The 144,179-nt window shown below is 44.3% G+C and overlaps 1 protein-coding gene and 1 long non-coding RNA gene across 3 annotated transcripts in view; one reads left to right on the top strand and one right to left on the bottom strand.

The window, feature by feature from the left end:
- LOC126651088 (insulin-like growth factor II) overlaps window positions 1–8,625 on the top strand; it is a 17,521-nt gene extending 8,896 nt beyond the window's left edge. The window contains exons 3-4 of the mRNA XM_050336619.1: window positions 6,509–6,675; window positions 7,132–8,625. Of these exons, the coding sequence (XP_050192576.1) occupies window positions 6,509–6,675; window positions 7,132–7,374 (410 nt within the window). The 3' untranslated portion in view covers window positions 7,375–8,625. The remainder of the gene's footprint in view (window positions 1–6,508; window positions 6,676–7,131) is intronic.
- A 48,864-nt stretch (window positions 8,626–57,489) lies between these two features.
- Window positions 57,490–129,023, bottom strand: LOC126651244 (uncharacterized). 2 transcript variants are annotated; one of them, XR_007631596.1, is made up of 5 exons: window positions 128,921–129,023; window positions 117,868–118,048; window positions 61,837–61,984; window positions 59,852–61,196; window positions 57,490–59,562 (listed from the first exon to the last, which is right to left on the bottom strand). It is a non-coding gene; the product is annotated as an uncharacterized LOC126651244 (long non-coding RNA). The 2 variants fall into 2 exon arrangements; XR_007631598.1 differs by having other exon boundaries at window positions 61,077–61,196.
- Window positions 129,024–144,179: the final 15,156 nt, after the last annotated feature.

Below are 144,179 nucleotides of genomic sequence, written 5' to 3'. Positions count from 1 at the left end.
AAACCTTGCAGCCTAAGTGCTCCTTCTGACAGCAGGCAGGGAGCTGAGCACTCATTCCTGGGCAGGCTTTGCTTTGGTATACCAGCACCTTCTAGGCTGCTCCAAAACACACTTCATGACCTCCTAGCTACCTGATGGTGAACTTGTTGCTGAAGAGTGTTGTCTTATCCTTTTGCAGTGCAGCTAGTGCAATAAAAAAAATCGCAGCACTGCCGTTGTCTGCAGAGTGCAGATGGCTTCAGGCCAGTTGGCTGCAGCAGGCTTTCCACCAGGATGCTTTGGGTGTTTGGACCATTGGCACTAGCAGTACAATGGCTTAGCTGGTAAACAGGAAGGACAAGGAGTAAACCAGTAGCAATGGAAGCAGAGTGATCCATGGGCAAAGTTGCCTCGAGTGTGACACCTTGTTTTGGTGTATCAGTCCTCTGCTCTGCTTGGGAGAGGGAAGACCCTGTGTCTTGCTCCCCACTGAGGACTGAACCACAGACTAACTGATTACAGGAAAGATGCAAAATCAAACGGGGGGAAGAGGATGGAAATACCAGCTGCACATGGTGCAATGTATTTGGCAGTCTTGCCTCTGCCTTGTGAAAAGGTGTTAAAAAGTCACTTTCAAGTAACAGGGCATTTTTTTTGAGTAGTGGAGTTGAGAGCCAGCCTCGCTCTTATCCAGTCTGCCTGTGCAGGGAACAGATTGCTGCAAAGCTGGGAGACGACTCTGGATGTCCCTTCCCAGCCTGGATGCTTTGCCAGACTTGACTGGTGCTGCCTGCTGAGGTTGGGCAGGGAGAGGTGCGGGGAATCCCACACCCAGCCACAGCGGAGTTCAGGCTGTGTAATTCCTGGCAGGTGGTTGGGCTGCAGGTGGCTTTGGAACTAGCTGGGGCAATCACGGTGCCCCATCACAGCTGAGCAGCAAAATGTTTTCATTGCTCCCTGGGTGCTGTGGGCAGGCAGCACTTTTGGAGTGCTCTGGATGCACTTCCCTCCTCTGACTGATCCGAGCGGTGAGGGTGTGTGTGTCAGCTGCCTTTCCTCTTCCGCCTTTCCTCTGCCAATGAGCTCTGTGCCAGCACTCAGCCGAGGTGGCAGGTCTGGGTTTAGCCTTACTGGCACAGCAAGGAGACAAACTCCTCTCCTCCTCTCTTAGCTCTTCCTCTCCCTCTAGATGTAGAGGAGCATCTGTCTTCCTCCCATGGTTTCTCTTCCCTCCTCCCTCTCTCTGGGTGATGAAAGGGAATGGGGCTTTTGTTTTACGGTCAAACTGACCTCCTTTCACCTCAAATAACCCAGCTGCCCAGGCCAAAATAAAATCACTTTTGAAGGGAGACAAGTCTCTTGGTGCCAAGTGACCATTCTGGTGCTTGCAAGGGGATTCTTGCTTTTTTTTTTTTTTTTTTTTGTCCTCTCCCATCACTCCCCCCTTTACCTTTACAAATATTGCTAGAGAGCTCAGGTGCTGGGGATAAAGCAAAGTTCCCCCAGTCCAATATTTTAACCCCTTCAGCATCTGATTGGTCTGCTCCATGCAGGGCTGAAGATGTTTGGGCAATACCTCTACTTGATGAAGGGTTTTGACATCTCCTTTTCATTTAATTTTTCCCCCTCTACCTCCATCAGTTGGCCTCATAACTGATTAATTCTCCTGACAACATTCATTTTCACTCTTAAACCCACATGGCTACACTATTGTCACTGTGTAGATGCAATAGGGTACAGTTATGTTGCACAATTAAAGCAATTAAAGTTGTCTTAAAGCTGAGCACCTCACAACATGGAATGTATGACCTGATGAGCAGCCTGTGCTAATGCAGTCATTCATATGGGAAGTAAATGACTTGAGCAGCCTTGTCCCATGGGTACACAAGAATCCTGCTTGCTGGACAAGGGTTGTTGAAACATCTGATTGGTAATATTGGAAAAAAAACACCAAAAAATGGTATGAAAATCCATTATTGTTTTTTTGCTGCAGCACTTGTTTAAGTACTTATGATGCTCTGCATTCTTACAAGTGAGCACTTTGCTAGCAAAGCTAGCTCTGAAATACAACATTCTTTGCATGGATGCAAGGGGATGCAGTGTACTCACAGAGTTTCATCCCCCAGACATCTGGTTCTGGGGAAATATGCAAACTAGACTGAGGAGGGTACACCCCTGATAACTGGAATGCCTATCTGTCCACTGGCATGAGGAGTGAGTCCCAGCCTCCAGATGCCCTGGGGGGCATTGTGGCTGGGAGGCAGGTGCATGAGGCCGAGAATGTTGAAGCTGCCTCCAAGAGCTGGGGATGCAAAAGAGCTGCACTAACAGGAGCAGGAGCCAGCACACTTTACTCTCCCCTAGTGATGCCTCATCTCTGTGACTTTTAAGGCTGTTGGGTTGGCTTGCAGCAGCTGCAGTGGCCCTGTGGTAGGGTTGGGACTGCTCTCCCTGCTCCCCAGCACCCACCCAGGGACAGCGGCACAGCCCAAGGAGGAATTCTGAGTTTAGCCCCGAGTGAAAATGCAGGGTAGGTCGAGAGGAAGCCTCGGCCGTGAAGTTGCTGTCATGCAGTGCTGGCAGGGAGGGAGAAGGGGCTGTAGGGGGAGAGGCGGCCGACTTCTCTGTAAACAACAGCTCCTGTTTCCTCCTTTCCAACAGCTGATAAGAATTTAGCTCTTTGCAGCCGCTTGTGCTGACGGGGCACATTCTTGCGCACCCGCCGCTCCTCCGAATAATACTAGGAAAAAGCAGGGGGGAAAGTGCGGTGCCGGGGTGGGGGAGGGCCAGGCCGGGGGCACTGGGACGGGGCCCGGTGCTGCACAAAGGCCCCCTTGTTGCTCCCAACATTCCTGCGACAGGGGCACGGGGACTGTTTACACCCAAAGTCCCCTTCCACTCGGCTGACCGCCTGATTGACCGGAGGAGAGGGGACCCAGCCAGGGTGGCACCAGCACAGTGCACCCCTCCCCGCAGCATCTGTCCGGCCCTGGTGAGAGTAGGGAGCCCAGAGCAGTGGGGTGTTGATGCTGGGGAAGAGACCCTCCTGTCCCCCGTGGCCATGGCAGTGTCACTGCCTCTGGCACAGTGGCATGGCTGAGCTGCAGGTACGGTATGTGGCCTCTCTGGGTTTGGCTTTATACTGCTTCTGGGATGCCCAGCTCTCCCTGTCGGGACAGCCCGCTGCTAGGCTGCAATAACCCCAGGCAGCAGAAGGGCTTTGCACCACTCGGCTTTGCATCACTGGACTTTGCATCTCAGGGCTTGTACCCTCAGCAGCACTGTAGGAAGTTTTGGTGAAGCACAGTTTTGGGAAAAAGAGCCTAGCCATTCATTGAAGGCCCAGAGGAAGCGTGTTTCCTCGGGAGGAAGCGGTCATTGCTGCGATGGGAAGTGGCTCGCGTGCCCGAGTGGTGCCGCAGCCTGCTGCCCACACAGTTCTCCCCTGGGTGTAAGAGACAGAGCGGCGAAACCTTCCTTGGGTTTGGCAGTGGTAGTAAAGTGAGATGCCACCCATGAGCAAAAGCCAGGAAATTCAACCTTTAGTCCCTGTGTAAATTGTTACGGAACAAACACTTTTCCCAATCCAGGTCAGCAGCGATATTGCTGTTAGCCAGCAATGTCCTGGTGTTTCTTTCCTGGGTTGTTGTCTCCAGGTACTTTCTGTGACTAAATCACTGTTTGCTATGTTTGCTTATTTTTTTTCCTAAAGTAACTCTCCCACAGTGGATTGTATTGGCATTTGGCAAGATCCCTATGGACAATTATGTAATGGGAAATGTGTCCTGTCGGACAGTCGTGGTGGAGCTGGTAGTGGTGCCACCAAGGGGAAGGACGTGTGGCAGTTTTATGCAAGAGAGAAAGGGCAGCACATTTGGGTCTGGGGGCCATATGTGTGCCCACTGGCTGGGCAGGGGAGTGGTCAGGGAGGAAAAGGCCGTAGCACCACAGTTGGTCCCTGCTGGGAGCTCACCCTGATGGTGCCACGCTGGGCATTTGCTAACACATGGTGACATGATCTTCCCATGTGTACCCATGCCACAGACTGACCTTGATGGCATGGCAGTGAATATAGTCCCGCTTTCCTTGTTGTGTTTTTCCTTCCCTCTTCTTTCCAAACAAGCACATAGCTGCAAGTGGGAAACTTCTGTTTTTGAGAGGAGACGTGTAACCTTTCGAAACCTCAACTTCTCCTCAAACCGTGTGTGTCATCACTTGTGCAACCTTCTGTTCAGCGGGAGTGTGAATGCAGCCCTCTGGGGAAGTGCTAGCAAGGAGGGGTGACTTGAATTTTTTTCTCTTTCCCTTCCAAACTCTCCTTCTGCCCATGCTCACAATGCCTTTCTGGAGCAATCTAATGCTTCAGCAGCCTGTCCTGCCTGCAAGTTGGGCACTGGGATTGATAGGTGCTGAGCAGGGGCCGTAAGCAGCACAGGGTGTTGGTGTGGTGCACATCTTCCATGGACCTCACTGAGCATTGCATGCATAGAGAAGAATACGTGCAGCTGGCCCCAGGCTGGCTCCTCTCCTCTGTCTTCTTTGGGCATCATCACCCAGACTGCCTACATTGGCATTGCTTGTGCAGCTGTGGGCACCCAACACACCTGCCCTGCCTCTAAAGGGAGATCCCAATCCAGTGTGCTTTTTGGACACAAGTATTTATATAGAGAAAATTAAACTCTTAATGATGTTCCCTTTGCTGGATCTTTACCAAGAGTGAACCATCCTTCTCACCTTCCTGGGGGGCTGGTTTAAGGTTGTGCCTGAAATTTTTCTAGAGAGAAAGAAAAAGTAAAAAGAAAGGTGGTGGCACAGGACGGACAAATGTGGAAAATAGAGCATTTAAAATGACTGCCAAGGGTGGGTCTCATGGTATGAGTGAGCTGCCCCATCACCTTGGTGCCATGTTTGTTATCGTGACCCCTGAGCATGGTGGCAATGCACCAGCATGGAGCAGATGGCTCCATGATATGGGATCATGACCAGTTTTAACAGAGAATGGGTGCCCTGATGCCAGGGCTTTTCCAGAGGCAGCAGCAAGGCATGGTCGTGGAGTTTTGCATGCCAGCATTGCACACATGGGGCAGTGTTGTGCATGGAGAGTTGTGTTGAATATGCCTGTCTGTGTTGCAGACACGGGGCTGCATTGAACGGACAGGGCTGCATCCCACATGCATATCTACATTGCACTTCTGGGGCTCCTTCTCACAGGTGGGGTTGTACAGTATGCATAGATAACTCCTGTGCTTTGTACTTTGTCTCAAGGCACTTTGGGTGGGCACCCAGGTTGGGGTACGCCCCAGGGAAAGTGGTCAGCCCCTCCTAAGCCGAGATCCCTAAATCTTCACCAAGGCCTAATACTTGAGTGCCTGCTTCATCTGGAGCGCAAGCAGGGGCATCATGGGTCATGCACAGGGCCAGTGTGGACCATTTTGGGTGTTCCTGCAGGCCAGCTGGGGTGTGGAGGCTTGGCACGGCTTGGTGAGCACTGCACTTACACCACTTGCTCTCAGTTTTTCCCATGCTTAAATTCTCCTGGTTTCCAAGCCCCACTGGTGCTCGCCTCAGCTTTCCTGGCTCGGAGCACCTTGCACTGGGAAGAGGCAGTGTGTAGAACCTTGGCAGCAAACTCTGTAACAGCACAAAAGCATAATATGCTGTGTGCAAAAGAATAGAGAAAATCCTTTTGGTTTTAGCCAGTTTACATTTTGGAAGTCACAATTCCCAAGTAAATCTGCTTTGCATCAGAAAATCGAATTTACCTGTCTCTTTTATTTCAAGAGAGGGAGGAAACAGTAAAAGTGATGTAAGCTTTTCCTTTGGAGCACTTTGGTCATCGTTAAGTAGTGATATGAAATGCACTTGATCCTTGCTGCACCAGATATGGGCTTTTGCATCCTTCTGCAGGCAGAAATGGGAGAGGAACCCTTATTAAAAGATTAAGTTTAATAGCTATTCTTGGCGGGTGTGGGAGCCTGTATTCTTTCTGCAGCTGTCTCAGAGATGTCCCATCTGGTAAAATTTAGCCGCCTTGGTTCACTTCACCTGCCTGAATGTTGACCCGACAGAGGGAGGTTGGCAGCTGCAATGCTGTGCTGCTTCTTTCTAATAAAATCCGCTTGCCAGGATCAACATCTGAGACAGTTACAGTAATCAACTCAGAGCTGGCGGTCAGGCTGGGCTTGAGCTTCCTTGCCTTAGCTGCGCTCAAAAAGTCCACCCATGCCAGAGATACGGGAGGGAGATAAATCCCCATCATTCAAAGTGCCTTTAAACTACAGCTGGAGGCATGTGGGGAGACCTGTTGGCATCAATAGCATTTGTCTGGGAAAGTCTTAGCATGAAACTTGGCTGGTTTGTGGGTGCATGTCAGCTGGTTTGGGAGAAGCGCTGCTATTTTTGAAGTGTGTTGAACCCACCAGTCTCTGGTGGCTGGTGGAGGGATGCTTGCAAGGGGACAGGTGCTATGGAGGTGGGAAGAGGGTCCTGACCAGGTTGGTGGCTAACGCCAGGGTCTCTGCTGTTGCAGGTAGACCGGTGGGACGAAATAACCGGCGGATCAACCGGGGTATTGTGGAGGAGTGCTGCTTTCGGAGCTGTGACCTGGCTCTGCTGGAAACATACTGCGCCAAGTCCGTCAAGTCGGAGCGTGACCTCTCCGCCACCTCCCTGTCAGGCCTGCCAGCCCTCAACAAGGTAGGGAGGCTGTGCCAGGATGGTGGTCCTTCTCTGAAATAAATAGCGAGAGAAAAGATGGGAAGGCCATGGGTGGGAGATGACAAACCCCAGCTGCAAGGTCTGTTGCTTCTGCAGAACCTTTGAGAGACAGCCACCATTGACAAGTCATAACAACGAGCCTGCCAAAAATCAGCTTTTATTAAAGTGGGGAACCAGAGGTGGGCTAGGTCACAGTCACAGAACTGTTTGGGTTGCAAGTGACCTTTAAAGGTCATCTAGTGCAACCGCCCTGTAATAAGTAGTGACATCTTCAAATAGATCAGGTTGCTCAGAGCCCCATCCAACCTGACCGTGACTGTTTCCAGGGATGGGGTAATATTTCTATGGGATGGATGGAAGTCCAAGAGGGGAAACACCCTCTGGAGCGCAAGCAGGCTTAAGCAGAGGCTAATATTGCCATCCCTCTCCTCGCAGGAGAGCTTCCAGAAGCCCTCGCACGCCAAATACTCCAAGTATGACCTGTGGCAGAAGAAGAGCTCCCAGCGGCTGCAGCGGGAAGTGCCCAGCATCCTGCGGGCTCGCCAGTACCGGTGGCAGGCAGAGGGGCTGCAAGCAGCTGAGGAAGCCAAGGTGCTGCATCGTCCCCTCATCTCCCTGCCCAGCCAGAGGCCTCCAGCGGTGCGAGCCTCCCCGGAGACGGCTGGCCCCCAGAAATGAACCCTGACCAGCTGTCTCGATTTTTGATCTCCTGGGGGAGGGCGGGAGGACTGGTGATTCCCGACCCCCAAGCCCCTCCGTCCCCGGGGCCGCTGAGCCAAGGAGCGGGGCGGCGGGGCACCCTCACGCCGCTCTGGCCCCAACCAAACAACTGACACAGCAAGGAGGGGATGGCGGCGGCAGCGGCGGTGGCGAGCAGCACCGCTCCCACGGCATCGTCCTTTAGGGGTGGGGGGGAGGGTTGTTTCGTTTCCCACACCTGTTTCATTCCCCCGTGCCCCCAGTATTTCCAAGCCTGTACTTGCAAAGGGACAGTTTGGCACTTGAACTTTTTGCTGCCGGGTGCTGCGTGACATCCCCGGTGCCAACACCAGAAGACAAAAGAAAGAGCAAGAGGGAAAAAGGATATGAAATTAAAAATTTTTTTTTACCTTTTTTTTCTCGTGAAGAGTCCATTCCATGTCTTTCTTGACAATAAAGTGAAAAAAAAACCACAATAAAATGGGGAGAAATATTGAGGGATAAAATTTTTTTGCCTCATTCCCACCCCACTTTTTTCTTCTTATTTTGTTCTTTTTTTTTCTTTTGGTTTTCTTATTTTTATAACTTTCTTTTGCACCTTTAAACAAAAAATGTACCTTAGAAGAAGTTCCGAGGAGCCCCCATCTGCGTTTTTGTGTGTGTGCTTCATTACAAGATTCCAAATCGACTTGCACCTTTTTGAAATCACCGATGATGTGAGAAAGAGAGGAAGAGGAGAGAGAAAGCGAGAAAGAGAGAAGGAAAAGGAAAGGGGAAAGAAGAAAAAAAAGAAAAAAGTGAGCTGATGCTCACTTTAAATGGAGAAGGCGTCTGCATTGCACATTTGCCACGGATTTAGTTGATTTATATATATAATATATTATATAACTTTTTTGGCAAAAAAAGCACTATTTTTATGGGACATTTTGTGTAGTATCTGAAGAGGGATTGTAATGTTTAAAATGTGTTATGGTGCTAAAGTAAGTTGGAAGGGAAAAAACCCAGAAATAGCAAGGGAGGGTGGGGAGGGAAGACAAGATAGCGAATACTGAACTTGAAATTTTAGCTTTTCGTTTTAGGAAAAGTGTGATAAATGTGTTTCTTTTCTCTTCTGAAATACAGCTTGGTCATGACCATATGAGCTAGTTGGCTGTTACTCATGTACACAGATGCACGCACACACAGAAATACATCAACACGCATCCTTTTTTAAAAAAAAAAAACAACAAACAACAAAACAAGCAACAAAACAAAACAACAAAACCACCGCAATTTAGAACTAAAAGGGAAACGTTCTAGAGACAAACTATTTTGAATGGTGAAGGTGTTGCCGGTTACAACTCAAGGCCCTGCTTCTGCATGGACCCTTGGCAGAGCTTGGCTTCCTGAGCCGCGGGGATCCTACTGCTTCTTCCCCGCCCTCACAGCTTGCTCGCACGCCGATGCTCCAGCGAGTGGGCAGGTGGGCAGTCCTCGACAGCAGGCCCCTGCAGAAGCAGCAGCAGTTCCGTGCCCTGCCATCTCCTTTTCCTTCTCTTGCCCTTTGCGTCCTTCTCACCGGACCCTTCTCTCCCTGCCCCACGCCTCCCGCCCTCCTCATCTCGCTCCCCTCCCAGGGGCTGTGCAGGAGGGGGGCTGCACCAGGGGGGCTGCAGGGCTGGGACCGCTGCTTGGGATTGGGGGGGGGGAAAGGCAAGTCTCTGGCTTGAGGCTTGAGGCTCGGGACTCAGTGAGTGTATGGGTTTGAGAGGTGGGCAGAGGGCTGTAAAATAGGTTGGGTTTAAAGTAATATATATTATCTGTCTAGGAACCGTAAAAAGGGGGGAATCAATTACGTCTCCCTGATATACTCTCACTTGCTAATAAAATGGGGACACTCTGTTAACCAGTTCTGTACTTGCTTTGTCTTATATATCCATACATTTAAAACATAAAAAAAAGACTACTTGAATTGTATTCTATTTCGTGGTTTGGAGGGGAGGGCTAGGGGGAGTCTTGAGAGGGGGAGGATTTTAATGTATAATCCTTTTGTTTGTTATTACCTTGCAATGTTGAGCCATGAAGCCTTTGTTTAAAAAAAATGGCACTGCAATACACAACAAAGAAAATCCTTTATTTATTTTATTAAATATATATGGAAAAGAATGAAAATCAGTCCAAATTAAGAAAGGGGGGGAAGGGAAGTGGGTGGGATGGGAAGGCAAAATTTAAACAGAGCAATTGCAATTTTTTTTTTCCTTTTCATGTGTCTTTTTTTAAAAGAAACTTAGTTTTTATTTTTTAAAAAGAGAAGTAAAAGCTTTCCTGGATGCTTTGTACCAAAAAAGAAAAAATTAAAAAAAAAAAAAAGAAAATCTGTTAAGCAAATAAATATCCATCCAGAATATGAAGCCTGACTTTTACTTTTCATTTATTTTTGCTCCTGGGGTGAGAGTTGGGTGGGAAGAAGGCCACGCCAAGTGCCACTCCTTGTGGAGAAACAGAGTGCATTGCAGCTCCTCTTTTGGAGCTCAAAAAACTGCAAGAGAGGGTAAAGTGCCCTTGAACACAACCACAAAACCTCAATCCTGTGGCAGATACCCCCTGAAATCACCAAGGTAAATACATGCCCAGTGATTCTTGGCCAGATTTGGGGGTGTTTCCCAACAGCTGTTGTGATTTGCTCAGCTTCTACCAGTTTGGGCTGTTCCCAGAGACTTGAGAGCTGGATGGGAACTGAAGATGGCAAAAAGGAGAAAAAAAATGTCTTATTTAGGTTAGGTTTCCTAATAGATAGTGCTCGTCTGGTTTCTCAGTGTAGATACAACTCCTCTTAAGTTTTTTGGAATACCGATGATGTGCTTTTCATTGCATATTACCATCATGCATCACTGCAAATGGCAGGTAAAATGCAGTTCCAATTTGAAAGTAGAGGAACTGGGGGTAAAACAGTGCCTAAGCATCCCTAATCTCACAAATCTGTGCAGCTCCACTGGCATGGCAAAGACCTTTGTCTTGCTGTGGGGTAAGGACCTCGCCAAGCCCAACCTCCTGCCCTGGATGACTTGGGCTGGAAAAGATTTTCCACCTCAAAGTGGCATTGCTGATTTAGGCCATTAAAAATACATGTTTTAAACCAGTTTCTTTTAAAATTTTGCAACAAGCAAAAAAAAATTATTTTTTCACAGAAAGTTTTTTCTCTTGGGATTTTTGTGGTTGATCAGGAAGGGGTTTATACAGATGCAGGGCTGGATGTTTCTTCTGGACATGTACTTTATTACAGGTGGAAAAAGATGTGTCTGCCTTCCTGTCCCTGTCCCAAGACTTGCCACAGACCTCTGGTTTTCTTTGCATTAAAAGATGTCCCTATGAAGGGTGAGGACTGACTTCACTGTGGCTTCTGGTTGTCACCGCTGGAAATTTTGCCTCTGGGAGCTTTGGTCCTTTTCTATTCTTTGCTGTGTAAGCTGCTGTGATGGGAGGCATTTAGAGATGATTAAAAAGCAAAGAAACTCCAGCCAAATCTCTTGCCTGCATTCCCCAGGGAACAATGCAGAAGTGCTGGAAGCACCACGAGGGTGATGATGATGCTTCCAGGCACAGGTATTCTTAAACGCTCTTTTCTGCCTTATCCTGTCAGGGGTCACCATGGGGCCAGACCAGAACAGCTCAATTTTTTTGAGATCAGGAGACTCTTCAGAATGTGCTGACTTGCCTTTTGTCTTGTCCAGGACTGCCTTTACTTGCAAGGAGAGACACAAGCCGCCTCTGAGCATGGTCCTGGCCAGAGGGTCGAAGTCTGGATGAAACTGGACCTTTGCTTTGTCTCAAATGTCTTCTGTTGCTTTCAAAGCCTCTTTGCAGTTTGGCAGACAAATCATGGGCTTAGCTTGGAAATCTCAGACTGCGGGCTTGAGAACAAACCCAAGATGCCATGTTTTCTCTGGTGGATGGGCAGAATCGACTCTGATTTTTGTAATGATGCCTTTACACACAGGCACAGTTCCAAGTGGTTAGTTGTTGTATTTCAGAAGCATGGGAGGCTGCAGCAGCAACAGGCAGTGATCCCTGGAGAAGGGAAACTGGCAGATCTGGGCTCCTAATACACTTCCACTACCAGCCCAGCTGGTCCAGGGACTTCCACCCACTGCTCTGCTGACATGCAAGAAGGTGGGGAGACAAAGGATGGTTTTAGCAGAGAAGTCCTAAATGCTGCCTAGAGACCCAAGAATGACTGGGAAAGTTAATGCCGCATCCTAGTCCAGAACCAGCTCTGGCCCCAGAGTCTCACCATTATCATGTAACTCTGCAGGCAACAAAGGACAAATGTTTTTTGCATCTCTTTGGAGGGCATTTTCTCAGGTGATACACACAGGGATACCAGGAAAGAAGGAAGGTCCAATTGCTGTAAGAAAATGGTCACAGTGTTTGCAAGGTACGTAAATCAGTGTAGCTGGCTTTGTCTGGATAGGAGGAGACACAAGTGGAAAAAAACACCACAAGCAACACATAGTTTTCACTTCATTTTGCATTATTTCTTAGCTTTTTTTATTTAGTTATTTTTAAATCCATAATGCAGCTGAGCTTTTACCTAGTTTGCAGTGAGTCATACTAGTGCCCATCAGGATGGACCGAGTCTCCAGACTGGTTCTGCTCCCTCTATATCTCATAATAGCTTCATCCCTTTAATCCTGCCTGCTCTCAAAAGCCTTTCATTGATATACCTCACTGCACCAAATGAAGGACCTAACTGCAGTAGAGGAAGGGACGAACCATGTTTGTTGTTTTTGTAAAATACACCTCTTTTCTTTCTTTACATACTGTCCACTGATGATTTATGTGGCTTTGGGGAGACCTGGGAAAGGTACTGCTGTATCATGGATTATTTCACTTGTGTGCACTCTGCAGTAGGCAAGATTCTGATGCTTTCTGCACCTTTTGTAGTTCTCATTTGTAATGCAGCATCAATAAAGCAAAGCACTTATAGCAACCTTCTAGAAGGCACCTGGTATCTTTTCCCCCTCCACTTTATCTATTTTCTGAAGAGCAGATGAGCCATAAAACACCCCGAGGCTGGTGCAGCACAGCAGTTCCATAGCTCCCAGTGTATGGAAAGGGGGAACCCTGGTTTGCAAAGACAAATAGACCTCATGTCCCTGGAGGGGTCTGTCATAGCCACGAAGGCACCAGGGTTTCCTCTCTCCCCACCAGGTTGCTGAAGGATGCTCTAAGAGTCAGCAGGCAGCATGTACAGGCAGACATGATTTCAACCTGCTGGAAAGCCACAGGTCCTCACAGGAATCTTGGCCTGCTTTGCTGCTGCGCTCACAGCTGTGCACGGCCCAAGGAATGCACTTGCTCATTAAAGTCATGTCAGCATTTGCAGAGAGCCCTGAGAGAGCCTTTTCTCTGCCACCTTCTTGTAACTGCCAAAGGGAACTGAAAGCTGAGGTTTCCAACCTGCCAGGCTCTGGCTCAGAGACCAGTAATAGCCTGAAGACAGAAAATTTCTGAACTAGGGTGTTTTTTGGCTTGGGCAGCATGGGAGGTCAAACTTGACACACAAAATGGGCTGTTCTAGTCTTAATCTGGCTGCTTGAAGCTCTGGGTTTGGATTTCCAGGAGAGGCACAGCATACCTGATCAGAGGTGAGCGCCACGGTAGAGCATCCGTCTCCAAGTGTGGTGTTCCAAAGAGCAACATGGCAATCAGCACTGACTGGAAAGAATTAAACATACCACAGTTTTAGATTAAGAAAAGATGCTATTCAAGTATCTGAGTAATTGACAGGTAGAACAGCAGAGACAAGTGCAGAACTTCCAACCATAATACACCTGTTTTCCTTTTCAAACTTACTAGAAATAAATTCAGCTTATTCAACTTTTCAATACTCTCACATCTATTTCTTGAACATGTTTGTGCTTTTTGCTAACCAGCTTTAGAAAGAGCATAGCACACGATTTTTAGAGAGTGAGGTGAAATAGTACCAATGATTACAATGTAAAACAATGTATTTGCATGCTTTTCCATGGGAGAAGTACTGGCACAGTCTCTTTGCCTCCCTGTCCTCCCACCAGCTTGTTTAGATGAAGGCTGTGCTTCTTCTGTACAAGACCACATCCTTCAGCTGTGTCAAACTTGAAAGGAACTGATTTAGGAAGGCAATCAAGAGCTGGGGAGTTTACTATAAAGCTTTTTATTGCAAGCAAACATTAAAAAAATTATTTATTAATAGCAATCTTTCCCCAGATCATCCAAGCTTCTGGTCTCACTGCCCCTGCTGGTAGGCCAGTGGTGACTTATTGCTTCTGGTGGCTAAAAACTACCCCCTAAATATCAGACAAAGCCACCTATGACCATGCCTATTCCAATGACAGCCCTGTCTTTTGTCTTCTCTCCCTGGATGGAGGAACCAACTCCTTCATTTCACCAAGGTGACAGCATTTTGGGCACAATTTTCTTAAGCTCCATGTGAGGAGCATAGAGACTTATGAATTTACTCCTCCAGCTTGTAGGACGGATTATTTCCCTATGATCCCCTCTCATTGAAAAAAAAAAAAAAAATCACCAGGAACAGGAATTCTGTAAACTTGTTTTTTCTGTCTCAAGCCAGAAGGGCACCCTGATAATGGTAATCTTTGTTTTCTTCACAGCTGGGGCATAGCTGAAAAGGGAGGGAGGCAATTAAGAGAATATTAAGATTTCATCTTCCTAGACGTTGTTGCTTCTGTTCCTCCTCCCTCTCTCCTCTGTTCCCCATGCATAGCAAAGAAAGTGGCAGGAGTATTATTTCTCAAGGCCTACACTGACGTCAATACACAGGGTATTTATTTATGAAATCGAATCAAACAGTGGGGGAGAGAGGAGTGGAGGAAGATGGACGGGTGGAGCTTGCAGCTGCCAAGTCATAATACAGCAGCAATCTCCCAGTATTTTTCTATCTTCTTTCTGGGGAAAGGATGAGATGCCCAGAGCTTCAGAGGCCCAGGAAAAGCAAGATGGAAGAGAGAAACAGTAAAGACAGGCTTAGCATTGAGAGCAGAGGAAAGGCATGGTGAGGAGAGAACCATTACAAGGTAAATAGCCAGTTTCTGGTGCTGAGACATTCAGGTGCAGTTCTTATGTAGTGAGGACAACAGTGCTTTCAAGCAGGCTCTGACCAGACTCTAGCAGCCCTTTCCTCTCCACCTTTTCAGTCTTTATATAGAAAATTCAGAGAGAATTTCCAGCCCCATAAATAAGAATGCCCCATCCTCGTTCCCTGTTTCAGGCTCAGTCAGCACATGGCTGTCTGGGGAACCCAGCACTGAAGTTAACATGAAGATTAAGTTGTTTCCTGCAGTGAATGAGAAACAATTTTCCAGAGTAAAATTTTTTCCACTGATATTACTATGTGTAGAAGCACAGAAAAACAAAACTCAGGAAGGGAGAGTAGTTTCTTTTCTTTCCCAAGGAGGATACAGGCACCAGTGCAGAGCATCCACAATGGGGAGGAAAAGCAAAAGAGCACAGGTGACCATAACAGCATGATGCCTTCAGCTTCAGCTCTGGCAACTAGTGGGAGAAGGTGCTATTGGGCATCTCTCACCATCCTGGAAGTTATGCATGGAAATGCGGATGGAAGTAGAGGAGAATGGCTTTTGTTTTCTCTCACCTGCCTGTCGTCTGGTTAGCACAGAATAGAGCTGGGCAAGGGGAGGAGGCAAAGTGAGCTTGAGAATCAAAATCCTGCTCTTTAACTCTCTGGGCTTCTCCAGACTCATTAGCAGAAAGCCTTCCCTGCACAGCTCCTCTCCCAGTCGGAGGAAAGCCTTCTGCATACCATGAGGTGCAGATGAAAGAGCCCTGTAGGTCTCCAGGTTTATTATTAAAGCCCCCGCCTTTCCTGGGATTCCCCTGCTGACTTTCCATTGCCACCGACGAAGAGCAGGTGATACCCTGGACCAATCTCTTACTTAAAGGGAGAGACCTTGCAAACAGTGTCAAGATGTGAGCCAGCCCCAATCTTATTGTTTATCCAAAATAAGGGAAGAGAGACATGTTCTGGAGATCCGTTTACAAGTCAGACTATCTCCAGTTATATAATGGCACAAGTCTGGCTTGCCAGCAAATTGTTGCTCCGAGCTGGGGAAGACAATTAGCTCGCCTCTCAGGGCGGCGGTGGTGCACAATGCCGGCTTTGTGCCACCCTGCCACCGGCTCCGGCATGTGCGGGAGAGCCTGGCTCACCCACCATCTTCAGAGGAAGAGGTGGCAGAGGGGAAGGGAAAACCTCCGGCTGCAGAGAGGCAGAGTCCGCACCTCGGTGGGTGCGCCCGCGCCAGGGCATGGACCGCTGCCGAGAGCTGGGGGCGCCGAGGATGGAGCCCGTCTGCGAGCGCTTTCCTGTCCCGGCAGTGAAGGGATGACGGTAAATCGGTCGTCGCGCCGCAGGGCAGGGACAGCTCTGACCCCTCTGCTGAAAATGGGATGGGAACTTTCGGTGTTTGGCTTCCTGCGCTTCCTGGTGGGCTGATGGATTTAGGCTTTCGCTGAAAGTCCTGGCGCTGCCTGCAGAGCTAGCGGAAAAAATGTGGTATCTAGACATGGGAAATACCTAACCTGCTCAGAAGTGCACTCACTTAAAAGGAAAAGGTGGTTTCCGGGTGAATTTGCATTCCTGTCCTCGATGAATGTGAAGCAGGCTTTTGTAACATTCAGAGTCTTGTCTGCTGCAATGTAACCAGCAACGGATGATTGCTGGGTCCTGCTCAGAAACACACCTGGGCCGAAACAGGCTTCTAGTAGGGTTATTCTGCCAAAATTGCATGCCTGGCTAAGGAGGAAGGACCTGCTGCTGCTGTCCCCTTGGCATAGTGGGGCAGGGACACGACATGGAGATGCATGTGAAGGACATCTCTCAGCTCTCCTACATGCAACAACAGCCCTGGTTTCAGCAGGCAAAGATGCGTGGAGAGGAAAGATGGTCTAAAATAAAATACTCAGTGTCGTCAACAGCCACAGATTAATTCAGTGAAATCACTCACTGCTGCAAGGAGTTAGTGAGAGAAAAACACTGGGAAGAGAATGCTGCCTGTGTGAAGAATAAGGGTACACATAGCTGTGTTTTGCAGGGGAAGTGTTGATGAACAATACTATACCCTCACGCTTTGGAGGAGCTAAGTGATGGTAACCTGGGGGGCAGAGGGGAGTTCTGTTAGCAGTTTGTTAGGTCACAACTGCCCACTCTGAGCAGTTTTACCTCATCCTCTACAGCATTTAATTAAACACATCACAGCCCTGAACCATTCAGGAGGTTCCTGCTTGCCTGAACAAGGGTGCCTAATAGACTTTTTTCTGTCAAGAGCATGGCAAGAATCTTCATGTTAGTGGCACTGATTGCAAAAGCTACGTGTAAATCTGCACTGCAGATAAACAGGTGCATCCTCTACTTGCAAAGCTCTCTCAGTGTTCATGAAGCACATCTGCTCTACCTGCCCATCATACAGTTTTATGGGTGTCCAACCTGTCCCTGGTGATGTTATTAAAGCCCTAATGGCAACCACGTACTTGCCTAAGACACAATACCACTCTTAGTCCAGCCCAACAAAAACAGTTCCTTCTGGAAGTGAGTCATATTTCTTCATCTTTCGAACCACTTCAAGCAATTTATCTTGCAGACTCTCTGACTACATTTACATAAAATGCATCCTTCCTTTCTTTCTATTCCTGGTCCATGCAAGGGGTTATTTTAGATGGTATGCTCAGAGGGTCACCATGACACACACACACACACACACACACACACACACACACACACAGAGCAGAGAACATGCTATGCTTTCAGTAGGTACTCTGCAATGTTTATGCAGGTGGCAGGCTCTTGGTTTCCTTGGGCACTCACAACGGATTTACATGCCAGCACAATGACAGAAAAGGATAAGTTGTTGGTCACTGCCAGAAACTCCATGAGTTTGCCTAAAAAGTGCAGCTTGTAGACATGAATAACCTCACAAGACCCCTGGAAGGGAAGCTGGAAGTATGGGTTACTGGCAAGACTGGGGAGGTGTAAAGAAGGATGGGATCATGGAAAGCTTCCAGGAATGGTTTGTGCATGTGTACAGCATGGTTAGAAACTGTTCCTCCCTGGGATTTGAGTGCTATTATTTATATTCCCATAGCTCTGCCAATGCATAATGCTTGAAGCATTAGAGCTAGAACTCAAGCCCTGAGCGAGCTGGAGGCTTTAACTCACAACTGCAAGTTGCAAAAGACCCTTTATAGTTCAAGGGCAAGTGAGGCTGGAGAATAAAATAGCCCAAGTCCTTCACGAGGTCCACCTTAAGGCTTAGTGTCCCTATCAACTAAACCAGATATCTTCAGGTTAGAAAAGAAATAATGGGGAGACATATAAGAGAGGTTTCTGAGCTTTTGAGAGGCATGGAAGCAGGGATGGGGCAAGCTTTGCTGTCTCTTCCTGTACAAGAGCAGACAGCATTACATGAAACTAGCAGGAGACAGGCTCAAAAACAAACAGAAGGAGATGGCTCTTCATGCCACAGCTAGTAGATCTATGAATCTTCTTACCAAAGGATGTTGTGGATATGAGAAGTTTACATGGATTCAAGGAGAGTTCAGAGAAGAAAAATCCTCTGAGAGTTACTAAATACATAGAAACTGTATCTGGCTCAGGAAGTTCCTGAGCTGAAAATAGTTGGAGGCTGGGAGAGCATTGAGGGGAAGTATTGTATATGCTTGCCCTTGTTCTTACCCTCCCTAGGCTTCCAATCATGGGCTTTGTTGGGGTCCAGATGTTAGGTTAGACAGACCTTTGGTCTGACCCAGTGGAGCTGTTTTTATGTCCTTATATACCTTCATAGTCAGGAGGGATGAGTTTATCCTGTTCTTGCATGGTTACTTTCGAAAGCTCACCATCTTCAAGCTTCCTAACCCACTGTTCTCCGTAGCTCAGGCACCGTGCACATCCTTTTTCAGGCTGCATTTTGACTGAGCAGTTTAAGATCCTGACTGCTGGCAGACAAATGTGTTGAACAGCTTAAGGTTTGCCATGCCTATCAAGGCTTTATTTGTAGCTATAACAGTCAGAGCCTTTCTCACCCCTCTCTTCCCTGAAAAACAGTATTTGAAAGATCAGTCTTTGAAAAACAACCAAGTGTTCTTGTTAGCCTTCTCTTCACCTCTTCCCAGCTACTATCCTGTCCTGCGTCTCTTACTCTGAGAAACTGATGTAACTCAAGAGCAATCAGAATGGTAGTGACACCTGAAGGGGAAATAGGAAAAAATGGTCTGGAAAAGAAAGGGGAAAAAAGGAGAAAAAATGGATACCCAGAGTGCACTGACCTTGTTCTCTTTGCCAGGCAGTTAGAGGGAAGAGCATGCATGGCTACACCAAGGGCTTTCTTCTGAGATTAATACATCAGTTCAAGATTTTGGGGACTTCAGAGCAAGCCACCTGTTGCAGAAACAAAAACGCTAGCTCTGTCACAGTTCATAACTTGTTGGGGTCGTTGATGTCCAATTATCATTATGTTTGCAGTACTGCAGGGATTACTTGATGCAGAATGATGGCCTTAACTTTGCTATCCCCTTTGTCACACAAACTGTGGATCCCCACTGAGGAAGCTTCAAAATTAGCCAAGCACCACTCGGAGATCTCCAAAAATAGACTACTGTTGTGACAGATGTAGTGGGATTTTTGCCTCAGGTGACATTTACTTTTTACTTTTTGTTGCTGCTCACATAATGGCAGAAGCTATTCTTAGCAGCCAGGAGTCTAATGTTTAAGAAAACAACCCACAAAAACCCACCCCTTTGTGAGCCATTTCCACAACAATAACTTGTAGCAGGGAGGAAAGAGAGTAGGCCAAAATATGTGGCCCTCTTCACCAAATAAGGACCCTTGTAAAGGCAGCTGCCAGGCACTGCAAGGCTTAGGAAGGACAGGGAGGGCTTTGGAGTGGAAGAGTGAATCAGTCTGGCCATCAGGTCACACCCACATGAATAATACCTCTCACTTCCCTAGAACTGTACATTGTGATAAAGACCTAGCTGCCTTTTTTGGTATTCCAGTGTCTGCCTGAGAAGAGTCAGATGTGAAATTAGGTTTCCTGTACCTTAATAGATTAATTTAGTTTAAAGTAAAAATGAGGGCACATGTACTGTCGGGAGTCAAGAGGCCTCAAATGACATACGACTCCCTTTTAACACTTTTTGTGTGTGTGTTTTGTGGCTCTAAACATTGACCAAAATGTGTTTTCTCAAAAAATTTCTTCTGAATTTTAGAAGTTTACCACTACAAGGAGCCCCATGCTCATGTGCAAGTGTCTGCAAAACCAAAGGTTGAGTCCACACTGCCATCTGCTCGGTTTCTGGGGACCCGTGGAGGCACTTCTGTACCACTGGAGAAATATTAACTCCTCCTTTCATTGTCCCTGAAGTTTTCTGTCTTAACAGCTGTGCTTGCCCAGAATACGTCAGCTCACCTGCCTTCCTTCTGAGCATCTGAAGGAGAATCCCTGGCTCGTGTTATCCTTCCAGTGTGCCTCAGCTCAGGAAATATGCAGAGTCTATGTCTTATCTCCTACCAGCTATTACAGCAGAGATCCTGAGTGGGAACAGGCAAATGAAGCCAGGCACAAAACTGTACTTCTAGTAGAGAATTGCAAAAACCTCACGCTGAAATGTTATGTTTTCCTTCAGAGGCCCATAACAGGTTTCCCTCTCACAGAGGGAACATTGATGGGAATTTCCATGGTGACTGTGAGGATACCATCTTTATCTGAAAGTAACTCGAGATAAACTTTTCCATGGAAAAGTTTTCCATATGACCTAGTGAAGGCTGCTAAGCGTCTCAGACAGTTCTGACTGAACTTTCTTACACTTTTAAACTCTGTGCTGCTGAAAGAAGCATTTGCAGTTTTACCACCATTTTAGCTCTGTCCCTTTAGCATTACAGTTTTAGGACTGGCAGGAGACTGCTGTGCCCAGTTAAAAATGAACATGTAGTACTGCTCACTTCAGTCAGAGGATTTGAACTTTTAGGACAAGATACAATGAGAAAAAGATGGAAGAAAGCTTGTATAGATACTAGGGTCACCGAGTGCAGAGTGAAAGGACTGGGACTAAAATCTTCTTCAGGTCCAGATGCCTCATTACCTTCCCATCTCAAAAGCAACTAGTTTTAGAACATTTTAAGTCAAAATTGGTGCCAACTTGGATTCATAGACAAGAGACTGTGGCATGAGGCCTTTCTGGAGTTTTCATACCTCAAAGGATCCGTGATAGTCTGATGGTACCTTCAAATATCAGAAGAAGTCATAAGACTTTTTGCCAATATTTCTGACATCTCCTTTTTCACCTGAAAATCCCGGACACATTCAGCAACACAGTAATATGTTTGGGAGTGAACAGAATGCTTTTTTCTTAAAATCTTACAAAAAAATCATAAACGTTGTTTATCTGACCCCTCCACGTTTCGGGAGGTGGCACCGGATAACTCACTGGGCTTATGGCACAGGTCTTTCTGCATTGGTTCTCTGGTTGCAGCCATAAAAACTGCCATTAAGCCACTCATGTTACGACTGGTGCCACCACTCACCCAGTCCCACCTACTCAGGCAAATGGCAGAGCACCAACTGCAGGTGCACCCCAAATCGTCTCTCAGGGTAATGTCACATGGTTACATATTGGCATTATTTCTTGAGACAAGGCAAACTCAAACCAAATTTTTAATAAAGTGTTATTTCATGCTGTTAAGAAATGTACTTTCCCCAACACTGCCATGTTGTACCGATATACTGCTTCACCCAATCACAACAAAAGATAAAAAGTGCCAACTCTGGTGCTGCCTGTGGCTTTTGCTGGCCATCGTTGTCTCCCATGGTTTCCTCCTTGCCAGAGGCCAACATGTTTTTGCGGTCACCCACAAGCTCAGCTACTCAGCCCACAGGGACAAGGGCCCTCCACATCTGGAAGCCCTGAGCAGACCAAGCTCTGGGGCCACAGCAGGATCCCCTGTGTGGTACCACACTCTTTGCCACCACCTCCTCCTCTCAGCCAGCTGGAAGGAGATGAGAATTTCCAGCTCTCTTGTCCCTCTTCCTTCTTAAAGTGGAATTTCACGGAACTGTGTCACATCAACAGTCTGGGACAAAGACAAAAAAAAAAAACCAACAACCCACGAAAGAAACCCCGCATCAGGAACACCCTGGAATTTCCTAGTGATTGCTGATAGCAGATGAAAGCTGCTGAAGAACAGCATAGATGATTACGATGATTAATGTTTCTTTCCGTGTGCATACTACCGAAAGAGGACAGACTGTGTGCCCTGAGAGAGCAACATTCCTTTGTCTTGCTCATCTGCCCCTTGTGAAGACCTTTATCTGTTTTTCAAATCCAAAAATGGCTCATAAGAAAATAAGTCCTCCCAGCCTCACAGGTTGTTCATTATTTTAAGCCTGTCCTCTGAAGGCTCATCAAAATTAAACCAACAATACTTCAGGTCTTTCCCTTCCCATTTATTCCTCTCTCTGCTACGGGGACCCCATTTTAATTATTATTTAGGAAAAGACAGCTGCTTCCTGTTTGTATCATTAATTTATTTTGTTTCCTGAAGGGAAGCTTCAGTGAAAAGAATCTGTGGATAGCTGGAATGTCTTACAAAATATCATTGGCTGCACGGGCCAAGGTTAAATACAATAGCTAGGTTTATTTTTAAATGGTTATTATTTTTTTAAATCCATGCCAAAGCAGAGACTAAAATTCTAACGCACGTAACTAAGCTTTTACAGTAAATTCTGGCTTTCCTACATAACTCCCCAGAAGGGAGACAGGCATTCTTAGTTACAACAAAAGCTAAAACACCAATTTCCCTCCAACTATTATGAAAACCAAGGCCGGAGGGAGCTGAGGTGCGGCTCTCTTTCTCCAGTTTCTCAAAACCTCATGCTCTGGTGAATTTGATATCCTGAAATAATTTCTGGCCATCATGATGGCCTTCCACAACAAGATGAGTGTCTTGATGGATGAGGGGCATGCAGTGTATGCTATTTATGTTGATTTTAACAAGGTTTTTGTCACTGTCTCTTGTAGCATCCTTATAGGCAAACTGAAGAAATACTGATAACATAAATGGACAGGGAAGTGGCTTGAAATCTGGCTGAAGTCCTGGGATCAAATGGTTGTGCTCAGTGACATGTAGCCCGTCTGAAGGAGAGTCACTAGTGGTGCACACCAGGGGCTAATACCAAGGCCAGCACTCTTTAACATCCTTGTTAATGACCTGGATGATGGGTCTGAGGCCATTGGTACAAGCTAAAAGAAAGGAAATTCCATTTAAACGTGAATATAAATATATAAATATATATATATAATTTATTTATTTGGGTTTTTTTAGTTGTATGAGTGGTACACTAGCACAGGTTGCCCAGAGAGGTTGTGGAGCCCTGTTTTTGAAGATACTTACACTGGTCAGAGTTTTGGACCCTCTTAAGCTGACCCTGCATGAGCTGGGGAATTGGGTTATCTGTTCTCATGAGTTGCCTATAAACACCAGCTACTCTAACCTTATGAACATAAGACATGAGAAGAACACCAGGAGCAAATGAGGTGCGAGAGCTCTTCCAAACTGGCAGTGAGACACAAGTCATACCACCAATGCCATCATTGATCATGCAAGGAGCTGTGAGCTTTAGCTTGCACCAAGTCAGGTCTGTCACATCGTTTTTGCAGGCTGTTAACACTGTCCATTTCTAAGCCCTTCACTCAGCCCCATTCAGCATCTCGCTGTTTTGGCAGCCTCATCTTTTCCATTCGTTTCAGCTGAGAGGTGCCCACTGGGCTCAGAAGACTCACTGCTGCCCAGTCTTCCTGCTGGGAGGAATTATTTGGCCCCAGCACTATTGATCTTTTCACAAGACCAAAAATTATGGGAGGTTTTATTTAATGCACATGAAGTAACCTCTTGCCCCCTGCCCTGTTTTTTTCTGGTTTCCTTTCTTACGTTTGGATCTGTCCTTCACTAGGAGGTTTCACATGCCAAGTTGCTTTGATGGAAACCACTACTTGAGAAAGAAAAATTGTAGAAGCTACTCCCTCTTTCTATACTCAGTATAGCTTTAAACTGAACAATGAGCATTTGTTTTCTTACAAGGGTATTTAACACTGCAAATTCAGCCATGAGAGGTAGGATATGCTAATATATACTCTAAAGAGTGTTGAAAACTCGTAAGAACGAAGTGGGTAAGGTTTGATACATATATGGGAAGCTACACTTTATTCCTTTTACAGCAAGTGACTAAATGACTGACAGTTTGCTGCACTCTTCCCTGGGTAAATAATTTCATCTAGAAGTGAACACTTAGGATGGCAAAGTTAAGAGCTGCTGTAAAGAAACCTTTTAACGCAAGTACCAGTTAACTTTTGGTGTAAGCTATGATTGCTGATTGTGCAATGATAAGTGCAGGATTTTCAGCAGAAAGTGATTGCTGCACATGGGCTTGCATAGAAAAAGAAAGGATGAGCAATGTGCTTGAGAAGGCATGTCCTCCCACACCACAGAAACGTGGCACCCTTCAGCTGCACATGATGAGCAGCATGAATGGATGAGTGCTGCAACCGCATGCAGACCTAATTTCTGTCACATCCCAGGAAATGGTTCTTTCCCCAGGAAAGAAATAACATTACAACGTGCGTTAACAAGCATTCAGTGCAGGCAAGAACGAACGTTTGTAATTCTGATTGAATTTGAGGTTCGCCCCCCCAGGACTAACTGCAAACCAGTTGCGATGGTTTCCAGCATTGTCTGCAGCAGGCGCTGGGTTGCGGCTCACACCCCGCTGTTAACACATACAGCACTGCTACAGCGTTTCCCAACAGTGCCTATGTCGGAGGCTGGGCTCCCACTCCGCTGCCACGGCTGGCTGAGACACAGCCCTGGAATTAGAAAAGACTTGAGCTATATTTTTTATCCGGGAGATGGGTGGGAGACTTTTGATGGTACTATTTCCTGCTGGATGGACAGAATTTAGAAGAAAAATAGAACTTTAACCTCTTCACTCAACTATGGAGAAGACAGTCTCACCATTGGGCAAGGTTTATTCCGCTGGGAAGCTCAGGCTATTCCCATCCTGGGTATAACACAAGGTCAACAGCAGCAGTCTCCAGGAATATTAATCTTTCACCCCTCAGACTGTGCCACGGGTAATTAATCACTTGATTGCATAACTTCTTGTAAGACAGGAAAAATAAGCTGCCTTTGCCAGCTTTTTGAACAAGTTATTTCACATACATTTGAACTTTCTTCCAGTACTTACTGGGTTTTGATTGCAATGAATTAATTCCATCCAAAGCCTTTCCCAGCCATGGAGGAGCCAGACAGCATGGAGGCGCAGGATGTCCCAGTGCAACACTGGGGAGTGGGTCACTGTGCTGTTTGAGGGGATCCGTTTGGCCTCCCAGTGGGTGGGGAAAGGTACAGCATCCAACAGAGCAGCTCAGCCCAGAGGGAACAGCAGAACACCACATTACCCTACATTTTACATCTGTATGCAATTGAATGCAGAATCTGGCCAAGCTGCTGCTGACCCCAGAGGTCTGGAACTTGCTTAAGAGCAAGGAAATCCTGGAGTTTAATCCTAGAAAGTGAAGTTGTGTTTTGCTGAGTTCACCTGGGACATACCACTGTGATAGGTCCAGCTGCAGGAGACCTTCAGGCCCTGCAAATCACGTAAGGCCAAGAGGGGTGTTGAGCCAAGTGCATTGCTGGAGTGGTTGAGTAGCAGCTAATCCCATCTCCCCAGCATGCTGTGGGACTCCATCTTCCTTTCTACAGCTTTATTAAATGGCAGTGAAAACCCAAGGTTTTCTTAAAAAATTTATCATATTATATGGTAATGAAATGGGAAACAATGCTCTCAGAAGCTACCTTGTGCCTCATGCTCATACAGACATCAACCAGCTCAGTTCCAACCTTGACCCTCCAATTTTGGGTGGAGTCGAAGGCATTCCTGGGTGCCTCAATACTAGTGCACCCTTCAGCAGCCCTGAGCATTTCATCATCCCACTGCTGCCTCCCAAAGCAGGTGGTTGGCATTCTTTGGTTCTTTGGATTCCAGTTAAATTATTTGGTGAGTCTTCACACTCACCGTCTCAGTGGCTCAGAACACTTTCTTCCTGTTCCACCTTAGGTTAATGGTGATACAAAGGGGGTAAACCATGGAATGAGTCAGGAGTTAAGATCTCTCCTGAGTCCTAAAGTGGGGGGTTCTAAGTCACACACTGAGAGGGAAGCTGTAAAAAAAAAATATTTTGTGTCCACAAGAACCAGAAGTGGACCAGACTGATGGATGAAAGCACTATTCCTTAACAGGTCCTGGAAAAGCAATCAGGAGGCTTGGTTTGAAAATATTCCTGCAAAGATCACTTTATCCTTGGCTCTAGGTAGCCCTTAAGTAAAAACTGAGAAAAACATTTCCCTGTATTAAGTGTTTTGAGATCCTCACAGAGAACATGTTAGCTATGGCTATGCAGGGTTATTTCATGCTCCAAGTGTTACAGGTAACACATGGGGAACTGGCACAGTGAAATGCAATTTTCAAAAGCCACAATGACTGGGGACAAGAGGGAAATCCAATGAACACACAAGCACACTGCAGACACTGCTGTAGAGGGTTGTGTTTGCAGCTCGTCTGCTTAACCTAAAGCTTCTTGGTGCTCTCTTGTCCACCTCAATGCCTCTGAACTTCTCTGGAAGGAAGGAGGCAGAGAGCAGCTCTTCACTTGATCAGGGTACCACAGACCTCCAAGAAACACCCTACAGCTTTTTACCTGGTTGCTCTGCCTTATGCTTCACAGAGTAAAACCATCTATTAAGTGAGTTGTGATGAGAATTCGGACATATTCCCGGCTGTGCAGATTAACATGTACTCCTCACTGTGCAGTGTGTGGACAGAAGCAGGTTACAATCCATCTGGCCACAGTTGAAAGGCTATCAAGAACAGATCATCCACATGAATTTCCTCCAAATCCGGTGTTGCACCAGTGTAATTACAGGACGCTGCTGAAATACAGACAAATTAAAACCAAGGCCAGGTGCAGCTATTCCTCAGGTACCTTTCACATGAATAAACAAGATAAAGTCTGCAAAGGAAAGCACAGGAAATTATTCTATTTACAGCTCAATCACACATCTTCCAAAAACAACTAAAAGCCAGCTGAGTTATTTACTATCTTGAACCACTCTACTGCTGCAGGATGCTGCCCTTCCAGATTGGTTGGCAGCAAACTGAAAGTAGCTTAGAAAGCAACCACCCAGGCAGTTCAGGCAGCACATCAAAAAAGATAATAACTTCCAACAGGCGATGGTGAGATGCAGGTAAGGACAGAATGCTGGGACAGAATGCCTTCAGCCAAATGGTGAGTAACACAGCAGGCAACTGGATGATTTTGAGACAGAAGCAGAAGAACCACTAATAACCAGTTCACCCAAATATCTTACGGCTCGTCAACCGTGAAGCATTCCAGTTTTCATCTGTGAAAATCCTACTGCCAGCTCAGTTTCCTAAAAGGAGAATCTTCTTTAATCAAGGTTTAGCTACTTATATGACAGGCAATGCAGAATCAGTTTAGGTCAGAAATTAGGACACTCAAAGGAACTACAAACTTCTCAAGAAAAAATATTTTCTGTTCGCTTAATGAGTTCAAGAAAGCCTTACTCATCCTCTTCCTCACTTTCTCCCCAATTAATGGAAGAGAAGAAAAGAGGAACAGCATAGTCCGATCAGCTGACTGATGATCACCTTATCATGACCACCTGCAGAGGATTTGGGACAATAATCTACCACAGATGGGTGGAAATAGCTAATTTACATTAAAAATAATGGAGCATCCAAGCTGAGCAAGCCAAGAATAGTGTTCTCTGGAGCAAAATTCAAATAGACAGCTGAAGTTTGTGGTCACTGTTTGGTGCTGAATGGCATCCTTACCTTGACTTTCGACCAGTGGTGGACAAAAGTGGCTTTCAACAAGGTGTCCACCAGCACCAGATCCTTGTGCCTCTTCTCCAAGAGGCTGAATGTCAAAGTTCCATGATCTGGGTTTGAAGGAATTGCTAATGTCAGAAACTATTACTTTTTTACTAGATGACTGCAAATCAAACATTCCATTTTGATAAAATAAAGGTTAAATAGCCATGGATTTTGCACATGTGGGCAACAGTGTTCAGATGTGTGAGTGTAGGCAGGAATTGCTGAGGACAGTGTAATAAGGAAAGCTTCAGGTTGCCTAATGTCTGGAGTCTGTGAGTTAACATGGGTCTGCTGCTGCCTCATGCATAACAAATTTTCTTGAGCAACTTCGTAAAGCATTGGTGGGCAAGAGGAAGATTTTGCTTTCCTTATTTACAGAACACCTTGGCCAATGAGGCAACTGAATCAGAATTAAAAATATCTGTGGAGTCCATTTTGGATGTGAGAAGAGAGAGCTGTGAGTGTAATGCTTGTAGCTAAAGATGATGACACAATGCTGATTTTACTGATTTTTCTTTCTTCACTCACCTCTCCCCTCTGAGACAGTTGCAAAGAAATGCCAAAGTCCTTGCTGAAAATGCTAAGACACATGGAGAATGAGGAGATGATTAGAATCAGCCAGCATGTCTTCACCAAGGGCGAGTCCTGCCTGACCAATCCAGTGGCCTTCTATGATGGAGTGACATCAGCAGACAAGGGAAGTGCTACAGGTGACATTTATCTGGACTTCTGTAAAGCCTTTGACATGGTCCCCCACAACATCCTTCTCTCTAAACTGGAGAGAGATGGATTTGATGAATGGACTGTTAGGTGGATAAGCAAGTGATTGGATGGTCACATCCGGAGGGTAGTGGTCAATGTCTCAGAGTCCCAATGGATAAGTGATAAGTGATGTCCCTCAGGAGTTTGTATTGGGACCAGTGTTATTTAGTATCTTCATTAGCAACATAGACAAAGGGACTGAGTTCAACTTCAGCAAATTTGCAGGTGACACCAAGGTGAGTGGTGTAGTTGCCACAACTGATGGACAGGATGCCATCCAGAGGGACCTGGACAAGCTCAAGAAGTGGGCCCATGAGGTTTAAGACCAAATGCAAGGTGCTGCACCTGGGTCAGGGCAATCTCCAACACAGGCTGGGGGATGAATAGATGAAGAGCAACCCTGCCGAGAAAACTTGGGGATGCTGGTGGATGAGAGGCTGGACATGAGCCAGCAATGTGCATTTGCAGCCCAGAAACCAACCTGGCTGCATCAAAAGAATCATGGCCAGCAGGTCAAGGATAGGGATTCTGCCCCTCTTCTCCCCTCTATCCACCTGGAATGTTGCATCCAGCTCTGGGGTCTCCACCACAGGACCTGTTGGACCCAGTCCAAAGGAGGGACAACAAGTTGATTAAAGGTATGGAGCACCTCTCCTATGGGGAAAGGCTGAGAGAATTGGGTTTGTTCAGCCAGCAAAAGAGAAGGCTTCTGGTTGACTTAATGGTGGCCTTCCAGTACCTGAAGGGAACCTACAAGAGAGATGGAGAGAGAGTTTTTGTAAGTGCATGAAGTGGCAAGGGGAGTGACTTCAAACTGAAAGAGAGTAGGTTTATATTAGATATTTAGAAAGAATTGCATACAGTGAGGGTGGTGAGGCACTAGAACAGGTTGCCCAGAGAAGCTGTGGATGCCCTATCCCTGCCAGTGTGTAAGACCAGTTTAGATGGAGCCCTGAGCAACATGGTCTAACATAAGATGTCCCTGTCCACAGCAGGGGATCGGAACTAGATGACCTTAAAGGTCCCGTCCAACATTAACCATCCTGTGATTCTATTATTCTTTAGGTTATTAATGTCTAAATACCCACAAAACATTTTCATTGCTACCTATTTACTAGGGAATGGTGAAGAAATATCTCCATATTATTTCCAACTCAGACAAGATGAAAATGGTTAACCCCTATGCAGGACAGCGTTGTAGTTGGGTCTGCAGATTGTATTTACCTTCTACGCTTATTTAGTTTACTTTGTTTGAGTTTCTAACAGGTACTTTTCCCATTTCCAATTTATGCCATTTATGTGAAGGTTTTGACATAAAAACTAAGGAGGATGTGAAGACATAGCAGCTATCTGATAGAACTAGACTGCACAGCATCATAAAGGTTTTATTTTCCAATGGATTGCACAGACTGGAGAAGCACATTACGTGGCTGGACAGTGAAAACTTCAAGAAAGCTAATGTCCCCTTCAAATAGACATGCAAATCATTTAGAAGACAAAAATAAATAGTTCCTTTAGCAACACCTTCAAGGTGCTACTACACTGGGAAAGGGGTGTTTGGGTAATGATTGCTATCTTTCTTTCTCCAGGCAAAACTTATCACTAGCAGTGAAATTCATGAAAGTAGAAAAGGATCTCTAGGAACAAACGCATCTTTCCAGGGATACCCAATAATTATCTTACCACCTATACATTCTAGGCCAGACAGTTGAAAATAATAAAAAACAAACCCTCAAGGAACTTTGCTCAAAACGAGCCAGTTGCTGTGAAGATGTCAGTGTACTGGGCTGGATGGCTGAGCTGTGAATTTGGCTGCAGAAGTACAGTAACAAAGAAGAATCAATATTTTGGTTGGGAAATATTAAAGTCACTGGTTTGGTTGGAAACTCTAGACATCCAGTTTTTCTGCTAGGTGCCGTTAACCCTCACTCTCCACACCCCAGTTTATGCCCATTTTAACTAGAAGCTCAGTCTGCAAGTTGAATGGGGCACAGCTGTGCAACAGCATGGTGGGTTGGCCAGGATAGAGAATCCTCTGCCAGCTTGGCCATGCAGTCACCATTTACATGTCTCAGGGTCTCTAAGTGACTCCACTGGCTTCAGCAACGTGGTATTCTGCAAAAAGAAATGTATTTAGCCCACCAACCTGACCTTTACAGATCTCCACTGTTGGCTGCTCAGTCACAGGCTCCAGAATGAAAAGAAACCAACACCTGTCTCTTGGCTCAGAGCTTTGAGTGTTCATAAGACAAAGTTGGTCATAAAATTATTGTGACACCAATCAAGGGGGGCCTAGAATCTAACCATAACCTTGGCACCATGCTTCCACTGTAATATCCCTCACCACTCCAGGGTGCGGTGCCTTTGCTTCCAGCCCTTCGTGAGCCAGGAAAAATGGAGGCAAGAAGAGTAAAAATAGGCATTAAACATAGGACAATTGTTGTCATTGCTAGTTAGCAACTTCACCTCCCTGCTTCTGTAGAGATGGCTCATGGAAGAGACTTGGGCTGTCCCACAGCCTTTTTTGGATCACTTTGTAGATGGATATATTTTTTGCATATTGACGCTCACGCTTTTTCAAGGAGAGATTTTCTGTTTGCCAAAACACTTCTGGATCCTGTGCAAACCTTCCTGTCAACCCAAGTGCTTGCATATATGCTCTCACTGCTCCTCACACCACCTTGCAGACAACACAGCTCCTGTAGCACCAGGGAGAGCTTGATCTGACAGGCTTTGAAACATGAAACCCTCAGAAGTTCGAGTGCCAACTATTAAACTTCCACGCAAACAACCACGGGTTGTCATATTCAGTCATCCTACCAACCTCGGGCTATCAGAGCATAATCAGTGCATGTGCAACCATGGAGAAAAGAAGCTCTGAATTCTTTTTGGAACTGAAATCTCCACAAAGAGCTGGAGTGGCCATCAAGAGAAGAAATATCCACTAGGTCAGTATTTTCTTTTCTTTTAGCAAACCATGTGTTAAAAATATTTTCCCACCCAAGGAGACTTCATACAAGGGAAAAGCAAAGCTAAGTTACAACTTCTTAAAAATAGGACATAGAGTTTTATTTTTTCTTCCCTCCCCATTACTGTGCAGAGCCACCCCACCCACATGAAACTGCTCTCTGGCTCACTCTTGTGTCTCACTTGGAGACAAAGGCTTTCCACCAATTGGAGCATCTGGTCAAGAACATGACATTCAGGGTGGTGTTGCCTCTTTACACTTTCAATAATTTTAAATAGCTTTATATCTGTGACTACAGAGACCTTTGCATACACATGAGCATTACCAATGAAAGAGACATGTTGTCACATCCTTGCAATAAGCAAACAGATCAGATCTGGAAAATTAGTCTTCTTGGGCCAAGCTGACTCAATGGCTTGAACAATAAGACTTCTCTTCTGTATTGGTTCATTTGCAGTGTTAGGCTCCTCAGGCAGCAAGTTACCCTCCGCTATTCTGGGAACACACATTTGACCTCTGTTACAGGAGTTTATTGTCAACATGTGTCCACTGGGAGCCTCAGCAACTTCTCCCATTGTCTATTGTCTTATAAACATGCTTATAAAAGCACTGCAGGAAAGTCAATAACGCATCAAAGTGGAAATTGCTGGTAACTCAAAGGCTTAACTTTCAACTTCTATGTCTTGCAGTGCTAGGACAGGTAAAGTAAGGGGCAGGAACAAGCAGCTTGCTTTTCTTGGTGTCCCTACGCCTTCACACTTAATTGTGCAGAACTGCTTGCTCAATGCATGGCAAGGAGGAGCCCATTGATGCCAAAAGCACTGTGTGTACTGGGGTTACTGGGCCTTCAGTGGCTCCAAGGGGGAAAACTGGAAAAAAAAAAAAAAAAAAAAAAAAAGAGGAAAGCTGGGGGCACAAAGAAACTTTGCTGGCTCACACTAAAGTGAAGTACAATTTCTTCTTCACCAAAGCTGCCAGTGCGTGGCTGAGCTATTGTAGTAAGCACAGAAAAGCTGGTATTTTTGCAGCTAACAACAGTGAAGTCACTCAGCTTAATGGATGAATGAAACAAATCCTTGGGAGCACGTTGACCCAAGGGAAGGCAGCATCCTAAGGAAATGTTCCCTGAGATCAGTTTAGTCATCAGCAGTTTTAAAACATTCAACCTCCAAACTGTGATGTGCTGAGGCAAAATTCCCTCTGATTTTTGAGATGGTCCCACCACTTCCAATTTGCTGCTGTGGCCAGGCAAACAAAGGACAGGCACAGGCATTTTTGGGAAAAGGAGACAAGTTCTTCCCATGCATAGCAGCATCCAGCATCTGAGCAACAGGTAGGGACAAGACAGCAGACCTGTGCCACCCGACCTGACAGAGGGGGCAGGAAAGGAGAAAATGGGAAAACCAAAGAGTTTCATTGGTGTTGCTGCCAGAGGAATCATATTGACTCTGGTGACAGGGAAGGGAACACTGCATCCCTTTACCAGCCACTGGTAGGTTCCAGGACCAAGCATATACCATCTGATGGGACATGCTGTGCTGTTAACCACTAATGTTCAGCCACAGGCAAAGGGAAGCCATCGGTGTGACCAGGGCTACAGAAGCATGAGATGAGCAGAATAATAATAATAAGAAAAAAAAATCACTTAACAAAGAGGAAAACCCAAAAGAGACAGAGAAGACACTGTGGACTCCACTAGCCACCACCGTCGCACCGCTTCCCGCATGCCACCAAAGGGAAAATGGTGAGGTCAAGTAAGAGTTTTGAACCTCTCTTCATATTTTTAATGCACCTGATGGTCTCTTGCCCTTTGTTCAAAACCTTCCTCTGAGTGCTGTCACAACTACACACCTCCCAGCGCTGCAGTAAGCACGCTCACTGAGTGCACTTCTGAACCAGGCTCAGCGACACCATGGTTTGGAAATGCAGGAGTGGGGTGCAGCCCTGGTCAGCCCTCCCGCTTGCACTGTGTCCTCTCCACTGTCCCTGAGCTATTTACTGCCCATGGTCATGCCTCTTTCACCAGGAAAGCAAAGGCTCCCTTTCCAACCGGGACTATTTAAGAGTTGCTCAAGAGCCTGCAAAGGTTACATTGCCTTGCTTTCTCAAGGCAAAGCAGTTTTAGCTGGAGAAGGAAGAAAAACACACAACAACAGCAGCAACAGCAACAAAAAAAGAACAACCCATGGTGTTTGTTTACAAGAGAACATTTCCTGGTATCTGGAGGGTTGACTCAGTCTAAAATAAAAAGGAATGGCACCAGGAAAGCTGTGCTGATAAACAAGTCCACCTCCCACTGTAGAGTGGTCCAAGAGCTGGCTTTCCTCACCTTGCCAGGCAGCCCCTGCCTCCTCCCTCAATGGACCCTTCCCTTACATGAATCCCTGTGGAAGGATGGCTTTGGGGTACTGATGGGCAAGCAGCTGCCACCCTTCACAGCATAGCCCCTGCAAGGTAGTTCTCTGGGTGGGGGGGGCTTGGCATGGAAATTTGGGGTCTGTGTCTGCTTGGGTATCCCTATGGAGGAAACAAGGAAGTCTCACGCAATCATTCACTTTGTTCTTCATGGCTGTGCCCCTCCTTACTGCCTTGCATGCCTGACTACATGAAAGAGACCTTAGCTAAGCTTCCATGGCACGGGGCAGTGCAGAAATTCCCACACAGCGTGCCAGATCTCACCCAAGTCCATCTGCAGCCATTTCACTGACCACAATTGTGTAGGTGAGACTGAACGGTTGTACTTCGTTTGCTCCTGGTGCATAACACATCATCACATCATGGAGCCTAATTCAGTGATCAAAAGGACACAGTAAAAACCTCAGGATGTATGCTAAGATGGGTACAACATATGTATAAGGAAGACTAAACAACAGCATCTGGGAGCTCCTGAAGTCTCAGAAGTAGCATCTGTGATTCACTGGCCATCCCAACTCAAATTGTACTCAAGTACAACTCACCCAGCAGATGTACAATTACTTCTACGCCCAAAACACCTCCAAAAGATTAACAGTCATGCACTTTCTACAGTGCCACTTTTAGCTGTGATTAATATCTGAATTTTGGAGATACTAATGATCTGTTCTTTATCTGTCAGAATACTATACTGCTTCTCAAAAGCAGGGTTAATTTCCTTAAATTAAGTAAATGCAGATTTGCCCCAAACACCAAAAAGAAATACTTTTAGAGGTGTAGAGTTGCAATGTTGCCAAAAAAAAAAAAAAAAAAAAAAAAATCAACTTTCTAGAGCCATCAGGATCTTCTCACCTTTATTATACCTAGAAAGAAAGAGGAGTCCATTTTCTCCTGAAGCCTAGGCAGTGGGAGTATACCTTGCAGATATACCTTCCTCTAGAAAAATGTTTTCTCCACATCCAGCCCAACAGAAACTGTGTCCATGTCATGACACAGGTGAGGAGAAGGGTTTTGGAGGGGACACATTGCCTGGCTTCAGGACTACCCTGCTCTTCATGACCACCATATCACCCTCCAGTAAATAGTTATCCAACTTTGGTCCTACAACTGTTATTACCCAGCTGATCCTTTTTCAGCTCTGATTTCACTTCTCCTTAAAAGTGCTTTGCCACTACACAGGGAAGTAAAGCACCCATTTGGACCCTAAAGCTTAAAAACCTCAGGAGTCACAAATCTTCCATTTACGCCTTTCTTATGTGGTCCAGACACATTTTTCAGGCTTGTAGCATCGTCTGAACCCTATTTCCCTTTATTTGGCCTCTGAAATTGGCACTGAGGTCTGTTTGCACTATGTAATCAAAAAGCATATTTGTCGCCACAGCACTACATCTTGCATGGAAAAGAGCCTCTCTCATTTCTTCCCCCTGTAATTCTCAGAGTGGCTTGGCACTGTCATAGACAGGTGCTTAGGAAATGCTGATATATAGCAATTTTATGTTATTGCACGAAGCTGAAATTTGTTTGCAACACTGATATAACAGAGGACTACTACTCTACTTCAAATAAACCTTGAATTTATTAACAGCAGGCAGGCTGGGAACATGAATAGCTGGCAAGTTTGCATCCTCTAGCATCTGTAGAAAGACATTATGAATTAAACCCCCTTTATTCCATTAAGAAATGATTTCAGAAATCCAGAGCACAAGTGGCTAGTGTTGATTGGCTATAGGCGATGTCAGACACCTGTCAATAATATTACTTAATGGGTTTTCCTTGCCTTTATTCATAAGTTCCATTTCATGAAGCAATTGCCCCGAAGGATAATTATGACACTTTTTGGGTGGTTTTGCTCTTTTGGCCTTTGGCCTCATGCCTCAGAAAACCACCCAGGGTATCCAATCTCATAGAAAGTCTTTGTGGCCGTTGTGCTTTCTGGAGTAAGTACTTTTTCCCCCCCCAACCCCCACCCTCCCTAACTTAAATAAGCCATGTAAACATTTCAAAATATCCTTGGTTTCCATCAGTCCTGTGACATCATTACCCACCCCAAGGAAGAGCTACGCCCCGCACCTCTGGCTGGCTGAGGAAAACACCATTGGTAGGATGCTCATTTTTCTTGGAGTGGAATAACACATACAAGAGCATGTTCTATGTGAAAGGCCATTTTAGAGCAACTGTTTTACTTAACGTTGTATATTTACACAGTTCTCGTGTCTTCAAACATATGACGCAGTTGGGAGCCTCAGAGTTGATATTTACCTGTTTTAATACATCTCAGTATATATTTGGGTTTGGATATTTTCTGAAGATGAGTGACAAGACTCTTTACCCATGCACTTCCAGTTTGCTTCAAATTTGAAGTTGATTTTTATACCATATTATAACCATATTTATTTAAGTTTCCCACATTCTGTCAAAATCTGTTTACACAAAGAACATTTGTTTTCACTACTGCTTGCGAGGAATGAATATAATAAGTGCCAAGGGATTTTAAGAAGTTGAGAGAATTAGTATTTGGAAACAATACATTCGACTATTTCTTAGGGGAAGATTCATGGAGCACAGACATGTTCTCCACTAAATCTATCAGAATGAAGTAGTTCTCATGGAGACAAAGCATACCCAGCGTCTTCTCAAGTTTCAAACATTTTATAAAATAAAGAGAGTTTCTGGAAAAAAAAAAAAAAACAGGATTTTTTTTCTCAGAGAAAAACGTAAAGTAGGTTAAGATAATTTTGCTTGTTGAAGTACAAATCTGGAGTCTGGCACTGAAAACTAGTGTCCACTGCTGCCCAACAGCTTCTCTTTCCACTTGCACTGCTTCACCATGACATGTACTGAAAGAAGAGTTATGACCAAATTATTTGTCAGAGGTTGTTTTTCATAGCTTTAATGCACGACTGTAAATTTCAGCATGTACTAGAGTGGGTAATTCTGATTCTAAGACTATCATAAAGAACATTTTAGCCCATCAAATGCTTGCAGATGGAGATTTGATTCAACATTTTCATATCTCAGAGGCTGATATTCCAAAATATCAGGGGTAATACTAAAACTTTGATTTGCAAATAAGGAAAGGTAAAAAAGAGAGTTCTTTCTATACCACATTTTGTGGTATTATTAAGAAAATGAACAAAGCAACTGCTTGTAAGGCAGTCCTCATCTCATTTGCTATTGAGATGCAGATTGAGTAACGGATCCCCAAAAATCAGCACTAGCATTATCAGTTGCAAATGCTGACACATCATCAAAATTCATGTAATTTGATTTTAAATATTATACTACCCTTTACATTTCAAATATTCCTAGGAGATTTCCTCTGCTATCTGGAAAATAATGAAGTGTGTAATGGGTTATTCCCTTCTTGACTGTGTCCTAACAAGCTAGAAACATGGGGATATTTCCATTGAAGCATTACCAAAAAAAAAAAAAAAGGGAGAGGGGGAAGAAAAAAGAAAAAAGAAGACAAGCCCTTTTTACCAAGCCTTTGATTATAGATTTATTCTGATGCAAATATACAGTTGTACTGATGTATTTAAGCTATGCATGAATACCAGACAATACCCCATATTCTGTGCTCTATATGAGTGTCTTTAAACACATCTGTAATATATTGTGGTCCATTTGCACGCGTTCTGTAGGAGAAACCTCAGTTATTTTGTCTTTTAAAGTCCCTAAGCACCAACCAACCAGAAGTTGTATTTGGAGATTTGTTGTTAGAGGCTAAGCTAGAATGTACTTATGATTCATTTAGTTTCCCTGCTGCCTTAAACCTGGTCATCCATCACAAGCTGACAACATTTTCGTGCAGAAAAAGCTTCATGTCAATTATAATTTTCTTTACTGCTCAATAACAAATGGTTCTCTTACTTACCCTAAGCCCCACAGCTCTCTCCAGCCCTGCAGAACACTAATTCCTACCACTCCATCCAGTGCGACCCCCAGAAATGCTTTTAGCTTGAACTGCACTGACTGTAAGCACAAGAACTTGCAGGAGACAGGCAATGTCTCCCAAAGAAAGCACCTGCAGAAGACTAAATTACTGTCTAATAATACCCATGGCCTTTCTTGGTCAGAGAAGTAATATGTGACTCATCTTCTTTTCCCACAACAACCCCCAAATACCCAAAATTACTATCAGTCTTAACACATGGAAAAACAAAATTCATCCTCCTGGGTAGCCTGCAGGACACAGGTATGACAAGGGAAGTTCACAACGTAGGATGGTAACAGGAGTCCTCAGTTGTCCAGACAAAGTCATCAGAGAGGGGGCCAAGTCCACAGATCTTCCCATTTGAAGTATTCTAGGATGCTTGACATCATATTAAATATACAGTGATGATTGCTATTGATGAAGGACTGTTTCTCTCTGTACTCAAGACACAGCCTCTCTCTTAATCAAATTTCCTCAGGCAAAGTGACAGTGCATGTGTCTCATATTTTTCACAAAGAAATTTGAGGGCTTTTTTTCTTGAATTGCAGGGTAAGATGCCAAGTAGGTCCTGCTCATGCCTTACCCATGGTTTCTTATGAAGCTTGGTGAAAAAATCAGAATTTGCTCCATCATGGCTATGCCCATGCCCTTCTTATCCTGGCATTAGGTCTGCGGCTTATTTGCTTTTCTTCTCTGGAAATCGTCTCCTAAGAAGCCTGTGCAGGTATCTATGATATTTTTGTACCACGTGTTCAGCACAAGACCCATAAGGTTGGAAGCCTTTCGAGATTACAGATGGTGCACAGAAAAATAATGCAACTTGGGTGACATGTCGACTGAATTGAAACTTGCTGAGTCCCAAAAGTGCTCACCACCTCCTGGAAAACCAGAGGAGAGCCCCATCATTTAAGCCAAGTCACATAACATATTTGTCTCATGACTAGATTGACATGAGCCAAGTTCTTTCCAGACCGCAAGCTGGTGCAAAGCAAATTTAATTGTTCTATGAACAGTCTCCTGCATTTGTTTAGGGTTTGTCATTTCCACAGCCCCCTGATTAACAAATGAGTACACAGGAATATTCGTGTAACATTAATAGCCAGAGGGCATTTCATGGAAGATTGGAAGTGACTGGTCACAGAAAAATCATATGAAGTTTTTCCACAGGTTAAGCAATGAGCCTGCTGGGCCCATGAGGCAGCTCCAGTTTGCTCTGCTACCTTGTGCTCAAAACTGACAGCCATGCTCAACCACGACAGCCACAGGAATAAAGCTGGGCCAGCGCCGCGTGGTTTCCTCATGGTCCTGGCTCAGGAATCATAACCCATGAGGTAATATTAGCAATGTGCCCAGCAATGGGAAAGGCTCCCACCACCCTCTCCCAGCTCCGTGCACCCACCCCTGCCCTCCCTGATAGCCACAGGCCCTTCTCAACTGCTATTTATTTATCCTTTATTTTGTTTATTTTAGCTATAGCATAAAAGCTATAATATAAATAGCTCAGGTGAAGGGAAAGCAAAGCACCAAGCTAAAATAGGAAAACTAGTCTCAATGAGGAAAGGAGATGAGAGGAGAGAGGCAGACTCTTGCAGCTAATAATTCTCTGCATGGCCTAGAATAAACTAAATCAGGACTGTTGGGAGGTGTCCCCAGGGATCTGCACTGCCTGGCTCTCCAAGCATGAAGAGAGGCAGTAGGAGCAGATGAAGAGCTTGTCTGGCTCGGCAGATCCCATCCCTCACTTCATTAAAGGGCAAGATCTCTCACTGCCAGAGATTCTGCATTAAAAAAGTGAAAGTGATTTGGGAAATCCACTAGTGATGTGTGCTCAAACCCTTCAGCACCTGTTTGCAGTGCAGACTTCAGGACCTTTGGCGACCCAGCCCAGGGCAGCCACAGAAGTGCACATTTCCCTGGACTCTGCATCCCCACCCCTACCTGACGCTTTTCAGTAGCTGCAACCCTGTCCCCCACGATGTCTGTTTCTGCAGGGACCAAGCCCTGTTGCAGTCCCTTGGGTTACCAGGTAGTAAGTGAAAAGTAATAGTGCTGCAGGCAGCAAGTGGGTGCTAAGGAGAAAGCATGCTGAGACTGGAGCAGGTCATGACACTGGTGTTCCTCGAAATTGGAGGCAACCACACCTCTTCCCACATGCGTCCGGACCCCAGGGCAGGCAGAGTGCCACTTCCTGTTATTAGAAAACCTCAGGATGCTCTTGCAAGAGGCGAGCTTATTAGCAAGTCAGGACAAAAGAAAAGAGCTTGCCCCATGCAGCCCTGGTGGTGGGGCAGTGAGCTGAAGCCACCCAACTCATCTCACTTGTGGGCTCATGCCTAAGGAGCAGGGAGAAAGAGAGAGAGCATGGGCACACAGCACTGGAATCACCATGGCTGAGTATGGCAAATATCTATCTTCACTAATCCGCCCAAAATTCCCCAGAATAACAGGAAATACGGCTGTTAATCTTTTGTTTCACTTGCTTTGGGGCAAGCCCACACCCCACCAGGCCTGGAGCCAGGGAACCCCACAGAGCCATGGGGCGGGGGACACTCAGACGAGATAATCATGCACTCTTGAGTTGCAAGAGAAGAAAACAATGATAATTAAAAAAACAAGCAGGCACCACGGCAAACAAAAGCAGGGAGGCCAAGCACCCACACAGCGGCCACAGGGAGGGACGACTCCATCTTTGTCCCTGCTAAAGGGGACCGGGCAGGCAGTGAGCACCTCGACTGCTGCTGTGCTCGCTCGTCGCATGCTTGCTGTGCTCACTTGTCCCCACGGCCGCCCATTATCATCATTTATTCATTCCGTGACCTTGAAATCCCTCTCCCTCACCAGAAAAACAACGAATCCCCGTCAGAAAAGTGGGCTCTACAAAAAAGGAGGGAAAAAGAGAAAAAAATAAAACCAAAAAAGAAAAAATCATGCAACCTCCCATGTTGCTTGTATTAGGTCAGATGGGAGAACTTATTTAATTAGTGACTTTTATAGGGCTTTATTTTTCGATGCCCAGTGGAGTAGTTAAGATTGGCAATAAGAAAGAATTCTGGTCCTGTGCCAGCCCTCCGAAGACAATGGTGCAGGAGGAAAGAGCTGAGCAATATATTTGAATGTTTTCAATGCCTTGGGTATTTGCATTTTTTTTTTAAACTTTATTCTTCAGTTCCATATTCTAAAACCATTTGAAGGGTGTACACGGAGGGGAGGGGAAGGAAATTGTTCAGGGCAGCCCAAGGGGAGGATAACAATGAATAATGGAACAAACCCAGGGAAACTGCTTCTCGCTCTGGTTTCTCCATGGCTGGGGAATTTTTCCCTGAATGAGATCAGTTCCAGCACAGAAAGAGGATGGCTGGCAGGTGGCCAAGAACCAAAATTTTGGTGTATATGGAGGTGGATGGGTCAGATGCATAATCATGATGGATAACTGGGAGGAGGGGATATAAATGAAGTGCCATTTTCCACTCTCTTTGTGCTACCGTCCCTTCTCGCAACCTGCTTCTGCCACTCATCTCCATCCCAAGAAAATATTGCAGCTTTTTCCTCCAATACTTTTCAGTGAAGGAATAGGGAAGGACTGTTCAGATTTACAAATTTCCCACCACCTTACTATGCATTTTGCAACCTGTGAGACCAGGTGCAGATGCTGGGGAGTGGGGCACCTTCCTCAACAGCTCTGGACCATGCAGCACAGGGCCACTCTTCCAGAATTAAATGCAACACATAGAGTATAAACCAAACCAGATGCTGCATTACAGATTTTATGGCAGCAGGCTTTTGCTCTCTTCAGGCCCAAAAGCTGTGCTACCCACACACCGCCCACTGATATGGGAACTTCCAGAGGCTGACAGCAAAGCTCTTCAAAGCCAAGTGTTTGAAGGACATTCATAGGCCACCATCTAAGACAGTAGCCTCACCAGTGTCCAAAAAGCCCCATGCAGCCTAGTTGCTCAGTAGCCAAACTATGGGAGGGCAGTCAGCCTGTTTCCTGACAGCAAGAAGAATAATGTAACAGCGTTCAACAAATTCCTAGCAAGCGCAACCGAAAAAAAAAAAAGCCCTGTTGAGCTTTGTCCTTTGCAAAGTGAAAAATATGGTTGTTTTGCTCCATGGGAGGAACAGCGGAATCAGCTTTAAAATCGACAGCGGATTTGGCCACATGCCACAGCCCTTTTGGCCTCAGCTTCCTTCCAATACTCATCTCCCTGCCAATTTGGAGTGCTCAGGACACAGCTACACACCTGATGATACGCTGAGTAATGGCCTTGGCTTGCAGCTATCTGGTCCATGCAGCAGGGAAGTGGGAGGGTGGCCATTTATTGGAGGCATTCATCTGAGCAGTCATGGCTTCCACATAGCCACAGCTCCTTGGAGTGAGGGCCGGTGCTGTATCACATCAGAAGAGATGTAACTTTTGGTACCCAAAGGATGCACGGTGGTCTCCAGGGTTCAGCAGGTGACTGGCTGCAGATGAAAAAGCTCACATATCGGTGACTCTACCAGCATCACGCAACTTCAAAGTAAAGCAAAGTAGACATGGCATTTGAAAGTTTGGTGATTTCATACTGTAGGGATGGTGTTTGGAGGTCACGCTGGTGCTCATCCTTTTGCATCTGTCCTTGGTATAGATGCTTGCATCACTACAAGCTCCTGATCTCCTATGCTAACATCCCACTACCAAAGGCTTTCTCCCCCTGCCATATTAGGCATTCTACTGCAATACTGAGTTGCTTAGGTATCCTGCCCCAAAGCACATGCAGCATGAGGGCCGCTTCAGCCTGAATGCCAGCTGATGTGCCCAGGCTCCCAGAAGCCAACCCGCCTCTGCTGGTGTTCTGAAAACCCTCATCTTCTCGTAGCTGCCTCCTGCTCCATCCTCACTGGTGCACTGCAGCGCTGTTGTGAAGCAGCACCCTCAACACCATTTCTTCATCCACAGGGAAAGGAATTTTTTAGGAGCGACATGGGAAAGCCAAGAACACTGCACTGCAGTAGCAGGTGAGAGGCTAGAAGGGTCCTTGCCCACAGACAGAAACTTTAGGAGCATGTCCTGGTATCTACATGGTAATTTGTATCAGAGCGCTGACAAGAGGAGCTTTCAGCACCGCAGCTTGGGTGACAATCTTTCTTTCCTCACTGTTCCTGCCTTGACATCAGCAAGAGAGTAGGGGCTCCACGAGGGTATTGTAAGATAGAAAAGACAATTAAAAGAAGTTAGAAATGCGAAAGGACATGTCATAAAAGTCATTATTAAGCCTTCCCTTCAGTCCCTCCACATTTTTCGTGGGGATAAATGTTCCCTCTGCAAGAAGAAATTTGGAAAATTTCCACCTATTCTACTGGCTGCATCCATAAGAGTATTTCTGCCTCTGGCAATCAATTCTGCCCGAGTCTCAGTGTGCCGATGAGACATATGGCTCCAACGTATGGCTCCAGTATCTCTCTTGAGCAGGGGCTGGTGTGAGCAATACAGCAGGAGGTGCTACAAATAGGCAGAAAGTTTTGCAAAAACATGGAGTGGGAAGAGTGTGCTGTTGCAGCTGAAACCTGTGCTTGCTACATCTAACAAAAACAGTCCTCTGCTTCCAAAATTGCACAAAGCTGGCTGCTAAAATAACTGCTTTTTGACCTTTTTATCTTCTCCCATCTCTCTGAGCCTTGCCAGTCTCCTTTTGCCTTCCCCAGCCACCTGCCTTTGTCATTAGCAATAATCAAGAGCAATAAATAGGAGGCATTTCATTGCTTAGGAAGCATCCTGAGATATTTTGGGCCAAGTCATCCAGGCTGCAGCTCACAGACCCCACTGGCCAGCAGGAAAAGACACAGCTCAAGTCACCTTGCTGCCCATTCCGGAGCTATAAGGTCTGCTGAGAGCAATATGCCTGTGTGCAGCAGCTGAGAGGGTCTTGGGACGTCCCAGCTGGAAGTTGACTGGGTTGGAGAGAAGTTATCCCCAGAAGTAACTTCTGGAACAGCAAAGAGAAGGAGAGAAAAACCAGGGGCAGCAAAACCCAAGCACAGAGAGGCTCTAGTGGGACGAGTTGAAGGAAAGAGAGGTTTCCACTGTAGGACAGACAGCAGTCTGTGCAGGTCCTTGTGGGACTTGCAGAAGAGGCAACCTCCTGTTGGGCATCAGAGGCTGAAACATGTGACCAAAAGGGGACCCCAGGTTGGTGTGGTGAGGATGGATCAGCAGGGCAGTGGGATGGAGGTGCTCTATTAGGTGCCGAGCTCTGCAGGAGCTATCTGCAGAGGTACCTTTAAGGCGCTGGGTCTCGCATGCTTCAGTCACGTTTTAAAAATAGGACAGGAGGCCTCTACATCACTTAGGTATTTTGGAAAATTTTACTCAGCCTTTCTGCAGCTCCTGTCAATCCTTCTCAGTGTGGTGCTGAGATGCATTCATGGCATGTACGCAAATAGAACGCTTCCTTGGCCCCTCTCAGCCACGGCTGGAGACACCTTGAAGGACTTGATAGTCTAACTTGATGATCTTAGAGGTCTTTTCCAGCATTAACAGTTCTATGATTCTGTGACTTCCTCAGCTCTCCTTCACACCTCGGCAAGAAGGGTTTGGTGTGTATGATGCCTCTGAGTCTCCTGGCAGCAGTTGCCCCCTGTCCCTGTGGTGTCAAACAGGACACCCAAAAGCCTGAACACCACAATAGCAGAATACAGGCCATCCCAGCAAGGAGACGCTCTTACCTCCAGGGCAGAAGTGATGTTTTGGTGCAACCTCCTCCTTATTTCCAAGGGCTTTTCCACCATGGTGGGTGCTGACCCAACACAAAACTTCTGTGGTCTTTGCTGTACTCCAGATGACAGTACATGATGTTGTGCGGGTCCCTTCATCTGCCCTGCAGTCACTGCTGGACCAGAACATCAAGAGACAAGCAGATCAGGGTGAGAGCAGTGCCTGGTATGCTACCAACTGAAGGAGTTAGCAGTGGGGAAGTATGTTTCCTATTTGGGCTTTTTCAGATCGTAAAACTCTGTAAAGTTCAGCTCAGAGAGCCCTATCAAGATTGTAGGGACTGTTTGTTCCCAGTTTTGGCAGGGTCGTGAATGATGCATGAGTAACAGCGTCCCTTAATTAGTGTAATATGCTGTACCAGGTTAGAAAGGACTCTCTAGTTTTGTTTTTCCTCTGCATGTGTGTGTGTATTTCTCTTTAAAAGAGAAGGAAAAGAACTGAAAATATTGCAGTTCTGTTTTTGTTGGTTGGGGCACCAATGAACCCTGTTCCGATTGGGCTGGTTATGAATCACTGGAGAGCCATATCCACACCAAACAGTGCTGCAGCCAACCTGATGTCTGCTTGGCAGTTGTACAGAGTAAAAGTTCTTTAATTATAGTTTTTTTGCTGTCTGAATCTTATTGAAATAAAAAGAAAAAACCAAAAACTATCTTTGAATTTATAAGACTGTGTGCAACTGTGTATGTACACATGCACTACACTAGTGCACACACGGTTCACTTTGACTCTTGGGACAAAGGAGAAAGCTCCATCGCTGGTTTTAGTTTCCTTTGTCCGACTCCCCTTCTTTCTTTCCTGCCCTAGATGTTTCTCTTTGGGGTGTTTGCAATGTGTCCATCATATCCCAGCCATCAGGAATGATGTTTTCATTACTGTGGCCACAAAAGACATTGCCTGCCCTCCCACCCCTCCTGCCGTGGCACATTCCCTTAGAGCTGCTGTACCCAGGAGCTGCTCTGCCAGTCCCCCCCCTGCCCATTCTTCGGGGAGGGACTCTTTGCCCATATGCCACCACACCTGTCCTCTGCCCCAAGCATCTTTCCTGCTCCCATGCCAAGAGACGTGCTGACACCCACCCTGAAATCCTGGGCTTAGCCCTTCCCCTCTTACTCGTGCTTTTTCCAGAAGGGAATGCCTCGAAATCTCCCTCCTTTTTCTCCTTTCCTACAGGGCTTGCTGGAGCCACCGGAAAGGTGCCAATGGACGATGCCAAGCCTCAGCTCTGGTCAGCAGCACCACCACTGCTTTTTCCCGCAGGACCCTCTTGGCAAGGGGGAAATCACTGGTGTCAAAGGCCATGGAGCAGAGGGACACCAGGATCTCGGACCGGTGTGGTAAGAGAAAGCTCTCTCCCACTGGGTAACCCGGCAGCAACTGCTATTTCAGTAAACATATCATTTTGTGCTCAGTAAACACACATTCCAGAGGAATGCTCTCATTGTTTTTTTGCTCTGTAATGCATTAATGAAGAAATAAAGTTTAGGTTGTGTAATGGTGACAGCTTGAAGTCATTTTGCCTAGTGTTATTTCTCAGCAAAGGCTCAGCTCTCCCTGGAATGGGAGGAAGAAAAGACAACCAGATTTCCCTTCAAACTCACCAATGTGTGCAAAAAAAATCAAAAACCAGCAGCAATTAACTCCTGTCCTCATGCCCCAATAAAACTACCTCTCTTGCTCACTCCGAGCTTTGTCACGTATGGGCCTGTTTATGGAGGAGACAATACAAAGTGGGTTTATACAAGGCTCTTGTTTTAATTTTTGTTTTATATCCACTGGAACCCTCAAGTAGTGAATTCATTTCCTGATATAGTAAACATTTCTGATGGCCAGGATTCTTTCTCTTTTCCCAAATGAACACAAACCACTGGTCTAACGCACCAGCAGTGCAGTCTATACAAACAGACCCATCAGCTGAATTTTCAAAGAATGCATCTTAAGCACACAGCTAGGAAAATAAACAAACAGCAACGCCTTTGTGAGGGCCCAGTGGACCCTCCCACAAGTAGGAAGCTTTTCTCCCCCAAATTTGCTTGAGCCCTCCACTGCATGTGGAAAAACTATCAGCTTTCCCCTGCACTCCAGCAAATAATCTTATTCTCGTAGTCGCACACCAATGGCTGCTGGCTCACTGCTACATGATCTATGCAGTCCCTCTGATTTGTGACCCTATTTGCACTATGCAAATGTCTTCTGACAGCTCTCTTTTCCTGTCATTAAAACAAACAATGGCCCCTGTAACCAAAAAGGAAATCAGTAACAGGCAAAAGCTGTTCTCTCTTTTTCTTTGCTTTTTTTCTTTTTCTTTCCTTTTTTTTTTTTTTTTTTTTCCCTGATCTGGGACTAACTGTTAGTAATTATCCTAAAATATTCACAAACCTTTTCTTCTCCTAAGCTGTTTTACTCATCCAAGTGGACAGCCCAACATGTCTAATACAATTGCACTTCTAAAAGACCTAAAAATTAAAAACAAAACAAACAAAACAAAACAAAAACAAGAAAACAAAAAACAAACACACATAGAAAAATCAGCAAAAAACAATAAATAAACCAGTAATCAACCAGGGAAAAAACACCTCCTATTTTTTTTTTTTGTATTTATGTATCTCTCTATTGATACACATATAAACAAAAAGAATTGTACTATATTACTAATTTAAGGTGCTTTTAAAGTAGATACTAGTCTATGAAATAATGAGAAATAAGAAGGTATTTGTGGCTGGGGTAGAAGTGTACAGGGAGGAAGACATCTTTCCCTTCAGCCATCTCTCTACCCTCCAGAGTATGTATCCTGTCCTACACTATACACCCATTCCAGAGAAGTGCATTATTGATTGCCAGTGGCAGGTAGGGGACACCTGATTCCACCCCTCCTAGTATACAGATGCTCTGCTTTTTATTTCAGTGGGGAAAGGGCTGCATTCAGAGACTTCAGCATACTTAGATGTTCTTGGGATTTGTTTCTCTGTCTTTTAAATAATACGATAGACATAATCCTAAACTGGGTCAGTTTCCCACCCTATCACACAAGCTTCATGCCTGTTTGGCTCAGCTGAAGTCAATGGTGCTAATGTTGACATAAAATCATGGTGACCAAGTGGGAAATTAGTCCACTTGATTGTCTTTTGCAAAAATTTTCTAAAAGGTCTTAATGGTTTTGTTTGTGGTATGTGTTGCTCACTCCTGATTGTATTTCTGCCAAGTTGTACTTTTAACTGTAAACACTGGCCTCTCAGAAAATTTCAAGTAAAGCAAACCAGAAAAGATGTTCAAAATAATGCTACAACCTAATTTAATTTATCCCTTGGTAATTGCATTTGTAGATAATGAACGATGCAAACAAAACAGAACCCAAGCCTTTCCAGTCATTGCAATTGCTTTCACATGTGGACACATCGGTTGCAGCCAGCATATGGTTAAGATTCTGCATCAGGAGAAGTGTTTGGAAGCTGTGGGGTTTCAAGGTGACATCTGCCTTGGGTCCCTGCTTGTAGGTGCCACCTATTGAACATTAGCCTATCTGCCCTCCTTAGTGAACCCACCCAACCAGCACTCCTGTCACTCTTCCTTTCCTGTAATCCCCATCCTTAATTCTTCAAGTATCAATCGATCCTCTCCACATGTCGACCTCAGAGGAAATATAGCAGGGTGACTGCTAGCCAAACTCCATTAACCATGCAACTGTAGTCCTGTCTCCTGGCCCTGTTCCAGTAAGCTATTTACATGCTTGCCTGATTTTAATCTCATGGACTGGTCCAAGTAAATCCTGTTGAATTTAGGTGTCTGTTTGCAAATGCTACAGGAACTTTACAGATTTGTTTGACACGTTATTACGCTTCTCTGGCCATTTCTCAGTCTTTGGGTTGCTTGTAAACTATGCAGCCTGACTGCAGTTCAACTATTTGTTAGTTGCCTTTGTTTTTTTAATTTTCATTTGTGCTTTTCTTGGTGATTTTATGCATGTGTCCCTGTTTACCTCCATCATGTGACAGAGCTTCTCCACTTGGATTTGAAGAGCATGGAACCCACAAGCAGCTCTCCAAACCAGTTACGTAAACCCCTCACTACACAGATTTGCACAAGTGTTTGTCTCACAGTTCAATTTTACACAAGTATCTGCAGCATGTCCCCATCCTCTGAATATTTCAGCAAGTGTTGTTGTACCTGCCTGATCACTTGCCAGAAGCGATCACTAGGAGAATCACTGTCAGTGCCAAAATAAACTTATGGTTTTTATTTGAGGGAGGACTTGTAAATAGTATTTTTCTAGCATTCACCCAGTTCTACGTGGAACTCCCTGTGTGATGAATGCTGTTTACAGTGCAGCTCTGTTGCAAAGCGGGGAAAAAAGGCAGTTTCTTGTACTTGCTGGCAGCATGCCAACGTGGTGGAGGAAGATGCATCTCCTCCTGCTGTCACTCCATTTCTTGCCCCATTTTTTGCTCTGCTTTGCGCGAAAAGCCCACATGGATACATAGGATTTTCATGGTCTGATAGTGGCAGATTTTAAGGAAGATTAATGGGGAAGTGACTCTTCCTGGGACAGCGATAAAGCTGCAGGGAAACGAGGAGCCCAGGAGTGGGCCAGGACCTGGTGCAGCACAGAAGGAAGGCAGGCTGGAGAGCCAGAAGCCTCATCTCTACCACTTTGTCTCTCCAGGTAATTGTGGGTTCTCCTACACACCCCAAGAAACCCACACTTCACAATGATGAAATCACACTTTTCTCCCACTAGGAGAAGTATTTTTCCTTCTGCTTTTTCCCACTTTTACCGTCTTTAGAGTGAAAGGGAATTCTCTTTGCAGATGGAGCTTAGGAATGGGAGCGTTGTGATGTGTCTGCAAATGCCACATAGTTCTTCTGAAAGCCTGCACCTTCAACCATTCAAGACCTGCCATTTTTGTTTCCATACCATCCTCAGGGAGGAGGAAGAAACATCTGGAAGCTACTGGTGCCTTCAGGGTGGTTTGGGAAGTTGGAGGATGCAGAGGATTATACAAGAATGCAAGCTCAATTAAGGCCAACATCATGAGAATTCAAGATGAACTCTGGCAGTGTGAATGGCATCACTCCAGATTTCTGAGACTTTTAAGAGCTGCTACTTGAAGGTCCTATTTTTGACACAGTCCCAAGGTCTGATCACTCCCCCTTCTTGTTCCATCAACGCTCATGTTTTAAATGAGCAGTAGGTGCAAGCATCTACTGCTCCACGGAGTCCATTGATTCCTGGGCTGGAAAGCAGCTGCTGGCTTTAGAGACACTTTAACCCTCTTTTTCCATTTGAGGTATGTCCTTTCTTCACCTACACTTCTTTGGGTTTTGTTTGTTGTGTTTTTGTTTTGTTTTGTTTTTTGTTTGTTTGTTTTGGGTTTTTGTTTGTTTGTTTTTGGTTTTGTGAGGTTTTGTTTTGTTTGTTTGTTTGTTTGTTTGGTTTGTTTTGTTTTGTTTTAAATTCCCATATTTAAAGCTGATCACTTTACTTGCTACATTAGCCATTCACCTGTTTCTGTGACTGAGGAATGGCTTAAACACTCTTTTGGCATAACCCCTTGAAAATGGGTTGCTTGGCTGTGGTCAATGAACATAGCGTGGGAAAAATGCATTAATACTTTCACCGGTAACACTGAGGATGGTTATAAATAAACTCTTCATTACAGTATTTATGTATTATTACATCATATAGCCACTTAAAACAGAGAGCAATTGGAAGTGTTGAATAATGTAGGAATAATCGCCTCTACATTAGTTCCACTGTCATGGGCATTATGTATTTCTTGGTGATATTGCCATGTTCACTACTTCACCCAGTGTTGCGTGACATTGGTGGTGACGTTAGAGTATCAGTGGGCCCTCTGCAAATGACATACAGCACTTTGCACGACACATGTATCTTGGTATTATATAATAAAGGTGCTTCACTGGAGAATTTTAGCAGCTCATGCTCTTTTTCTGACTATTTCATTCAAAGAAAGTGTCCATTTCTCAAAGGTTTTCTTTAAAGCAGCCATCTAAACATGCCCATGGTGCAAGGCTCCAGCACCCTCATGCATGGAGAAGGAAGATTTGCATCACAGTGGCCAACCACGCATCTTAGGAATCACCCAATGTTGTGCTGATGAGGCATCTTGGGTCCCAGGTGTCTCCTGCCCACTCTGATGCCTTCTCCAGCAAGAGACATAGCCAAGAGAAATGGTGAAGGCAGGAAACTTGAGATGCTCAGACCCTGGCAAGAAGAAATTTCAGTGGTAATACTCAAACTTGTGTCATTTGAATCCAGGAGGGCATACAGAGGACTTCCTCCCAGAACAAATCAGATTACTTCAAAGTGTTATTAAATGATACAGAAACATCATCATTTGAGGTTTTTTGTTTGATTTTGTTGTTGTTGTTGTTGTTGCTGCCCTTCATCCTTTTTAAAAGGAGGAGGGGAGTGGCTGGATACATTTGTATGGCTGAGTAAGCTTTCTTGCTGACTACGGATTTCAGTTTCCTCAGTTTTGACATGCTTCCCCTTAAGGAAGTCCAACAAAACAAACCCCTTTTCTCTTTACTTGAATGCTTGACTGCTGGTTTTCATGGCAGGGATGCTCATCTCAATTACACTGTGGTCAGCAGCGCTCAGTGCCTCATTGATCGTCACTTGTCAAACGAGCTCCTGTGTGGCATAGAAGACCAAGTTCAGGGGAGGATCTCCTCCACCACAGTGCTTGGAAGGGGCTGCTCCCAAAAGAAGTCATTTCAGATGTTGAGAAGTCGCATCTCTGAACCTTGTCCTCACATGACATATGACCAATTTCTGCACAAAGATCTGCAGTCGGCTTTTATTACAGCTCTGATTTAGCTGCTTCTTTGATTTATCGCAACAATGCACATTCAATATCTTTCCTCTGATCTGGGGGCCAGAAATATAACTCTACTCATATGTTTGTATTCTCAGGACTTTGGATTTCACAGATTCAGAAACTCATTCATAGATTCACAGGATTTAAGGCCAGAAGGAACCATGAGAACATCTGGTATGACTTCCTATATTTCAAAGCTATTCAGTTGCAGCCAATTAGCCCAGTACCGAGGCCAGTAGCTTTGCTGCATCTTCCAGAAAAACATCCAGCTCCGGACATACAAAGATATGGGAATATGAACACATCAGAAGTTGGACACTCATCACCTTACTTGATTTTGAAGGTCATATTAATTAAAAAATGTGCCTCATTTCTAATCCACTTTTTCACATTCAGTCACCAGTTTTTCGCTTTCCTCCACTTCATAACTGAGAGGCATTGCCGGGTATGCTACATTGTTCAAACTTTGGAGTTTGGATTTGTGTTTTTTAACGCTGGCAACTGGAAAAGAAAGGCTGATATGTCAGAAGTATTTGTGAGTCAACTTTACTGCAGTTTCAGCTGCTTAAAAACTTTTTGCACTGTTGTTTGCATTATTATTTGTTCTTAAATAATACAGAGAAAATTCACTTGGGATACTTGAAAAGTATTTTTCAAAATACTTTCATTTAGAAAAATGAACAGAAATTGAACTTGTTGATGCAAAAACCAGACTGATGTTTCTTGCTGAAATAAGGGCTGTAACCAGCCTTGCCAAAGGACTTTTGAACACCTCACCCATCTCCCTACACAGATGTGTTGTATGTTATTACTCTCTCCCCATCCCTTTTTGCCATAGAGATGGAGATAGATCTGTGTTTCACACCATCAAGACATATTTTCCAGCTTTGAAATAATCTATGCAGTCTCACTCTATATCCTTTCTATTTTTCAGTAGCTATACCTTTTGCTGGGACTCCTGATCCTGAAGAGTTTGTCCTTCTGGCTATTTGTCAAAGACATACTTTTCTCACCATTGCAAATTTACACCAGAAGCTTCTAAGTTTTGCTTAGTATTATCCTTCCTTACTCTTTTTGAGTGGGTAGAAATTTTAATGATACACAAATGGACTTCTGAAAGAGGCTCATTTCAATTTCATTTTCAGAACTCTATGACTTTCTGCCCTCCATTCAAATGTCTTCAGTTTTCATTAATTTTAGTGTACTCAATAAATAGCAGTTGAAGAACTGGGAAGAATCAGATACTTATCTCACATGGATTTCTCCATCTTTTGTAATACATGAAATTCAAAAAAGCTGCTGTTTGGGCTGAGGAATGCAATAACTGGACACTGGCAGGAAGAAATGCCAGTGACGTTAATGGCAGGAATGTGGGTACCACCTAGCCACTGTGTTGCTAATACTTGTAGCTTTTACCTCTGGGTCTGAAGAGCTGCGTCATCTGTCTCACTGGAAGTCATGCTCTGAACTTGTTTTGGAGAGCTGATGGGTGATTGTAAAGACTTAGAGCTAAGGAATGTGGCTTTGTCTCATTCAGTGCTGTTTAAAAGCATCTAGGCTGGGGTTCTTGGCCTCCCAGGAGTCACAGAGTGTGGAATAGGAATAAAATCATTAATACTGATAGTGCTGGCCTTGGAGGAGCACCCCGGGGCTCCATCTGTGAGTGCAACCCCAGCATGCAAGGCGTGGAGCAGACAAGAACCCTCTCCTTTTTCTCGAGGACAACCATGAGACAGACATACCCAAACACTGCAAGCATGGCCAGTTACTGCATGTTTGTAGGCAATTCTGGAGATGAGCTACCACTGGACCCTTCTTCTGGGTCATTTCAGCAACTGACAGTATCCAAAAGGATATAAAAATTGAGCCTTTGCCTGAGACAACATGCTGGTAGGAAGAGAGCATTTGGACAGAGGCAGACTGTCTGCTTGTAAAGAAGTAGAAGAATGTAAATTCTGTGGCAAAACCTGTAATTTCTGGAAAATTCTGACTTCCTTCTTTCTGGGTTTTTGTACGGATCCATCATTTACAAAATGGTTATGCATCCCATGTGACTGATATATGACCCACACGTGGCTTCTACCAGTTTTACTGTCAAGGAGCTGAGGTAGAAACGAAAATTAGTGGAGCTGAAGGACTGAGCCTCAGGGGAAGACTCTGGTAAGGCAAGGAGTTACCCTGCTTTCCTCTGGTCACATTTACACTCTCTTCCAGACTCGCAACAGTCATGGTAGATAATAGCCAAGCTGAGCAGAGCTGTGACCTGCTCCTGTGGATCTCCAAATGTCGAAAGCATTTTGGTGTGGGTGGGCAGGCTCAGTCTCTTCTTCATAAAAAAACCCCTAAAAACACAAAAAACAAAACAAACAAATAAACAAAAAAACCACTGCTGTGAGGGAGCCAAAGGTGATTTTTCTCTTCTTCTTGGCCCTCTTGCTGCTTCTGTGGGAATCCAGCAGTATTGTTTCCAGAAGGCTCAGTCTCTGTCACCCAAGTGTTTGGCATGTTTGGGGACACCCTTACTACTTCCCTTTCCTCCCCTGCAGAAAAGTCCAACTCAGCTTTGACCACAAAGCCCAGGAGGCCTTGGAGTTTGTCTGAAACAAAGGAAAAAGATTGCGAAAGGCAGTGGTGTCAAATAATGCTTCCATTTAGTAGGAATTTTGCTCCCCTTGCATTCCCAGGCAGCACCTGCTGTGTGAGGCTCTTGGCCAGCTCCTCTGAGCCTCTGTGGTAAAACAAACAAAAACAGCAGGGAAAAAAATTCCTCTTTATAACGCCTGTTATCCTCAGGCTACCTTCCAACACTGCCTCGCCTCCCCATGTCGACTGTACTCTCCAGGGAAACAGGCTACTACGGGGCCAGAAAGCCTTGTGCAAATGGGCAGTTGAGCAACAGAGGAAGAGACCCTGTCTTATTGAAAACAAGACTGTTTTCCTGCTCTTCCTTCATCTCTAAATGCAGAAGGGTCTTTATTGATGTTTCTGCCAAAAAAAAAAAAAAAAAAAAAAAACGGACATGTTACTTCCGTAGCAAAAGCAATTAGAAATTATCCTGCATTAGTGGAAAATAGTGTTGGTTATCCCCTGTTGATTCTCACATCTTAGCATTTCTGGGTAGTTCTGAAGTTGTTTTCTGGTTTGGAGCATGGTGGAACTGGCTGTGCTCGAGATTGTTCATGTGTATCTGGTGTTTGGCCCAAATGGTCCACCTGCCTTTTACCTGCTCAGCCTACAGCTCTGCCACACCACCAGTGTTGCTGGTGGGGACGTGCAACATTCAGGAACCAGGCTAACCTCTCCCAGAGGTTTTACAACATCTTTCTCTCCTCACACTCCCCCTGCGATCCCTGCCTGCTCTGCACTTGCTCAATTGAGGAAGGAAAAAGACTTTTAGGACCTTGTTTTTGATCCCACCTTTAGGCAACATCTTTCAGATAGCTTCCATTAGGCTAAATAGCCCTGAGCCCAATACGGACAGAGATTCAGAGGCTGTGATCCCCTGACCTTCTTAGCACAGGCTATCCAGTAACTACTGACATACAAAGCAAATGCAACATGCCCATAAACCATACTTTCCTCACCCCCACTATCTTGATTTCACCTCAGACAGAGCTCCAAGCTAAAGGTTCTCAGTAAACCTTTGGGTCTATGTTTTGGACAGTCTCTCTTCCTTTCTCTCGTATTACATACCTGACTGAGGGCAAAGGGAAAGCAAGGATGTAGAAAGACGAAGGTATGCACTGAGAAAATCCAGAGTTTGTCAAACTGATAGGAAAACTGCACTAGACCTTCCACTCTCCTCATCAGAGGTTTCCCAAGGTGTGAGCCAACACCCAGGCACAACCCACCAGGGATCCGTTCAGGATAGACATCTCGGCTCCTTGTTTGGTTGGAAGCAGTGCTTTATCTCAGCCTGCCTGACAAGATGTCTCTGCACCCTTCAAAAGAAAAATGCTCTACAAATGGCTCCCATTCCTTCTCTGGACTCCTATTCTGTGCTTGATGTCTCGTGTGTATGTCATTATTTTCAAATGCGCTACTAAAACCATCACAGAAGAGACTGAGATGCCACCTGGAGGCTCTCCATAGCCTAAGGGTGAGGTTTTGCTTTATTGTCTGAAAGACTCTGCCTCAGGAAAGACTTTCTATTTCTGAATTCAGTACTGGCATTTACTGTGTTGGACATTGCTCTTTCATTGCCCAAATCTAACAGTGGTAATGACAGAGACTCTCTGATGCAGTTATTCTCCACGAAGTTATTGGACAGTTCTTCTGACCAAGTGCACGTGTTCACATTAGGATGATACAAAACACTCTACAAACTTCTCTGTGTTGACCAGACCACCTGTGAATATAACAGGAATTTGGCTGCCCACTCATTTGTGAACTGGAGACTGCTGAAGTGAAGCAGGATGAGTAGAGGATATCTGATGTCAGGTCCCTCATTCTGGGCTGGAATCATATTGAAAATTAATTCAAAACCAGCACCAAACTGCAGTCCTAAATTTTGTACTTGGTAAGGACATCAGCAAACAATGGTGAATGCCTGTGTAAATCCAAAGTCAAACATTTGCCGGAAACCATTGCCTATCAATGCCTTGACATTATTCCTGTGGTATTTTGCTAGTGCTACTTGTTTACATCTTGAAAGACTCCTGCCTTGTTAGCACAATCCAAGTAATTTTGGTGCACATTGCATTGTTGACTTAGGAGTTTTAACCATCACTTCAACTTCTGTAGCAAAAAGCTTAACACTAGCATTAACATTGAAATTACCACAAGTGCCACTGCTACAGAAAGTCCCGAGCTACCTGCCATAGTCCATTGCTCATGCTCACAGAGGCAAACATCCCATCCCTAGTACATCCTCCAGCACAGGGATCTTCACTAAACAGCCACCCTCTTTGTGATTCCTTCTCCTGACCCCGCTTCCTCCCTCTATACCCCTAAAACCAGGCACAGCACATTGGTTTGCGATTTCAAGCTAGAGTTGCATTTAAGTAGCCAAAATGGTGCAAGGAGCCCGTATAATTACTGCTGGGATTGTGCTGCATAGGGCCCGTGTAGCAAACTCGCCTCAAATAACCCAGCTTGAATGTCAGAGTCCGTGCTGTATTGTGTTTCACATTCTGGCTGTGGGAGCACTTCCCCAGCAGGAATCAGGGTAACAAATCCATTGCTCTCACAGGAGGGCCCCATAAAATGAATGATTCTGGATCTCATGCTCTTGAGGAGGTCTCAGTTACTCCAGCAGTTGCTGCTCATAGAGGGAGAGACCATAGGGGACAGAGGGAGGGAAGGCTGGTTTGGCAAGCTTTGGCGTGTCATCACCCCACTGTTAGAGTGGGAAGGAGCATCAGGGCTCTCCTCAACCCTCCAATCTACACTTTTGCATAGATGTTAAATTAAAAAGATGTCAAAAACCAGAGAGTAGATAAACACTGAGGCTGAGATTGAATCAAATGTACCTGCCTGAAATCCTGCATGGCTGCTGGTGGCAAGAGGCTCCCATTTCCTCTCAGCTTAGACTTCCCTGTGAGCAGCACCAATGTCATTATATTTATGGGGCAGCATAAAATGAGACATGTTTGCTCCCTTTGCATCAGGGCAAAAGGCATCTGCTCCCTCTTAGAGTAGCTTATGGCATCCCCTCTGCCAAGTCCTGTGGTTCAGCAGCCAGCACAGCAGCCTCTCCATCCATGTCCGAAACCTGAACTCCCCCACTTCTCCTTGGGAGACAGAGATTGTTCCCTGAACTATCTCCAGTCTCTTGTTATCTTGCTTTCCTTGTCAGCCAGTGAACTGTGAAGTGACAGCGGAGAGAAAAATGAACTCTGACCTCATTTTCCCCCCTACAATTAGCCAGAACTGTGCCTTTTATTTTTTTTTCCTCCCCAGTTTTTAAATGATTAATAAGACAACTTGGTCCTTAGCTTCTGCAGTGAGGCGAGTGTGCTGACAAAGCACTGCGATGCCTCTTCCAGGTCACCCGGCAGCAGGCCGTGTCTTTATGAAAACATAAAAATTGGAGGGACTATTTGAGGAATTTGTAGACTGAGACACAGGAATTTTGCCCTTCAGACCCTGGCAACTGCATTCTGCAGTGGTCTCTGAGGCCCAGCGACTGCCATAGAAAGGAGCAACTGCTTAACAGCAACCTGCAAGCTCTGAAAAACAGATTTTTTTTCTCCTTCTTTTATTATGTTGCTTTGAAATATTCAGCCCCTGCCCTTTGCCTGTTTCATGCGCTGACAGCCTCAGGGTGTGCTGCAAACTGGGTCCAGTGGCAAAACACAGGTCTGAGAACACCCTCCATGGCAAAGCACAAAGGGATCCTCACTCCTCCTCGCCCTGCACCTGAGCATCGCTCTTTCACGCGTGCTCATCTGTCTCCTGGGTTTCCAAAGCTCCTACTGCAGTGGGAAGTAGGGAATTTAGGACAGGTGGAGTCTATTTGCTTAGATCATCTGTGTCTTTGTTATGCCACCTGTTGCATTTGGAGACAGAAGGAGCCCCTGTGTGCTCCCAGGCATTGACAAGGTTGGAAGGACTCACACCACAGGGATGTGCCTGCAGGGTGGGCAGGCAGGGAAAAGGACCTTCACTAGCACAGGCATAAATGGGCAAAGCACTGGAGAACAGTACTTGGGGGAGGACAGTTCTGGATTGGCTTCTGGTTGATGGGTTAACATGTGGTTTGGCTTTCAGAAAGTACTGCCTGCACTCCTGTCCTGTCAACTGGAAAGCATCACTTAAGGAGCTGCTTTCCACAGTACTCACAGTAGACTCCTCTGTATCTCTGGGGCTTGAGAAAGCCAATGACAGGCTAATCCATGCAATACCTTTAAGACATTTTAAAAGGAAACAAGTATACCAATGGAGTTGGTCAAGCTGCAGGCTGCTGCCAAAAGGGTAGCAGAATAGACCTTTTTTGAAAGCAAACTTGGTACATTAGAGAAACGACTTGCTCCTAGCTGCAGCTGTGGAGTGGCCTGTAGTGTAAACGATGTGATTCTTGCCATATCAGGGTGTCCTTGTGTACCAGTTGTGGGGCAGTTAACCAGAAGAGGAGGGCATGCTGCTGGCTGAGGGACAGCGGTGGCACTGGCGGGGGCACTGTGAGTGAAGCAAAAGCCAGTGGGTGAGCATGGAGTCTCCTCCAGAGCCATGAATGCAATGGCAAATCCTTCATTACACCTCTTGAGGCCATTCATATGGTTAAATGGATTTCAAAGCTGCAGCACTTGCCTGAAAGAAGTGTATTCTGAAATCATGGCTCTTGTGGTTTCACCCAAAGATGATCTGTCCCATAGGCTTTTGGTGTCCTTGATTTCGTTTGTTCCATCCCTGACCCCTGGGTGACAGGGTCTGCATTAGCCCCTGCAGCCTCTCTCAACCTTTCTGCCCTTGACTCTGACCAGCTTCAAAGTGGAGCATTTCCCTGCCCTTTCCAGGAGGCCTCCCCAACTCTTTCAATCTTTCTCGGAAGAGCTGTTATCTGTCCAGATGTTTGCGAGGGGGAGGACTCCAAGAGAAGCCTTCTTCATTACCTCCAACAAACATTCCCTATTTCTGGCAGATCCTTCCCACTCCTCCCACTGTGCAGCTGGGACAGGGAGAAGATGTCAAAATTTATGGGGCTGGTAGATACCGCCTTCGGTGTGGCCATGCAAAAGGAACAAAACAACAGTTGTTGCCCCTGGACAAGCTCTCTGATCTGCCAGAGATGTCCTGCTAGTTCATGTATGACATTTAATATTAAAAACTCCCATACAATTGTTTAGCAAGTGCTAGTTTTTAGTCATCATTATGAGCTTTTTTACTGTAGTACCTCCCAGGAGCAAGTCCAATTGGGCTCCCATCATGCTACGCAATCTTCAAGCAGCCAGGGAGGCTGAATTCCTTTCTTGAGGAGTTGACAGTCCAAATAAACAAGGCAGACAAAGGAGAGGAGGGGAAACAGAAGCTCAGGGGAGGTGAAGTGAGTTGTCCGAGGTCACACAGCAGGTCAGTGCCAAAGCTGGGAGCAGAACCCATACTGCCAGCTCTTGCTCTCATGTCCTATCTCGCAGGGGGAGACTGGGCCAAAATAATTTATGAGGCAAAGAACTTCTGTCACATTCCCCCTGGCACCATGAAGTTCTTCAGCTTGTGCAAATAAAGCACAGCCAGATAAAGAAGCAACTGGGCACTAGTTATATTTTGGTTTGCTAGGTCTCTATTTCTTCATATGTTTCTTCATGTTATAAAAATTCTTTACCAGCTAAACTGATCATCGGGGTAGAAGTACCAGAGTCAAGGAAGAACATTGCTTCAGGGTGTCGATCTGCAGATCTGGATGGTGAAAATCAAAGTTGGATGGTACTTTTTGGAAGAAAGGTGCTGACCTCCAGCCAATAATCCAGCATGGTTTGGAGATGAGATCCTCTCCTGCAGCACAGTGGCACTGACACTGTGGTGCAAGTGTCAACAAACAATCCAGGCAGCTGTAGGGAGAGAGAAGGGAGAAAGAGCAGTGAGTTGGGATGAGTTAAGGAAACAGCCATGCTCCATCATGATTTTATTATGGGAGAAAAGAAGAAACTGATGAGGCTCCAATGAGGCATCCTCTGTGAATGCAACCATGCAATGGACCATCTTGATCTGTTTTCAGAGCATGGTGCAGGTGATGTGGTTGTTGTTTGTGGAGAGATGGTAATACTGAGACTCACCATGTCTCCCCTGAGAAGTAGGAAAAACCAGCAAGGAAGCTAAGCAGCACCCTTGAGGACTCACCTGTTCTTTGTCTGAGGCAGAGCTGTGGAATCTGGAGCTCTCTCAATTGCACTGGAGGCATCCCTGCTTTCAGGTCCCATAACTGATCTTTCACCTCTTTCTCAGGAAACAGAGGGTTATGCTGTATACACCGTCCATCCAGGTGCATATGCTTCACCATCAAAATGGTATCAGCCAGCTCTCTCTTTTACTCCTTTGGGTGACAGCTCTGGTTGGTTTGTTATTATGGTCTTGTGGCAGGGAAGGAAGGGAGGGAGGGCTGGAGTTTGGACGAGGACATCTGACATGCATAGAAGAGGCTGTCAAGCTCAGATTCAAGCCCTGAAGTTCCTATCTTCCCTGTGCTGTGAGGCAATAATCTTCTTGAAACTAAACTGCCTTTTCACCTCATCAGTGTCATCCTACAGGGAACACAAATCTGAGAAGCACTGTGGCATCACAAGCTTGGGAAGCTGGAGACTGACTATTCTTGGTTTTGCAGTTGATAAAATGATCTTTCATTAACAGATGTTAAATGTAAGAATGTTCCTGCCACTTCCCTCTTCCTCCTCAGTTAATTTTCTTGCAGTATAAGGAGGGCCTTATTTCAAAGGCAGGGTTAGACAGGTGGAAGCTGCTCAAGCCATCCTGGCTGGCTGAAATGTCACTGGCTGATTTTTTTAATCGTATGCAAAAGGGTCATTATCTCCTGCATAATGTTTTGTTGCTCACATGCTTGAGTGTTGTAAGGACATGTGTCACCCATGTACTGTGTGGTTCTGATGCCCTCATACCTCCCTCAGCCTATCCAAGGCTCAGGCAATTCTCAGGGCTAGATGAGGACCACAGCAGCATCTTCAGGAGCATATGGTAGCAGATCAACATTGGAATAGAAAAGACAGCCCAAGAGACATACTGGATGTCTTTGCATGGAAAAGCAGATAAAAGAGCAAGAAGTAAAAAAAAAAAAAAAATGGCATAAAGCTATTTAAGTAGCATGGCAGCTTAGCAATGAACTCCCAGAAAGTCTCAGTGTTGTCCCTGAGGTCAAGTTAGTGAGTGCCACATCTTATTGAAGTGCTATCACAAGTGTCCAACATCACCTCACCTCTGGCAAAGCTCTTCACAAAACTTCTGTGTGCTGCCAAATACAGGCAGTGAAAACTGGCAGGATCTGCTCTTTCTGTCCTGCATCAGGCTTTGCAATGGTGACATCAGTGGGGACACACAATGAAAAATTATGTACCTTTGATGTCGGTGCCACCAAACTCAACAACGAGATTTTGACTGATTGCTTGTGAATGAGAGCACTTGAAGCTGCTGGGCTGGTATCTGCTTGAATCTTGCCCAAATGTGTTTTTTTGGTCTGTAAATGATAAGAGTTAACCAGAATTAGAAAGAATGGTTTCATCAGAGTCAGAAAACAATGTAAGACAGAATTCCTCAAGGTATTTTGTTGCCTCTACCTCCAGGCAAAACCCAAAGACATCAGAGGAATGTGAAAGTTGAAAAAAACATTGACTGAACTTATCAAACTTGGAAGGGTCAAGTATAGTTTGGTTCAAGTCTCAGGTGCAGGTTAGGTATGGATCTTCATCTACTGGAGGAGGTTCATCCCTAGTTCAAACATAACATCATGGTCACTGGGCAGGAGAGACAGTAAGGAAATGGACTCAGTTTAAAACTTATTGACCATCTGATTGCAACAGGAAATATATGTGGTTTAGCAAATCTATCACTCTCAGCATTGTCAGTTCAGTAAAAAGCTGAGACATCAGTGGTTGAGCAGGGACATGAGTTATCTGTCCACTGCCCTGTGACCAAGTGAAGCCCCCATGACTCCAGCCGTGCCCTGCATGGACAGCCATAGGGCACCCAGCCCTGCAAGGCCACGAGGCCAGCACAGATTCAGTCCCTTCCATGCAAGAAAGGCAGGGGTCTAAGGCTTACTGTCTAAGGCCGCTGTGAGATTAGAGGTGCACTAGAAGGATTTGATGGTCACCCACCTGCCATGCCAACAAATCCTCAGCTCAGTCCTCTGTGCTGCCACCAGTTTTCTGTGTGACTTTGTGCAAGTTAGTCAGGTCTCATTTCTTTAAGAAGTCACCAGGACATTATGGAGATAAAAAAGCAGTGAACTGATTATCTGTGACGCTGTGGAGATGAGGGAAAGATATCACATAAGTACAAATACACATTCACCTGTCTCAAGACCAGGTCAAGGACTCTGCTCATTCACATTCTTCTGAAATCAAATAAATGTCCCGCAATAGGAAAGCAAATGAGTCTTACAGGTAACCTGAGCTGCTGTTCAACTGGGTGTCTTGCAGAACACAAGCAGGTCTTTGGTGCTGGTTTCCCTCCATTCTTCACTCTCCCTCCCACTTGAAAGAGTTTGAATTGGCAAGAAAGAGCAAACAATGACACAGACAGTGTTTAACCATTAATAAGGGTGGACAATGGTTAAGGAAGTAGCTAAATACCCTAGTTATAGCTAATCAGCTCTCTTCTTGTCTCTGTGTTATTGAGTTTGGGTTTTTTTTCTTTTTGCAAGCTGGCCCTGGTTAAAGTCTTTTCAGGAGTTATTGAGCTAGAGGAGAGTCATCTTCCCCACGGGCATGCTTCAAGCCTATGGTTCTTGAAGGTTTTCTTGGCCATTATGTGCATGAGCATGGCTGTGGTCAGGGTTGTAAATGCTGGCTCTCTGCTAAAGTGCTGCACAGCTTGGTACAACCATGCCTCTTCTCTCAGAGGGTCCTCAAGGAAGAACCTACCCTAGATCTAGGCCAAACTGACTGGTGTTTGGGCAAAGGCAGTGTCTGACCCTACACAACATCAGCTTCAGCTGTCAACAGAAAGAGATATTTCAGGGCTACTGTAATGTACATCCAGCTGCCACAGCTGAACTCAGTTGAGGGTTACTGGGGACACAGGTACATTGTAGCCTTTCCTCTAATCCTTTACCTTCGCCTGGATCTGTCCCTCTCGGGAAAAGGACTCAGAATACCCACAGCAGAGAAATGGCTGATCCTTTGGCTGCCTGGCCATGGCCATACAGGCAGGAGGACAGCCAGCAAAACTGCTCAGAGCAAAACCATCCCTGGGACTTCCCTCATTTCTCAAATGAACCTGTTCAGAAACATCCCAGGGTTCATACAGCAACACTCAGCACTAAATCTGGGTTTATGCTTTAGTCACCTGTTTAGGAATCTCAGCCTGTTAGTAAAAGAAAAATAAATAAGGTACTCTGAGGTGCTTTAGGATTGCATGTGTGTTGATAGTTGCTATATAACAAGAGAAGAGATATTTTTGAATGAATTGACTTTTTTTTTTTTAAAAAAGGAAATTAAAAAGAAGTGCCACAATATCTAACACTTGTCTAACAGAAGGGGTAAGGGGAGTGAGGCTGACAACTCTTTTTGTGTTGGCACTAGAAATTAGCATTTTGGGGAGGGGTCAAAGTTTGTGGAGAGAGAAGTGACTTTAACCAGCTGGAGTCTAATGCCTCTCTGCCTCTTGAGTAACAAGCAAGCAGCTTTGAAGACTGATAAAAACAAGTTTTCACTAAAGTCAGCACTCCCAAGCTCATGCAAAGATAAAAGAGGGAACTTCAGGCCAGTTTTTGCTTCTCCTACCAGCAAGGCCATCAGCTGAATCCTGACCTCAGCATGTTTTTGGTAGGTGACAGTTTAAAAGCAGGAAGGAGAAGCATAGGAATATGAATGCACCGAGTCACCTGAATCCTCAGATATGAACTGAAACCCATAATCAGGCATTTCAGAAATACCAGCAGAGTTTAGAGCTCTGACATGGTCCATATAGCTTGGAAACTTAAACAAACATCCTGACTTCTGATTTGCATAGAAGACTGGAAGCCTCACTTCCTTCTCAGATATCCGTGTGAGACTTATATTATTGCCAGGTAGAGAAATAAAAACTACCTTGATTTAACCTATAAGCAGTGTGCAACCTGGAAAAGGAAGAAGTCACTCAAAGGACATGTATCTGGGAGGTGAGGAGGTTTTGATGTGGTCCCCTTTATTGATTCTAATCTGCCATGAGGGATGCTTCAGATACTGGCCAAAACTCTTTGCTATGAGAATTGATTTCTGAATTTTTGAAAATTTTGTTCACAGCTCTTCTGTGAGCCACAGATCTGCTCCTGCTCTTGTCAGTGTTGCTGCACACGGTTGTTTCCTAATGAAGTGATGGAACTTGGGAAGTTGTGCATAAAATGCAAAGGGCCTGATAGGAATAATCCCAAATTGGTTTCAGAAAGAAGAAGAGTAAGCAAACCATGTTACATTGATGGACTGGTAGTCTTGTTTTCTCAGAGCCTCACACAAAACACTTAAGATACCTGCAAAACTAGAAGAGAACACTTAGAGGATTTATTAATACAGAAAAGAGTTTCAAGGTCTACCCCCCCCACTACCACCCCAAAATATGATTGTATTTTAAAAACATCACCAGGGAGACAATCTCTTTATGCCTTGTGTAAAACCCAGCATTTGCCAAGTGCATCTGAAAACATGTCTTTTTTTTTGTCTCACACAGGTCTCAGACTGCTAATCAGATGGATATTAAGATGAGAAGAGCTGTAGTTCTGATCCAGTATGTGCATGCATTGCTACAAAGCACAGCATGAGGGCAAAGAGCCTTGATGCATGGCTTGAATAACCAATAGACTAAGTGGGAAAGTGTTTCCCAATCCTGTGTAAATTTCCAGAATATCAGAACTGGTTGTTTTATCTTTTCTGAATGGGGGCAAAGCCAGAACTTTGAAAATTTTATCAAAACTTGAGTTACTATGAATATGTGCAGAGAAGACCAGTGGCAACAAAACTTTTCAGTATTGGCCTTTCTCAACTGTTTTACTCCATGTTCACTATATTCATAATACTATTACTGAATCTAAAAATCTTGAATTTTCTGTGCAGGATTCCCAAGAGCTGAAACTACTGACAAGAGACTATTTGCATTTGCTGATATTGAAACAATTTTTTTCCGCAGATAGTTTTGCTTTAGAGGAAGTGGTATTTTCAAGTTAAAAAAATGAAACTCTTTCAGAGGAAAACTCCTGATCACATTGAAGAATGAGATCAGTCAAGAGCCCTGTATCTTGCACACTGAATTAGCCTGCAGAGGTTTGCTTCAACACACTCTCCTGGGCAGGAGTAGCTCAAATTGGCTGTAGAGGAGCCACTCCCTGCACCTCATCACAATCCCTGTGACTTACCTCAGGGAACTGGGACCCATTTCTCTGCCAGAGCAGACAGGTTTTGTGCTGCACCTTCAGATGTGGCTCTGTGTGCACCTAGCAGGGCTATGCCACGGCCTTGCCATGCATTGGATCTGCCCCTCCAGCATCTGCCAGCTTCCTAGCAAGTATTTGCAGCTGGCTCCCTCTCCTACACTAGGGTGCCCAGAGAGACTTTCACTTGCTCTCTCTCCCTCCATTGGCTGTCCTTTGGAACACGGACAGGGAGCTGGAGAATGTGCTGAAATATGTCTTTCCCCAAACCACAATGTTTGCTGCTGCCATTTGGTGCTATCTGATTAAACACAAACAGCAAGACCTGCTCCACTCACTTCTGCCCTCTGACATGGGAATGAGCTCAGCACACCCTGGAGTCTCAGCCAAATCCCGCAGGGGTAATATAATTGCATTCCTGCTCCATCTGCCTCAGTTACCCCACCTGGACATGTTATGTCTCCGTGCTTCCTGTCGTGGCATCCTCGGCATTCCCCACCACACTCCCTGCCTCATTGCTCCTCCCTTGACGTCACTGCCCAGGACTCACTGCTGGTGCACATGCAAGCTGTCAGAGGCAGTGGGATACATTTCTGGGATAGACAGGTAAAAGCTTGTTCAGATCAATTAAACTCAGGACTTCCCAATCATGGGGTGTTTGGGGACATGAGCGTGTTTGATTCTTGCCTTGGCACCATATTGAGAGAAGGAGACCATGGGGGAATCTAGATTTAGTGGTGATTTTAGGGGATTGATGGGATCTACCAGGTGGGCAATTCCCTCCTCATGAAGTTTGCTCCTGGAAGTTTAGTGAGTTTTAGAAAGAGCACAAAACTCATGAGTGCTGAAAGCCACTGTAAAAACACCTCCTAATGAGCAAATTAACAGCAGATTCCCAGACCTCATCAGCCAGGGTTCTGCATGAGACCCTAAATGATGGGAAAATCTATTTTAAGAATGTTTAGGGAACTTCTCAGGATGTGATCAATTTTTAATTTATTTTTTGGTGCACTGAATATAATATTTGTGCACTGCTGCAAGTACAACCTCTGTTCAGTTCCCAGACACAGACATGCAATGCACTGAAAGATGTGGAGTAGGGGTCTCTGGGGAAGTGTAAGAGATGAAACTCCCTGTGGAAACATCCAATTTCGGCCAATATCAGTGTTTGGCTTCATAGAAGAAAATACATTAAATACAGAAGGCTTGATTTTCCATGTCCAACTGATCTGTGTTCTTGTCCATTTGAATATGTGGGTGAATGAGTCAGCAATTCATGAGTGGTTTGGAATAAGAGGTAGGAAATTATGCAAATAAGGACACTGGACAGAGTACAAAGAATAACATCAATTATATCATAGATATAATTGTGATATCATTGCCTGTCTTGCTGAAAAAGTCACATAGATAAAATATATTATTACTAACTTGGAAACTGTCAAGTGTTATTTTCCATTAGAATTTACAAATGTCTTCAGATCCGTCTGCAAAATTTTCATCAGTTGTTGGCTTTTTACTTGTGTGGTTGCATCTGGGGCTGCATCCTGCAGGCAGGGCTGAGTTTGTGGATGGGCAGGCTGTGTCCTTATCCCATCTCATCCCCACAGAGGACTCTGGCCCTGTTTTTGTGCTGCACAGATGCTGGGAGGCGTAGTGACAGTGCCTTAGCCTGGAAACCAGCAGGACTGTGCTGTGTTGCAGCCACAGTAATGCTCCTTGGACTGTCTTCCATCATGGAAAATCTAGAAAATGGATTTAAAAAGTGGAGAAACAGTCACATGGAGTACATAGAGAAAGTATGGCTGAAACAAGGAAGGTTCTGCCCTAGCTACCATGGACATCTCTGAAGGTAGCAGGGGACAGACACATGAAAATCACCATAAATACTAGGCAGAAAGAAGGGAGACTCCATTGTTTCTCATGGTTTCTCTTCCTACTCATCCTGCTCCTGTTTGTGCAGTCCCCATAATGACACACCTATCTTTACCTGCTGTACTTTCGACTGGGGGGGGTGTTGTGTTTTGGGCACTGACTTCAGAGCCCAAAATTAGAAAGAGGATGAAAAGAAAGCATTTTTCCAACACAGCTTAGCTAGAACAAAAGCATTTCTGCTATCACCAAGGATAGCAATTAATTATTGCTCATATGGCAGTGCAGGGACCCAGTCCCATCACACACACTGAAAGAAGCAGACCCCAGCCCTGCTGCTGGCCATGCAGAGCAGCTGGGAGACCTGAAAAGAAAAAGCAAGTAAGCTAGATGTGGGCAGAATAACCTGTTCCCAAAACCACTGTGAGATGCTCAGCCTCAGGAATGTGCAAGCTTTAACAGTCTCAGAGCTGTAAAGCACTGGAGAGGAATGCCTTACCTGGACCATGGGTTCTCCAAGTCTGTGGTGCTGCCCCAGCACACCCCTGCCATATGGTGAGAGCTGGTCACTCATGGGTGAGGGGAATATTTGGGAGGCTGGGGGACCTGGGAGAAACTTCTGACTAGCTGTCAGGCATTAAGAGTGGCAGAAATAATTGCTCAGAACTTCATTCATACCTTGAAAGTGTTATGTTGTCAAAGCTGATCATTAGCCAGCAAGAAGATGAGCCAAAAGCTGAGGCAGAAGAGGGGATTTTTGTAAAAAGACAGAATGAAAGACACGAGTCTGTCTGTCCGTCCCATCTACCTCTTCCAAATGACCTGGTTCATGGACATCTGCAGTATTCACCAAAACCTCCTTGGAATCAGTCACCCTAGACAGCTCCAGCATCTCTGTTCCCAGCTCTAGGCATGCCAACTCCATCTTCACTGGGGCAACTTCTCAGCACATGCTCCATGCTCAGCGCTGACCACCCTAGGATGGGAAGGGTAGTTTGGATTGACCAAACCCCATGCTACATGTCTCTTGCATGTGCAAGCCAAGATCTTTGGGGCTTCACATGCCATTTGTTGCTCTAGAATGCGCCAATTTTGGCAGTTCCTTGGTAATAACATGCTCTTGGTCTCTGAACTTAAGCAGCTACCTCACTGAGGAATGGGGAAGGCTTTTGATTACTGAAGTCTCTGTTGTACCAAAGGGAGAGGATCACTTTCTTTGGTCAGCACTTCAATAATCCCAGGCAGCTGGAGCCCAGGCTTGGCAGCAACACCTCAGAGGCAGGATCTCAGTATAAGCAAATGTGAAGGTGTCCTCCAGCCCCATTGCACAGAGCAGAAATAAAGGGATGGGTCTTTCATGAGCCCTCCAGTGAGCATCCTCTCTGCAACCTTTGAACCTGGTCAGTTTGGCAGCTGAGGAAATAACTGCAAGGCTGTGGTTATTACAAATCTTGCAGGATATGTATAATGGCCCAATTAGCCTTACCACAGGAGTCTTTGAAAATATCATGCAGTGCAGACGTGATGCCAGCTTTACTTTACACTGAAATGTATACTGAATATCTGTGGCATGAACAGAAGCATCAGGACACCAGGAAGGCAGTGTCAAGCCCTCACAGATTAGGGAATTAGGGAACTGAGATGTGTGTTGCATATCCCTCATTTCAATTTGCCAAGTGCAACACATGAGAGATTGGATGTGCAGAGGCTGTCAGATGTTGGGACTGGACCTGTGGCCAGAGTGAACCATGCTGAAGATGCATAAAGAGCTACAAAGAAGCTAATCAGGAAAATTGACATTTATATGGTTTGTGCTAGGTATGACAGTGAGTGGTTACACTTTGCTGATAATCTCTTGGTGCCTTATTTCCTCCACTAAGAAATTAGGATGATGTTTTGCTCTTATGTCACAGGTGTACTCATTAAAGTCTGGGTAACATTTGTAAAGGATGCAGACGATAGGATGAGACCCTCACAGAAACCCCCAGAAATGAAAGCCTAAATAAGGACAACATTCTCCAAGTGGGAGACATCCATCTTGTGACAACGTTTAGTTACAGTGACTTTTATCTCTGCCATGCCAGTCAAGCCACTAAATCATTGCATTTGATGGATGCTGGGGCAGCACAGCCGCAATTGCTCATTGTCAGGCTGATACAAAGGTCACAGCTTTGCTAAGCTTTGGATCAAAATCCAAAACAGTCCCTGTCACGTCCCTCAGATTTCAAAGAACAATATATTTAGCAATTTAGCTTTGGTGTTGGGTAGTACTGGTGCCACCTTTATCTGTTTCTCCTGAGAAAATAAACGCAGCATCACCATCCCCATAGCAGTATAGCGATTCTGCAACGTGCTGTTAACCCTCACAGCATAAAACAAAGGTTTTGGGGGAGGTGAGGGAGGGCGTGAGTTTGTGGGATGACTCAAAGGCTCTGCAACACCTCCTTTGCCAGACTAGAGACAGCTTCATGGAAATGGCTGGATGCCCCTGAGCTTTGTGAGAGATGATGATGCAGGTAAATCAGCTGTGTCACAGCTGTGGCTCAGTGGCAAGGACACTGTTATTGAAAAAAAAAAAAGGAATCACCATACTATGGCTCACACTTAATCCTTTAAAAATTAGCATACAGTTTCCAGCATCACAATAACACTAGTTAGTTCAAGAAATGCTAGAATGTTCAAGAAAGACGCAAGAAGTAGGCACAGATAAACTTTCTCTTATCCTAGCTCTTTATACAAAATATAACATTTTTAGAATTCTCTCTTCCAACTTTGGTTAACATCTGCTACCATGAGGATGTTGACACCACTGCTTCCTACACACACACCTCCCCCCATTCACTTCTGAGTCCAGGTGGAGCCCAAGGTGATCACTGAACCACATGACACATCCAGATTGGAGATGGACAGAGAGGGATGAGAATGAAGATAGAGAAGGAGTGGATAAGACGGGGGACATGTGAGACTGGGGCTGATGAGAAGGCATGAGCATGGCAGAGACAGAGGAAGCAGTGTGGACTTTATTCTCTGGCTGCAGGAACATCAACATTGAAATCTATGCTTGGATCTGGATTTGTTGACACAAAATCCACTGCCCAAATGTGGGGGGTTGGAAGAAGTTTACCTGTTACATTTCCAGTGCTGTCTCAGGAACATAATTCCACAGGCTGGAGCAGTTGTAGTATATCTGCCTGTCTCTTATCTAATGTGTAACCTTCTGGACTGAAGACATAATGTACTGTCTATCCTTTCTGTGATAAAAATAAAGCATATAAAACACACATACACACACACACACACACACAGTCCCAGGCCAAAAATTCCCTTAGGAGAACATACTGTGACTAGATAAGAAGGTACTAGCTGGCACGTAGTTACCTCTTCGCTTCCTAACTGGGACACTCAGGGAAGGGTGGAGTTGGTGCTGGTGAGGGGCCACAGGATAAGGGGGACAGAGAGATGTCATGGGATGGATAGAGAGGAAAAAAAAGAACCACAGAGAACATAACAAGGAAAAAAAAAAAAAAAGCCATGGAGAACAGCTCAAGGAAAAAGAAGTCAAAAAGCAGACTGGACTTTTTCCAGGCTTTCACAACCCCTCTGGCCAGCTGTAAAATCTGAGCGTTTTTGGTCCATGGGCAGAAAACTCTGCTAGTGCTGTCTTGAGGGACCAAACAGGGGGTCTTTGGGGCTCAGAGCATCAAATTCTATATGAGATAAAACCAGTTCCTGGAAAACTCCTAGAGGGTTGGCATGTATTTCATACATGCACCGCATCTAATTGGTGCCCTACACAGTGCACCCCCTAAAGGCCAACCTTCCTGGTGGGAGCAATCTGGTCTCTTCTGGGAGCTGAGTTTTCCATCTCTCCTTTGCTACTGATTCCCTTCAGTGGTCCTGGGCAAATTTGTAGGTGGTATCTTCTGCTGAATGGAAGGTGTGACTTGCATCACCTCCTGGGCACATCAGTAGGCTCTGCTGCCAGGTCCTGAGAGCTGTATCCAACACATCAGAGGCTGGTGGGATTTGGGAAACACTGACGAAAAGAGAGCTCTGAACGAAAGGTGGAAGTGAAAGAGAAGGAAACCCAGGAGGTTTTATGAAACAAAACTTGCTGGAGCTCCCAAGCCCAGTACTGCCAAGGATGCATTTTACAGGTGTATGCACAGTTCAGCTGGCTGAAGGATGGCAGCAGCCCAAAAGATGACCAACTATGGGCATGGCTATTTGGAAACATTTTCACAACTAACTGGCTTAGACAGTGGGGTAAAAAATGCACTTCCCAAAAGAGGGCATCTCATTTTAACTTTGATGGATGGGCTCAAGTCCTGAATTAGAATGAAAAGATAGTATCCGTGGAAAGCCCACATACTTCAGAAGAATTTGAATTGTCTTTTTCCTCTAGTCTCTTTGTAGTATTTTTAAGAAAAAGTTAACTCAAATTTTAAGAACTGTGCTAGGATGAAATAGGAAAACATTTGCTTCTGAAAATGTCAATATTACATATTTGGATATTTTCTGTGTGTGTTTTTTTAAACAAACAAAACAAAACAGTGAAATTTATACTGGCTTTGCTAAAAATGTCAGTTCCATCAAAATGACATTTTGCAATGAGAAACCGGTTTATGCTTCCCCCACTTTTTGCTGACTGCTTGCACTTTCTTCAGAAAAAGCATCTGTCTGGATTATACTGGGAACAAACACTTTGTGTGCATCCAGGGGGCTTTGCACGTGCAGAAACCCCTTTGGTTGTTGGTGCCTGCATAGGAATGCACATATCAGGAAAATACAGCTCCTGCTTATGGAGCCTTCACCTGCAAACCTGCTCAGACTGAGTGAAGGACCTTGCAGCCATCTCATGAAATAAATTCAAGCATCCTCTGTCTCAGCCATGTGGACCAGCCTTCTTGGGCAGGAGGTGCAGCCCTTTACACCTGTGCTGCCAAATCCAGCACTGGTGCCAGCCAGGCCCTGCTGCTGCCCTACAATAAAACCACCTGGCCTGTGGCCCCTTGGCAGAGCCAAATCTGCCCTCACTCTGGGCATTCCAGAGGGAGACTGTGAGAAAGAACAACACAGGAGCCACCATAAACACAGGTTGCACTGTGAACATCAGTCAGCCTTCAGACCATTTGAGTCAGTGAGGCTTCCCCTGGGAACTCTTAGTCCTGGCTAACTTCAGGCAGGACCAATTAGAGCAGGGAATAAATACACTTAGCATGCTCAGGAAAATACATCTAAAGCTGTTTATACACATTCCTTTGGACCAGTCAGCAACAAAAATGTCCTTACAGCTGTTTCCTCCTTCCCTTCTTCCCTCTCTCTCTGTGCCACTTCAAAAATAAAACTCACTGGCCTCACCTAACCCTTGCTGGGTTTACTCCTATTCACTCCCAAGTCCATCAGGTCTTATGTGCCACCAGCCCCTCAACTGGTAAGCTTCCTGCAGACTTCCAGCTGTGGCATTTTTCTGGCTCCCCTCAACGGTTTTGTAATGTAATAGGAGCCAAGAGGAAAGAGGCTTGCATGTTTCCTTATAACCGGGGAACTGATACCTTGTACCAAGTCACCTTCATCACCTCCGGCCACCTTCGTCATCAGGCTGGGGCTTTGCGTACAAAGTGCACTTACTCGGTACTAATGACCCACTGACAGCCACTGCCAAAGCAGCAACAGCCGTGGGGGACCACTGTATGACAAGGATGAGGTGATGGGGCCATGGCCACAGGGACATTTTTCAGGCAACAGGGAACCCGTACCTCATGTCCTAGACCACTGCCCTACCCAAAGGGTCATTCTTCTCCCTCACTGATATCACGCTTGATTCAATCTGCGTGTCTCATGATCGGTCATGTTAACTTCCTGGCACTTTTCCTGTTTTCCTGGTGGGGGACTGAGATTTCTGAAAGGGAACTCCAACTGAATGGCATGGTTATGCAACATAAATAGGGTTTGATCCTAAAGCAAAACCTTCCCACTAAGTTTCACAGTGAACCAAGATTTTATTTCACCAGAAAAGTGAGATACTGTCATTTGGACTTACACAATATCAGTTGAAATAATTTACTTTATATTTTATATTACGTGTTGCACCACATTTTAAAATGTTATTTCAGGATTTTAAAAATAGCACTTTTCATCCTAAAAATGTCTCGAGACATTTGGAGTTTTGACAGAACTGTGTTCTCCAAAGGAAACCCCATTCTTCCTGTGTTTGCCCTATCAGCTATTTGGCAATTTCATATGTGATACAGCTAAGGAGTGAAGCACCAACTGCCCCAGCCAATCACCCACAAAACAAAACTACTTCTTGTGTTCTCTTACCAGTGACAGAGACATGGACACATGAGACTGGAAGATGTACACATAGGAAGAAACGAATTGTAGCTAGATCAAGGTCTTTGCCAAGAGAATGTAAGCTGCACAATTACACCTGTCTTCCAAATAAAAAACATTGCTTCTGAAATGATGCTTGAAGGCCATCTAGATGATCAGACAGGCAGCAGACTCCATCAAGAAAAAGGACCATTTTTATATGTGTCAAGTCAACCAGCAATGCAGCACAATGATGTGTCCTAAAGGGGTGGTAGGACTTAACCAACACTGCCCAGAAAAGCAGATGGCAATGTGTGCCACAGCATGACCTGGAGCCAACCTGCAGGAGCACCTTTGTGATAGGAAAACCATTCGGTCGCTATTGAACATAAGCAAAGGAAAAAGAGCAGTCTTGCTGGAAGGCTGGGGTTCAGTGAAATCCATTAGTGCTTTTCCTTAAAAATTTTCAATTATTTTTCTTTTATTGGAAATCTGAAAAGCCTTAAAGTGAAAGATCTTTAACATGAAAATGGATCTTTCATTTTCCAATGGAACCTGTAAATTTCCATGGAATAAGTCAATGAAAACAAACATTTTGTCACTCACATCAACATTTTCCAGGAAGGAGGGAGAGAAGGGGAAACATTATTTTTGACAAGGTCTACTGATTGGCAGAGCTCTTTAATAAATAGATCAGGCCAGAGTGCATGACTCCAGTCCACATGGCAGAACTGTTGGTCCTTGAAAGGCTGATAGAGATCTTGTTGGCTGAGTTTCCCCCTGTGGTTGACAGAGCATTAGCTAAAGACAGGATACAGGCAACCAGTCCTGCTGAGAATGACTGCATGCCAAACCAGTGGCTGGCAAGATCTCTAAAGGCTTAATGACAGAACGCAAACGCTCACATAGAGACCTGACCAGCAGAGAATTTGCTAGCTGGGGAACTGCAGGCTAGCCACATACCATAACAGGAGTTTGCTCTCAAAGAGTGAGAAAAAAAACATAATAAAAAAGAGAGAAGATCTGCTCTGCAAGTATTTCCAAGGTGGCTATAACCTTTCTCCAAAGAGACAAATCCAACATTAAACACCAGGAGAATAAATCAGCTGCAGAGGCTGGCAAAAGGCTGAGAATCTAAATTGCAGCAAGGTCAATAGGAAGCAGGGGGCTGCTCAAAGGGAGCTAGAGTGAAAAATTCAGCACATCTGGTAGGTACAAAGCAACGCCCTTCAGGCAAATTCAGCCCCCAGCCCACCCCTATGCAGTGCCTAGAGCTCAGCAGAGGGAATAACACATGCAGAGATGGTGGGGAGGTCCTGTCTGAGGGAAATCCATCTGGATTCCGAGGGTGGAAGGGGGAAAAGAAAAGAAAAAGGCAGGTAAATAAATGGGAAGCAGCAGTGTTAAGATTGTGCAGCCCGTGTGGCCGCCTGAACAGATGTGAGCTGCTGCCTCTGCTGGCTCAGGGGGTGCTGTCCTGCTCTGGAGACACATCTCCTTGGCATGGCTGCATGGCTGCATTCATGCCACTGGCATGGTTGCATGGCACGGTGTCCCAGTTTACACACGGCCAGCTCCACCACAGATCTTTCATGAGAGCTCCAGGGCAGTCATGTGCATCCCTGCCGTAAGGTGCAACGCTCTTTGACAGCCCTCTGCTTCACAGGGCTTCCTGGGACCTAAAAATTGATGCAGAGAACCCTTGAAGGTCCCCTAAATGTCTGTGTGGAGCTGGCAGGACTAACAATTGGCAGAGGAGGGAGTCCAAGCAGATCTCTGGAGAAGAAAACAGAAGAGTAGCATGCAGTTGATTTTCCTGTTGATTTGGAAAGGCTTCCCAACCAAGCATCCTTTGAATGTGTAATGAGTGGGTTGCAGGCCAGAACCATATTTACAAGAAATGTCCATAAAATCTGTATAGGCTCAGAATGTACATGCAGAGGTATGGCATGGAAACCAAGTTGGAAACCATGGCAAAGAGCGGGAAAAACAAGAATAGAAAAGGGTTTGTTGGACACAAAAGTAGGTCAGGTACTGATGCTGTTTTGGGGGATGTATGAGAGAATCATAGAATATGCTGAATTAGGAAGGGACCCACATGGTTAATTGAGTCTGACTCCTGTATGGAGGCAGAATTAGCAGGCATTGCAATGCAGAGCTTACTCAGGCTGTGGGACCACCAGAGCTTTGGTAGTCAGGCTCTCCTGGAAGCATCACTGCTGTCTGCACATCAGTGGAGTAAGCTCTGCTCTTCTGGGGTTCGGTCAGGCACCCCTGTGAGAATGCTTCCCAGTATGGCAACATTTTGATTTGCTCTTCAGTTCAGACGGTGCCAGATCAATCCTCTGACCTCTGCCTGGGTTTAGACTTGCATTTGCCACGATGTAAAGAAGAAAAATTCAGATATTGAAAGCCCAAATACCCCAAAGACTGCAAAGTATTGCCAACACTTACTTTCACTAACATTTGAATACTTTACAGTATAAGTCCCTTTTAACAGTTCATCATTTCTTGCTTGTGTTATTTTTTGCTGCTATTTATCACCATATCTAAAGAGATTGTCCTTTGTAAATTAATGCAGAAGAACATGGGAAGACAAATAACCTTTGAGGTTGACATGGATGGTACAGGAAAAATAAAAAGAAAAATAACATATATTCAAGCTAAATTAAATCTGGAGTTCTGGAGGTTGTACCTGATGGTGGAAAGGAAAGCACAGGAAACCTTGCAGATGGCAGCTCTTATGTGACCTACAGGAGAAAGTCTTTTCCAGCATCCCAAGGGAGCAAACAGTGATGCTGTTGTCCCTCCCACTGCTTCGAAACAGAGGTTTAAGTACAGCGAAAAGCTGCTGTTACCCACAAGGGTGTCACTCAGCATAGAAGAACACTGGGAATGGATCCTTTCTCCCCAGCTCTTCAGCCCTGCTTTGAACTAGTTCAGGGTATTGGAACACCAGCATGAGAATAATACGTATTTTTAAATACATAGAAACATATAAGGATATCTTTGCATTATTTCAATACAAACATGTATTTACATTACTTTTTTGTTCAGCTGTGGCTCACACTGCTGACCTCTGCTTAGCCCACCCCACAGTGACCAACTGAAACAGTGGCTCAGGTGACTGCTTTGCTCAAGGATTTGGAGGAAGAGGAGAGTTGTGGCCATCCTCCCAGAGAAACTCTCTTCACGGGGAAGGGAGAGCAAGGACAGAAACTGAGCTCAGCGTCACCAGGACAAAGCCAGTTGGGGTCACAGACCAGCTTGAAAAGCTTATAAAGAAACATTTGTAAGTTTTACAGAGCGGATTTAAAGCTGGTGGATGTAGTGACTAAAGCTGTAATCCTCAGAGGTATTTAGGCATTTGATTCCCCAGTCAAGCCAAACCTTTGAGGATCTGGGCTCCAGTGCAAGAACTTTCTACCTAGACAAGCATGAATAATAGTTTGGGTAAAAGTACCAGCCATGTGGCCCTCAGGTCAATTCCCGATGGATGTGATCCTAATTAATGGCTTAGATGCTCCATAAGGTGGGTCCCAATTCCTCAAGGCCTCTCTGAACTGCGTGGGTTTCCCACATAGTCTCGATGTATGCTTGTCTCTGCCTTTGCCAGCTCTATCATCCCCCTGACCCGCTGTTCCCATGGCAAGGTTGAGGTTTTGCAGCACTAAGGAGGAAGCAGGGAGACTTCCTGGGAAGACAGAAAGATATAGGCAACTGCAGATGTGAGTAAAGGCCAGCTCAGTTAAGGGACTCAGTCAAAGGTCTGCTATAAGGTAGGATGGTAGATGCATCTTGGAAATGAGAAGAGTCATTAGAGTACACAGACAATGGAAACATTTTAATTAGAAGTGGCTATTGCCTCTTCTAGTAAAAAATACTATTTGGCTAAAGTTCATGTATCTCTGTGTACCATTTCAGCTTCAATTAGTTTTATAGCGAAGCTCTTTCTTGGTAAAAAGGAGAGTAAAAGACTGACTGATGCTGGTTAGCTGGTGTTTAGGACATTGGCCACACTTCAAATCCCTGTTCTGCCTGATTCAGAATGATCTCAAAAGTCTCTGCAAGCAGAAAAAAAATGAGGCTGAGAGGTGATGGTTTAAAAAGGCTGCATTGGAATGTTTAAAATATGTCAAAACCTTTTCTTTCTTTTTTTTCTTTTTTTTTTTTTTTCTTTTTTTTTTTTTTTTTTGAATAGGAAATTCATCAAACCTGACACTTCCCATGGAGAGTTCTGGCTCCAATGAATCAGTATATTTGGACACCCTCTGATTCCCCCCCCCCCCTTCACCATTTCAGCCAAATATTCTTGGCTGGTTCTAATTATACAGACATATATTTTTATACACACACACACAACCAGTGTGTACACATGAAGGCTCAGTAATCACAGATCAGACAGGGAGGAAAGTGTTGATAAGACTTTAACTGTTCCACAACACAAAAAAAAAGTCTGAGAACCCTTTCCCCTCCCTCTCTTCACCTCATCCTCCCAGGAAAAGCCCAGCAGCAGAGGCAGTGGGCTCCACAGATTGCAGCCACATGCACTGGCTGGCTGAGTCCCCATCTTGACATTTCTGCACTTCTCTAGTGCCCTCCTCAGGTTTTGCAGAAGTTCACCTTCCTCTAGATGTGAAGTTCACCTTCCTCTAGATATGGGACTGCATCTGGCCCTGCTGTCCTGTTGCCAGGCATCCCGCACCCTTGAGGGAAGGTGAGAATCGGTCCTTTCCACACCCAGTGAGAGGCCAAGGATCTGGAGAAGCCCAGTCCTCAATGATGAAACAACATCAAGAGTTTCAGTACTTCAGGGTGTGCTTACAGTCCTGGAGAAAAGGTTTTCTGCCTTAAGTCCTGGCATCCCCAGTGAAAGCCAAGGGCACTCAGCACCCAATAGGCACCCAGCAGCTCTCATGATCAACCCGTAGTTCAGGGCTGCTCAGATAGGGTTGGTAGGAGGCATTACCTGAGCCCAAAGCTGCTGATAAGGTTTCAGTGGGGCTTCCTACACCACGTGCACTACGAGTGACCCTCTTAAGGAAGGGGAGCAGGGCAAAGGGTTTTCCTTGCAAATGATGAAATGGTTAAAGTCAGAAACAAACAGGCCACCCAGCTCTCCCTTTAGCCCTCCTGCATCAGAAAGACCCGAGGGCCAGCCAAATCTACCAGTTCTAGGAAATTACTTAAAAAAAAAAAAAAAAAGGCATACACACATTGGGGGGTGGGAAGACCAATCTATGTTCACAAGAATCTGTCCTTGATTAGAGCAGAAACATGGCAGTGGGGAAAGAACCGATTATTCAGCAGAGAGTTCAGAAGAACAAATAAAAAAAAAGAAAGAAAGAAAAAAAAAAAGACATATTTGTTCAGGGTGTGATAGAGAGACTTCCAAAGCGCATGGAGACAATTGGAAATTACGTCTATTGAAGCGGAGGCATTTGCCGCTCAGGGTGAGGAATCAAAGGGCAAATCCCGGGGAGGCAGGAGGGTGGGGTAGCCACCCCCGGGTGGGCAGTGACAGACAGGCTTGAGCATGTGACCTCTCATAAAATCCTTCCAGGGGGCTTTCACATATTGTGTGGAGCATAAACTGATTTCCACACACAGAGATTCCTAATGAAGATGTCCTTCAGGACGCAAGGGGAGGAGACAGGGTAATGAAACCCGCCTGTTTGCCAAGCAGACACTTACCCCCATCAAAGGTGGCACAGATGTAAAATGGAACATGTGAAGGGATGGGAAAAAATGCTGTTGACCTCAACACCATATAATAAGAAAAGAACTCCATGTGAATTAAATTCGAACTCCCTGAGCACAAGAGGTTTGAGGGAAGGTCAAGGGTCTGCACTCCCCGGATTTCTTACAGCAGACCAGACCTGGGAAGCTTCACAGAGTGCCTCTGGTTAAAAAGCAGTTATCATCTGCCTCAGACTGACCTGGCCAGAGTTTGAACCAGTCTGAGCAGAGATTTATTAACCCTTGCAGTCAGAGACCAATAAATAGCTTCCTTTTGAGCAGGCAGACTGCCTGGAATACAAAACCATGAAATGAGCCTACCACCAATATGCTCTCCCCTCATCCAATAAAAGGATGCCCTAATTCCCCAACAGACAGCAATTTCTAATTTCTACAGTGATTTGAAGCCTATTCACAGCACATCCAGGGCCCTGGATCCCTGCCATGTAGAGTATGATTGTTAACAATGGGATATGTACACTTCTCTAGGGTCATTTGGAAAATATCCATACTTAGACCCTCCTCATCTCCTCTGCTGAGTGTATGCTGGTCACTCAGTCTTACCATGCTGGTACACCAGCGAGATTTATGTGCAGAAGAAGAAAAGGTAGATGATATCTTTCAGCCACAAAGCCACCCAGTGTTTCATCTCTCCAATTACATATTCATTGGAAGAAAGGGTGAAGGCTTACTTTAAAAATAATAATTAAAAAAAAAAATTTTCAAGCAAAAGTAAAAAACACAGTCCTGGCATGCTTTTTCTCAAAATGAATAAGTGAAATGTGGGAAAAAAAGAGATGCTCTGACAAACAAGGTGCCACAGGATTTTTTCTATTAACTCCAGTGAGCAGTTCTGCTTGACTCCGAAAAAGACAAGTCATTAGGTTTTTATCTGTACTCATAATGTATTTCAAGATTTCCTACCCACGCCTTTAAACAAAGAGATGAAGCTCCTGGCTCAAGAAGTCTCTGAGCTGCAGACCTCTAGAGGTTAGAGTCCCCACTGAAGACTCCATCATCTTCTGCTTCAAAGCTCCCCAGTCAGCCATAGGAGATTGTTTGGTGTGGACCTTCACGCCAAGTCATCCCTAACTTATTTCCCAATCGTTTCCTATGTGTCATTATTCTTACTCATTGAGTCCTGTCTCACATAATTCTGTTTACAAATCCTTCTGGCTGCCTCTAAGCTCTTTAACACATCTCCACCTCCAAAACATGAAATACTCTATTTTAGAAAAGTTTAAGGGTTCATGCAGGTGGAAACTGTCAGGAATAGCTCCCTGTTACACACTCTTCAGAGGCTGCACAGGGGTGTGACAACATAAGAAAACCCTTCCTGGTAAAATCAGATCACAGATTTTGACAGTCAGTGTTTTAAGACATATCCAAGCTGGAGCTAGAGCTTGTCACGGAAGACTTTCTCTTCCTTATAAAAGTTTTTGAAACTTCAGTTGATGTTTCTCTCCATATCAGAAAGAAAACTGGAGGGAAATTTCAGAACTGCTCACAGATCATGATTTAAAAGAAAAAAAAAAAAGGCAGAACAAAAATTGGTACAGATAAAAATAATTTTGAAATATTTGATTTGGATTTTTCCTCATTGTTTAATCTCCTTTTTCTACTACAAAATAGGTTAAATATTGAAATGAAATATTATTTCAATGTAGAAAACCTCCAAACTTCTAATCATTAAAAAAAAAAAAAAAAAAAAAAAAAAAAAGGAAAAAAATTTTAAAAATGGTTTTAGAAGACTTGCAACAATTTTGTAAGCTGGAAAATCTGTTAAAACGATCCCATTTCCCACAAACAATTGCAGTTTGAATATATTTGTCTTTTGTGTCAAACAAAACACGTAACATAAAATTTCCAACCCTTTGTAGAAGTAACACAAGGTGAGAGATGCACCAACATAAACTTCTGACTTTGCCCAGCCCCTGAAGCTGCTTGGATCCAAGAGTGTCAGTCAAAGAAACTGGTGGATCCAAGAGTGTTGACAGGGAAAAGAGAGAGGGTCTGAACTGAACAAAAATACTTGTGCCAGCAAGTGAGGTTTTTCCCCTTCTTTACTGGTATTGGCTGACTATGCTGCAGAACATGCCCATCACCAAGGGGATGAGGCACAGAGCCAGGACCAAAAGTGGCCAGGTGACCTTGAACAACCACCTAATTCAGCAGGGCTCAGTGGACTGCAGGGGGGCCAGGAGATGTGGTGCTTGACTTGACACTGGGCACAATGCACTTTTCTGGTGGATAAATAATGCTGCTTTCTAGCAATTTCCAACAGCTTTACAGTGGTTTCTCATCTTCATTCACTTCTCAACTATATCTGACACTTTGTAAATTCTAAAAATTGATCCATTTGGGGCATAAGGGTTGAGGAAAAGAAAAGGGTCAGCAGATAGCATGCAAGACAGCTGTTGATGTAGGGAGAGGTTGCCAAATAGCTGCTGAGGGCTGGGACAGTGGTGTGGCAGTCATTTCTCCTTCAGCAGAGCTGGCAAACAGAGACAGAACACATCCAGACTTGCACATGAGAGCTTCCAGGATTCACTGGCCCTGACATCTTCTGCCAGAAATAGAGAGACATTCTGGAAACCGCATCCGTGTCGAAAAGCCATTGCCGTACCACCTTGGCTCTTCAGTGTGCTTCTGCTCCTTTCCACTGTCCTCCCCTGTGCCAGAGACCTATACTATCTCCTGGTCATTGCTGAGGAGGTATCCACATGCCTTCTCAACCACAACTAAAATAACTGTGATTAAAGCAATGATTAGGAGAAGAAATTTTCAGGCTCATTTTACATGAAAGTTCAGGTGGTTCTGTGATTGTGGCAGCACCTTTGGCCACTAAAAGTAACCAGAATTTCATGTTTTGCTTGCATAACTCCTACTTACAGTACTAGGACTGTACTGTAGCTCTATGATAAACACACAAGTTCATCATAGTATAAGATTTTGGGTGAGTGGTAGAGAACTCAGTCAACTCTCAATACCACTGGAGGCATGGAAAAGCAAATGTCCAAGAGACCACTCCACAAAATTTTCTGGGGTCATTTTGCATGTTGACTGATCAGCGGAGACCATAATGAAAAAACAGGAAAGTGCCCAAACCTTGTAGGAACATGAATACCATAATACATAAGACTGAATGTCCAAGCAGTGTAGTAATTTGGGTCTGACAGTAACTGGTAGCAGGTATGCAAGAAAGAATGTAAAGAACAACAGTATAGAGACCAAGCAGAAAGGGATGTTTGTTTCTCTTGTCCTTTAGATATATCAGGGCACATTAGAGAACCTCCTCCTACCCTGGGGAAAAATAAATTAAAAAAAAAAGGCACTAGGGAAATGTGCTCAGTGGCAGTGAAGAAAATGTTATAAATTACTTGGAGCCTGCCTCCTGCTAACCACGGGGCAAGACATTTCATGTAGGGTGTGCCTCAGTCGACACCGTGAGATAGAGATGTTGCATCACTGCAGGATGGAGACAGTGAAACTGTGTCATGACTGAAATGTCCTGAGGTGTGAGGGATGAGGACCAGATGGGACCACTCCAGATGGGTAGGATGTATGGGTGTCCCCTTTCAGTCACTTTCCCTTTGGCATCTGGATTTTAGTCCCAGTGTCATGGAAGGATTGCAAAGACATTGTTCATTATACAAATAACTCTTGATTGCCATCCATTCTACATTATTTCCTCTCCATTACATGCTATTTCTTCTTTTTAAGAGAGATAAAAACAGCTGCCCTCATCCAGTAGGACACAAAACTTTCAGCATCCAGTCAAACCAGTGAATCATGCTTGGGCTCAAGTTGTTATTAATCTGGGGCTGAAACTTATCTGGATGAATGATTCCATGAAATGTTGCACAGGGGTAAATTTAGAAAGTTCATCAAAGCACCTAAGTCTGTAGAGGGAAAAGACATCTAATAAATGGCCCCCCACAAACATTTCATTGAGCTGTAATATTAAATGTGATTAAGTAATGCAAGAGCCTGAGCTCTCCCTATCCAGATCTTTCTTAGTGGGTAAGAAGACTTTGATGGGCTGCAGATGAGAAAGAAGTATTTTTCTTTCTCCCAGCTCAATAAAACCAGGGTTTATATACACAGCATACAAGACCTGAGCATCTTACACTTAAATGTACTACTTAGGGCATATGGAGTGAGTACTAGGCTCTGCCCAAATTGCTTGTAAGCTGAGTAAGTAAGAGAGGCAAAGGGAGAAGTGTTACTAAGTGAAGAGCTGAGGCATACATGGGGGTTCAGTGCTTTCAGCAAAGCCCAAGGGAGATTTGGAAGTCCTGCACCCAGTCCCCCACCACCACGATGGGAGCACTGACCACCCTACCAGCCACTGCATCTGCTGCAGCCATCTACCTAGCTGGTGCTGCTGGGTCTGCAGACCCCTGCTAGCCCTTTCTCTCTGTGGAAAAGCATCATGACTAAATAAATATATTGATTTGCTTTCGTTATCAGAAGTTGAGCTGTAAGCACCTTGCTGATAGATGGGGAGGAATCACAAGGCCTGAAGAGCCAAACCAATTGGTCTAAACTGCAACCAATTTGCGTCACCACTAGACCCTTCTTTCCCCAAGAGGAAAAGGGGTACTAGATTAAATTCATCCAGGTATTAGAGGAATCTCATCTCTGCTATAGATAAAACCAAGCATCACCTTCCAGTTTTAAGTGGACTATTCTAAGCACTCCTAAACCAGCCTGCCTCAGCATACCAAAATGCATCCTCTCTGCTGAACATGCCAAGGTTAGCAAGCCAACCTTGTGGCGACTGTGCAGGGGAGGACCTGAGCCAAGACCCCCAGACAACAGTTTCTCTGTCTGAAACTACTCCTGCACTCAAGATCTGAATGTGTGCCTTTGTTGAAGATGTTGTGGACAATCTTAGTATATTTGGCTCAATACAGATGAATTAAAAGAAGTCTGAAGGTCGTCATAGATAAGGTCAGACATTCTAGTGAGGTCTTCCTGGCTTTAAAGCCTATGAGCTTATAGGAAGTGGGTATGAAGAAACATAAGAGAACATTCTGCTGTCTGTTCCATCTCTCTTGATGGGATATGCTCCAACAAAGACAATATTAATCTCTACTGGATGCTTTCATGTGCCTTGTTTCTTGAATTTTCCTTGAGATTCAGTCTGTAGGAACATATATAGCAGCAATTCTCAAAGAGGGCAGAGTTAAGGTTATTTTGACAGTGTAGCAAGAACCATTATACTTCCTACGTTTTAGAAGTTTAAATTTGCATTGATTTTTCATATCCTGCTGAGGATTAATCCTCTATGCATTCTGGAACAATGTGAGACACCATTAGGCAATGTTAACTGTGTGCTGAAGTTTTTGGCATAAGGTGCTGCATGCTCTAATCTATTTGCAAATCAAAAGCCAACGCTTTGCACACTTCAGTGAAAAGCCAGAGGCAGCCTGCCCCACTAGAAAGGTCACCAGATTAGGACTCAAGGGAACTCTTCAAAGTTTTGCCACTGATTTACTGTTCAGTCTTGGCCAAGTAATCTCTTTTCTTTATGCCTCTAGTTTTCCTCCCACTCTTTGTGTTTTCTATTCAGGCTGTGAGTTTAGGGCAAGAGCAGCCCTCTCTTTTTGTGCTGGTCCTGTGCCTCATACAGCAGGCCTCCCTCTCCAGCACAGCTGGAATATGCCTACTAGATGCCACCACAACACAAAGAATTTAAAACCTTAACAGCTTAAAAGAGTTTGGCTTTCACTCACAAGATCTGCAGTCTCTCTCGCTTCCTTAGCACAAAGCTTTTCAGAAGAGGTACCAGCCACCCACTGAGTGAGTAAATTCCCAGTCAAAGGGTTAAAATAACAAACTCCATTGAATAAAAAGAAGAAAGGTGTTTAAGAGGAACTCAGATCATATGGTAAACTAGGTACTAGTTAATCAATAGTACCCAAAGGTGAAGGCCATATGGAGGAGCCAGAAATCATTGCACAAGTTAAGCAAAGTTTAGCAAGCCTGATTAAGCAAAGCGTTAACTATTTTCTGTGAAAAGTTTCACCTTTCCTCTAACCTAGCTTTGGAATATATACCTAACTTCTGTGTGACTGACTCATGCACTAAAGGGCTCAGTGGAAGTTTTGAGACCAACCCATGGACAATACTCCTTTATTGCCCAGACAGTTCATATACTACATGTTACGTATAATTCTCCTATTCACTGGACTCTCAATCCAAACTCTTCTGGTAAAAGGGCTTGTGGGCAGTTTACTTTCTGTCCAATGACTTCACTGCAAAGGATTTTTCTTCTCTGTTGAGCTTGCCATGTGCAAGCTTTCCTTCCTCTTGTTTCCCTCCTCTTGTTTCCCAGTTTCTGGAAATAATTTGTGGTTTGGAAATGGAAATGCCCTTGTAGGCTTCAAACTGCTTAAAGCCTGCCATACCGGATCAGTTCATTGGATCCATCTAATCTGCTCTCCCCTTGCCAGCCATGACCAGTACCTGGTGCTTCAGAAGACAACACAACTTCACAGTAGCAACAGGACACTTTGGCTTTAGACAGAGTCCTTTCTCTGTAAGGAGCTGATAAAGCATCCTTCCCACTTCCATCCTGAACTGCCCAGATTTTCTGAGAGGTTTTCTCAAGGAAACAGTTAAAGGGCAGGGACCCCCCACAAGGATAAAGAAACTTAAGGGGGACAAAGTACATTGACACATATCAAAAGAGGGCTTCCCAAAACATAGCACAACAAACACAGTTCAACCCCTTCCAGGACTGGCTTGGCTCGCTTCCCCTCTTCAAAGAAATTGGCAAGCAAATCTTTATTGTACGAGACAGAACAGAAGCTGGAGGGGAGGTACTGAAATCTGGGGATAATTCACAAAATCCTGGCCTGTGGTGTAGAAGGAAGTTAGTGTTATGTATCTATCATTTGAATTTCTTTTGTTACTGCTGCTAGATTTAAGCAGATATAAGCAACCTAATAATGATCACATCTCATTTTCAGCTAACATCTTTCTTGTCTGCTTTTAAACTAATGGGAAACAGGTGTAACCTAGAACTGACATTTTTTGGCTTGCTCATTCATGTCAAGGTTGTCTTGCACTTTACAGATATTCTACATACTGTAGCAGGATTGTTTTTTTCAATTAAAGTACAATTTAGTATTACAAAGATACCAGATCTGATCTCTTAAAAGTGTGCTATTTTGCCCAAAGAGCAGCACCATACTTCTTCAAGCCTGGTGACTCCATAAGCTCATGCCTCAGCTTTTCCCATGGCCAACAAGTAGTGGCAAAGCCACAGAGCTGGACTTTGCTCTCTGTCTCTGAAGACTTGGCAGAGAACCATCAGGAAGACCACCTGTACTCACCTCAGTCCGAGTTAGGCTTGCATTAATGCCCGTGATGGGTGCACAGAACCAAGGGCACCTCTCTTGGGATGAGGGAAACTTCAACCAGAGGTCATCAGCCAGAGGACATGGTGGGATGTGTGGTGCTGCATTGCCACCTTGTGGAGAGTTCCCAGTGGAGAGGAATGAAGGAAGATGGCTGACTAATGGCTTGTGAGCTATCTGTGCAGCAAGAACGTTGTCCCCATTGTGTGCCCAAGGCTGGCTAACCACTCGTGCCCTTGCTGTGACTGAATGGGTCACTACATGCTGCTGTTTCTCCTCCAAGTGGTGAAGCACAGGAGCTCCAGATAAGGCCTGGAAGTCCTATGCACAGGCACCATCATCCCATTGCTCCAGTGCTAGCATTTGCAGACTTGGCATTGAAGTTTTGTACAGATGCGGCCAACACGAACCAAGAGTCTGGTCCTAGCTCAGCCTTCAGGGGGTATGAGTCTGAATTATCCCAGTTGCCACTAGCTCTTCCAGTGCTGCTGTTCACAAAAGAAGAACATACCTAACCTCTGTGAGTCCAAGCCCCCACAGACTCAAGGAGAGAATGAAGGAAAATGTATTTCCTTTCATTAACTGCAGAAAAAGCCTCTGGTGGCAATGCTTTTTATATTAGTGGTGTCCCCAGAGAGGTTCAAATACACAAACCCACAACATGCTCCTCCTGTTTGTGTGATGGAGTACTGTGTTGACAGACTGGAAGAGAATTACTGACAAATGCTACCATGTGGACTCTCACAGTGATGCCATGTATTGATTTCTATCTGGTGATGATGTGCACTTTTGCGATTGCATTGACACTATTCTCTCTCTTAAGAATCTGCAGACTGAGTTTTTTGAGTGAAAAGAATTAGCATTGTTTATTATTTACTCAGTACTAGAGGAGGTCTGCAACTTTATGGGCCATAACAATTACAATGAAAAAAAGAATCACAGGTCTCTGCCCCAAGGCCCTTACAAGAGAAATTATACATGACAGAGAGAGGCAGGCAAACCCTGAGAAGATGGGAAGATGGTTCCAAGAGCAACAGCATATGTAAAGTGACACATAGGTAACTCCTTAATTGCCTGAGCATCAGTTTGAAGAACAATAATGGCTCTACAGGAGGTAAAATACATCCAGCACTGATTTGAGAGAGCAAGCTGTCCTCCCAGGTTGTCCTCTGCCAACCCATCCTACACTGAATATTTGAAAGTAAATAAGAAAATCCCTCAGCTTTGGGAATTGTGGCAGATCACACAAGTGGGCTGAAGTTTTCAAGACCTTGAGAGAGGAACAGTCTTTGATTTCAAGGAAATACGATACCTCCTCAAAGAAAGGGTCACATTCTTTGAAACGCAAGATATGGACAACTATGGAGATATTGGCCAACAACAACAGGACACAAATGCCAACACGTCCTGAGGGAAACAAAGGCAGTAAATTTGAGCTCCAGAGGTTTGCCATGGGATTTTTGCTAAACCCCAGTTACCAGCAAATTCAATGTCTCTTAGAAACAGACCTCCAGAGTATGAATTTGCTCTGCTACTCAGGAGAAGCACAGACAGTCACCTTTGTTCAGACAAATGTCTATCCTAATAAAGGCAATGGTCATAGCACGGTATATTTGTTTTTCTCCAAGGCATATAATTTGGTATCTCATGAGACCTTAGTTAAGAAACAAATACTTTGTAGTGTATGGAAATGGTAAGGCATGTATTAGACTTACCAATACGTGCTTCAACGACAGCTTTCAACACCCAGTTACTGATGCAAAGGTATTATCATAAGTGGGACCAACATTACCAAGATGCTTTAGAACACAGGTTGCTAGTCCAATAGGGTTTAATATTTCCAGTAGTAATCTAGATGACACAAAATCTCTGATACTGGGATTTGCAGATAGTGTGTAAATTACTGAGACAGTAAAAAAAAAAAAAAGAGGACAGACTATTTTGTGGAGGGGGATACAAGAATGACCTCCTTAAATTATCGCAATTCAATATGCGCGTTTTACTAGAGTCAAGTGAAGTGTATCACACCTGGCAAAGGCTGAGATTCAGCTCCATCTCCTGCCCCTAATACAGGCATTTAAGGTAAGAACACAGTTGGCTTGGCCTAGGCTTCCTCTACAGTAAATGAAGAAAAGATGGTCCCTCTGTGGGGGAAATCTGACTCAAGTTTGAAGGGCTGAAGCCAAGGCCCTACGTTCAGGGTGAAAACTTCTGTTTTGCAAAGCTGTGCAAAAAGAACATTGAAATTAACCACCTCAGCACAAGATCTCACTGCAGTGGTTGATCACTAATACGATACTCAGGTGTATAAAACAGGGATTACCAAGTAGAAACAGGGAAGTGGTTTTGTCCCTGAGCTGGCCACTTTTAAAATCATTAGAAGAATCGTATCTTCAATCTTGGCATCCTCAATTCAGGAAGGATATGGACATCTTAGTGTTCATAGTAAAGCCATAAAAATGACCTTGCAAGACAAAACACTCTTGCAACCCTATGAGTATAAGCCTTTAATCAGCTGTGATTAGCAAAATGTGATTTGATATTTTGATATGTAGGAACTTTCACATGGAAAAGACTCCTTACAGACCTTTTAAGTCTTTCGGCAAGAGACATAAACAGATTCAGAGGGAATTCAAGCTGATGTTAGACAAATGCAACTGTGAAGCAGGATGTGATTTCCTCGCTGTGTGGGTAGTTTAATACTAGATGTGTAATTAAATCAGAAAACATTTGGAGTTTGTCAGATGCAAATTGACATTTTAACACCTTGGCATACATGATTAAATGGGAGTACATAGGTTTAAAAGCATGTGCTTGGACAGTTATTGCAAAGCAGATGATGTATGGTAGCTCATTGGTTTAAGTTAACCTGTTCTTGGATCAATATATTTCATAAAACATTCACTCCATAACAGTTCCTACAAAAATATTTTGCAACCAAACTATACCCGAGGGGAAAAATACAGAGAGTCACCACAGTCTATTCTTACCTAGGGACAAAAGAAAAAGAAGCCTACACTAGGAATAACAGGTTATTAAGAAGAAGAGAAAAACCAAGCTGCACATCTTTATATCAAAGAAGTAAAAGGCATATATGGAGGGCGAGGATGGATAGCTCCATTACTCCAGGCTCAGTCTTCTCACTACAGAAGCTCCACACTCTTCTGAAAAACCCAAACTTAATTTTGTGATCCTAGATAGCCTCATAAATACTGAAATAGTGTCAACTTGAAGAAGCAGCTCTGGTGGATGAGATGTCTCTTTTATTTGAACCAGTGGTCTGGCAAAACCTAAAGGCATTAATTTCAATGGCAGTTGGTGTATCTTTACAATTACTACAGAAAAAATGCCAGTTTTACATGCTTCCCTCTGTTTTTGGGCTGCTTCATAAGCCCTCCAAGCCTACAAACCCTTCCTATTCTCTTCCTCCCCGGTTGAGCCTCCAGCTTTATTTCAGATAATCTCAACAAAACAGTTCCACATTCACTACACATAAATCTGTGCAAGTTGATCATGCAGGGACAACATAAAATAAAAGGCATTGAATACCAGGATGACACAGAGATTGTACTTGAGTGTATTATTCATTTCCATATTTAATTCATTACATTTCTCCTCCTTTTTTTTTTCTTCCCCTCCTTCAATTTATACAGAACTGTAACACATTTTCCAGCCTGCTGTGCTGGAATGCTGCAGTGTCAAGGGACTTTGCAGTTAAATGTAAGACCTTGTTGTTGTATTGTGCACTGGGCCTTCGTCCTCAGGAAATTGACAGCTCCAAGTTAGATAACAACTGGTAAATCATCATCTTTCCTAAGTGTTTGCAAAAGCAGGTAGGGGGCAGGAAGGAGGTTTCTTTAGAGTAGGAAAAGAAAGAAACATTTCTCCTAAGGGATTAAGAACTTCTCTGACCATCCATCTTTGAAGTCTCCTCCTAAATATTCGTTTTTTCTTATACGTGTATTTCTTGACTTGTTCTTTTGAGCTGGGAGAAGATATCTGTCTGAGGGCTCTCAGCAGGGTGTGAAGGGCAGAGGGGTTGTGGATCAGAAAGAGGAAAAGATGCCTTTTCAGTGGAGTGAGCAGGAAGAAATCCAGAAGTCAATTTCCTTTTGCACTTCAGCAATGATCATTCATTATTCTTTAAGGGTTAACCTTGTCTGGAAAGCCCATGGGAGGAAGTGTACACTGGTTGGTTGCAGGGACCGGATAGGATGACTTAATACAACATGTTTTCTTTTCTAGCCCTGATTCCCATGATTTTGTAATGAGCCAACCTTGAATCAGCTAGTGAAATTTCCCTTCCCTATTCTTTAACTCTTCTCTAAATTCACCCTCGCACTTCTGGAATGACCTGAAATTTTACATTCTCCCCCAATATGCAGAGAAAGTTGCTGAATTCTCTCCTCTGCCTAGGAGACAATGCTGGGCTTCTCACATCTCAGCTTCAGCCCTGAGCAGGTTCTCCCTCAATCCAGCTGATGTTCCCCTTGAGCACTGGTAACTCTTTTTTCTTATTTCTGTTCATCGGTGTATGAAGTAATACAGTCCCATAGTTGCATGTTGATGCATGTAGAAGAGAAAAACAAAATACTTAATCCTAGCCAGATGAAAGGAAGGGAAAAAACAAAACAACCACCACACTCCTGCTTGGTACATTTTATTTCTGAAGCCAGCTGTTTGACAGATGGTTTTAAAAGTGAAGTTGTGTTCACTGCTCTTAGATAGGCTGAGGGTTCCATTCTGTTTGTTATCTTTTGGTTTGGAAAACTGCAGAAACAACTGGATGGAAGTCACTGTTCTTCAGGTTAGCAACTTCACTGTACAGCAAAAACCCCACTGCAGCAACATAGGGATATGTTGCTATGACTGAGCACAGAACGGTCTAGATCTGAAAGCAAATTAGGATAAGGAGGAGAGGCAAGCCTGAACAGGGCTCTTTCAGTTGTCTCTGCTGCTCTTACAATGTTAACAAGTTTGACTTTTGCATGGTAGGAGCTCAATGAGAACAAAGATTTCTGTGACCTTAGAAAATGATGTTACTCTCTGAGATCAGTGGGTTGCAGGGTTTTTTTCAGTGTATCTGATTTCTTCTCCCCTCCTCCCCCCACTCCCACCCTGTGTTGAATAGAGAATTGCTGAATCTCCAAACATTTTTCAAGTCATCAAATCTAGATAAATCAGTTACTATACTTTATTTCAATAATTCCAGGGTGTTCTGATTTGGTCTTGGGACTTGAACTCACCAGAGTCCCAGACGCTGTCAGTCTCTGTTCTCTGTCCCTTCCATGACTTCCATACAGTTGGTCAGGTTCCTTCCCCTCTTCATGGCCTCCTCCCATTCCTAAATGTCTTCCTAACAGCTGTATTTTTATCGAAACTCTGAATAACCTTTATCTTACACTTTCCTTTGACCTCCTCCTCCTAAACAGGCCCCCACAATTTTGGTTGAAGGAACAATTAACCCTAACCCTAGCCATTCATAATACCAACAACAGCTACCTGCTCTTTCCTGCTCTTGGAGGCCACTCTGTTCCCCACCCCAGGGTCTGGGTTCACCTGATGACATCACCACCTACTCAAGGCAGGAATATCAGATTTGTATGTATGCTCAACACACTGTGAAAGTGCAAGGGGCTGACACCAGGGTAAGAATCCATCAGATTCGTATTTCTACTGACCACAGTAAGGGGAACCACCACTTGGGTAACAGTAAAACAAGGGGACCGAGAAGAATGAAGGTGAGAATATCAGTGGTTTTATCTTCTCTCTTCATTCAACCTACCATTTGATCTTAAGCAAGCATCTTCTCCACCTTTCTAGTCTTTTCAGGGCAAGGGCTGTCTATTTTTTTTGTGCTTGCATGTCATCTGTGCTACCCAAAAGGCAGTTCTGGGTCAGTAAATGACAGTGTAGTACTAGCACTCATTATGAAGACATGAGGAACAGAGAGCCGGAGAGGGAAAGTGATGGCGAGTGTCTGTGGGATTAAGAATGGACAAGGGTGGAGAATAACGGAAAAGAGATGGTGGAAAACTCTCTCAGCACAGCCTGAACAGGTCTGTTTACACAGTGTCATACAGAACTGCCATATGGCCAGCCAACAGCAATTGCTACCTTCCAACGAAAGATGACACCTGCTATGATGGAAGAGTAAGGATCTGACACCTCTCTGGCTTTCTCTGCACACAGGATTTTTTAAATTGCAAGGTATGTCTTATTTTTTTGCCACTGGAAATCAAGCAGACACTGAAGTGAGCCACCCCACATCCATACATTTTCATTATATTTCCACACTGTTATTTCAAAAGGCTACCATAACTATGGGGAAAGAAACTACAAATCTCTTCAAGAATATTATATGACGGTGAAAAATGTACGACACAAGAACTGTTTCCAAATGGTATTTATCACACTTTTAAACTCATCCTCAGTACTAATAAACAACTTATTTTCCTGCTTGTGTGCTCTTACAGAGCAAACATGGAGCAACCCTGATCAGTGAATCCTGTTTTTGCTTTAACTGACCCACATACAGTTCACTGGCTGAAAGTCTATCGCAAAGCAGTACAAAAGTTACATGGGATCAGCTGTGCTTAAAAGCTTTGTGAAAGAAGTGTATTTTCCAGGAAGTGCTTGAAAAATGAGATGAAAGTTGTTTAGTGTGCAAAGGATTTGCTCCAAAGCCCACTGAAGCTGGTAGAAGGACTTTGATTGATTCCAATGGTCTTCAGATTAGAAACAAGGAGGGAAGAACTGGAGCCAGGCATAGAGGGTAACATGAAAGAAGATACAGAAAATAAACTTCAACTTTACATACAGCGGGAGAAGTCCTGGTCATACTGCAAATTGTTAAAAAACCTATTGCTCAAATGGTCCGCAGTGGTGAAATGTCGCAGATCCAAACCTTGTCCCTCACACCGTGATTCATACAGTGATGCTACAAGTCATAGCACATGTTCCCCAACCAGGAGATAAGAAACTATGCCTCATAAGAAGACAAATCATCTCTTGTGCCTAAGAGACGGTGTCTCTGCTGAGATAGCCAGTGTACACTGGTACGCTGAGATAACCAGCTGTTATGTTTTTCATCTGTTGTACTACACTGACATACTTATGTATTACAGACACTGCCATCAGATGCCAACAGCTGTAGCTCATCGGCCTACGGTTGTTTCTGGTGAAGTGCTTTTCAGATCAGAATATGCCAATCCATCAAACCCGAGATTTTTGATGGGGGGAAGGAGTTCAACCAGCTCCCTCTAGTTTTAAATTACACTTTTGTTTTTAAAATTAAACCACTGGTAATGAAAGAATAAAATACAAAGAAGTCAATATTGAAATCAAATATTTTAGCTGATGTTAGAGGAAAAGGATTCAGAACTTGGGTTTTCATTTTGCAAAAATTTTTAAAATTCTGGCTGGCGGCCCAAGTTTTAAACCTAGGTTTGGTTAAAAAAAAAATCCTGAAAATGTTCACAGGATAGGAAAGTCATTTCCTGCCAACTCTATATTGGCTTACAGTTCTGACGCATGCAAGCTGGATTTGAATTAGCAGATTAGGCCCAGATCCAAAAAGGGACCTAGGCACTTAAAGTGGGACTGAGGTATGCGACGCCCAGACAAAGGTCCTCCTCAGTCCCTGGAAACGACTGAGTTTTCAAAAGTAGTAATTCTGCTTTGGAGCATGCCCAAAAGCACCTCAGCTACAACAGGCAGTTCCATGCCCACCTACACTCTTCACCTTCAGCCACACCTTCCCAGGATCCCTTGGAGGATGCCCACCAACAGCAGGGCCCTTCAAACATGCAATGGCAACTCCACTTTCTTCCAAAACACAAACAGAGGAAGAGGTGGTACCACCTTATCATACAGTAGCTCAGCGCTTGGAGCACACACCCAGGCAGAGCTGGTTTCCCTCAGCCTGTGAGGACTCAGCCCTGCACTGCAGAGGGTGCCCTGACCAGAGCCCTCCCCCTTCTTCCCCCTGTGCTTCAGCCACGTGCAAAAAAATGTATCTTGTTGGCCCTGGTTTCTTCTGCCAAGTTTTGTTTAAATACCTGATCTTGCTATTTTCAATGTGTGAATATATAAAGGACTGTCTGAGGAAAACAGACCTAAAAGCCATATGATTTCTCTTCAAGAGAGTCTTTTGGATTTAAGACATCCCCTAGTCCTTTGCATTGCCTTTGCCTGTCTCGGACATCTCCATAATCAGCACTGGCCCTTCTGTTTCCTATCCTTCCTCACATTTTGTGCATTATGATGAGGCTCTGTGGGTCTCAACCCTTGCACCCTATGACACACATAGGGTTGGTTCAGCTCTCTATCACTTCTGCTGGCTGGCAACTGTGGTAGGAGGACACAGCCTGCTGTCAGGCCCCCGAATCATGCAGCCCCACTGTGCTGTTATTCCTGCCTGTGCATATACAGAGCAGGGAATCAGGCTTCCTTGTTTACATCTTCTCTTTTCTCTTTCACCCCCTCCTTTTTCTCCCCTCCTTCTTAATAAAGAATGTTTTTAAAAACAAGTGCCTGCATTTGAGCTCCTGCAAACTCTAGTTTCCTTGGAGAAATGTTTGGGCTCTTTAACTTAAAGAATTTCCGAAACATATAGGAAAGGAATTTCATAAACTGCTCATTGAAAAACATTCCATACATTCCCTTCTCATCCAGAGACACCCGTGTGTGGTCTCCGACAAGGTCAGGTTTGGGGCTACGTAACGGGGACAAAGATTCCAGCACTTGGAAAACAACAGATACCACAGACCATGGGACGGGGGGTGAAAGGACCTCGTGACTCCCATTGCTGGAGGCCGGGAGACCACCGGAAAGGCAACAGACAGTAAACACTGTGCGTTATCCCAGGAAGGAAAATCCCAGCTCAAACCTCCCACATATCTGTTGAGAGAGTGACATCAGGCTCTGCAGTGCTAAGGAATGGAGAAGGGAGGGCGGGGGGGGAAAAGGAGAATAAAGAGGAAAACAGTATTTCCCAGTTATGATTTCATCTAAGAAAGGTGAAGACCTTGAAGGAGGCCCTTTTGAGGCAGACTGGATGCCTATTGCAAATGGTAGGCAGTCAGACTGGGAGATGATTACAGATGGATAGTGGGGCGGGAAGAACACCCTGGGTTTAGATTGCCTCCTCCCTGTTTTGAAATCAGGGAGGCATGTTTGTAAGCCCTGCCATCCCTCAGGGCACTCTGAAGCTCTAGGAATGAGCACTCTGCACATCTTCAGTTTACACTGTTTGCAGAAACCCTAACATTATTTCCAAACCAAGTACTCTGAAACATGCCAAAGGCACCATTCCTAATCCACTACGATGGACATGACTCACGGCAGGTCTTAAAACAAAATTACCCAAAGTGAGGAAAAAAAAGCATCAGGGAAATAGTCTCTTGGAGAAAGTCCTTCTCCAGTACCTGATGAAATGTCACAAGATGTGTTTTATTACAAAATTTTCCACTAAAGTCTACATGCTAGAATTGATTTCTGAGTTTAGATCAACTGGAAACATATCAATTCACAAGAGATCTTTATATAAATAAGCTCAAACTGGAAAGCTTCTTTTTGTGGAAATTGGAAAGCAAGTCCATACCTGGACTCATATTACCCTGCTTATCTTGTATCACCATTTACATTAGCATGGATTATATACCATCACTGGCACTGTAAAGTGCAATTGTTTCAATTTGGTGAGGTATTGCTGTTTTTTTCAGAGCTCCCTAATGATGACACCAACTCAATGCAATCAGGATCCAAAGCTTTTCATCTGCTCCTCATGTCACTCCTGTAATTAAGCAAATCTTTCATTCTCAGCAGTCACCAGCACATTAGAAAGACTTGAACTTAGGCTATTCTTGCTTTGACTTAGCTCCATTAATGAGCAGGGGAAAAAAATAAGCTTCGACTGGAGATGTCAGACCTTTAGTCACCTTTACAAAAGTATCACATTGCAATAAACTAACCACAAACAACAGCCTGTCTAGATTTCTCTAGCAAACCACAAGGAATGAAAAATGGCTGACAACAAATACAAACTCTTAACATTACAGTTGCTTAACCCTTTAAATCTGGGATACTGAATCAGGAAAAAGAGAAGTGAAGGGTGCAATTACAAGTAACCGACTCCATCTCATGCATCATCCTGAATAGATGAAAGGGCTGGCACAAATAAAGCTCTGCAAGCAAAGCACAGCAGATTGCCTTCATTGCTGCCGCTGAAGGTTGTCTCTGCTCTCCTGTTTGTTCTCTCCCAGCTCTTTATAAATTCAATCCAGATATTAACAATATCCATTAGCTTCTCCAGAAGATTATCTCAGCTTTAGTGACTGGAATGCAGGGATTAGAAAAAAAAGAAAAGTTCGGTTTTGTTTTTAATAAAAGTATATGTTGATTTAAACGGATGGCTTTTAACATCTGTTGTGCAAGTCTTTGTGGTAATAACCCTCAGAAATTGTTGGAGAGGGAGATCATTTAGTAGGTAATAAACATCAGTGATTTCATTAATGAAATATTCTACCATAGACATTACAAAAGGGGAGAAGCAAGGCTTCCACCTGCTTAATGATTTCATTGTTGAGGCTAAAACTGATTGCTGTTGGCAGAGCAGGAGACACCCTGGTACCCCTTTCCCCAACTGTGGGCATGGCTATGTCAAGGCACGTGCAGTGGAAGAAGAGTTGCATCAGGGACCTGTCAGGAAGCTTCTGACTGTCACCATATGAGGCATAGATTTCAAAATGCCTTACCAATAAAGGGTTGTCCTTAGTTCCTGTCATTGCTACAATCCAGCTGACAACTCTTCCTTGGAGTACTAGATGCCTGCTAGCTGGAAAACAGTGACACAGATTGAGCAGGGAATACGGGAAGCTGTTTTTCCAGCTGTTGGGTCTCTCAAGTGGGTAAAGAACTATAGTTCTGACAGAAGAGGTGAACACCTTCTGTAGGAATCTTTTTGTCTTCCTCCACAGAGAGAGGTTTTGAATGCAATTTCCAGTCAAAAATAATTTTCTTCTGTAAGGGTTTTTATTGTTCTTTTGTATGAATGTGGAGGGGAGACCCTTCAGAGATCAGTTTTACAAACAACAACAACAGAGCTGAAACCTTCAAAGACAAAATTAGCATGGGGTGGAAGAGAGAAGTTCTTTCCTATTTTGCAGACCTTAAGAGTGCCAGACATAGACCAAATGACAGGGGACATGCCCCAGCCCACATGAGGGTGAAGATCGCCCAGACACCCAGAGTATGTTCTGCTGCCTGTTCACACCAGTTATCCTTTCCCTGCACACCAAAGATCAGGGCCTGAGGGAGAAGAGTGTGCATTTGGATACCAGCCCATCATGGGGCCTTAGGCACAGACAAAGAGGAGCAGTAAGTTTTCTCCCTCTTCTCCCCTTCATCAGCTAGTCAGCAGGGACAAAAGAGTTGGCCAGCACGCTGCTGTCCTAGCTGAGATATTTGTCGTATCTCAAGTCATACAAGGGAGAATTCAATCCTGTTGCTGAACACTGCTCCCTCCTAAGTGAGGAGAAAAGGGGCTTTGAGGTGCCTTTCTCCAGCCTTAGCACTGCCACGGAGGTCAGTCCCACATGAGCAGTGCCAGGACAGGCTCTACACACTGGAGAGAAGCTCAGTGCTCCTCTGGAAAAAGCACATGTAGGGAGTGTGATTTGGACCACAGTGTGCTGAATCAAAAGCATCTGAAAGGTTGTCCTCCCCTGTGGCTTTGTGGTGAGCTCAGGAAATCCTTTTTGAGCTGTGCTGAGGGATCCCTTTGAAGATTCCTGGCTTCCTGCAGCCTTTTCCTCCCTGTCAGCCAGCTAAGAGGAAACTGCTGATGCTGGCTTCCCCCAAGACATCAACTGCTTTCTATTATTTGGGGGCACAGGTTTCCCCAGTTCTTGGTGACCAGAGCCTAACGCAGGGTTTCCTATAAGCCTACTGTGGTAGACAGGAAAGTCCTACTCAGGTCTGCAGGGAGAAGGATCACCTGCATGCCTGCCTGCATCCAAGGTCTCTCTGTCTGTGCTCTCTAGCCAGAAGGACAAAAGACACTGATCTTTGCTAGGAAAAAAAGAGCATTACTTGGGACTAATGAAAACAAGATAGCGTGGGTGAGACCAAGTAAATGCCTTGGGAAGACAGGATGGTTTACACATTTTCAGATGAGCTAACAGGCCAGCCCAAAGCCAGCATTTTCTTGATCTGGAAAATGGGGCAAAAAATACAATTCCTATGACTTCTCTGGAATTACAGCTTTAGTTTGGTTTTACCTGTTACTTAGCACAAGTTCAGTATGTGCCACCCCATTTTCTCACAGTGAAGAGAAAGCCAGCTCTTGCCATCAAGGCTACAGTGAAGGAAGGGATGAGAAAGAAAAAGAGAGAAAGATCATTAATTTTCTTTGTTTAATAGGATCTGACAAACTGTCAGTTGTCCCAGCCATTAAGTAAACTGTTACCCAACGTGTTTCATGCACTGGGTCTGTGACCTTTTTGTCACACAGTATTCAGAAAGAACAGACTGTCCCTTGACTCAGAGATGGGTGTATTGAGGTTACCTCTAAACTCCATGGCAGGCTCATGCCATGATGTAGCCTGAGGTCATTGTCACCAGGGACAGAGGACATGACTGAAATAGGACTAGCCCATGTGCACAGGTTTCCTTCCAATGACCACTATGACATGTGGAGGAAAAGGGAAAGATTGTATATGCCCTGACACAAAGTCAGGGAGCTGAGGCACAGTCACAAATCTTCTAGTTAAAAGAGACTTATCTGGATACACCATTTACATGCAGGAGCTTCTCGAGGACCACTCATGACCTTACCTCCCTGTCTGTCCTAGTCAAGTTCTAGACCTCCCAGGTGGTCCCACAGAGTGACCATGGCCCTATTGTGATACTTTCCACTTTCCATGAACAAGCAGCTTAAGCACATATTAACTAGAAGAAATATTCTTTATTCATCAAAGCCAGATCCATTTGATGATAGACTCAGTGTTATCCATAAAGCTGTCAAGAACTTTTCACAGGTTTTATCAGGTTTTCTGAACTGAACGAATCACTCCTGAATGTTTTTGGAAATCCTCATTTTTCTGTCTGACAATTGGGAGATGTCGCATTTCAAGATGCTGGGAAAAACTGCCACCGCTTTCGACAGCAAGTACAAAAATAAATGTTGGTTAAAAAACGTGATTATGTATGTAGGTTTGGAAATTTTTTTTTATTCTTTCTAGAGGACTTAAACATTATTTAGGCATCTAGACCATAAATAAAATATTGGTAAATATTTAAAATATTATTTGCAACTGCAAGGGTAGCTTTTGCCATGGATGCAAATGGGAACCAAATGCAATGTTGTCACCCAAATCCTGGTTGTTCCTGCACTTGGTGGCATTGGAAGTGATGGTACACAATTCAAAGAGATCTGCCATTTTAATAAGCCATTGAAAAGGGATACTGGAATGCAATGTTTCATCACCCAGATCACCCAGCGATACCTATAGTTTTTTTTTTGATACCTATAGTTTAGCATTTGTTGCATCGTTCCTGTTCCCAGAGGAATGGCCCTGACCAAGACTCACACTCCAAGAAAAGGAGGCTGCAGAGACAATGCCCATTGCCTCAGCTGCCCAGTGTCTTGGCCTTCATGCTTTGCAGCAACGAATCCACATTCATCACAAACTGCAGAGGGAAGAAGAGGACCAAGACAATAAGGTGAAATAGTGAAAAAGCAGTCAGTCACAAATGGAGGTGTACAAAAAAATCCCCCTTCACTCTTCCTCAGGGACTGGCTAAAGCCCTTTGATCCAATCATGGCTCTAATGAGAAGGATGCCTCAGCTGCCCCTAAGCACACACCACCACTGGTGCTGGTGGACTAAGATACCCAGGGACCCAGGCCACAAAAGAGAGAAGTAACCTCAGCAAACAGCAATTGAGGAGGACATTCAGTTATGCTGCTTCTTTTATCTCTTCTTAACAGCCTAATTGGAGTGTAATGAATTTAGGGTTGGTGCTCGCTGCCAGACTTGCTTCTTTGATGTGTTTTTGGCCTCTGTGCTACAAAATGCAATGGGAACCAAAACCAAGATATTACACCTCCATAAAGTGTCTCTGGGTTTACCATGAGATTCCAAAGTCTGTGCCAAGTGGCCAAAGCCACTAACAGGCCCATGCTCGCCAAGATGTTTGGGTAATGAATAAGAAGCAGAGAGAGATGCCACTGTGAATCAGAGCAAGGAATGTGCGCTAATGGGAACAGAGGTGGATCCCGGGCTGTAATGTGGAACAGAAGAGCGCTGTGGCCCTGCTTCTCTGTGGCTGCAGCTAACAGAGGGTGCTGCTGATGTCTGAAAGCCTGTGGTAGGCAAGGAGTATTTTAAAAGGTAGGAAGAGTACCAGCAGGAAAGGGACATGCCAACATAGCACTGTGAGTTGCTCATACTGCCAACAACCAGGTCACTGTCAGGCCCGAGTCTTTCCCCAATCTATGTTATCCATTCCTGCCTTAGCTCTTTGCAGACATCTCTTTCCCACATGACTCTACCACTTGGCTCTCAGCAGGGCATCCCTAATGGCAAACAGTAGCCACTACATGACATGTGAGTCTCCAACACACAAACAATGCATGCTTAAGAGATCATCACCCCCCACTGACCGCCATACCCCCTGCCAGGGCCACCATCCCGCCCGTGGGGTGGCAGAGTTGGCAGGCTGTGCATGCAAGCAGCAAGCAAAACTTGGAAAGGCCTTCTTGGGGGACATCCAACATTGCTGAGGAGAGGGACTCCCCCAAGTCAGTGATAACCTGCCCTTGAGCACACATGAAAAGCTGGGTGATGCTAACTAATCAAAATACCCAAGGGTCCCACATACAATTTGCTCTTAGAGACAAACAGATAAACTATGAGAGGTTAATTCTGAGAAAGCTCCATTAAGTATGGATGTAATCTGTTTCTATTCAAACACCAACTAACCGAGCTCATGTTAGTTGAACCAATGCATCTACTCCAAACATCACAACCCAAAGGAAAACCCAACTGCTTATCTGTTTCTCTGTCTGCAATGATCTTGCTCATGATAAAAAATTATGTGCCTCCTTGCAAAAGTCTTGGCCATTGATGGTTCACTTACTTGCAGAATATCCAGGGCTAAATTCCCACCCTACTTAAATCAATACAGCTACATCCATTTTAGGGAAGCTACTCCCAATTGACAGATGCTGGGAACCTGGCCTGGATTCTCTCTCTAAATAAAACAGCCTTTACCCTGTGACTGTATGTTAGAGACATGGGCTGCTGCTAAGATACGCTTCTAGTGAAATGCAGCCCTCCTTCAGCAGTGATTCACATTTAGGAGCAGTTAATTGGTGCAGCTGCTTGGGACACAAGCCCTACCTCAGCAAGAAAAGCACTTTTTGGAATAGATGTACTCACACAGCTTTGGTGGTAAGCAGTAATATACCCAAATACCAGGAATTGTGCTCCCAAAGCCTGATGTTAGAGGCAGGGACAATCCTCTTTGTGCCTTGCAGTGACCCATCAAATGCGAGTGGAGAGCTACTTTCCTCCTTGCTCGTTACTCAGAGGACAAAGCAAGGAGTCTATAACTGAGCCTCTCTGAGCCTTAGGCATCCACACCAGCCCAGTGTGGGTAACATTTAGTAGGTCAATAGTAAATTAGTGTGCCACTGGACTAGCAAGACAGCCCCTGTGACCAAGAGGTGTGCCTGATTTGCAGTGTCCTCAGGGAATGGATGCCGTGGGGCTTCCCTGTCCTGCTAGTTTGGGTTGTAGCTTTGGAAGCAGCTTTTGTGATCGGAAAACATCCTCATCCTCTCAGTAAAATACATCTGTGTCAAAACAAAACAGAAATGGGACACAGTCTGACCACTAACCCTGTGGTTCCCGAGTTCCACAGAGGACTCAGCGCTCCTTTTGCTGCTCCTAGGGACCATTGCTTGGCCAGTGCCACGAGCACATCAGACCATACACGTGCAAGCAGACATACTCAGCTGAGGGGTTGGAACAGCTTCTTCTACTGAACATCTGGACTTACACATATAAACTACTCAACACTCTCTTCCAGAATTACAGAGTCTTTCATATCTTATCTCTCAAAAACCACTTATCAGCCCACGGCTTTCAGACTGCAGTCTCTCCCGTCTGCCAAAGTGGAACCCAGCCATCTAAAAACATGAATAACATCAGCCCCTCTCTCCTCTCCCACGCTGATGGCTGCAGCTCCTCTGATGGGGGCTTGAACTTTGGGGGCAGCAGGAATAGCTCCATCTACCCCACTGCTGTGGACTCACAGAGGAAGTTTAGCAGAGTTTAACACAAGGCAGTAGATCACTGGAGCATGAATGCCTCCTCACATCCCAAGCTGAGGAAGGTGACAAGCTAAATGTACACTTTTATTCTGTTAATTATGATGACAGACAATAAGGAAACATTTGTAATCTCACATTGCAGCAAGTCACCCATGCTGCTGTGGGACTCAGAAGATTTGGGCATGCCCTAAACCCTCCATGTTAAACATGTAAAAAAAGACAGGTTTGTGCCAATAAGCAAATATTTAACAATGGGAACTAGTCTGGATTTTTTGTCAAATAAAGATTTCTTTCTAACTAACTCTTTCTTTTGTTTTCAGCTCTTACAAAATGCTCAAGAGAAAGTTTCATTTATGCATTGATATTTTGAAATTTCTGTCCAGGAGGCGGGAGAATCCTTTTTATTGTCCTCTTCTGTTTTTCCTCTCCCTTTCCCTTTTAAAGAAGAGAAAGGGGCAGAGGAGGAAGCACATGGAGGGCTTTTGAGCTTGTGAGCCATGGAAATACTTTGGGTTTCAAATTTATTGGGCATAAAAACTTCCACCTCCCCTCCCCCTCCAAACTTCTAAAATCTTTCCATAAAAATTCTGAAATGAAAGAGAGATTTTTCTTCATCTGAGCCATAAGAGATGACATCATTAGACTTCAGCATGGTGCTAAAAACATGCAGCACCAGATACCGATCTAGACACTGCAGTAATAAGATTCGAAGCAGACTAAGGAAACTCTCAGAGAGATGAGGGGACTGGTTCTGTGTCAGGCAGGAGGTGGAAAAAGATGAGGCTGGGAGGAGGACATTACAGTGATGTTACAGTGGAGGAAAGCTGAAAATAAAACAAGATCACCACTAGCTTTGGACTGGCTTAGCTAACGTATTTCTCGGTTGTATGGACTGTACATGGGTCGTACATGTTTTTGTTCAGGCCAAAAGAGGTCTGTCGCAAGAAAACTGACTCTGCTTTTGTTATGAAACCAAAGTTCAGGCACAAATCTCGGCTGATGGGTCTCATTCCAGCAGCCGATGATACAATCCAGGGAATAAACATGATCATCAGGTACCGACTGGGAAATGGTGGGAATAAGATCCCTAACAGCAGTGGCAGGAAGGGAGGGTACAGGTGCCTTCCCTTCTCTTCCCTGAGCGTCCCCCAACCCACATGCACTTTGGCCCCCATCAGCCAGTCCTCTCTGGCAAAAAAACATGCTTTCAGATGCTGCTGCCAAACCTCAGAAATGTATATTGCTGTTCTGGCTATGTTCAGGAGGAAGGGGAAGGGAAAGCAGCGTGCAATTTTCAACAGTTTCTCCTAGGAGAGGGGCCCCCTAATTTTCTGAAAGGGGCCATGGAGGAGGGGGGAGAAAAAGCAAGAGGCTCTGTCCTGTTTTAATCCCTTTTCCCAAATTAGTTATACATGGGGAATTCATGATGGAGTTCCCTCTTTGGGCTCTGAGCCTCAAAACATTTCATAACACGCAGAGCTCTTCTGAAACCTTTTGATCACATCCCTTCTGAGGTTGCTGTGTTTATGTGCAGAGCTGTGCACTTGGGCAGATGCTAAAGGGAAAGACAGGGAGCAGAGACATTCTGGGCTTATGGCCCTGCAGGTAGGGTTTGCAGGACAACACCGGCAAGGGAAAAACCCAACAATAAACCACAAAACAGAAAAAAACAATTGTGGAACAAAGACCACTGAGGCTCCTGTGAGAGCTCCGCAACATCAGCTACCAATCTCTTCCATGCTGCTGTCAGGACAAACCACCTGGAAACTTGTAGCTGGCTCTTTGCCATGTTGAAACCTAGTAGAAGGAATGTTGAGTGCTTTTTATTCAACGGGAAATCACCCAGTCTACACAGAAACAACACAAAATAAGGATATCCACTCAACCTGATGGGCTGCATTGACCAAACATGTTTGACATCAAACAAGGACCTCTAAGCACCAAGCCAAGCAATGATTTCTGCAAGCCCATGAGAGGCTAGAGAGTTTGGGGTTCCAGAGCACCTCCTTGCCCTATCTGTTTTGATTACAGTACTTCATAGCCTTGAAACCTAAAAGATAAAATAAATTGCTTCTGGGCTTAATTTATTTACAGACCTGCAGTCCAGTCACAATTTTTTATCTAACCAAGAAGGGCAAAAACCTCCCCTCAGATTAATGGGAATGAAGTCTGTGAGTTGAGATCCTCAAAGGCATTAGATCCTATTTGAAATCAGTGGTGCTTAGGCATTTTAGTAAGTGTGTTCAAGGAACTAGACTGAAATACCAAGGCCCACAGCCCTAAAAAATTATGTTAAGTGTCTGAGAAAGTTTACAAAGGTGACTGGGAGACTGTCCACATTTCTGGAAGTCTAAGAAAGGGTGACAGTGTTTTGTTAAATTTTACTCAATACTGCTTATTAGACCAGAAATCAACTGTTTTAATTAAAATTCATGGTAAATAGATTTATTTTCTCCACTGTCAGTGCTCTGTATGGACACATTCAAAGTCATTTACTTCTATTTGGTTAAACTTACTGACTCTTCTAAATGTTTCCACATGGTGGCTTGAATTTTTTTCTTTTTTTTTTCTTTTTTTTTTTTTACTAAATCAATTTTAAACCAATTTTCATTACATTGGTGGTTTTACATGTCCACAAGGGCTGTGGGCCTCTTGGATTTTGAAACCTGGCATGAAATTCAGCCCAAAACGCCAAGTGCTGAAACCCAATGAAAATGAAACCACTGCAATCTATAGGGGAGGCTGCCTGCCACTCACCCCTGCCCACACTGCTGGCTGAACTGAGAACACCTTCCCCAGGGCACCAGACCTGCACAGGACTGGGTGCTAGGCATGGCTGACCCTTTCCTCTGGACACTGCCACTGCTCCATCCCAAGCAGATTTGGGATTTGGCAGCAGTGAGCTCAAATCCTGGCTGGTGGAAATTGCTTGAAGTACAGCCTGTGGGAAGATCAAAATCCTGATCAGGAGCCTCTTTAAAACCGTGGCTTCAAAGCTAACTGGAAACCTGGCCCTGGGTTTCCCTGCAATTCAGTTTGGGTTTGCAAACTTGGCTGGTGTTAGGTTTATTGCACCTAGTTTGGGGCTTTGCTGTGAACATTTTGTGGAGATTCAACTCTTGAAATTAAATGGGCTCTGTTGTTCAGAGCCTGGACTAGTGTCTCTAACATCCATAAACTCCATACCAATCTATTTATCTTCCTGAATAAAGTAACTGAGGGTCTAATGCTTTAATTTCAAGGGAGAGGTCATTGCTGTGTATTATCCAACTATTAAAATCAATGGATGGTTGCATGTGATGAGGATTACTTACTACTACATACTGGAGGGCTTTAACTTACCAAAGCAACTTTTTTAAGTGGTGAGGAGCCAGGTTTCTTATGGTCCTATTTCCCCACCACTGTGTCCATAGTAAGGAAACCAAAAAGCAAAAAGAAGTCTTGTAGAAGCCCCAGCACTTGTGATGCTTCAAACCAGAAGCAGTAGCTTTAGAAGAGACACCAGTGGAGACGAAGATTTTCTGCCTCCCGGTAGGTTTGGGGTAATGAAGAAAACCAACAATACTTTTGGTTTTCCGAGACTACTGCTTTTAGTTCCTCTAAAACTAGAAAAGAATGGGTTTATTTACTGTAGAACTCCTATTCTTTCCCCTCACAAAAAAACCTCAAGAATGGTGACCATTCAAAGCAGAGTGAAGATGGTTTTTGGCAAAGGTTCAGCATGGCTCCTATTACTGAGGGGAATGTGGTCATGTTGCTAAGACAGTGGCCTGGGAGTTAGGCCACTGTTCTTGGGTATCCCACCACCCCACCATGTAACCTTGGAAAGTCACGTCTGCCCTCCATGGTTCCACATTCCTTGCCATCCTGCGCCTCTTGGCTATTCAGGCTGCCAGCTTTATGGTCCAACGTCTGTCTCCTACTATTCTAGTTACCACCATAATTATGAGAACTTGATACACACTGCGTTCCAGCACCCCTTCCCACAGGGCTTCATTAGAGCAGCTCTGTCCCCATGAGCAGCAGAGCTGAGGTGGGAGTTCAGGCATGAACTCCACGGGGATTTCTCACCCTCACCTCACCCTGTCCCTGCACTCACGCTGCACCCAGGCACATTGTCATCCCTTTCACCTTTCTCATTCCCATCCAACAGCACTTGGAGTCATTTACATTTAGTGTGTTCACAAGGTTTTCTCCTCATTTATGTGTGCCCAGTTGGGATACCATGCCAGATTCTACCATCCCTTCCTGGGACACACATGCACTGTGAGGGACAACCTGCTCCCATCAGCCAGCAGCAGCACCTCAGCATCTATCCCCAAAGGGACTATGACCCAGAGAGGCACTGTTCAGCAGTGACAGATGCAAAGGTAAGCTCTTGAAGCACAAGAAATGTGAGGTTTGTGCCCTGAGTTGAACCCCTACCCTTGGCACGCATTTGTCTTGACTGATTGTGTACAGCAACCTGACCTCAGAGGACTGTTAAGCTTTCTTGTAATGCCTTGGTCTTTGCAGCCTGACATGCACACACCTTTTTGCAAGTGGCACTGCATTGCATGCAGTCACAAGGTAATTTGTGGCAAATCTGGGTAGCCCAAAGCATCAGGGAAAAGTCTGGGTGTGACACTAGCACCCCTTTTAACTAGGGTTAAAACTCTGCTCTGCCAGAGGCAGGATTTTTGCAATGAATTAGTGAGACCTTTTTCTTCACTGTTTTGCTCTAAGGATCCTTAACTCTGGGAGCCACCACACCACTAGGAGAGTGTGTCCTCCTTCTGCTCCAAAGTATCTTTAGAGTCCATTCCCCAAGATGCCTTCGGGCACCAGCATGGTCAGTAGCTGCTAACTTATCTCTGGTCAAGGCCTGCCATGCTGGGCACTGGGCGTGCACACACGAACAGACAGTCTGTGCATGAAGACTTTTAGTCTCAACAGAGAAGTGACACAAAGGGAAAGAAGTTAAACACTATTTAGTGAGATCATCCTGCAGGGAGCTGGTAAAGTTGGGATTATAACTCAGAGAGCACCAGCCAGCTGCCGTGCACTCCAGGGCACTTTGCCTTCACTCCTTACACGGCACTTCCATGCACGTACATGGACATACACACATATATATGTGTGTACATTATATGTGGGTAAAGACTGATTAAACACTTGGACATGGCGGCAAAGACTAAATGTGCATACACATGCACATCACCACTGCAATGTCCTGTCATGGTCTGCCCTGTGCTACCTGTCAGTTGTTCACAGCCCCTCGTGGAACGTCTCTCCTGATCTCACTCAGTAGGAACTGTGCCTCATTTCAACTCCTCCAGGTTAAGCCAACATAGCAAGCTGGGATTTCTGAAGGTGCTGGCAGGACAGGCAAATGATCACACTGAGATACCACGTATCTCAGCTCCTTCTCAGAGTTTGGTAGTGTGTGTTTTATCAACAAATAACATGTCTTTACTACTGCCAACCCTGCTGAACCACTGTAGCTGCAGACAAGCAAGCTGTGTTTGCTTCTCTTTCATTTGTCAGCAACACAATGGCCAGCCAAGTTCTCATTCCAACATCTTACTTGTTGGTAACAACAAACACAGGCAAAAAGAGAAAAGCTGATTTTTGGCTGGCTGTGAGGATGCAGAGGGTAGGTTTTGATAGGTAAGTTGAAAAAGCCCTAATATGAAAATCACTGGGGAAAAAGAAGCATCAGCAAGGAAGAGTTTAAAAACAAAAAAGGGGGATGTTCAGGTTTTCAGATTCCCCTATTTCTGCTCTCTGGAATGGTGTTGTTTATTAATGCTCTCCCTTTACCAAGATGTGGCCAAGTCCAGTTTGAATGGCAACTCCAATAAACACATGGGATTTGCAAGTAGTTATGAAGTTGTTCACCCATTTGTTCTCAGACAGCAATAATCTTTCTCTTTCTATCCCTCTTACTCCTGCCAGTCCCCAAAAGCTGTGAGGAGAGAGCTTACACCCACATCACGTCCAGGACCACCCTGAGGTTTGTTGACACTTGAGAAGCAACAGATATTCAGAGAGTAAAAAAAAACAGAGTCATTACCTCTCTGCAGTTACCAGTTTGGATTTTGCTGCTGACTTCAGGAAAGGAGAAGAGGGTGGGAAAAACATCAGAAATGTAACATGGAGGGAGGACTGCAGCATAGAAGAGTTGGGCAGCTTCACCCCTACACCTAAACCTCCCAGCATGCCACACCTTCCTCCCTGAACAAGCTGAGAAAAGGCAGTGAGACCTGGGCAAAGCTGATGAAGCACAGGAAGTTGCTGAGAGACTCCTGCATTCCCTTCATCCCATCTTCCTAGTCCCGCTTCTGAGCCCAAACAGGTTCCCACTTGCAATCACAAAACCAGAGTTGGCACCATCTGCCTGTGGTGAGGAGCTGATGTACCTGGGAGCTCTGGACCTAGGTGAGTGAAGACAAAGAAGTTCCCAAGAAAATAATATTTTCTACCCAGTACCTCAGACAGGAGGTGTCTTCTGGGCTGAAACATTAGAAAACAAGATGAGAGCGCGCCACAGGCAGAACCTCTGTCCCTTCCCTGGGGTAGCTGTTCTTTGCCAGATGCTTTGCGAGGCACAGAGAGGAAAAAGGACAGATGGATGGATTGTTACAGACACAAGGGAGAGCCCAAACAGCACACCGTGGACACAATCGTGATGCCTAATGTGTTTATCAAGTATTTTGAGGCCAGTGCAAGAATTCCATACGCAGTACAGCACAAGACTAGAAGAGCAGCTCAGATTTAGGTGACAATTGAACTTGGTCAGGAGACCAAGAAACCTTCTGCAAGTCTTTCAGTTCCCAAGGGCTGCATTCAGGGACCACTCCAGGTCTGGATCACAGTCCCACTGTTAACAGCATGCAGAGCTCAGGGCAGGCTAAACACAGGGAAGAGCTGCAACAGGCACTAATGAGGGAATATCTCTGGAGTAAGTCAGGAAGTTGCTGAAAGGGAGGGACAGTTTTGAAACATGAGCACAGAGATAAAAATCTATTCTGAGGTGAGGATGAGCTAAATACGTCAAAGGCCTTTCAGCACAATCTGGACACATATGAAACTATCTAAATAATAAACAGCACATTTACTACTAATAGCCTCTTAATTTATTTATGGAGCCCCATCACAGCACAAATCTCTGTCATCTCCTTTGCTCAGCAATCACCTGGCACTGGAGAAGGGCACAGGAGCCCTGCTCCGCTCTGCCCAGGCTTTCCTACCTGGTTTTGGAGATAAGCACTAAATAACAGAGACCTGCAAAGCACGATAAGGCCCACGCTTCAGAATGGTTGACTGAAAATACTCATTTTCCAACTTGAGGATGTTTCACAAGCTGCCTTGTTGTCTCAGAGCACCTCGAGCAGGGGAAGGAAGGGGAAATACAGCCACAGAAGCCAACACAATCAACCCCAGGGTTGGGGAATCCCTCCTCACATGTATAGATGTGCATACATATATATATCCATGTTAGTCACTGCTATGGCAACCAGGACAACAAAGATATCCTTTTAAAGGTCCTGTGGTAAGGAGGAAAAATATTTTGCTATATATATCATTGCCTATTGACGTCACAAAATAACTTAAAATAAACTAACTTGTAAGTTTGGATCATGCTGGTCCTTTTTTCTCCTCTGTAGATATTGAAATAACGTTCACGTCACAATGAGCATCTGTTACCTTCCATGGAAAAAGTAACTGAAGAGAGCTGAGCTAGAAAGTTTTCTATAAAACCCATTCACACATCCTCACTGAAGCAATGTGAAAAAACCCTCTCCTCAAGGAAGCAACATAAAAAAAACCCTTCTCACAAAACCTATGGAGCACTGTATCTGGAGGGTCTCATTTACTCATTCATCAGGCAAAGCCCACCCTGACATCAGAGGGAAATTGCCAATGTTGATAATTAGTAAAAACTGAGAAGCTGAGGTCAGCTGTGACAATTAATTCAGCTGAACGTCTAAATAGCTCACTGGAAAAAGGCAAGCTGACAGAGATAAGTCTGGGCTGAATTGTAAAAATAAAACATTCCATATGAAAGAGATTTTAGGAAGTTTGTTTCCACAGCCTAGATCTTGTAGATCAGGGCGCACCTACCTCTTGTGTATGTAACACAGTCCACAGTAGGACTTTGACATGACTTGTACTCTTTCCACTAATGTCACCAGTGCAACTATTTTATTAACAGCATTAATAAATATGTTGCTGCTATACAACTAAGAAACAGAGGTAAATGGAGTTAAGAGAGGGAATTTAAGACCTTAGTTTGCATTAGCCTGTACCAATAAAACCATATGGGTATAGACATAATGGAAGAGCCCCTAGTCAAAGTCCAGGGTAATCAAGCACAAAAAATGCAGTGGAGCATTGCAGCTCCTGCAGGGGAACAGGCTGGATATTGGTTATGGTTCACACACTCAAGGCATGGGGCCATCTTTGGCATGGGACAACTCTACAGCTCCTTGCCCAGTGCTCAGAATCAAAAAATGCTGCATCTCCTATCCTTTGGCTAGCAGGAGGAGGTGAGAAATACACCTCAACTTATTATGTTCCTATCCAAAATCACCTATTTATCTCTCCTTAGGAAGATCTAGGGAAGCTCTCTGAAGTCCCTTTTGGTTCAACATTTTTTTAATCTGGCTTAAAGGATGCTGATCTGCCTGCATGTTCTACCAGTGCCACACAGGGTGGGTTGAGATGTTCTTAGAGCATGAGATGTGCCATGATTCTCTCAAAAGCACCACGGATATTTCAGAGCAACAGAATTTATTAGAGGTTTTTTGAAGTCAAGTGTCTCTTACTCGGTGTGGTGAGTTTGAACAGATACAGCAAATGCAATGAGTCACTTGAGCATTGTGGGCCGTTATACATTATTAAGTCATCTGTAATGCCACGATGAACCCATTTGCAATGTGCTATTACATGGCCACTTCATGTGTTGTGGATTTGGGCTTGTTCCTTCTCTCCTCTCCAAGAGTTTGGGTTTTCCCCTTTCTTTTTTTTTTTTTTTTTTTTTTTTTTTTGGTAAGCCAAGCTGCAGCGTACAAACAAGAGCTAACACAATTCAAGCAGGTTTGAATCAGTCCTATGAAGGAGAATCATCAACCACATGTTTTAGGTTTAGAAATTTACCTTCTCCCAACTTCTCCCATGTCACCTGCTCCCAAAGCCTCTGGAATTGCTGCAGTTCTCATCTCTCTTGCCCATCTGTCAAGTGAATCAGAGAGTTTGATTTACCCCTGGGCTGCTGAGAAGCACTGACAGCCCACACCCCTGACACTTCAGGTTGGTGTAACATCCTCAAATTACTTAACTCCCAGTTGTTGTACGTTAAGATACACATCTGATTTTCCTCACATCTCCTGTTATCACCCAAATTCTTCTGCAGTCTCTTATGCCACCAGCCACTTCAGCTCTCCTCTACAACAATTTCCTGAAGTATTCTGCCTAGGGATTGTCTTCTGTGGTTCAGCCTGCAGGTCTAGACCTCGCAGACTACACAAAATACATAATGGAAGAACTCCTACTCCTTTTAAATTCTTTACAGCACCCAGTCTCCCTACATATTTTGTCTCATGATAGAGGAAGACAGATAGGCATCTTTCTGAAGATCTCAACCCTACCTTTCCTCACCTGCATCTATGAATTTAGGAAGACAACATGCTAATAGTTCTACTAACTATAGTCTTCTTCAGCCCTGATTTGTGGAAGCTTTCAGAGAAACCTCTGCCACAGCACCATGGCTCATCCTTTTCCGAGCCAATGTCTTCCTTAGCTCTCTTCCTCTACCCCCATTCACAACACTCTCCTTCACAGAAGATTATTCAGACATCCAAAAACCCTTCTTACTGCTTTTTTCTCCTTTTATTAATGCCATGTGCCACCCCTTCCCACAACCCTAATCGGGTCCAGATGGGACGTGCCAGGCTCTCAAAGGGGCCCTGCACCTCTCTTTTCAAAGAGTGAGCTGCCCTTGCAAGGTCTGTTCTTATTTTTTGGAGGAGATGTAGCTAAGACAGGTTTATCTAAAGACTGTACAAGTGCTAAGTGGTTGCTAAACAGCAGAATAAGAAAAAAAAGCTATATATGGTGGATGAACAAAGCAGTTGGATCTTTTACCAAGGTTGAAGTACTAAAAATATAGAAGGTTTTTATAGTACTCCATGCTGTACCTAGAAAGCTATAGGATTGCTGTGGGACGAGTCAGACTTGCAGTCTTATGTCTGACAGTTGCTAGTCCTGAGGTGCTTGATCTACTTGGCAGGGAGAAAAGCTAGCTCTGATACCACAGGCCGGAAATTAGAGGAATGCCTTTTTCTCTATCCACAAAGAAGAAACATATAAGTAATGTGCTCTAAAGCAGAGATTGCATAAAAAGGGCTGGCCACAGAATAACTTACAACTGATGTCAAGCTGAATATGGAAACAGGTTGCTTTGAAGATGACTGTCAAAGCCCCTGGTTGCAACCCCAGTTGTGGTTAAGACTGAAGAGAAAGAGAAACAGAGAGGGAATATGGGGAGGCCTAGACTGGACAGAGTCATTTGTCAAGAGAATTGAAGCAGAAAAATAATGTGGAGTTCAAAGTCAGTGTCCAGCAAAAAAAAAAAAAAAAAAAAAAGTATATAGCTACAAACACAGCTGAAACAAGTCAGAAGAAAAACTTGGTGGGAAAATGCTTCAGCACAACCCCTGCTGTGTGAACAGCAGCTCTCTCACCTTGCTGAGTTTCTTGCTTGGCTGCAGCAGGGATACCTTGCCAGTGGAGGGAAGCGCTAGGGGAGATAGGCAGGCTTGGGTGGGATGGTGATGAGGAGCCAACAATGCACATGCATGGTTTGATATTCTTGATCTTGGGAAAATCCAGAATGGGTGGGTTCATTCTCCTCTTCAGGAAAACTTCCCCAGATCAACCCACTTTGGATTTTTATTGTCTTTGGGGTGAACCTGGGCTTGGCTGTGGATATTTTTGAGGGCTAGCATGCTGTGACTTTCTCAGCCCACACACGGTACTTCTTATCTTTTTGACTCTAATTCCTAACTTTACAGCCTGAGTCATCTAAAAGCAAATGCCGTTTGTGCTACCTGAAGTTGGCAACACTATTTGCTTAGACACTAGTGTCCAGAAAACAGTGTTTATGCTGGTAAGGATGTTTCTTTTAAAACTCTGTACAAACTAAATGCATATGAAAATACAAAGTGTAGCTGAACCAGGAAAGGGAGTACTCACTGAAGAACTGAATGCTTGCCATGCCCTTGATGAGAAAGTATTAGACAAATTGAGGAAAACATTGAGACGTGCCTTTAGTAGATAAGAAAGCCCTAAACAGAGGTTGAAGGAGCCCTAAATTCATCACAAACAGCACATTTAGAAATGCTCCCCTTACCTGTAGACACAAAGGATGGGAACTGGGTGGGTTCAATCTGTGGACCAAAAGGGGATTAGAGGAACTAACTGGCTTCTCACAAAATACAAAAAGATGGAACCTTCTCCATCTGCATGCTAAAGCATTAAACATGTTAGAGGAGGATTATCCAGAAACCAGCATATGCTGATTCTTTTTTTGTGCTGGATGTGTCGGCAAGGTCTTGGCAGACTGTGGGGAAAAATACACAGTGTCTATAAGATTTCAAGGTTGTCACTGATCAGTGACCTCAGCTGAGGTCTGTTATAGTCATTCAGCAATGACCCCAGCTCTTCTTTCATTTTAGGGATTCCACTAGTTTCATCCATTTACTTGCTTTTCTTCCTTTTTCCTGTTTGTTTGGCCAAACAAAATGCTACTGCCGTGTTCCTTCTCTGGAGTTTCACCAAGAATGGACCTTCTCAGTGGAACTTTGCTAGATATGTTGCAAAGTCATGCAGTGCATTGCCATGGAGGAAATGTCATGTAACAGGATGCTGAGAACCTGACATAAAGGTGAGTCACTTTAAGTAGATTGATTTAGAAGATACGGGTGAAGCTCTGCAAAACCAAGTCCTCCTGGGTGGGTATCACTTGGGTTGGCCAGATTCTTAGTGGATATAAATTGTCATAGTTCCATGTAAATCATCTGGAAAATGATACCACGGTTGGCAAGCTGCTAAGGTAACAAGTATACCACAGGGCAGTGCCAGCTAATGCTGGCTGTGGATCTGCCCATTAGCTATACTGGTAGTATCAGCTTATGTGAACATATTTGTGGCTCTGGTAAACCTGGAAAAAATGACATTTCCATGGGTTTGATGAGAAGTGAAACATTTGATGCTTTGGTCTCAAATTTTCTGCTGTCTTCCACAAGAAACAAAGGGCAAGGTTTTAGGAATGGCCTTCTCCTTTTTCCCCCTTATGGGGCAAACATAGGAAAAAGTGTTATCTATGGAATTTCAGAACTAGTTCTTTAACACAAAACACCAAAACCACCAGAAATAACATTCTCCTGGAAAATGTAAGCTTTAACTTTGCCCTAAGCCAAAATTGCATACTGATTGCTATTCATCATTCTGCTCCCCTCCTATGTACTCTATATGTCTCCAAAAGTCTTACCATGGCAGTCAAGGTTCAAGGAGCAGTTGAATGAAGCCACTCTTTCCAAAACAGGTATTCCCCACTTCTCTATTTAAAAACATCCTTCTCCAGGAGAAACTGGACAGCTGTTCTTTGTTGATATCCAGTCTCCCAGGACCTTCGGCAAACATATTTAGAAACCTGGATATAGTCTAGGATAACATTTCCTTCCAGACTTGTCAGGATATGACAGGTTTTTTCCATGTTACCGGTGCCTGCATGCAACCTGACATCCAGAGCACAACTCCAGAGCCTTAGTGGTGCTTGTTGAACCTGCAGCCCACCATATCTATCCAGCTGCAGGACAACCCACCCAAGGATGATGTTCCAGTACTGGAACTGTGAAAGCTTCTACAGAGCTTGGTGAAATCCAGAATGTTATTAACTGCTTCTCCCTATCCTGGCAGTAGGAAACTTCAAAAGGCAGGTGTGCATTATAGATTTCTCCTCCAGCTTCCACCAGCAGGGCTTTTCTTTTTCCACCTCTCCATTCAACTTTTATAAAATGGGAGCAGGATTATCTGTCTCTCTGAAGAAGATCAGATTAATTAGGCTCTCTTCCCTAATTACTCACCCTGCTGTGAAGGGATTCCTACAGGTGTGATTATAGCGTGAGCATCAAGGAAGGGCCATGCACAGCTTTATAGGTGTGTCCCATAGCATCATTATTTACCCTGGGGAGGTCTGAAAGTAGTTCTTGCTCAAGGCTTGGCCGCAATAAACAGTGTGAGCCTGTGTGCTCTGCATAACAGGACACCACAAAGGGCTGCCAAGGTCCTACTTACTCAGAGTACGTTATCTCAGCACAGCTCTGCACCACTGTACCTCTGTCCTCTGACCCCTACAACATTCACGGGGCACTAGAGACGTTCTGCACTGCACTGGGCTCAGTTGTCCTCTTGGTGTTCAGCACCAACTGAGGACAGATCTATGCATCACTTTGCTTTCCTTTCCCTGTCTCTATTTCCAAGCCAACCAAAACACTCTTTGTGCTGGAGAGCAAGCCACCTATGACATGAGACCCTTATTTTTTAGCTAGAGGTGAACTGAAGACATGAGTCTGCCAGATCATCTGTGGAACATGCTGGTGGCAGATGGTATATAAACATTTGTTTTCTTATTACTCAAGAAGGGAAAGCAGTTGGGAAAGCAAAAGTTTCTTCTTTTTTTTTTTTTTTTTGCAAAAATTTAAGTTAATGAATGGAAAAAATCAACAAACTTCTGAAATTCTTTTAGATAAACAGGATTTTGTCCTCAAAAAAAAAAAAAAAAAAAAAAAAAAAAAAAAAAAAAAAAAAAAAAGAAAAAAGAGGGACTTGGCAGGGTTGAACGCTGCTATTTTTCATTAGGACAAGATGATGGTATGGCAGGAATGCAGGACAGAGGGGTGCAGATGTGTGAAAGCATTTAGGAAAAGGCACCCAGGGATTAGAGAAGTGCCTGTTCCCAAAATGGGTTGATCTGAGGTAAAGGAAACCTTTGGGATAGGAAGATAGTAAACCCCTCCCCCACCCCTTTTATAGTGGATATAAACAGTTTTATGGTATTTCCACCCAACAGAAGAAGAAAAAAAAAAAAAAAAAAAGATTTCTGCAACACACACATGTTCCCCATTAATTAGGACTGCTGTTAACAACACGTTGCGCCAGAGCTGCCAAGAACTGTCAGACGAAGGACAGGGAAGCCCACAGCAGAGGCTCTGCTGCCTCCCGGGGGGGCCAGCCACCCGACCAGCAAGGCAGTCCCAGCCCTTCAGCTGGGTCAGCCCCCCACCGCGGCTCAGTGGCAGGGGGTACGACAGGCAGCCGGGCTGGGGGCAAGGCGAAGTAACCAACTGTGCAGGCAGCCCCTGTTTGAATTCCTCCCCACACACTCCCCTTCAGCTACAGACATTTTCCACAGAAATTCTGGCAGTGTTCGCTTTTGGTTGAGACTTTCAGACTATTTCTGCCGTTTTTAAAACATTCTTAGGGGAGGCGCCTGCTACTTTTATTCACATAGAGGATCCTTATTTTTATGTATTAAGGGATGCGAACAGAGGAAGTGAGGCAGGGGAGGGGAGAGCTGCTTTATGCTTTCATTCAACTATACAACAACAACACAAATCTACATCCAAGCCGCCTTTCCTCCTTAGCAGGCTACAAATACACACTTTGCTGTAGGCTTTACTGTAGCAGAGACCACCCCTAGCATCCTGATTTTCTCCAGCCGTCTCTGGGACAGAGCGCTGACTCCTGGCTTTTAAGCATCTCTCACCTTCTTGCCTCCTGGCAGCTGCGTCAGGGGCTGGGAGTAGTTTTATCCTTCCCCTATCAGATCCTCTCAACTCTCTCCTGATCTACTTTCTTCCTTCAGGGTTCCTGAGTGTTGGTTTGGATTCACCACTGCATATGACTGAGGTTGCACACCGGTGTGCACACAGGACTGACTCACATTAGGATTAAAGCAGGGTCCCTAACCATCTTTTACTATTTAAACAAATGTAGGAAATAATGTTGGAGCAATGCAGCAAAGTTCATTGCAGGATCTTGAAGGAGGGGGAAATGATTATTTTTTTAAAATAAAAATTATTTCCCCACACTTGTATACTCACAGGCAGCATGTCCAAGCAGCCAGGCCATCAGCAGGCATCAAGATGCGTATCTCCAAGTGGCTACTCTAGGATCCCTTGTGAGGACACGAAGGATGAAGACATCAGCTATCCACCAGCATGTCTCCTAGACTCCTCGGAGGTTGGTGATGATCTGCTTGTTTTGGATCTTCCTTTTTGTACTCTGTAGGAGCAGACAGGGATTAGCCTCTCCACCCTGTCCCACCACTGTGAGTCATCTAAACGTACTCACTGTCCTTAGTCTCTCAGTCTGGTTATCCTGACAAGTTGCACTAGATATGCTGAGTTCTTGATGACCTGCTAATCAAGGAGGATTTTTGTAGCCCTTCTGCTGTTTCCTCCACACCAGACACCTGCCTTGGTCTCACTCAGATCAAAGAGCACTTCTGCTACAGGTATCCACAGCAGGAACAGAGAAGGCAAAGTTAAAGACTGCCGTCCTTTCAAATAGCTGCCTCACAGATGCCCATGATGGTGCCCATTTCTGTACAAACTCCAGCCCTCTGACTGTTGGGATGCAGGACTGTGCAGCTGTGTACCCATATTTCACAAACTGGGCAAAAACCCAACTAAATCACAAAAAAACACAATCATTTATGGTAAAAAGTTTGGGACACTGGGACTCTTTGCTATTCTCATTTTTCCTTTCCAATCCTTAAAATGCTGCTGTTGGAACTGCAGCCCTGCAGTTTTGTGAGGCTCTATAGCTACTATGGTGCACATGGTTTTATGCCAAAAAAAGCACTGGTCCATTAACTACATACATTCAACATCATTTCTACAAATATCACGTGAGGAAATCCTCATAGCTGCTGTCCAAAGCACTGGTGACTTGTTCATGAATGGAAAGTCCTCTCAGACATGCAGGAAAACATTCTGGTCTAAAGTTTCAAGAGCAGGTCGTGATTTGAGTGGGTTCCCTCTTACACATCCAAGGTTAGGACATCCAAAGGGCAGTATTTTCAGATTACGCTGAGTGCCTTTCTGCTAACAGTTTTCCTCCCAGGCACCTTGCACTGAGAGTGGAAAAAGCCACCAGAAGCACAAGGACTTCTGAAGTACTAGAGCAGACTGGACATTTTTCTACGGTGTAAGTTAGCAGGAATCATTTAACAGTGTGAATGTAGAACCTCTGGACCTCGTGCACTTTGGGAGAGCTCCTCGGATCACCTGTTCAGATCCCCATGCGATAAGGGGAATGTTCAGACTGAACTCCAAAAGGCCACCACAGTGCTGTTTTGCAGAACACATACTAAGGCTTTTGGTCAAAATACTTCAGTTTGGGAGAGTGTTTTTTTTTAAATATAAAGATGTAGAAAGCTAATTATTTTTCTCTTATATATAGCTAATCCTTTTTTTTTTTTTTGAGAAAGAAAGCAACTTATGTGAAAACTTTCAAATACCTCTTCAAATACCCTTGCTAATGACATTTGAAAATCTAATTTCACATTTGGGACATATTGCAAGAATCAACAATAGTAACAGTTTGATGTCTGTCTTGTTTCAGTCCAGAGGGGTTGGTGGTGGGGGGAGGGAGGTTTGGCAGAAAGTACTATTGTCATGTGGGAGTCTCAGAAATGAGTTGTCTCCTGGCTAATATTCCTCCACTGGAATGGTAAGTCAAATAGGCTAGTAGCCACAGCAACAGCCCAGAATTCTTAACTATCTCTATGGTCATTTCACATCACTTTGGGGCTACCCCAGTTCATACCATTATCACTCAAGACATTATTTCATAGTGATTTCATTAATTAGCGTAATTTGATATATGAATAACACCCACATTTGTTTTAACAGAGGTCACGTTAACTGCACTTCTGCCTGAAAATGTAGATAAGTCAAGCTAAAACAATGTCACAGTTTTAAAATAAACACACAGAAACAGACAACAGTTCATAGGTGCAAAACAACTATGCGATTTCTCTCCTTTTTCTCCCCTACACTACATATCCTCCTAAGGAAGATTTGGGGGAAAAAGTGGGCCTACAGCATCCCTAACCCTACACATCTCTTGTACCCTGCAAGGGAGGCTGCACTGGACAATGGCATGACTTGTGAACAGTCAGTGAGAATATTACCTGACAAAATAAGGAGCACCAGAAGGGATCTGTGGCTCCTTTGTCAGCCTCACTACCCCCTTTAAGAAAGGCGGTAACTTCTTCGAAGAAGTTACAAAACACTACCAGCCCTGAACAAACACTTAGTTTAGGAACCCCTCCCGGTCAGACAATGCAAAGAAAGGACTGAGTTAACCATGCCCAGAGCTGATGGAGTAACTGGACCATGGACAAAGAAAAGACCAAGAGCAAAATGACAAAAAGGGCCCAAGTTTCCAGGACAGCATATTGCAACGGCTGAACACTGAATTGCTGGAGGCCTAGCACTGTCTCGTATATAGTATTGACAGGACAATAAACCCAAAGCTTCTACATGGTATGTCTTGAAGATGTTTCCAATCAGAGTTTTCTTTCCAGTCTAATGGCACTGATGCCCAAGAAAGCCACAACACTCCTGAGCTGGTGTTTTGTGCCAGTGCTGCACAGCTGCTTAAACAACAGGAGACTCCTGGTTTATCTGCTATGCTCATTTGTATTGCCATTTGTCACTTTTTAAAAATGTAGACCAGGTTTCCTGAAGCAAACCTTTGGAGAATCGTGTGTCAAGTTACGTAGTTTGACTAATATCTGGGCCCAAGAAAGTAAAAAAACCCACCCAACAAACCAAAAAAACCAACAATAAACATCAGCAAGTTCAAAAGAGTTCAAAAGACCCATTTTTCAGAGAATTGAATAATGATGTATTCTGCAAAGACAAATCCTTTAAAGCATTTCTGGTTTCAGAAATATTTAAAAAAACCCAGTCTTCTTGGTGCTTTCCAGAGTTATCTGAATTCCTTCAAAAGCCCACTCAAAGTAGAAAAACAATGTTATTCTAATGGAACAAAGCAGTACTTTTTTATTTTACTACAATATTGGAAATACACTTGCAAAAGAAGAGCCAGAAAAACAGAAAGATTCAAGTTTACCTTGTTAATTTTTTGCTTTTTTGTCACCTGGGATTTTTTTCTGCGGTGTTCCTCCTCCAGAGAGGTGCTTCAAAGCAGCTCTCAAACTTCCCCATAGTTTCTCTTCTACTGTAATGAACCACATTTTATACTGCAGCCTTGCTTTATCAGCTTGAGAAATATGCACGGCAGTGATTTTTCTACCTAAGCCCATCATTTCATTTAGGAAGTCACAGAAATTGCAGCTAGCAGCTCTCAATATAAACATCATAACTGCATGCTCTAGAGACCATTTCTCTGTACAAACAATTTCAGTCCAGTTTCAGCTACTGCAGTTTCCTTGATAACAACTTGCTATGTTTACATCCATCTGAAATGTTAAAACTCACTGGGGAACAGTGTGGGTTCTTGGTTATTTATCTGTTCGATCAACCTGAACAACCTACTCGGGATGTTTTCAAAAGTCTGACTTCTAGGCAGCTAGAACAGTGGGGGTTTTGGTATTACTTGTCCTTTTTTCCTCAGCTGCCTAATCTCCCTTCCTGCTCCTTTAGTGAAGATGTTAATTCAGAGCAGAGCTGGCAGCGGTCCCCCTGCCACCCCAGGGGGTTCCTCCTAGCAGTATGCAGGCAGTCATTAGTCTCTGACTATAGTCTGTCAGGCAGTCCAAGCCACTGGTCCCTCGTTCAAGCCAAACAGGGATGTCGCATCCTGCCAAGTCATGCCATAAAGTAACAGTTGAAATAGCTTACGTTTTAAATCCCTAAAGGGCAGCTACCCCATCATGCTGGTGGATTAGAAAACAGACGCTAAAGCGTATGGAGTGGCACTGGGGGCTCTGGCTTACATAGGAGTGAAAGGGTTTAACACCAAACAGCAGAAGAACAAAAGAAGAGTTTGAGCCAGGTTCAGCCTAAGCCATTTTACACACCTAACTGATCTGCCTAATTGAGGATCTTTTCTAAGTAGGAGTTTAATATATCACCTTAGTTATCAGGAGGTGAGACAGCTACAGACAAGGGGCATCTGGATTCTATGGCAGGATGAACCACTTTCTAAAAACACACCTCTCTTTTCAGTGACTATAGGAATCCTTGGGCATTTTGTGGCATGCAGGATGAATGGGTGCTAATTAGAGTACTTTAGGCACTCCAATATTTTGGAAAAAAACGCATTTAGAATGAGGACATGACCATAACCTATGAGTAGAGTCAAAGACATATCCTTCATAAAAGAAATACATGACAATAAGAGGAGCAACAGCAAAAAAAACCCCTCCAATAAAATAGCATTTTTCCCCTCAAACTGAATTTTCCAAAGTCTGTAGGGTTTCAAAAGCTAACTGGATACTTTTGAAAAGGGATTTTTCTGGTAGCAAACTGTTTCTGTAAAAATGTGGACACAGCTCTCCCAGGGATCAGGATGATTCAGTGCTGTTGGAAATATTTAATAGTTATCTGTAGTGAGATGGCAATATTTTGGGTATTTAGACTTCTGACGAGTATGGATCATTACAAATAGCTCATTATGGAGCATATAAAATGAGGTGGTAACTGTATAACTTGACAACAAATTATTTTCACTATACATAAGTGCATGACAGTCTATATTGGAAAATGATAAATTACATCATTCATGTGCCCTGAATTGTCTGACTGTCTCAAGGGGGGTGAAAATCTAGGTTAAATAATGGGCAACTAAACAGAGACATATGTTCAATGTGCACCACAGATCAGAGAGGCAACGAGACACTGGAAATCCAGCAACAATCAATAGCTTTTCTCAAGTGGGAGCTGCCAGTTGAAACTGAGAAATGCAGACACTTCTTTTTCCCTCATAAATCCTCTAAAAGATCCCTCTCTTTCCACTCCACTGAGGTACAAAGTTGGTAGCACCACGGTGCTGGAGGAAGCGTTGCTTTGATTTTCGTGCTACCATGCATGGCACTGGCAGTTCAACCCTGTTCCACACATCCCGTGCTGTGACTCCAGCCATTCATCTGAGGCTGCTCTGCAAACTGCCGGGTACTCACGGGTCAGAAAGCAGGTGTCTGATCTCCTCTGATGAAACCATCCATATCACTTGTGCACGCTACTTGCATTTGTAAGGAAAGGATTTGGAGCTGATCCTTGGAGAAAGGTTTTTTGGTGCCCGTGGAGGCAGTACTGGAGGATGATGCTGGAGGCAGGTGCCACCCAGATTGCTGGGGAAGCAATGGGGGAGGTGGTTCCTCCAAAAACAACTCAAGTGAATGGATCACCTCCCAGTGTTTTATCTCTATGCCTTCTTGCCAGGTGCACCTCTGGGTTATCCGTCCAGATGGAGGGTGGGTTCCAGAAGGGAGAGGCATGGGCAAAGGCAGCTGCCTGGGCAGTGGGTGGACGGGGTCGAGCTGGCCCCGGGATGCATGCGTGGCTCTGGCCCGGCATTTCGTCTGTGCAGGAGGGGGGCTGGCGGAGGCAGGCAAGCCAAGTCAGAGCATAGCCAAGCGAGAATGTTCTGGCAGCCCTTCCTGGCAGCCTAAGCAAAGTTATTTATCACTTTGTGCATTTTCCTTCTCATCTGTGTACAGCCGGCTCCAATGGCTCAGCTTGCATTTTGCCTTCCAGAGCCAAGCCAGTCCCTTGGCTCTGCTCGGTCTTGGCTGTCCATTCACGCCTTCTGTCTCCTCCAGCTCTGCCTGGAGCAGTGCAGGATCACAAAATAGGAGTAGGTGTCTACAGCCAGGGAAGAGATCGAACCATCAACAACCTACACCAGTGGCAAAGAGCACATCTCTCCCCTGGATGGGCTAACGCCGAGCTGCTGTTCACTGCGGCTGCGGAGTTGAGCACAGTTGTTTCTGCTGCTCCCAGGCAGCCTCTGCTGGGGAGCTCCAGTGCCTGCCGGCAGCTATGAGACATTTTCTTTCATTTATTTTAGGGATTGTGCCTTTGCAATGATTTTTTCCAAATTGGTGGATGTAACAACAGTGAATTTACAGCAAATTTTTCCAGTTCTATGGACTCTTTTCCATACTGCCGGTGTATTTTGCCAAAAAGTCTAACAAGGGTGCCTAAATTGGGCTTGAAAATAATACCAGCTGCATTCAGATATTTATAAGGCTCACATTTGCTCTTGATAAGGGCACACCACACTCTTCTAAACACGGAACATTGGAAAAGCAGCTCAATACTTGCTCTATTACACTTTGCATCATCAAATGTCTGGGCAATAGTTCGTCCTAGGTTTCAGGACTTTGCCTAAAGAGAGAACCCCTGAATATAGTTGTCATTCCTCTCCTCCTCCCTGAGCTGCCCATGCAGTTTTTGTCTGGGGCTGCTAGATTTGGTGGTAGAGTAAACAGCAAGACTGCATTTGACCTTGCCAGGTTTTGGCAGAGTACTTAAAGCTTTACATTTCCCTACTGTATGTCACACTCTAGAAGCTGCTAGATAATGCCCAGCTATGCAAGGCCAGCTCCTGACTACCTTCTAGCCAGCTTGGTCCCAACAGGGTAAAACCTCTTATCGTTCTGATCAGACACCTTTTTTTTTTTTTTTTTTTAATCATTCTGATCAGACAATGGAAGGCTAAAAAACAAAACAAAGTGAGGCTGAAGGGGCACCTGGTCTGCAGTGGATTCCCAGAAGCCCGTATGACAACAAAGTGTGTTGAATAGCAGCTTCCCACCACGAGACCCTAATTTTCACATCCTGAGAACTTTCCAAAACTGGGCTGCAATTTCTCAGATTTTGTCTCTGCCTGAAGGTAGAAGAGGAAGTTCAGTAAAATCCCTTCAGACCTTCTGAAATGAGGAGAGAATGAAAAATTGCATTTTCTTATTGTAATAAAAATTCTAACCATTTTTTTCTCTGTAAAAGGCCACATCAAACTGCTTGGAATTTGAAACTTGGTGTGGGTATAGCTCTCATTACAGGCCAGATTCAAAGCAAGCTGAGGTCAATAACTGTGCCTCCTTTGATTTTGCCTGACTCTGAAGAAGACCCTACAGCTAGGTAAACAAATCATAGAGAAAATCATTTGGAACAGTTGTGCCTATTTTCTACTTGGGAGTTGCCTGGGAACAAGATCAGTTTGTTTGCAATGTGTCTAGGGTTTATATGTATTCACCAAAGCCCAGCTTTGCTCCATCCTCCTCAATTTTTATTTTAGAACCTTGCTCCATGAATAATCTCCTAGAAGAAAACATCCACCAGCAGATGAAAGGACATCTTTAGGTAAAGAATTTGTAACTAAATCATTTCTACACCTTTTTTTTTATAGCTGGGTCACAAGCAGATGATTTGTCAGTATTATGCATCTTTTGTACATACCCCAGTGTATCTGAGGTCCTGAAAGCTGTTAGCATTTCACTGTGCTGCCAGGTAGAGAGCTCCGACATGGGGAGCTGAAGGGTAGCGCTGCTGACTTCCCCTCCAGCAAAGTCCTTGTGGACCAAGGGCTGACTTGCACATCTCCCTGCTGCTCAAACTTCTGGACCATCCTTTCTCTTGGCATTGGAGCTCAAAGGTCTTTCTTTGTTAAATTCTACTTCAATTGGTTTAATTCTGTTCTCTCCCTGGAAGAGGGTTTAGTAAAACAAACAAAACATCTTACCAATGTGAATACTCACAATTAATGACAAAACTCTAAAACAGGAAGGTTGTTTCTTGGGGAAGGAGACTGGTATTATTTTGAATGAAGGGAAGAGTGCAAAGATCTTGCAATATTTGCTGTAAATGGGTTGTTATGGTGAACATTCCTGTCAGCAAGTTCATTAGCTCAGAGATCCACGAGTGAACAGAGACCAAAAAAATATGTTTAAAAATTCAAGAGCAGATTAGTGGACAATATTTTGCAATCTTTGTTTAGCTCTGCTTCTCACTGAGAATTAGTAACTTTACTCCAGGCCAGATTCAAATAGTCTTACTCATGCAGAGCATCACCATGTTTTATGAGTAACCCCAGTGATATTTAGGGCTATATTTTGGAATAAGATTGGAATCAGAGAAAGACAGTGGGAGGTATGGGCTGAATCACCTTGATTAATAAGTGTAAGATTGTTAGTCTTATGTGTGTCTATATAAATAAACATAACGGGAATAAGGAGGATGTCTGGATTGACATGTGAAGGAATTTATAAACATCTTTTTGCAACATACAGCAGATTCCTCTTTTAACAGAAGAGAACAACACCCAAAAGTTACTTAATATCAGGAAAAGAGGAATTCGCACCTTCAGAAACAATAGAATATCAGGCCATTTTGCGGGTTAGACTCTCAGCAGTTCTGGCTGTTGCCTGTGATATTACATAAGATCTATACTGCTCTTCATAGAAGTGATGGATGAAGTTTTCAGAGCTGCTCAAATGTCTTGAAAGCATGTGGTCCATTTTCCAAAATAATAGGGTCCTTGGGATTCTAAATCCCATTGAATTTCAGCACTTCTGGGAATAATCTCATTATTTTCTAAATCAGTATGCATTTTCCAGTTTGTTATGCTTCCCATTTCATTTTATCTCTGGGCTCCAGCCAACACCATACATCAATAACAAGATCATCAAAAGGCAGGATTAAAAAGGAAAGCACAGTTGTGCCTGACTGCTCTGTCAAAATGTCTCCAAGACCCATCGCAGACTCCTGACGTTACCAGTGAGCGAGGAAGGAACCAATCCAAAGCTCGCTGATGTAAAGGAAAGTCCACTCATTTCTATGGATTTCAGTGGGGCTTGGATCAGGCCCTGGAAGAATAAGGATGACATAAAAATAACATGACATCTGCCAGATTCACCAATATGCTCTGATGTTTTGCCCAGCTCAATGATGCAAAGCAGATGGAGAGCACTGACGATCCTGGCCCTCTTCAATCACTTACTCCATCTCTCGGATTAGTTTTCATCAGGCGTTTTATTCACGACATAAATACATTTATCTCATTAGTGCTTCTGCAACAGTATTTCAGAGGAAAAATCACCACTTTTTAGCTTTATCAGAGAAAAATTTTCTGTATTTTATCATTTGGTGACTACCAATTTTCAATGAGGTTTCTAAGAAGCTGATGATTGAGCCTCCGAGTTTTGCTCATGTACCTATGCAGGGTTGTAACTAGTTGAGTTTAACTGCCTTTTTCTTCCATACTACTTTGGCCCAAACAGAACGCACAACTGTGCCATTTGATGGTTGCACCCTCAAATAAGGCATTAGGACAATTATTCTGCAAAATACAAAGCTTACCTTTAAGTTCAAGCACATCCTTAAATCACATCAAAACTATCACAAATAAACACGTGTACAGTTTGCTGAATCAGTGCCAGAAGATGCATTTAAAAGAAACTAACTGACTTTGAAAATTACCCCACTCTGTCCCTACCCTCCCCTGGCTATTGCTATACAAAAAGGAGATAAAATCCATTGGGAAATACTTACACATGAGAAGTTTGTGCACTGTGCCTCAGAAAAAATACAGAAGGCTTCGTCTGTGGGGTGACTATGTCTAACATTATATGCCAGGAACAAACAAGAAAGATGTAACACAGATTGGACTTTCAGTGTGCATGGTTACAATAAATATAGGTATTAATAGACATTAAAAGTTGCTGAACGACTGAGAAGTTGAGTGGATTGGATGATGTCCCTCAAAATGAAATAATCTATATTTGGCTGCTAATTCGTTTCTTCCGAGATGCTTTTTGCTTGACTCTGCATATATTCCTCATTGCAGAAATAACTTGGGAGATTGCAATCTGGCTCCAGCCTCAAGCCAGCTAACCCGGGAGTGAGTACTAGTGCTGAAAGACAAGATCGAAGTTTCCCCATTCCCAACCAGACACATCTCTACAGAAGTGTCCCAAACTATTTGGATAACAGCTGCACTGCTCAGAGCTTGCTCCCTGGCATAAGGACTTAACTGCATTCACACCACATAGGCCCTGAACGCTTTTACAGCCCCATTTCACAGGCATTTATTTCCAGAGCATGTCCTGCTCCTCAGAGCTGAGAGTGGCCTGGGGAGTCTCCACCCTGGAGCAACAATCTCCAGACAGCTAGAGCACATCCATGGATTTTGGCCTGCAGTGGCATGTGTATGACTATGCTTTAACACACAGAGGGATAACAGAAAACATACAAATGCATAAGATCAGGCACAACACTCATGCACAAGCCTGGGATACGTCATTTTAGAGATATTTTTACTTTGCAATGATCCATCATATTTTAGAGGTGTGCAGAAGGATGAGTAAGGCACTGAGACAAACCTGTCACACACCCTTCGGCTGAATGACTTACAGTGAAACTCTACTCCTGGCTGCAGCAAAGATCCTGCTAACTTACAAAGGAAAAATATTAACCCTGTGTACCCAAGTTGTCCCACTGAAAAGAAAGGATTGCTTGTCATATCTCACTTGTCATCTCTCTGGACTGTCAATGATTCAAGGCAGGAACTGTCTGTCTCTGAGCACAGCCCCAGCACAGTCAAGTCCTAGCCATGGGTGAAGTGTTACGCATCACAGCTCTTCTTCCTTTAGACTGAACTGCAATTTTGCCATGTCTAATTTTGTCTTATTTCTCCTGACATTAGAACACTTGGCCATACTTCCTCTTCCCTCCATTCTGTTTATTTGTAGAAAGGAAGAAATGCCACAGAAAAATGGTTTTGTGCTGTTACATAAAGGCTAAGCCAGAACCAAGATATTACTGGAACAAATAGTCAGACAGAGCTGAGATGTTTATTTTCCTGTTGGGGCATAGTGTGATGAGATCATGTCCTATCACAGTCCATTTTAAATTCACTTCACCAGTACCACACCTAGACCCAATCTGTCAGTAGCAGTCCAGTTGCCCAGTCTTTTGGGCAGATTTCAAAGTCCTAGTTTTGGTATTTCATATCAGATCCACTGTAGGTGAAAAAATTCACTGAAATACAATGGAGCTGCCCTAAATAGACCACCAGAGAGTCACTTTACTACATGAACAGCAGACCATTGGCAAGGGACCAGGACGCAGTACCTCTGTGTAAGGTAACAGCATAGTTATGACTCTAGGAACTCACCAATTCTGGGGCATCCAGCAGAGAAAATGATTTGCCATCTGATCTCCTACAGAAATCTCTCTTTTGGTTTCTGTCCATCATAACTGTTTCCACTCCTGGGCACTATGGAGAAACAAGAAAAGGTTCAGGAAAACACCTCCATGTGACTACTACACTGCAATTTCTGTTCAATTTGAAAGCAAGTCCTTGCCTCACTGACTCCTGTTTCATCCCCTGTCCTAGCCATATGTACATATCTTGTTTATTTTGGGGGGCAGAATATCTTTTACATGTTTTGAGTGACCTTGGGTAAAGCAGCCTTTCTCCAAGGTTTCCCCATCCAGACAGGACTATAAAACAATTGCCCTGTCTTCCATGACAGCTCTGCCCAACAGCAAGTAAAGCACAAACAAGAGATTATTCAAAAGGTCTCATGAACAGTCACTGGAGTAGATTTCACAGGCAGCAATCTCAGGACTGTAAAACATGTTTGATGGAGCATTTTACACTGCTTTAAATTTGGAATTCTTTGGAGAGTGTCTGAGGATTTTTCAAGAAACAAACACTATGCTAGTCCTCTATGCACATGCATATACACAAAAAAGCTCCCTCATGGCATGGGGAGCTGGCATCCCAAGGCTCTGACCTCAGCTGACTCCTTAACTTTATCAATTGCACTATATAATCAGTGCAGACTGAATAGCATTTGGAAAGTGGGTTAGGCTGGGTTTTTTCTTTCTCTTTCTTTTTTTTTCTCCTCCCCTCCATCTAGGGTATTCAAGGAAGAGAGCCTGTAGCTCAGATATGGCTTGGGAAGCATCTAATGAGAGCTCTCAGCTCGCTAAGATGAGGTGCTGTAGCCGGTATCTTAATAGGATGTTTGGAGATTTCCTTCCCCTGGGGTAGATTCTTTGAATATTTTGAGGTTATCTCTTTGGAACTGAAAATAAAAAGGTAGTTTTGCTGCTTCACAGATTCTTTGTGTCCTTTCCTCTCAGTAATCAAGTGAGGGCTAAAACCACCATGCAGATAAGACCCCAAAGGGATAGTCCAAGACACGAGAGGACTAACTGAGCAAGAGTGTCAGCACATCAGGGTAGTGACTTGGAAGGCACAGCCTCTAAAATCCTGCTGCTGAGAGGAGCAAGCCCCACCACTTCCACTTTCACCTCTGTCTCCATGGAGTTATCAAATCCAAACCTCCACACTCCTTGCTGGAGAAACCAGCAGCCAAATGTCCTTTCTCTATCCCCATGACATTTTCACAGGAAAACCAAAATAAATTGGCTGAAGAGAAGAAACATTTGAGACTAATTTTCACAGCTCACCCTCACTTCATCCTCCCGCTGCACATCCATCCACAGCCACTTTGAAGCCTTCCTAAACCTCATCACTCAACTTCCTTGACTTTCCACACTCATGGCTTGGTACAACATTTCCCACACACTCTCCCTGCACTCTGAAAACACACTTTGCTTGAAGTTCAATGCCCAAGCCTTGTCAATGGCAAGGAGACTAATCACATCCAGCATTCAATGCTTCATTAGCAGCTTTCCCAAACCCAGGATCCCCTTCACTGTGAGCAGAGTGCTCACAGTTTTGATCTGGTGACAGCTGCCTCAAATTATGTATTGCTGCATTAAAACTTACTGCAAGTTGATTTGTGTACTTAACTCAACTCACCACACGTTAACACACAAACTAACAACCAATACTTAAAATGTGCCCTCTCCATAAAACCACCACTATTACTGTCAGTGTGGGCAGCTGGAGTGTTGCTCGCTGCAGAGCAACACAGAACTCTAGCAATCCCACTTAGATCTTGTAGTTTGTTATACAGTTAGAGATATGTGACTATTGCAGACAAAACAAAATCATAGCCAAAACCTCACTTAAAATCTCCAAAAATACAAATCTTTACTATGCGTCAAAGAACTTCGACTAATTCCATTGATTTTAAACATCCTTTGCTACTTCCTCTCAGCTGGACACAGATACACAGAGGGAAAAACCCTTCTGATATATTCACAGCTCACAGCCTGACCCAAGTTGTTCTTACATGATTTCCAATTTCTGTTCTGCATCAGAAACATGTATTATCCATGACCCGTTGGCAGGACAGAACTCAAGACTTCGAGCAATAAAAACCACAGAGTTTGGGGTTTTTTTGCTGTTGGAGTTAAAGGGCTCAAAACTGGGGTAAATCCTTACAGATTCCTCTAGGTGCTAGAAATGAAAACCTTAACCACTAGTGATACTTCTGACTAGAGGGGAACCTGATGTATTTAATGAATAGATTCAGTCATTTTATTACATTGGTTATCCTTATTAGCAAATGGACTTGGCACTCAGGTCACCAGGAATAGTCCAAGATCATGTGCATTAATAAAACTGGGCCCTTAAACCACACACAGTCCCTGTGAGGTCACACTACTGCCTTCATTTTATACGTGGGGAAAGACAGGTTCACATCTGCAATTAAAATTTCAGATATGCATCTCTGGACCAAGGTGAAACTTTCACCCTTTCAGATTAGTTTGTTGTCAGAAATGCCCAACAGAGTGGCCTTTTTGTTTGGTGTTTCCGATTTCTTTCCATCTTTGCATACTCTGTGACTTTACAAAAGTACCACCTTTACCTCCAGCACAGCATCCATTTTGGCAGCAGCTCTGTCTGCACCACCAGGCCACCAAGATCCATGCTGCCAGCAGGGAGCTGATGAGCAGCCACCCAGCTGAACCTCTGAGAACCTGCTCAGAGCTGGGGGCACCTGAGCCCATTTCTCAGGTCGGTCTTTTCCCTCTCCCTCTCTTCCAATGGGACCTCTGAGCTTCAGCTGTATGGACCAGATAGTCCTTCAATTCTCATACTTTTAACAGTGCCCGTCTAGATGACAAACTCTTCTACTCTGCTTTTGTACAGCAGTGGATGAAATGGAACTTTAATGTCAGCTGGAGCCCCTTGGCGCTATTATATAAAAACAACGATAATAACAAGAGAGAGGTTTGCAAATCAGCAACCCTTGCTACAAACAGTGATACACCCAATTTAGCACAAATCATTGCAAGCTCTTGCCTGCTTAGTGGCTATTTTAATCACTGGTGACTAATGCCTGTGAGGGCTATTCCAGGGTTTGACGTGCCTTAAAAACAACAAAATAGGGAAATCTTGTAGAGAGAAGAGAAGAAGAGGGCAAGAGAAGGAATTGGCCAAAGCCAGAAGGTTCATCATCAAAAAGCATTCAGTTCATACTATCCAATTTGCTGCCATTGCCACTAAATTTGCTGGGGTCACTGACCAAATCCACCTCTGAATAACAGCATCATTTCTCTTCTTTTAGTGTGAATCTAGGAAAAACAGTCATGCTCTGGAACACAAACAAAGGCTACCTGTCCCTTCCTTGGTTATGGAAATGGGGGTCAACCTTTTTATTTTCAAAGGGGGCAGAGCTGGAATGCTCCTTGGCACACCACCAGAAAGGAAATATCTGCTTAAATATTTGACGGGAAGAGAAAAAAAGAGAGGAGAGGAAACAATGTGAAGGGGGGTGGGGAGAGGGAACTTTTGTTTCTTGCAGAGAAGGGCTGCATGGCAAACGAAGCTGCAACTCACCTCTGCACTGGGCTTCACCCTTCATGAAGTGAGCGCCTTTCTGTTAGACCACTACACTTATTTTTCTCCATCTGACCTTTCTAAGGACTAAAAAAGTTTTCCTAGTTGAGTGAAGCTGAACAAAGAGCTGCTAAGCAGCACAACCCTCAACTAGACAAGTGTGTTTACCTAAGCCACACTGCTCTTTTTTCCCGAGGTAGGTTAAGGCTTACAAGCACTTGAACCCACCTGACAACATCCAGATCACATTAAGCAACACTCTGTAAAAAATACCCAACAGCTTTCTGAAAAAGTTTTTAGAAAAAAAAATTGGATTTAAAAAATAAAAATAAAAACCCAAATAAATAGAATTGCAGGGGACAAAAAAGGCATTCTTTGGAGCTAAAGATTAAGACAACGTTTGGTAACATAAGTGACCAAAGTAGATTTGGCTCACAGCATCAACCAATAGCATTTATCTCAAAGCCATCAAAATCATAGAATGGTTTGGATTATAAGGAACCTTAAAGATCATCTAATTCAAATCCTATACCGTGGACAGGGGCACCTTCCACTAAAACAGGCTGCTGAAAACTCCATCCAGCCTGTGTTTCAACACTTCCAGGCTTGGGACACCCACAACTTCTCTTGGCAACCTGTTCCAGTGCCTCATCGTCCTCACAGTAAAGAATTTCTTCTTAATATCTAATTTAAATCTACCCCCTTTCAGTTCAAAACCTTTACCCCTCATAATGCTCCCTGATAAAGAGTTCCTCCCCATCTTTCCTGTAGACCTCCTTTAACTATTGGAAGGTCTCCCCAGAGGCTTATCTTCCCTTCTCCAGATTAAATAACCCTTACTCTCTCAGCCTGTCTTCAGAGGAGAGGTGCTCCAGCCCTCTGATCATCTTCCTTGCCTCCTCTGGACTCGCTCCAACAGGTCCATGCCTTTCTTACGCTGGGGACCCCAGAGCTGAACACAGTTCTTCAGGTGGGGTCTCATGAGACTGGAGTAGAGAGCAGATTAACCTCCCTCAACCTACTGGCCACTCTTCTTTTAATGTACCCCACAATGCAGTTGGTTTTCTTGGCTGAATGCACACATTGCTGGTCATGTCCAGTTTTTCATCCACCAACACCCCCAAGTCCTTCTCTGAAGAGCTCCTTGCAATCCACTCATCACTCAGCCTGCATGCATGTTTTGGACTGCCCTGACCCAATTGCAGGGTCTTACACTTGGCCTTGTTGAACTTCATGAGGTTCACGTGGGCCCACGTCTCTGGTCTGCCAAGGTCCCTCTGGATGGCATCCCTTCCCTCTAGGGTATCAGTAGATGACAGCTTGTTGTCATCAAAGATGACAAGAACAGCAGACCAGATCTTCTGCTTTCTCTGGTGTAATCTGCCTGACCAACCAGCACCATGAAATCTCTTTACTCATATCATGCCTGGGTAGAAAGCCAGCCGTGAGTGCTCAAGACCATTTCCATCAGCTCCTGCTAATTTCACGGTAGCCAAGGAACTCCATGAACTCTCCAGGGCTAAGGGGGTAGAGATACAACAAAGTAAAAAGCCTGGCAGACAAATACTGCAAACAGTAGGACCAGAGTTCAAAAAATGCTGCATTCCATTCCTGTTCTTTGAGGGCTAATGTGCAGCTTAATTTTTAAACAGAAGATGTGGGGAGACTGGTACAAATCCTTCGATTGGCTTCTCCTCTCTACCACAGCATTGCAAACACACATATACTTTGTGGCCCTGTAAAATCTTAACATTCACTCAGGTCACTGCAGGTTTGGTTTTACGGTGTTGGAGGCTCCAAACAGGACTGATCATAAACAGCTGCTTCTGTTTTTAACTAAGAGGGGAATCTTTTTGGTTTATTGCTCTTGTGGCCACTGAGTACTAACACTGGAAAGCTAGTAATCCAAGTTGCTTTGGACCTATTTGTCAAAATATGTTGGGTTGGTGGTTTTTTTTTTTTTCAGTACATGTTTGTTTACCAATGTGGCTCCAGATTGTTGGCTAAGATTTGCAGACCCCTGGTGTAGCTACAGGAAATATTTCTAGAGTTTCCTTTTCTGAGAAGTCTGCAGCTTAAATAACCCATCTCTTTTCATGAGGCTTCTGCACCAGTTAGTTGCACTAAAGTGGCTTCGCTCTCCTTTCCCTCTTCTGTACCTTTCTGTCCTCTTAAGCCATAATTTGGTGATAGCAAAGCTATCACCTCTGTAGATGCTGGCAGCAAGGAGAATGTCGTGTGGTGCATAGTGCAAGTCCCCCTTCCATTCTTGCAGTTCTTGAGCTGTTTCACTTGGATCTTCTATTTGTTACTCCCTGTATATTTTTTCTTCAAACAGTAGATATGACAGGCTGTCTGCTTTTACTTGTACATCACAGATCAGACAGGAACCTCATAAATGACAAGAGGAGGAACTGGAAGTTCTGGTGGTGGCCAAAGTTGGCAAAGTTCACACATTCACTGATAAGCTCTGCAGGAAAACATACCCTACAGCTTATTCTGGCCTGCAACTTGCTGGGTGCTCCTGAGTACAGAGTCTTCTGCAGTCACTCCATCCTTGGCCAGATTTTCAGAACTCAATGCACTGAGATGCAACATCTGTGGTTTCATTAAGGGATCCTTTGGAAACCTGGCCTGTATTTGATTGCAAAGAGGGATTTTCTTGGAAATCTGGTCTTAACAATTATGAACTCTAGAAAAATTATTTTTGCTTGTTTTGACACAAAGTGTAGCTTTTGCAGGTGCTGAAGGCCCCAATGTAACTATTTCATTGAGGGCCTGTGCTCTGCAAGGTGATGACAAAAAGTCAAAATATCCTTTTTTTTTTTTTGTTCCTTGTCATCCAGAGATGCAGGGGTTCCACACACAGAACTGTATCAAAACCAAAAAGGTTCCAGTCCTAACTCAGCTGAACTTTCAAAGCTGCTTGGAAATCCAATTCACATTAAACTTTATGGGAACTGGACATCCAAATTCCCTAGGTGGCTTTGCAAAACACAGCTGTAACTAATTGCTGTGCAGAAAGGTTTGGGGAAAAGATTTTGATCTAGAAAAGGAGGGAGATATTTCAATGCCAAAAAAGCTTTTGCAATAGATTCTCACATGGTATCCACACTGCTGATTCTGGGCTATCTTGTCAATGAAGTAAATGGAGCCATTTTATAATAGCTAATCCTCTCTCTGTAACTCTTCATGCACCTGCAGAGGTTATAAACTAAGTGGGAGAAAGAATTTCTTTTGCTGAGTTTTTAGTAATCCCTGCCACTGCGAACTATAGGGCTGAAAGGTTGAATAAATCAAAACGACTGATGAACAATTCATGCCCAACTCATTCCTATTGAAGAAATTGTCACATTCCATCAGTGAGGCTGGTAAAATCTGTGACCACCTCAACCCTTATCAAGCCTTAATTTCTTCTTCCTGTTTTGGCAATAATTTAACGTTAAAGGTCACAGAGTGAAATGCTCAGAGTCAGGAAGCTGAGGAGTTCTGATTTGATAACAACATTATTTAGCCCCACGAAGCCACACTTGGTATTTTCTGCTCCTTTGTTCCTTTTCAAGACCATGATCCATCTTCCACTGAAGACAATGGGAGCATTTCCACTGAATTTAATGAGACTTGGATCGGGCCTAAATGTCAGTATTACTCTATTAATATTTATGCTGTTGGAAGTATGTCAGAAAATATACAGGATGTGCAGGGTGGCTGACTGAATGATGAGAATCATAAATTTTCCTGACAGTCACTTCTTCACAAATCCTCAGCATTTCTAATCTTACCATAGCAGTAATAAAATAGCAGGATTCTAACCTTCTCCTCTTACTGTACAAACCTTTCTCCACTGTAATCTGTATGAGTTGGCTCCAGAGCTGTAAAATCATCTGCGTTGCAACTCCCTATCTAGCTCATGTCTAGTCTCTCTTTCTCTCTCACACACATATATAAGAAATTGAAACTGTTATTTTAGAAGTTGCACATTAAGTGGTCAAAATTAAAAGGTTCTCAAAACTGACAAGCTGGATGATTTACAGTGTTTAAAGATCCTTAGCTTAGCAGTCTTCACAGCCTTCAAAGCGGAGGAGCTGAGGAACCAAACCTGTTACTGCAAGGCTCCCACAAACATGACAAGTGGCAACTACTCTGAGAAGGTTTCTCCAGGCTGTTCTCCTTGGTGTTTCCTCTTAACATGAGGAAAGGGCCAAGTAGTGTGGCAACAAGAGGAGACTGCTGGCTTGCCACGGGAATGCCTGTCACCTCAGGGTGTGTGGCAACCACAGTGGTCAGACCCTCTTTGTACAGCTGCTCCAACCTCCCTGTTGCTGGAGAAGTGATGGGCAAAACAGTCCCAGTGGCCAGAATTTTTTGTTTCCCTTGAATAAGTCTCCAGACGGTCGGATTCCTCCCTGCCTCACCGCCCCTTCCCAGTGAGCAGCGCTTGCCTGAGTGGGTGGAGGAATGCGGGCAAGCTCGCAGCATAATAGTCAACTGACCACCAGAGCTGTAGAGTAAGGTCACTGGGGAAAAACAGTCATTGAAGAATGTGGTAAGCTATGCCCAAGCTATGCGGGAGGAGGCTTTGTCTCCTTTGGCATGCTGAGCCTGACCAGGGCCACAGACAGGATGGCAAGGGCCTGGGAGGCACTGAGAAACAGGCAGGAGCTGCTCTAAAGAGATGACCTGGAAGGGGTGGCTGCCAAATATGTTTGCAGGACATCACCTCCTAACTCTGCTTAGTTACCTACAGGCTGGTCTAGACTGAAGTGTAGTATGAGAGAACAAGGAAATTACAAATTAGGTAGATAGAACATAAACAGATTAATATAAGGGAATTCTGTGGTACTGTTGAAGATACATTGCTGCCAGTATCCAGATTAGCTCACTGCAGACTAAGAAATACACTCTAAGTTAAGAGGCTAAATCACAGCATGGTTTAGGTGGAAAAGGGCCTTTTGAAGTCATCTTGTCCAATTCTCCCTGCTCAAGCAAAGTCACCAAGACAATCCAGTGAACTTCAAGAGACACCTGTTCAAAGTGCCCAGCTTCTTTTGTATCTGGGTGGTGAACTGTTCCTAGGCACAGCTTCCTCTGTTCCTGTAAAGCCAGCAGTCCAACTTCTCAGCTTGAGCCTATCAGTCCAAAACCCCAAATCTGAATGATCCATTACTCATTAAGGGACATTTTAGCCAGTGCAAACATGACAGTCCTGGCCATTTCTCATGTTGCTAAACAACAGTGTTTGCAAAAAGAGAATCTAAGCATTGAGACTGGGACTTTCATCAAAGCATAAAAGATTTTATATACCAAAAGTCCTGAGATGCTGGGCAACTTGCACCAGTATGATCCCTTTGAAATGCCCACAAAACCAGCTTTTGCAAGATTATTTTTAATTTCTGAAAATATAACAGGGCAATCAGTTCCACAGTGCCTTTGGACGGGTGTTTTATCGCTCTTGTGATGGGTGAAAGGGCAGGAAGCAGAGGGACAGGATGGAATTTTGAGCATGACCCAAGTCCTGCGCCAGGACACAGGGGAGGGACACTTTCCGAAAAAAGAGAAGCTTTGCCATGGGGGAAGTGGACTGCCTTGCCTCCATATCCTGTGGATCCAAACTTCCCCCTGAGTGTGACATGTCTTATGAAAATATGCATGCAGACTTCTCCAAACTGCTTCCCGCTCCACTCTGGCAGAAGGGCCAGTTCTTGACAGTCTGAGATTTTAGCAAAAAACAGCCCTGCCACTCAGACTGTGTTAGTGCAGGGGGAATGAGGGAAGAATCATGCCTAATATTACATTTTGGCTGGAGATTTCCCGTGGAAAACTTTGACAGGAAGAAAATAAAGTGTTTGATGAGATGAGATGTGTCACCAAAAGTATCAGCTCTCCTGACTGCTTGAAACTGAAGATTCAAATAATGGCAAAAACCCCTACAATGGTTCATATCATCAGGGCATGAGGTTTTTCCTTCTTTCCTCTACAGAGCCAGCATTTCCTTTAGGAGAAGTATCCCAGACCTGTCCTCCTCACTGTATATCTCTTAAAAGATACTAGTGCTTCACAGAATCAGTTTTTAGTCTTTTTCCTCTTTTTTTCCTTCCCACGGAAAATTGTAGTTCTATTTATCTCACTTTGGAGCATTTTACAATGGCTTGACTCAGAAAGCATAAAAGCCCTTTAGAAGTCTTGGCTAAAACTAATTCAATTTTTGACAGGTGCTTATGTGACTGGGATTAGTATTTCTGGTCCTACAACAGTTTATTGCTTATGAAAATTATCATTCTCCTCAAAATGTTCGATTTAACTAAAAATGTTTTTTTCAGCAAAAATACTTTGGAATTATCCAATTGTACACTGAAGGCCAGGCAAATAAGTAATTTCTTAGTTGCTTTGGAGCTCTGTCTCTCTCTAGCCATTTACTATTTTCATTCAATGAACCCCCACAAAGTCCTTATCAAGCCTGAAATTACAGTAGAGCTTTAAATTTGAGGAATTTTTGTCCAGTTTGCTGGGATGTTGAGATAAATTCAACATTTACAATCACTCTGGGACACCAGTAGTTCTTTCAGGCACTTTTTTTGTTAGAAAACATAACATGCTAGGAATTTAAACAAAGGTGATGTATCAGCAAACGACTCTCAGACAGTGTGATCTCATCTCCCAGCCACGCAACATTTGGGAACAGGAATGAAGTTTGCTGCCCTTTAGCAACGGACCAACAAAGCAGACAATAGTTAAAATACCCATACAATTTAAAACACAAATGTATCTTCTCAAACCTGCCACCTCCCTTCCTTTCCCACCGCACAGAAGATAGAAATGGACTATTTGTCATCTTATAAAAGTTCTGTAGACCAAGAGGAGGGATGTAGGCAATTATTTTTGGTTTAGACATGGAGGCAAATAGCACCTCACTTTTCAAGCATTAACTAGATTAGAGCAACACTAGCATCATCATAAGCTCAGTTACAATCTAGACAAGACGTTGGGAGTTCTTACAAGGGCAGCTAGAACTGAGTGGCCCTAAGGACTCTTGACCAGGGGAAGAAAGCAAGCTCAAAGCCCTCAAGCCAGGATGCAAACCTGGAGTGTGAGCTGGTGACCCAGCTTCCCTCCTTAGCCTGCATCTGGTGTTTTAAACCCTTCAGACCAGGGATTGTCTCTTATTGTGTATAAGATGGAAAGCACCCAAGAACAAAGGGATCCTGATCTCTGGGCATCTCAGATCCATTGTAATACCAGTCAAAAAAAAATTGTTTTCCTGCTTTTTCCAAGACTCTGCTTCCGTTCAGGACATGAACTGGAATGAGTAGAGGTTTAGGGAAATAATACAAATAAGAGAAAGAGCAGAAGATCTAATGAAACTTGGTATCCTTGGTATGCTTGCTGAGCCCAGGAAGCATTTTCCATGGCTGAGTTTTTTCCTAACATCTCCCTGTGTAATTTTTTGTGTTTGAGTAAGTTCTGAGGTTTACGCCCATTAGTGGGACGTGTCTCCTCACCAGCTCTAAATTTCATTATATCTGTAGAAACTGAATTATCTTTGAAATCTCTACTCCCTTCACAAATTAGGTTGAAACCAGCTTAAGAGTCCAAAGGAAGGAAATGGAAGGACAAGCAGGTGCACAAGTTCATATATAATGTACATTTGCATAAAGCTTATTTCCTTAGAAAACTGGCTAGAAAAAACATGCTTTCTGAGGTCTTGGGTGCTGGAATTAGATCTGCCCTGGTTTGCCTACATCTACCATTCAAGGCAACAGCATTATGAACATGCCCATTAATACAGTAATTTCTGCATGGTTGTCTCCTTCAGAAAGGAGATAAGACTACAGAAAGCTGAGGTAGATGTAGAAAATAAAGAGTGGCCTTACTGAGCCAGGCTGAAAGTTCATCTAACTGGGTATCTTGTCTTAAGCAGTGGCTAAAACAGACACATAAGGAGGAATAAAATTCAGCAGACATATTTAATACTTTCCTCCAGTGTTCTCTTCATTTCCAACAATTTTTACTCAGTAACTTCTTAAGAAGGACATCACTACACATTTAGCAATCTCTACAGATTTCTCTTCAACGAACTTATGTCGATTTGCTGTTCAGAGAAGTTTGCTGGGATATGAAGTTTTGCTGTGTTTCCTGAAGACATGGGCCAGTTTTGAAATACAGCTTTTCAGCTTGCTCACTTCTGAAACCTTGGCAAAGAGGCAGCGGCTACCATGCAACATCCCAAAACATTCCTCCTCTCCTGCAACACACCAGGGGAGAGCACAGTGCAAAGCAGCTTTAATAACCCTCAAGCTGGACTGGGCTAGAAAACACTAAACACACACAGTCTTTCAGACACTAGAAAATTTATGAAGGTAAGAAGAGGTGCTGTCCTTTTGCATTTAAACTCTCTCCCCAGATTAGACAAACTAAAGCAGTCAAAGGATTCTCATCCCAGTGTAGGCTGCACCTACAAAGGATTTTTCTGGCACAACCAAGCTAGTCAAGACTGCGACTCCCCGCTGTACTTGAACTCACGTAACCAAGCGCATAAACCTCTGGAGTGGAGACCTGGCTGTGATTCAGCCAAAAGCAGACATAAGCTCTGAGCACCTACGTTTGCTTTTTGCTTGTTTTCCACAAGCCTCTCCCCAGACAGGGCTGTGACCCAATTCTCACTGAAGTCCACAAAGGCAGCCGACTGGCTTTAGGAGCTGGATGGCACCCAGCACCAGGCTGAGTGAAATGCTATCCAGTGTCCCACAGCTCCAGGCCTCCTGCCCCTGCAGCTCAAAGCCACCACGACTTCTGCATTCCCCCCTCAGCTTAGCAGGATGACCAGTGCCAGCCCTGGCACAAACAAAGCTGATCAAATCCGATGTCACCATTCACACGGGACATGATTGCCACAATCCTCTGGCACGCTGACCTCTCCCTGCCAGTCAGCCACAAGAGCATGCCACATCTTGTGTCCACATTTTCTTTCCTAAGAAAGCCCTGAAGGGCTTCTTTGGCACATTTCACATTGCTAGTGAACAGCTCCCTTTGGCTTCCATGTTTACATCCTTGTGGTTGTTAATTTGAGAGAAGCCTTTTATTTTAGACACACACACACCCCAACTCCCTCTGCAGGGGGGGGAAAATGTGACCTTTAAGACTGTTTATACCAATCAACAAGAAGCCCTCACGCTGCCGGATTCCAAGAAACACGAGACCGTCTTGGAGTTTGGAAGAGGGAGGGGAGCATGGGCGAGGAGAGGGAGCAATCAAGGTCAGGAGTTCACAGACAGGATAAAGCAGAAGGCAAGACAAGCAGGCAGAGTGGTAGGGCATGCCCTCTTCACTCAGAGAGGCAAGGCGAGCGCTGGCGGCTCCATCGACGATGTGCGGCAGACCAGCATCGCAGGGCATGGAGCCGATGTCCCAAGGCGATGGGAGGAATAAGCTGGTTGTGGTGGCCTTGCAAAATGAGGGTGGCCATTTCATCCTCAGAAATCCCTCATGGGTCTTCTCCCAGCCTTGCAGCGTTTCACTGAGGACCAAGAAAGATCTGGGATGAGGAGAAATTATTGCAGTCCAGTTTTGCACTCTGGTGCCCGCTGTGATGAATAAAGTGTTTTTGACAAGACAAGGAGAAAGATGAAAATATTTTCCCACTGCTGAACACAAAAGTAAATAAATAAGTAAACAGACAAGCATTCAAATCCAGGAATTTCCTTTCATTGCCAGCATCAGCTTTCAAGGGAGTAGCACCACAAATTTTTTCCTAGCATTGTACTGAGCCAAATGAGCAAAGGTTGTGGTTTCAGGGATCCAAACTTCAAGTGTCCTAAGAGGCAGAGGAAGCACCCACTGGAAGCTCAGGACTGGCATGAAACCCATGGGTGTCCTGTGCACGGAATGTCAGTACCAACAGATAGGAGGACTTGCTTCAGCTTCAAAGGCAGTAACACCACAATCTTAGTAGGTTCAAGAGTCATTGAGGGGAAGAAGAAAAAGGGCAAAGCATCAATAAAAACCATGGGAGAACAAATGTGGTGGGACAAGCTGAGATGCTGTGATATAGCACACCACTTTTGGGCAGCTGGCCCAGTTCAAGGCAGGGGTTTTCGGGATAGAGGTACAATTTCTCCCTCTGAGTCCTCTCCCTAAACAACACATCACAGTGGATGTCAAACTCAGCCCCAAGGTATCTGGCACACAGTCAGGATTTTGACTATTTCAGTTACTTTTTTGTGGTCAAAGCTCCCTATAATTCTACACAGTTACAATTATAGGAGTGCGTCTTGTTCTCATTTACATATATCCTCTTCATTGGGTTACACAATATAACCAGAAGTGGTATTTGGCCTATACATTGTGCTTTTTTTTATGTTGTCTGCTCAGATATGTTATTTATGACACATTAGATACACTGGTTTCTTAACTAATAAGGCTCAGAAAATTTTTTTAATGAAAGACGATGATTTTTAAACAATCACGTTGCTGCTTCTCTATTAGCACTCGAGGATTAAATAAGACTGTGAGTAGCTGTTAGCTAACAATTGGTTACTGAAATGCATGAGGGTTTTGTCTTCTCATTACTGAGGCTAAAGAAACGATGCTTCTACAATCACACTGATATTGCCCATTTGAGTCCTCATTTCAAGGCATATGCTGAATTTGAAACAATCACATAGATTTCTCACCCATACCTTCAGCAGCACTGAGCATGTTGTGAAGTAGAATAGCAGATGGATGTCACAGCTGGCTGTGCAGACATCAAAAGTAATTCTCTTTTTAAAGACAGTTAGTTGTTCTTGGTCTTTTTTTCTTTTCTTTTCTTTTTTTTCCTTCCTTTCTGTTTTTTTAAGCACTGTTACCACAGTTTTTCTGTTGGGTAACATGGGACTTTGACACCATCTAGGATTTGTGTGCTAGGACAATCACCCTGTGCAAGCCCTGCACAGCTGCACTGCTGGTGGAGTGACAAACCTACTCACTTTCCTTGCTTGAACAAACTACCAGTAGTCTGGTTATGAATATGAGCCTGTAGTAAAGTTTGTAAGTTAAGGCCAGTCACGTCATCTCTAAAACTTATGTCCACTCATCTGCCAACATGCTGCTTGCAATCTGAAAGATACTTCTGTTTTATCCCTGCATTGTCTCATCAGTGAAAGAGATTCGCAGGACAGAGAGAGCCAGCCTACAGAGCCAGCAGTTACTTGTTCTTCCCTGGGTCCTGTTTTCAATATAAGTGCTTGGTTTAGGTTATTGTTCCTCCTTTTTCGTCTTCATTCATTTTGGCATTCCGTCTTGCCATGCAATTGCAGCTATTCAACTCAAAGATACAAAGGATTCATGAAAACCCAAACGGGTTTGCTCATGGATGCAGACTGCGTGTCTTATTTTGTATGACTTCGGGAATAGTAGTTCCTCTGAGAAATTATTCTCAATTCAGATCCTCAGGAAATGTGTCCTGATGGGATATAAATGAGAGAAATGGAACGCAGATGATTCCTTTTTGGCTTCAGCTCCAAGAAGGCCCATGCCATGTGATTATCTTTGGTCAACTACCTTCTGGTTACTTCTAACTCAAGCACTGCTCCTACCTGCTCAGGTTTGCATCACCCATGTTTCCTGTGACTACTGCACTATCAAGGTAAACAGCAATGCAAATCTGGCATTTCCTTCTGGTTTTCAAGGT

Source organism: Myiozetetes cayanensis, unplaced genomic scaffold (assembly GCF_022539395.1).
Source record: "Myiozetetes cayanensis isolate MyiCay16 unplaced genomic scaffold, myiCay2020 scf6-25, whole genome shotgun sequence".
NCBI lineage: Eukaryota > Metazoa > Chordata > Aves > Passeriformes > Tyrannidae > Myiozetetes > Myiozetetes cayanensis.
This window is presented reverse-complemented; position numbering and strand designations above follow the sequence as displayed.